This window comes from Spermophilus citellus, assembly GCF_964194105.1.
Source record: "Spermophilus citellus genome assembly, chromosome: 11".
NCBI lineage: Eukaryota > Metazoa > Chordata > Mammalia > Rodentia > Sciuridae > Spermophilus > Spermophilus citellus.
In genome coordinates this window covers 114565487-114687794 of record NC_138192.1, presented here as the reverse complement: position 1 = coordinate 114687794, position 122308 = coordinate 114565487, and the positions used below count along the sequence as shown (strand labels likewise).

Below are 122308 nucleotides of genomic sequence, written 5' to 3'. Positions count from 1 at the left end.
CAAAAAACAGTAAAATTCAGCAAATATAGAGTAAAATTCCTCCACTTCTATTATGAAATTACCTTGTAATGCTTTCATTTATCATTAATACTTTCATAGTTTTGTGTTTTATGAGAGTAACTCAGAGCAAAAATTACCTGCCTGATACTTGAATTAGCTCTCGTGACAGTTAATTTTATGTATCAAATTGACTGAGCTAATGAATGCCCAGAGAGCTGGTAAAAACATTTTGGTTGTGTTTGTGAAGATATTTCAGAAGAGATTAGCACTTAAATCTGTATGTTGAGTGAAGACTATCGCTCTCACTAGTGCCAGTGGTGTTATCCAATCCATTTAGCGCTCCAACAGTACAAAGAGGTGGATTATGGGTGAATTCCATACCACTCCTAATTTTCCTGTCTTCTGACTCAAACCATTGCTCTGCTGCTTCTCAGACCTTCATGATTAAATCAGAATCTCACCACTGGTTTTCCAATAGATCACAGGACATTTTCAACTTTGTAACCAGGTGAGTCAATTCTTCATAGTAAATATCCTTCTGTGTATCTACATATGTCCTATTGGTTCTATTTCTTTGGAAAATCCTGAATGGTACATTTCATGAAAAATAAAAGACTTCAGAAATGCAGCCATTTGTATTTCTTATAGAAATTGCTTATAGAATGAATACTCATAATTTTAACACCATCTTTTCAAGTTATTGTTTTCTGAGTTCTTCACAACAAAATGATATGGATAAATGAATGTGTTGTCATCATCCTTCCAATTTGTGGATGAGGAACTGTGGTTCACAGAGTAGGTAAATTGACCAAATTAGAAGTAACTTTGATTAGAAGTTACTTTGATTCTTGCCAATGAGTTTTAGGTTTCAAGGAACAAAAACCACTCAATTGCTAAATAAGGGGTCTCAGTGGTACGCTGGTAAATGTTTAAAAAGTGAAAAAAAAAAAGGCCAGAATTTTAATATTTCCTAGATTTCCATGGTGTGAAAACTTTTCTCCTATGGCAATTTCAAGCCATCAATGGTAATGAAGAGGTGGGAAAAAACTGTACATAATTGAACAAGAGCAGTAATAACCGGCTCCAGCACATTTTACAGTGAGGAAAATAGGCAATCTTGAGGACACCAAGAGCAAGAAATGAATTATAGCTAGGACTTCTTTGAAAGTATTTGATGGAAAATTTTTGGAGACTTTTTTTTATTTGCGTGGACATATTCACCCATCTTACCCTTGTCTCTGCAAGTTTACTTGGCTAAACTACGACTTTCAGAGTCCAAGACAGAAAAGGAAAGTTGCAAGTAGAGTCACCATGGTAATTTTCCCCCCTTCAGGGATGTGTAGCCGCAGGTTTCTGCTGATGCCAGAAGAGAGGTACAAAACACCAGGGCTGTCCTTGATCCCCCAGCAGTGTGCCATGGGGATGACAATCTAGTGAAATACAATTCAGAAACATGCAGCAAGAAAAACTAAAATTCACAGGAGGTGACTTTTCTCTCATAAGTTCTGAAACTTATATCACAGCCATGGAGACAATGATTCTGTCAGAATCTCCTGAGAACAGATAATTTTCTTATTAGAGAGATGCTACAAAGGGAAAAACAAATAGGATTAGCTACATTGGAAATTTCCATTGGCATAGATTATGAGAATATCTTATGTTTAGCCCAATTTAGGACAAATAGTAGATCATCAATAAATATATTTAAATGATAATTTTTCAAACACTAGCACATGTAAACATTCTACTTAGGATTTTCAAATGATCAGTTGAAATAGTTTAATATCACATGTAAATTGAAACAAATGCGTAACATCTACCTCCTTTATCTTGTGAAAGTAACTGTTTCTTCTAATCAGCAAGGAAGTATACCCTCTGAACCAGGTTAAGGGGTACCTATTATACAGATGAGGACTCATAAAACACTCCCCTTAAGGAGATTACAGCCTAGCTTGAATCTTCAAATTGAAACCAAAAATAAGATTATGAATTTTTTTTCAAAAATGAATTCAAATATACTAAAAAGCCATATTACAATCACCTTAATTTTTTGTCTTTAGGAGCAAATATGTTTGCAATGAACTTTTTATTGACTTTTCCTTCTTTCCTTGGGAGGATAAGAGGAGTAATGCTTATCAAATGTTTAGCACAGATGTCTGGAGTGGCAGGCATATGTTTATCTGTTATTTAATACCATTGTAAGTGCCTATCACTTACTTGAAAGATACCTTTTGGTGACAAGGTACTGTCACTGAAGCCAGATTTAAAGTTAGGTAGTCAGTGTAGTTAGGTAAATCGGATCTAATACCCAGTGAAATCTAAAATGGAGGCCATGCTGAGAATGATTCCAGGAAACTCGACAACTCATGGAATGTTAATGAAGTCCCAGAAAGGCCCTAGCCCAAAGTCCACCCCAAAGGAATGTTAATGGAACCCAGGAAACAGCCCCCAACAGATTTGGAGATAGCCCATCCCAAGAAGTGATAATGAAGTCCTTCCTGCCCAGATTACTTGTTTGGCCCACCTGTGTCCCAAGCCTTCCCCCTTACATTCCATCACCAAAACTATAAAAAGGGAAAACAACCGCAGTTCCACGGGGATTCCATCTCTTGGGTCCCCTTCTTCCTCCCGGAGAAGTCTTTTCTGCTGTCCTTTAATAAACTTCTAATTTCTACTCTGACCTTGCCTTGGCGTGCTCTTTGGTGTTATTCTTCAACATTGGGGAAACAAGGACTCGTCACCGGTCAACAGCGGTAACATCACCAACCAGAACTCCATCTTTCTGTGTCTTTCTGAGTGACTGTTTTGAATAAACCTTAGAATCGTGACACACAGGATTAAGTCCCAAGCATTGTTTAGGAATGGGTTGCTACAAATGGCACTAACTCTCCAGCATTCTTGGGTGACGTAAGCAACCCTCTCCTTTTTGCTGGTGGATTCCTGGGAACCACACACAGATCTCTCCCAGGGCAGATACTTCACAAAATGATGTTTGTCTTTCTGGAGATCTACCTTGACTTCATCTCACTGCTTATGGACAAATGATTAGGCTTAGGTCTCACAATGGTTCAAGTGGGAAATTATTTTCCATACATTTAAAGAAACAGACAATTTTTACTAAAAGTTTCATAACCTATAATGAGTCAGCAAGATCCAGGTGATTATATGAAATAAATTTCAAAAGGGGATTGTGCGGGGGGGGACAAAGTATAAACTTAATAGGAAAAGTGTATTGATATGAGACCATCGTCATCTTTGATTTAGAATATAATACCTTGACCTGGATGTCTGAAGTCAGCCCTAATATACTCTGAATTGCTCCTTGGAGTTTGGAGATAAGGATGGATGGTGGTGGAGGTGCCAACATTGTCTTGACAAAATATTGAGGAAGGCATCTTAATGCTCATTACCTAAGAGAACTCATCAATGGATTCTGTTACCTAGAAGGGCCTGGTAAGGCACTCTGTACTAAAACCATAAAGAATACACCAGTGAGGGGGTATTGGCAAAAAAAACTAATGATGATCTAAGTTACTTCTTGGCCAAGGTTGATAGTAGACAAAACAACTTTGAAAACGAGCTTCCTAGTAGTGACAAAGATAAGATTCTGGAATAACAGAGGTCAGATGTGTTACTTTGCCATTAAAGGTAAGGTTGACATAATTACTATATCAGTTACCAGCTATATTCATAATCCAGGAAACAACCAACTTGAAGGGATATGTGGTACTGGCTAATCAACCAGGGTATTCCTTGGAGTTAGATAAATAAGAAAGCAGTAAAAACTATTGCTTGATTTGTATAAGGAAAAACATCAAAAGCTGAAGAGCAAATGGTTGATTTCATTCATTGCAATAGAAAATCATGATCATTGACCTGGTGTCTACATCTGAGCCAGTTCTTAGATGTAGGCCTCATTGATTGAGAAGGAGGAGACCAGGTTTCCTTCACAAAGTGCTTTGCACTGCCAGAGAAAGTATATAAAATAAATATTTCACCAATTTTTCATCAACAGAACCTCAGGGCCTTTTATCATTTCCACTGAACCCTGGAAAAGGGGTAATACCTAGATCTTTCAAGTGCTGCTGGAAAAGTGTCAAAGATGACATTGATGCTAGGACTTTATAGCCCCTATTCAAGTGGTGATCTATGGGGGTCAGGTGACAAATGGGGATCCCATCCCAAGTCCATCTAATTGTATGTCTAATGAGTCTAAGACCCCCCCAGGAAATCATTTCCCTAATTATAAATGCAAAATTGGATATTCTTAGCAGCTAGCAGAAATCTTACAACAGTTCCTTTAACTGTTCAAAAGACCCATAGTAAGAAAGGTCAAATGGAATTCCCTGAAACCACCCCTGCAACCTGGTCAAAATAGTAAATCAAAAGCAATCTATAGCTCAGTCAGAAAGGCAAAAATTTGTGCTATCCTGTGTCCAAAAGACAGAGGAAAGAAGGGCCCTATAATAGTCTCATTTAGTCCAATGTCATGGCCCCTACAAAAATCAGATGGAACACAACAAATAATGGAAGACAACTGCTGGGCGTGGTGGTATATGCCTCCAATTCCAGTGACTTGGGAGGCTGAGGCAGGAGGATCTTAAGTTCAAGGCCAGACTCAGCAACTTAGTGAGTTCCAAATTAAAAAACAAAAATAAAAAGGGCTGGGGGGTGTCACTCAGTGGTAAAGTGCCCTGGATTCAATCCCCAGGACTACAAGAAGAAAGCAAAAAAAGACGACCATAAAATTGACCAAGTGGTATCCTTTAGTATTGCTGCTATGTCATATGTATGTTATACTAGAACAATTTAATAAAACTGATGTTGAAAATACATTTTAAAAAATTTCCATCAGGAAATAGGATCAAAAGCATTCAACATTCCCCTGGATGAAGAGCAGTTCAAGTCAATAGTCTTGCCTCAGATCTATGTTAATTATCTCCCTCGTTTTGCAATAGACATTTCATAGAACATTATGCTCATCTACTAAGGGAATGACATCATGTCAATCAAACTAGTGAGCATGAAGTAGCAAACACTTGAATGCTCTGGTTAGTCATATGAGAACTAGAAAGAAGATAAATCTAGTTTAAAAAACAAAAAACAGGGTATATTTTTATGGCTCAATGTTTTTTGTTTTGTTTTATGGTACTAGGAATGGAATCGGGTGTGCTCCACCACTGAGCTATATCCCCAATCCCAGTTTTTGTTTATTTATTTATTTTTTTTTTAATTTTGAGGCAGGATCTCACTAAGTTTTCCAGGCTGGCATTGAACTTGGGATCCTCCTGCCTCAACCTCTAGAGTAGCTAGGATTATAGGCATGTGCAACTACACCTCATTGGTCCAAAGTTCTGAGGCAAGACATCACTTCAATGTAAAGGACAAATTATTTACCACAATCTTCCACCATAAAAAAGACATGGTGCTTTAGCCTCCTTGAATTTGGAGATATTCAATCATTTGGGTTCACTATCTTTTTTTTTTCATTTTTTATTGATTTTTTTAATTAAAAGAGTGGAATGAATTACAATTCTTATTACATGTATACAGCATAACTTTTCATATCTCTGGTTGTATATAAAGTATGTTGACACCAATTCCTGTCTTCATACTTTGGATGATGATGTCTATCACATTCCACCATCCTTGCTAATCCCCTCCCCATTCCCTTTCCCTCCCACCCCTCTGCTCCCCCTCCCTACCCCACTATGAGTCAACCTCCTTACATTTCTTGCTCCTTGGGTTGTACAATTTGGAGGTGTATCCTTCTCAGTCTCTGAAAGGATCCTAACTAAAATGGAGCCCTGGGTGTCTATAAGAGCAACCAACTCACTCAGATGGACTTTTCTCCTTACTTTTTTCTCTGCACTATGCTCTACGATGCATTCTGGTGACCTCCTCAATAAGCTATGTCTAAATCCTTGTTCTGCTATTGGAGGAACTTAAACCAAGACAGTTGATATAGGCAGAAACAAGAAAAGTAGTTACACAATCATTAGAGTAATCCAGACAGGAGATAATGATATCTAAAAGTGGTAGCATTTGTAAAAATAATTAATTGAGAGATCAACCGGCTGGGGCAAAACCCAGGGCTTCCCTATTCTGCTTTTAAAGCCCTCCTTCTTGTCCTTTTTGTGGAGCCGTGAACTTACAGTCTGGAGCTGCCCAATTCATGAACCACTGTTTTGCTCAAATAAATTCTTTAAAACTCTAATGTGACGATATTTATCTTTTAATTCAATGGAGGTGATAGGACGTTGTCAGGAATTACTCAATTCTGCATGTATTTTGAAGTTAGATGTATGAGGTTTGATGTATGATAAGAGAAAGGAGTCTGGGGTGTCTCCAATGATTTTGTCTGGATTAGTTGGAATAATCAAGCTTATTTCAAGTGAGTTAGAAAATATTTCAGGGACAGCATATTTTCTGGGGAAGACATGGAGTTCAATTTTAGTCAGCTCCAGTTTGATATACCTACTAAACATTCAAAGGAGGCTTTTAAGTAGGGAACAGGTTACATGAACCTAGGGTTCAGAAAGAAGATCCATACAACAGATACATATATGGGAGTCATTGATATATTAATGATATTTCCAACAATGAAGCTGAAATGACATCATCAAGAGAGTGAAGATGGAGAGAAAGAGAAGACCTGGGCCTGAGCAGGGGAACCCTCCAATGTTAGAATTTGGAAAGAAGAGACACAGATGAAGGTTGAAAGGAGGTTATCAATGGGAGGAGGAAAACCAGGAAGCAGGATTCCAAGAATTGAGGGGTTGGAAGAAAAAAATAATAATAATGAGGAAAAACTGATCTGCTGTCTCAAATGCTGTCAATAAGTCAGGTCAAATAAGGACCTATCACTTAGCAATAGTCTTAGCAATGGCAAGATCAACTCAAGCCTGATGACAACTTTTAGTATCTAAAGATATCTTATGAGGCATTACTTCTAGAGTCCAGAGAGTTTAATATATATCTCGGTATTTGGGAGAACTGAATATGATTCAGCCTTTCTAAAAACAATGGCACATGTATGCAGGAACAGATGGTAAGACTTTGACTTGTTTGTAGTTTTTGCCTGAGGTCAGCCATGTCATTAACAACAAACACTGGGAATAGTATGAATGGCAGATGAACAAATTCCTCTGGGTGCTCTGGAGGAGAAAATACAATAACACTAGACTCTGCTTATAGTAGAACCAGATTAATTTATTGAATGCTTTTATAGTGAATTTTGCTATAAAATAAATTGGATAGTAGATCCTACTGAAAAATACTACCTGAATACCTAACTGCAGAGTGTTTTGGCTTATTATAATCAATGGGAATCTCCCAGATACCCTGGAAATGATGGCTAGATTCAAGATGTGCAGCCACTGGATAATAATGCCAAAAGGCAGTCATCTGGCAGTAAGCACTAATCATTCAATGAGAACCCCAGAGGAATAAAGCCCCCCCACACACACTAAAAAAAAAAAGCCTCTTACACAAAAAAGCAACTGCCCTTCCCAAATAGGAGGCAATATCAATCCATGTAATCATTTCATCCATTCTCTATTTAGTAAGAAGTTGTGTTAGGTCTAGTTTTAACTTTGGTACAAGTTATAACCTTTTTTTTCTTCTTATGATAGCATTTGATATAGGTCAAGGAATTACTTTTATATTTCTCCATCAATGCCTAATGACATTGGAAAATGTTGTCTACTTGGTGCTTGCTTATTTTTTTTCACCTTCTTTTTCTTGACAATCATCATACTCAGAATAAAATTGTAATATAACCTATAGGGTCATTACAAAGATAATGGAACTTAATCCAGCTAAATCACTTGGGACATTACTTGGTAAAGAGCTTGTGCTGTGTGAACAAGTGTTACCTCTTCTTTTTAATCTTTACGGGCTAAACATTTGTAGGGAAGAAAATATTTCTTTTCTTCACCCATTGCTAGATTTATGTCTGAGGCTCCTATAACAAAAGACAGAATTAAAAAAGAGAAAAACATTCAAATTTCATGTAAACTATGTGACATAGGAAATTTCATAATGAAATAAAGACCCAAGGAATTAGGTTCACTTGTGTATTTTTATGCTTAGGTTTGATGAACTGTAACAGGCAAATACAATGAAAGACCAAAGGGTCTGGTCCAATGTAGTAAGCAGGGGGAACTTGGTGAGTCTGGTTGTTCAGATTCCTCTTAGAGTCCCTGTGTCTTCAGAAATAAGGATATTTCTTTCTTCTAGGTATTGGAAGGGCATCTCTCCAATGGGGATCTTATGACTTGCTTCAGTGAAGAAGTAAAAGAAGGTGAGCAATGACCGTCCTGCTCTTGTTGTTTTCTTAAATACCAAGGTTTCATATTTTAGGGAGACACATGCTGACCCCATTGAGTTCTACTTTTGAATAGCCTATGTTTACTTATGTCTCTGCTTCTTGGGACCGTGACAATTTATTAAAATAAAGAGCTTATTAAATCATTGTGAGAATGAATATTTCTAATTCTTGATGCATGAATATGCACAAATGATGATCCTGAAACCTTCCAACATCTCACAAATTTGGAGACAAAAGTCAGTATAAACCCTGGATCAAACCAGATAAGTAAATCTAAGGCCCTGGATCAGACCTGGGAGTCTTAAAATCTCTACATTTAAGTAAAACAATTGATATCTCCTGAGTATTTGTAGCAATTTCACACTTTTAAGGAAACTAAAACTATATATCTCCCTGCCAATCCCACCCCATCTTTCTCAGATTCATCAGGTCTTATTTTTAGCCCACACAGATCACAACTTAAAGTCCAAGCCTGGATTTTCTTCAGAAGGAGGCTTTGCCATTGAAGGAAACCAGACTATGTCATCCCCATATACCTCTCTTACATAGAAATTATTTTGAGCTAGCCAGGATGGTGGAATGTGATGGACATCATTATACAAAGAACATGTATAAAGACTTGAATTGGGTGTCAGCATACTTTTTTTTCAACATACTTTATATACAAACAGAGATATAAAAAATTATGGTATATATGTGTATTAAGAGTTGTAATGCAAAAAAAATATAGCACATGTATAAAGGCATAAATTGGTGTGAACATACTTTATATACAGAGATACGAAAAATTGTGCTCTATATGTGTAATAAGAATTGTAATGCATTCCACTGCTGTCGTGTATTTAAAAAAAATAAATAAAATCAATAAAAGATAAAAAAAAGAAATTATTTTGAGCTAAAGGCAATTAAGAAAGAACAAATGCAAGAAGAATTTTCTCTACCCTCCCTTTCCTGCCCCAAAACAGGAGATAATGACTCCTTTGCTAGATACTACTCTAGACCCATCGGGCCAAACCTGGCACCAGAGGAATCTGCAAATAAATCTTGCTCCATTTGCTTCCTCCTATGTGTTTACCTTCCTCACAATTTGCCACCCTTGGAAGCCTGAAACTACTTTCCTTTTTGTCGTCATTTCTTTGCAAATTTGTTTTTCTTTGTTAAAGGTGCTCTCTATGCCAGAGTTCTAATCTGCAGGGTTCAATTACTCTTCAAATTTTCTCGTATGTGATGTATTGCCTGTATTAATAAACTATTTTTCTCTAGTTAATCTTTTTTGTTAAAGAACACCAAAAGACAAAATTACAACAGTTAGTTTAAAGATATTAATTGGTTTTATTTGCAATTCTAGACTCAGGCAACACTTTGTTCCATAAAATAGATTGAGTGTTCCAAGAACTGAGCAGGGCAGGTTGGTTTTATAGCTAGAAAAGAGCTGAAGAAAGCAGAAACACAAACAAAAAGCAGATTGGTCATTTAAAAATTACTTCCTTTATAAGCTTGTAACAAAGAAACAAAACAATAGAAAAATAACTGATTAGTTAATATCAGATAACTCTGGGTTATTTATTTTTATTTTGGTAAGGAATAAAACAGAGAAATTATTTAGTTCTGATCATGCCAATTAAAACTAGCCTGTTTGGAAATTTTGGCTATTATCTCTCTCCTGATTTCTTGAAGGTCAGATAACAACTTAGTTTTGGTTTGGTGATGTGGAACCTTAGCAGGAGTGTCTCCATTTTTGTTTTTAGTCTGATCTGTTGGGTCCTACTCCAGCAGCTTGTTCTACAACAACAGCCTCCTTTAATTTTATTTAATAAGAGTCCCCAGCTGAAAATCTAAGACAGGTAAAGGTAAAGTTTTGCCTCCCCTGTGCTGTTAACACCTGGGCACTGAGATCTTTGTGGTGTCTGGGAGCTTTGCTAACTGGAGTCGGTCTTTATTCTAGGAGGTGTTGCATGTACCAGGATGCTGTGTACAAGGAATGCAGTCCTGCTACTTCCAGAATCCCTGATCACCAAATTCTTTCTTGGTTTATTGTCTTTTACAAAACAAAACTTTATTAACACTGCAATACAAACCTCAGGTCCTCATTCAATCTAAAGCCCAGCTATGACAGAAAAGGGTGTGAGAGAACAGGGGGAAAAGCTCTTATGCTTCTGATCATATATATAACTGTAATGATAAATCTGAATTGTCGACTTGATGGATTAGGAGATGTTGAAGATTAAGAGGCTTCTAGCTGTGTCCAGTGTGTATTGGAATGATTGGCAGGCGGGATAGTGAACTGAAATAGAAGCCACCCTAAGGGTGGGCAGGACCATCCAATAAGATGGTGGCTTGGATGGAATAACAGTTAGAAGAACAAGGAAGGAAACTGCAGATGCAAGCTCAATTCTTCTTGAATGGGTTCTTGAGTGCTACTGCAATAGCCTAAGGCTATCAGACTCCTCACTCCTTCACTCTTCAAAGCTGACTCTGCCAGTGATTCTCCAGGGAGTTTCCAGAAGCCTTCCCTCTCAGACTGGGATAACACCTTTGATTCCTCTTGTTCTGAGGCTGAAGCCTCTTGGACTGTGCAGCTACTGGTTCCTCCAGGTCTCCAGTCTGCACAAGGCCATTGTGGACTATCCAGCTTCTGGTCATGCAAGCCAATTTAATAAATTCCCTTTTTATAATTGTACTTCCTGTTGATTATGTTCCTCTAGAGAACTCTGACTAATACAGTAACTGTGCAAATAAAACAGAAATTAATATCTCAATAGATGATTCTGGCACACAGTAATGAAATGAACCATACCATCTCTTGTCTCTGACCTTCACATGTGCAGCCTCTTCTGCCAGGAACCTATAGCTTCCCCCTCCTTTTCAGCTAGCTAACTCCTACTCACTCTTTACATCTTAGTTTAAACTTTGCTTAGCAAATTTAAACTATGGCTTGATTCATTATTTCAAAGAATCAACACAGATGAGAAACGTTAAGAACATAAATAAACTTTCTCATAGATGATATTCATTAGTACAGTGAGGATAGAAGGCCTCCATGGACCTATGAATAAGGAAAAGTTTCTATCAAGGGCTCTTGCTTCCCTCCAGCAACCTCCTCCACCATCCACTTTTTTAGGAGCTGTGGGTTCCACCCTATCCTTCACCCTGTCCCAAGGTCTTTCCCCAGAAAAGAATCTCTGATCTTTCATTTTCATTTGAGTGAAAATGTAACTGGATGTGCTAAGTCTCCCAGGGCTGAAGGAGATACTCTGGCGGAGTAAGAGACTTTGTTCCCAAATATAGTGGTGTTAAACTGTAAGGAGAAGGATTTTACTTATTTCAGTTCAGTACTGAGTGACTTTGAGCCTGCCCTCACCTCCATCAGTAAAATAATACTGAATATGATTTTCCCAAGTGTTATTTTTAAAAACCAAATGAGATAATATATTTGAAAATGTCCATAAGTATGAAGTATTACACAAATGTGAGTGCTATTATTAGTAAATTTTATGAATTAATCATTCATTGGCATTCAAGACAAATCAGGAGATTTCTTATTCATAACTCCCAGATCTCAAAGTTGCTTTATTCTGTTCTGCATTCAGTAGAAGTTGTAATTCCATGTAGATTTAACAACAGGTTCAGACTAGCTTCATAAAGCAAGAAAACATTTTTCTTTAAGAATAAAACAATACATGTGTCTTGCAAAGATGTTTTTGTAATCTTTTTGAATTTTCTTTTCTGTCTCAGTGGGAATCTTCTGAGCCTTCCTTTCTTTTGCACCAGAGAGCATTCTATTTTCCTGTATGATTTGAAATATTTCTTTCCTGTCCTACCTATAAACCAAACTTTGATATTTATTAAAGTAAGTAATTTCTTCATTTTAAATAAAAATTGATTACCTCCTTCAGGAAAAAAAAAAAAGTATTTCTTATAGTCAAATTACACAGATCACCAGGGCTTTATATTTTAAAAATACATTTTTCTGTCATATCAAACATATGCAGTTCCAATATTAGCATGCATTTCGTATTTCCTGCATATCACTAAGGCACTATATTTTTTCTTTGATCAAATATTATGAATTTGCATGATTAAAAATAATCATTGCCAACACATATTGAAAGTATATTTAAACATTTCCAAATACTTCAAGTTTCCTTTTAGTGGTCCTTGTGAATCTCTTTTTCCCTGAAGTCAGAAAATATTTTTTAAAGTAAGAAGTAAATTATGCTAAATAAATAAATAAATAAAAGGATATGTTAATTTATTTTCTGTTTTATATTTTCTTTTCCAGTGCTGGGGACCAAACCTAGGACCTCACACATGCTTGACAAATAAACCCTGCCCCTATTTTCTGTTAAAAATGATATATACTAAGGAAGAGTGTGGCAGCTTTATGGCTAGGTGGTAAATAATACTCTCTGATCCAAAATTAAATGAGCCACTGAGTTTTTGTCACAATGATACACTTAAGCACTATCAATCAATTATTCCCTAAACTAAGCCAACCTGTCTCACGGGATCATGTATGTTGTCCACAGCTCTGGGTATCAGAAAAATGAGTCAGCATTTTTAGATCCCAAGAGTGTTGAGCATTATTTTTATTCATTTATTCACCCACTATGCATTCAGCAAATATTTTGGGCCACTTACATTCCAGGTATCCGTTTAGGTGAACAAGTCTGAGCTAGGCCTTCAGGTAAACAAGACACAACATCTCCTGCCTTCATGAAGATCAAGATCAAGTAAGAAGAGTGTAAGGATATAAAATGAGATAATCATGACTCAGGGTAAGGAGGGAGACTGATTGCAATAGGAAGGGAAGGCAATTAATTTATATTAGAAGGCCAGGCAGTGTCTCTCTGTGGGCATGAAATTTGTTTCAAGATCTTAAGAGACAACAAAGAACCAAGGGAAGAATGTTGCTTGCCTAAGGAACTGACAAGCAAGAACAGCCTTCAATTTCTTAGAGTTTCTGCAAGAAGCCAGTGTAACTGCTACTGAGTAAGTAGAGGGGAGAGTAGTGAACATTTGAAGTTCAAGGCAGAAGTAGGGCTACCTCACTAAGCTCATGAAAACCAAATAAAGAGTTTGGGTTTTACTTCAAGTGGGGGAAGCAGCCATAAGAGAGTTTATAGCAAAAGGAGCAAAAATAGGACTGGGTCTGTTTGCCCTTACAGGATCACTCTGGCTGCTCTGTCGAGAATAAAGTATCAGAGTAGAAATTCAGAGAACTAAGAGTGAAGTTGTTGTAGCCAAGGAGAAAAATGGTGGTAATTTGGACCAGGATAAGAGTGAGGTAGAGAGAGACAAGTTAATGGATTTTTGATACATTTGAATACAAAGGCAACAACTATGAAATAAAGGTTAGATATTAAGAGGGGATGAAAGAAAGGGAGAAAAAGGGAGGAATCGGAGCTATCACTTAAAATTTTTAATCAAGGCAGTGTGTTGATGGTGTGCCACTTACTGAATTACAAGGCCAAAGGAAGGATGCATTTCTGATGGAAAATCAAGAGTTCCAAGAAAAGCGGACCACAGGCTGGAGAAAGTAACACACTAAAATAATATAGCAATTGGGTTATAGAATAAAACATATCAACCAGTGCTGGATGAACTGCAATTAAGCAGGCAAGAAATGTGGTTATTCCAGAGTTATCTTTCCTATGCTCAGAAGACCAATAAAGGAGCACAAGTAATTTAATGGGCTATAGCTTAGGGAGTACAGTGATTATGTTTAGGTGGAAAAGTACAGTGGAATCATGGCACATTTTACAGAATATTTTAAAACATACATTCCATTTCATCATATAAAGAGTATTTTGTTGGCAGAAAAATTATATATATATATATATATATATATATATATATATATAATCTTGAAAAGTACATTTCTCATAGTATATACTTAAGAAATATTTGCTGAATGTATACAGTATGTATAAAATAATTATGAGTACATGTGCTCATGAAAAAGGCAAGTAAGCATTATTAACTATTTATAGTTGTGTCTAATCTAATCTAACTTGATTGTTAGACAAATGGTAGCAAATAGCAAAGGTGAATACATAACAGCAGGTTTCCAGAAAATATATAATTTGAGAACCACTGGGATAGTAGAATTCATTTTGAACTGGAGGAAAAACTAGATCCAGGTATCAGTTCTGCATAAATTATTTAATTTAGGACTCTCAGACATAAATGTCTACAGCCAGGCAGGAAGTAGGTGAACAAAAGGGACCAGAGGTATGTCCAGTTATGGATAATTTTTCAGATTTGGGAATACTTGCACATACATAATGAGATATGTTGGGGATGGAACCCCCCAGTCTGAACATGAAATCTGATTGCCTTATATACCTTATCTACCTAGCTTATAGGTAATTTTATACATTTTTAATGTACCTGCATGTTGACTACATGTAAAGGGTCAGCCCTTCCCATGGTAAAATGTGGATTTTCCACTTCTGAGGTCATGTCAATACTTTTTTAGTCCGTTTTGGCATCACTGTGGACCAAATTCCCAACAAGAATAATCTAGAGGAGGCAGAGTTTATTTGGGATTCATAGTTTCAGAGATCTCTGTCCATACGCAAGTGACTCCATTGTTCTGGGCACAAGGCAATGAACAGGGGAAGGATGTGTCAGAAAGAAGCTGCTCCCTTCTTGGCAGCATGAAAACAGAGGGGAGAGGAGAAGCAGCCACAGGGAAGACACACCCTCTAGGACACCCCCAGCCAGTGACTCACCTTCTCAAGACACATACCAGCTGCCTAGAGTTACCACCTAGTCTATCCAAAGTAAAATGTACTGATTCGACTTTGGCTTTCATAATCTAATCACTTTACCTCTGAATAGTTCTGTGCCTCATAGTCAAACCATAATAATACTCAAAAAGATTTTGGATTTTGGAGCACTTTGGATTCTCAGATTAGAGATGCTCAACCTGTATTGGGAGTGGTGACCATGGGATAAACTGAGAGAGGCCACTTTCTTGGATCCAGGGGGCATACATTTCTCTGCTCTGGTAGATAGTTATTGCAATGCTACAACGTCATACTGCCGGATAGTCCCATTTTTCAAAAACTTTTTTAAACACTCCAGTTTTTAGAAAATATATCAACTGTCTAAATCTATTCTTGGACTCTTAATTTTGACCTTGGAATTCATTTGGGGGGCCTTAGATTATGTGATTACATGACATTGATGTACAAGCTAAATACTATTTTCTCCCCCATGGTTCATAACACAAACTCCTTTACAAATTTGATGATATTATGGGCACTTTGCTCAAAAAAAAAAAAGAATCTCCAAACCGATGACATTTTGGATAAAATTTTACAATGTTCATAGATTCACTGAAGGTTGTTAATAAATTATTAAGAATTACACGGACTCATCTTAAGATTCCCTGGTTGAAAGAAATACAAAACCAAAGTATTACAATGATGTCTCTCTGGTTTTTTTTTAAATTGCTGATACAATATACAGGCTCAGTTCTGTAGCTCGATTATAATTTTATAAAATCTTAAAATATCTGATTTTTGGTTTGACTTTGCTCCTTAGTCTTGGCCTTGTAAAAAAAATTCTTTTATTACTTCTATTCTCTGAAATTATAAACTATGTTTCAAATATAGTTGTCTAGTTTATTGACTCAAATTTTGCTGCCCATCTAAAAATTTCCTTACACAAGAAATAAATAAGAAATGATAGTGAATCACATTATGAGTAATGCTAGTTTAGTCATAAAATTTTGTATCAAAAATTTTTAAAAAATAAGAGTAACCATGAACTTAAGACAGTTTGTTTTGGCATCCTCAGACCTTTCTTTTCTGCTCTCATTTTCCCTGTACTGGTATTCCTCTGCCTCTCTGAGTGTGGCCTCAACTGCTCAGAGTTCTCCACAGGGCTGCTGTCCCTTGACAGTAGTCTAGGTCTCCGACTCTGTGGGGTGAACCCCCTTAGCCTCTGCTGATGTCGCTGTCATTCAGTAGAACTTCAGGAGCACTTTATGACCCTATGTCTCAATCTTGACACTTCATTGCATTCTGCTTCACTATGTTATTATATGTTCCACAATGCGATTGTGTCATAGGATGCTTAATGTTTGGTGTCTTGTCCCTCTTACAAGCTCCATAGAACTGAGCAACGGGTTCAGGATATATAACAGCTTAGTAGTCACAGATTAAGTTTTATGGAACTGCTTCTGTTTCAAAGCTTCCTATTTTTCCACTTCTTTTTTCCCAATAGGGCAAATCACTCAATGAAAATGTCATTTTTAAAATAAGCTTTCACCTGCTGATGCAATGAAACCTGGATCCACAAGGGAACCTGAGGATTTGGGCAGATGAAGGATGTTCCTGTCTGGAAACTGTAAGAACTCATGCTGCAATGGCTTTGACTGGATTCTAGGGATGATTAAGTGAACACAGATCACTGGGAGCTGAAGATTAACTAGGAGAATATGTTCTTTGCTATAGAGTAATAAACTGGGAGTTTATGGTTTCTGATAATTTATCAATCCATTTTACATTTTTATTAAACCTGTGTTATTGGAGTACAAGTTATTAGAATTTAGATGTAGCCTGTTATTCATTGCAAAACATAGCCTTCAAGTAAATGCTAATATGGCTTTTAAAGGTTAATGTTGCCAGTGTCAGATTTTTCTAGGCAGCAGTTTAAAAGGCTTGACATTTGCTGAGTAGCCCCTGAGAAAGTGCTTCTTATTAAAAGTGCACCTCCTCCCAGAAAGTGCAGTTCCAGGAGCTAAACTCAGTGCAGCAAAGAGTAAGTGCTATGGTACACAAGGCATCCTAGTGTGGGGAGAAAAGAGTGCCTATATTTAAGACAGTGGAGACAGAGATTAGATTTAAAAAAAAAAAAACAAGAACTGTACTCTGCCCATTCCCCACTGTAAAGAACCCAATGTAGACAGGTAACAAGAGAGTGTAAAGAACAACCCCACACCCGCTATAAGGCCCTGGGAGGACCAAAAGTTCTTCCTGAAGGACGTTACAAAGCACCTAGTGTTTCAGAGACAAGTTAGACTTAATGAGGTTTACTTTATTGATTGATTGATTGATATTGGTGGTGCTGGGGATAAACCCAGACTCTGTGTGCTCTGTCACTGAGCTAAAGCCCAACCCCTGATGTTTACATTTCTGATATCTATCAATACCACATATGTATCGTCCATTGTTTCTTTTTTAAAAAAATATTTCTTTCAGTTATAGATGGACACAATACTTTTATTTTTTATTTGTTTTTATGTGGTGCTGAAGATCGAACCAGTGCCTCACACATGCTAGACAAGTACTCTACCACTAAGCCACGACCCCAGCTCCTCCATTGTTTCTTATATCTAAAATTTGTATTGTGTTGCTGGGCACATAGCACATGCCTGTGCCTGGAGTCACCCTGGAGACGAAGAAGAGCATAAGTTTGAGGCCAGACTTGGCAACATAGCAAGATCCTGTCTCAAAATAAGAATTAAAAAAAAAAAAAAAAGACTAGGGACATAGCTCAGTGGGAAAGTACCCTTGATGTTTTAGTCAGCTTTTTTGTCACTGTGACCAAAAGACCCAACAAGGATAACTTTAGAGGAGGAAAAGTTTATTTGGCGCTCTTGGTTTCAGAGGTCTCAGTCCACAGATGGCCAACTCCATTGCTCTGGACCTAAGGTGAGGCAGGACATCATAGTGGAAAGGTGTGGAGTAGGAATGCCATTCAGAACACAGCCATCAGGAAGCAGAGAGAGCTCTTGCTCACTAGGGACAAAATATAAACCCTAAAGTCACCCCCAGCAACTCTCACCTCTTTCAGCCACACCCTACCTGCCTAAAGTTACCACTGTAGGATTAATATACTGATTAAATTGAGGCTCTCATGATCCAATCATTTCACCTCTGAATCTTGTAGTATTGTCTCATACATGAGCTTTTGTGGGATGTCTAATATCTAAACCTGAATACCTGGATTCAATACCCAGTAAAATATATATATATATATAAATTGTCATTTAAGGGTGGATATCATTATATATTAAAACCAACTTTATATATTAAAACCACTAGAGTTTTAATCAATTCTTACACAATTGAAATATTGTGAACTTCTCAAATTATATGCCCAGAGCAAAGGCTTGTAGAAATACCTTTAAAGATGAGGTGTACCTGTGCACAGGTGCTGTGACATTCCTCAGACTTCAAGGAACATATTCTATTACTAGAAGTTTATTGAGTGCTATAGTTTGAATCTTCATTGTCCCACAAAGGCCCATTTGTTAAAGAATTGGTCACCAACCTGTGGGGTATTAGGAGATGGTGGGCCTCATGGAAGGAAGTTAGGTCATTATATGTGTGCCCTTCAAGGGGACACTGAGACTCTTGCCCCTTCCTGTCTCTCTCTTTGTGTTTTGGCTTCCAACAGTCATCCTTTACCACATGTTTCTGCCGTGATATACTATGCTGCCACAGGCCCAAAGCAGCAGGACTAAGCAACCAAGAGCCCAAAGTAAACTTTCCTCATTTTAAGTTGATTATTTTAGCTATTTTGCCACAAGGAAAGAAAGATAACTAAAATATTGGGCAGGGGGTGTAAAATGGTACATGGGAAAGGATGGAGGAACATTGTTTAAGCCTCACAAAGACTCTGAATGTTTCTCAATCTAAAGATTTTAACATAGCTTTGAAAAGAAAAAAAAAATGTTTCAGACTCTGATGTTGACCTAAATTAGGACAAATATAAAACTAAACCTAAATTCCTTAGGTTCATAACTCTTATAAACTGAAAATAAATACATAAATAAAAAAATAGAATTTCAAATTAAATATAAAATGTACAATGAATGTAATTTCAATTGAAAACATTAGTATATATACTATTTGTTTGCTAATACAAAAATTATGAAACACACTCAGATTTTACATTTATATGTACCTTTTTTTGGCAGGGAGGGGAGTACCAGGGATTGAACCCAGAGGCCTTACCTTCTGTTATGATTTGGATGTAAAGTGTCCCCCAAAAGCTCACACGTGAGACAATGCAAGAAGGTTTAGAGGAGAAATGATTGGGTTGTGAGAGTCTTAATCCAATCAGTGATTAATCCCCGGCTAGAGATTCACTGAGTGGTAACTGAAGTGGTAGGATGTGGCTGGAGGAGATAGGAATTTCGGGGTTGGCTTTGGGGTATATATTTGTATCTGGTGAGGGAAGTCTCTCTGTCTCTACTTCTTGATCATGTTATGAGGTTCTTCCCTCTGCCACACTCTTCCACCTTGATTTTCAGCCTCATCTTGAGCCCCAAGGAATCGAGCCAGTCTTCTCTGGACTAAGACTCTGAAACACGAGCCCTCAAATAAACTCTTCCTTCTCTACAGTTGTTCTGGTCAGATCTTTTAGTCACAGCAGTGAAATAGCTGACTGAAACACCTTCTGAGTCAGATCTCCAGTCCTTTTTATGTTTTATTTTGAGACAGGGTCTTGCTAAGTTGCTTAGGGCCTCATACTTTATTAAAATTTTGTATGAGGTCATTCCTGGTTGTCATTTTATTAAATCTACTTTAAATAAGTACAGAGAGCCAGTTATTGGGGGAAGAAAACATCTATAAGATGTATCTTCTATTCACTAAGTTGCTGAGGCTGGCTTGAACTTACAATCCTCTTGCCTCAGCCTCCCAAGCTGCTGAGATTACAGGCATGTACCACTATACTTGGCACAATTTTTAGCCTCTGTAAAAATAATACAGAGAATGTCAATTCACTTTAGTATTAGTAATTTCTTTTAAGTTATTTATTTTTACAGTATCTGATATTGACTCCAGGGGCTCTCTGAGCTACATCCCATTAATTTTTATTATTTATTTGGGAAAGGGGCTCACTAAGTTGCCCAGGCTGGCTTCAAACTTGCAACCCTCCTGCCTCAGCCTCTCAAGTCACTGGGCTCACAGATGTACACCTCTGTACCCAGCTAGTATTAGTAATTTTAAGAATGTGCTTGCTATTTGAAAATAAAAAGACCTCATACTTTATTAAAATTTTGTATGAGGTCATTCTCGATTGACATTTCATTAAATCTACTTTAAATAAGTATATAGAGCCAGTTATTGGAGAGGAAAACAAAACATCTATAACGTGTATCTCCTATTTACTACATAAAAATGGGACATGCACCTTGCGTCTCTGTTAGTTTCCTACTACTGATGCCCAAATTGTCACAAATGTGGTGGCATAAAACAACACATACTCATTCTCTTTCAATTCTTAAGGTCAAAAGTCCAAAATCAATTTTTTCAAGTTCCATTACTGAGAAACTGGTATTAACTTTAGTTTGCCTTTAACTCAGTTCATAAAATAAAAATACAACATAGAAACAGCATGAAATTGTATGACAGTACTCAACCGTCAGGTGGCCTTCCCAGTGATCCATAACATGCTTGTCTCAGTTGATTTTTCAGACTATAACGCTATTAGCAGTCTCCAAGGCCCAGTCTAGCAGCTATGGAATAAGCATCAACAAGTACAACTGTGAATAAAGGACTTCCGACAGAACTGCTTCTCAGAAGGCGGCTCTGGGCACTGCAGTTTCTCAGGGGTGTGCAGTGAAATTGCAAGTTTAATTGCATATTTTTTTCAGCAAAAGGAAAACACATTCCATGATTATGAGACAATGGAATAATGAGGGTCACTAAGTAGTTACAATTGAAGAATACCCAATACCAAAGAAGAATACCCAAATTCATTAAATCTTATTTATTATCAGTTAAGCTGTGTACAAGGTTAAACATATTGCTGAGCACTTATGACAGAGAGGGAGGTGAGCTGAACTTGAGAAAACTGTCCAGTAGCTTTTATATCTTTATTGATTTTATTGTATGCAGGTTTCTTCTCCTTGGAAGAAAGGAAGGGGAAAAATTGTTAAGGAAGGAATAAATGCAGAATCAGGTAAAAGTGAGAGAAGCCCATAGGAAAGACCAAGTTGCAATGTGTCTAACTTTCGGAAAGAAATTAAGTTGGAAAAAAGCAAAAGAAGAGATGCAATAAAAACTTAAAATTTATGAATGTTGTGACCTCTAGAGTGAGCGGAAATCCCATTTCAAGCCACAGCATTTACACCTACAGTTCAGGATTTTTTCCACGACAATTTTATACCTGTCATCTATATTGTCAAGAATTTGAAAGCTTTACCGAGATGGCATATGATGACCAAAGATGTTTTCAGTTCCATAGAGATTGTTTGGAAGAAAGATACAGTACTTACCATGGTTCAACATTTTCATATTGTTCGCCATGTACTTCTCATGCTAATGTGTAATTTTTAAATCCCGTTAGGAAATTTTAAATAATTTGATAATTTTATATATACTGCTAAGTTTCTAAGAACTTACTAAATTTTGATATGCATGAACTAACCCTACTGTGTAATTGAGTTTACTGAGAAATTTAATTCAAAGACTAACAATCACTGAGATTAAGATAACATTTTTGTTTGTATTACTCCCCAAACTATAATTCATTTTAGATTGTCATAATTTATAATTATTTTTCCTACATATATTAAAACTTAACAAAGTTAAGATCAAACTAATAAGCTGACTAATGATTTTTACCAATTTAAACTATCTTAGCAAAACACAATTAAAATAGAAAATATTTTATTGTTGACGAAATATAACTCATACTTAAAAGTAGATAAGCAATTTTTTTCTACTTTATCTTTTGTAAATATTAAGATGAATAATTGACTTACTAAAAACAAGGTGTATATTCCCAAAATTTTTTATTATGCCTTAAGAATAGCATAACAAGATTTCTAACAGTGAAATGATAACATGATTCTAGGTTACATTTCCTTCCTATGAAAGTCTAGTCATTTATGTAGTATTTTTGGAATGACAGGTCATTCTTGATTACTCAGAGATCAGGATAGTCTTTCTCATGAGTTTTCATTATTGAATTTCTGGAATCGTACAAAATTGTATAGGGAAGTAAAATACAAAATACATACAAAGACATAATACAAAACTAGCCACTAAAAAATTAGTTACCAATCAACACAGAATTCTCTCTGACAACCTGTAGCTTCTAGATTTCCCATAGCTTAAAGCATCAGTAGCTGGACAGCAAAATGTAAAATTCAATTCAAAGTGAAAATGCAAACATTGCAGGAGATGCAATTTCTTGAAGTCATAAAAAGTACTAATGGAGATCTGTGAAAATCACAAGCAAATGAGAGTAAACCACTCAACAACTGGAAAAGAGAAGGACACAGGTATGAGTATCCAAAGAGATTTGTTTGAATATCAAAGGATTAAGACAAACCCTGAGAAAGATGTGGATTGAGAATGCCATTTTATACTATCAAAAACATTTTTAAAGTAAAATAGCTGTATTTTTAAAAATAAAGTATTTTTAGAACAGTTTATGATTTATAGAAAATTTGCAAAGATAATACAATGAGTTCCTATATACCCCATACTCGTTTTTCCTATTTTTTTATATCTTATATTAATATGGTATATCAGTTCCTATTACTTAGCCAATGTTGATACATTATTGTTTAACTAAAGTCCATATAGATTTCCTTCATTTCCTATCTAATGCCCTTTTTTTGTTACAGGATCTTTTCCCAGATACTACCAATATATTAAGTAACACTGTCTCCTTTGGTTCTCTCAATTGTGATAGTTTGGCAGAATTTCCTGTTCAAAATTATTTTTTAAAAATACTGGGTATGGCAAGATGATTGCATATTCTGGGGCTGGGGTAGTGGCTCAGTGGTAGAGCACTTGCCTAGCATGTGTGAGGCACTGGGTTCAACTCTCAGCACTACATATAAATAAATAAAATAAAGGTCCATTGACAACTAAAAATTTTTTTTAAATAAGAAGTTTACATATTCAAGGCTAACATAACAAGATCCTGTCTCAAAATTAAAACTAAAAAGGGCATGGGATGTAGCTCAGGGGTAGAGTCGTCCTAGGTTCTATCCCTAGTACAGCAAACAAACAAAAACATTTCTTTTGCAATGTTAGAGATACAAACCAATAAAATTTTAGCTTTATTTTTCATTCTAAAAATCATTTAGTTGTAGTTATAAACTGAAGGTGAAATTTGATCATTTATTTTCACAATTTTTATTTTCTTTTCCATGCCAAAGAACCATCAAATCTTTTTAATCTTCCTCCTCTTCTTTCTTCTCTTCCTTTTCCTTCTTCTTATTTATTATGAAAATTTGGCCCACATGTTAAGGAGGATCTACCTTAAGTGAACTTTTCTCAGAGCCAAATAGTGTCAGATGATGCAGACCATCTGTACAATCACAGAACAAACAATGAGCCAAAGCCATCTTGAAGTTCAATGTTCTGAAAAAGAGGAAAGGACAGGCACCTTTGGGACAAAGATGATAGCAATTGTTCAGGATCACCATCAAGTTTTTGGAAGAGTGTCCAAATCCTGTGTCCTGTTACCAATTCTCACTTCTCTTATCACTGGAGTAATGTCATTTAAAAAGACAAATGTGACCAGTAATATATCCTTCCCTGCACCACCTTCTTTACTTAGAATTCCAAACACTTCTTCAAGGTATTTCAAGCCTAAATAATACATCCATTAAATCTTATGCATTAATGAAGTTTATTTTTTTCCCCTTTAACCTTCTGATATCTTGCTTCTCTTAACTCCTAACAGTAGATATTTCCAGAAGTGCTTGTCTCCTTTTCTCTGAGAACTATCTTCTTGAATGTCTTAGGAATCAGGAATCATGTTTTGAACTGCTTTATATTTCATCTGGTAGAAAGGTACATTTCAGAAATCTTTCAAAATACTTTCTGAACAAAACAAAGTTCATTTTCTACATGAAAATCAAGTTTTAACAAAGCAAACAGTTGTAACTCGAAAAATCTCAGGAGGCCCTTATTGTATTACTGTTTTGTTGTGTATAGAATAAATCTCTTTTATTCTGAATTTGAACTTTAATCTTTTCCCTATCTGATATATTTTCTTTTAATTCTAAATATCAGAGAATCCCCTTGCCTGAATAAAATTTCAATCTCTTCCTGGGCTGAGTAATTGAGAAAGAAGATCTGACTGAATAGCCTTGCTCACATGTTCTGGCTAAGGCCATCTGTACAAGTGAGGAACAAGAAATATTGGTACATTCCTTCCCAGTACATTCTAATGTACCATAGCTAATTAGTACTTGATATTTTGATCATATTTGATTCTGGTATAGATGTATAACAGAAGTAAGTACTGGGCATAAATTTTAGTTTGAGTTCCAATATTAAGGGGCTATCTATAATTGCAAATTAGATTCTTTAGCTACCTTATAATTTAATCTCAACAGACTATTTTAAAGAAAATTTGACCAGTGATATGGCTCCATATTTAAAATGTGAAATTATAAAGAATTTTGTTATATTTCACTTAAGTAATTAGGTAAAATTAAATAAAGTAATTAGGTAAATGTGACTCTTTGATTATGATTATAAACTTTTATAAAATTTTCATGATACTCTTAATTTCACTGATGTAAAATGAATAGCATGTTGTATGAGGAAGTTCCTATCCCTTCTAAATTCATGTTGGAAAGCAATAAAAATGGTGTATTATTTTTAAAAACAATTCACGATTTAAGGTTATTCTTCCTATACCTCACTTCTGTGAGTTAAAATACTCCTTTTCACAAACTTTATTTTTTACTTTTATTATGTTAAAAATAACAAACTTTGTAAAATAATGCAAAAACATTTTCATTCAAAATTATTTTTATTCAAAATATTTTTATTCAAAATTCAGGCATGTTACCAGATCCAATTCCAACTGTTTACCACTCAAAAGCCAATACTCACAAGACAAAAGTAAAAAGGAAATTAATTTATTTAAGGGGTAGACATTCTGAGAAGATTAGGGGGAACTAATATCCCCAAAACAAAGCCAAACTGAAGGAATTTGCATTCATGAAAGGGCTTTTATGGAAAGCTAAGAGTTTAGCCAGGTCATAGACAGGAGGCCATGTCCTAAGTTGCTCACCCAGGTTCTATAACCAGCTCTGTCACTGAGGGCATGTTTCCCTTGGAATATCCTTGAGATAACAACCAACTTTAAACTCATAGGCCAGTCCCTGTAAATCTTTAGACAAATACATTATTTCCCTGCAAGTGAAATCATCCCATTATTAATTAAAGAACAAGAGTAGAAAGTCCTTGGCCTCACTTGGATATTATCTGAAGAACATCAGTTACTCCAAGCTTGGAAAAATTAAAGATTGTTGATTAGGGGGTCTTGGGACCAGTGCTTATTTAGTTCCTTTTCCTGCAGTAGTTAACTCCACAGTTATTTTATTAGTCATTTTTTAAATTTAATTTTATATTTTGGTATGGGGATTAAACCCAGGGGCAATTTGCCAGTAAGCCACATCCCGAGCCCTTTTTTAATTTTTAATTTTTAAAATATTTATTTTTTAGTTGTAGTTGCACACAATACATTTACTTATATGTGGTGCTAAGATCAAACCCAGGGCCTCGCACATGCTAAGTAAACCTTCTACTACAGAGCCACAACCCCAGCTGCATAATTTCTAATTTAAATACAGGATCTCACTAAGTTGCTTAGGGCCTCACTAGGTTGCTGAGGCTGTCCTCGAAATTGCGATCGTCCTTAGTCAGCCTTCCAAATTGCTGGGATTACAGATGCGTACCACTGTTCCTAGCTGTCTCAGTCATTAAATCAGTTTTCTTTAGAATTACAACATGAGGCAAAGGGGGGAAATGAGGAATAACTTTACAAGGGGCAATTTGCAAATTTAGAACTAATCTAAAGTGGGGTGACATAAGACACAAGGATGTTGCCACTATTGTAGTTTCAGCCATTTTAATAAATAAACCATTTGTACTAAGTAGCATGAAAAACAAACCATTACATTCCAAGTACATTCTACTTGGAAAATGAAGGTATTTCCTTTCTTTTCCAAAAAGTGTAGTGCCATTTTTTCATCTTAAGTTTTTCCTTTAAGAAATGCATTACTTGGAATTCATATTGCTCTGTTACCAAGGCTGGGTTCTTTGCTGCCTTGACAGGATATGAAGGTCTTGATTCATGTGTGCATAGAACTAACCTATCACAGTATATCATAGCACTAATGAACTATTTTACTGGCTTTCTGTCACATTACAAATTGATTTTAAAATATGTTTGCTGTATAAAGGCAAAGACTGCATTACTTGTGCTTCAACACTGCATAAACCATATTTAGTGATCTGTTTTTTTATTCATGTTTGCACAGATCACATTGCTTACACTTCAGAATAGCCAATTGTCTGCCATAATTTACTGCAGAATATTTTTTCCCTATATTTCTAGAATCTGTAGCTCTTTCAACCATATGAATTTAAAAATAATGAGTCAGTTTAATCTTACATACTATAATAATAAATGTATACACTGTTCAATTTATATACATTTGATATTAATTTTGATATATAGCGAATTTGTTCTATGCTTACTTAGTTGTAAATTTAAGTGAAGTGCAACAGAGAAATGTATACTGATACTGATTTAGTAACTGCAGACACATTTCAGTTTGTGGAAAAGATGATGTATTTATCTATTTTATTGTCTTATAATGTCTATATGGGTATCCTTTTTTTTTTCAAAGTTAATAGCAACTGTATTTGGAAAATCAATGGATCAAATACCCATTAAAATGTCATTACCATTTCTGAAAATATGTGAATAAAATCAAATTGTTGGGCTGGGGCTGTAGCTCTGTGGTACAGCACATGCCTTACAGGTGTGAAGCCCTGGGTTCAATCCCCAGCACCACATAAAAATAAATAAACAAATAAAGATTTTGTGCCCATCTACAACTAAAAAATTTTAAAAAACAAACAAACAACAACAACAACAAAAAAACCCAAAGTGCTTTTGCTATTCTCTCACTCACCAATTAAAACAGAAGACTTCTGTGTCCCCCGTTGCCAAAATTTATATGGGAACTTGTCCCTATCAGCAACTAATCAATCAGTTCTATAGTGGACAGCAGTGGCTACCCTCTAATTCAATTCAGTTCTGACACTGTGTATCTGGAAGTACCAGTAGATCCCACAGGCTGAGGTCTCAGTCCCTCAAGACTGCTCCCAACTTTAGGTACCAACTGCAAGCTTCCTCCCTTAGGTTTGACTAATTCATTAGTGTGACTCACACAACTCAAGGGAATACTTACATTTACAGTTTATTACAATGGGCATCACAAAGTTTACAGGTAAAGAGATGTATTGGGCAAGGCATGTAAAAGGGGTGTGCAGCTTCCTGCCATATCCAGGAGCTCAGTCCTCCAAGAACATCCATTATCTAAACCTGTCCCTTTCATGTTATATGAAGTTTCCATTATGTAAGAATTATTGATAAAAATCACTGTTTCCATTAATGACCAACCTAACCTTTAGCACCTTGTCCCTTCCCCAGAGGTCTGTCAGGAGAGCTGTGAATTTTAACCCTGAGTACTTTTCTGGGTCCCTTGGCAGCCAGGGCTCAGGTCCTTTTGGTTATGTAAAGACTTTTTAAAAAATCACCTCCTTATCATAAACTCAGGTGAGGTTGAAAGGGGGTTGTTATAAATAACAAAAAAGCTCTTTTACCTTTGAGGCTATTCAGCAACTGTCTTAGGAGCCAAGGACAAAAGTCTACCATTTTAAGAAAAGATACTTATTTTTCTAGTGATTTAGAAAACTTATAATAGTAGCCAGATGTGATGATGTCATGCCAGCTACTCAGGAGGCTGAGGCAGTCAGATCACAAGTTCCAAGCCAGCCTGGACAACTCAGTGAGACCTTGTCTCAAAATAAAAAATAGAAAGGGCTGAGTGGTAGAGCACTTGCCTACCATGTGCAAAGCCCTGGGTACAATCTCTAGTACTGCATAAAACAAAAACAAAAACAAGACAGACAACTACCAGATTATTCAAGCTATAATAATCCAAGAACTGGGGCAAAACCCAAAAATATCATCATAGCAAAACCCTATGTTACACCTGGTATGCTTGTCGACAATACTTAAAATATAATACTCATTTGAAGTAATATTTAATTTTTGAATTATGATAAAACATTTAGGAGAGCTGAACTTATCAAGATTGCTTTCTCTGTGAGGATTTCAGTCCTGTAATTTTATTTAAAAAAACAGAATATAAATAAGAACAGAAGAGGACATAGGGCTATGGTTCTATTTGATTCAAAATTAAATTTTTTCTCTAAGAAAGAAGAGAAAATTATTGTTTTAATTTAATATTTTTTAAAAATTAGCCTTAGGTATGGATTTTTCACCATCTTGTGCTGATGTTGTATAATAAAAAAATTGCCTAACATCTGAGGATATTGCTATTAAAGTTACAGTTTTTTTTAGGTTTTTCTCTTTTGTTTTTTTGTCTGCAGTTCACCAACCAAGATAGAACAAGTTATATTTTGTGATTCTTACTCAATACTTCAACTGTTTATTCTGGCACCCTATAATTCAAGAAAGGAAATTTAATTCCTTCTTGGAAATGAAACATAGAAGTGAAATTTCAAAGCAAGCCACATTACCTATTGATCATAATAGGAATTGCACAAAACCTTGTGAGGTTTTTAAAGGAAGGTTTTTATTCCCAAAGGCAATTGCGCACTGACAATTGAAGTTAATAATTTTGTTTTAACTTTAACAAATGTGGGGTTGGCTGAGTACTTATTCTAGTTTGAACAAAGGGAAGTATAATAATAATCTCTCACATGTATGGTTTACAAATTGCCTTTACATAATGTATCCTCATTTGATCTTCACAGCAATGCTATGAAAAGGCAATTATTATTTTCCTTACTTTAGAGTTAATTAAAGGGAAGCACAGGTTGTATACTCTATGAGGCTGTGAGGATAGAGTTGGTCACTCATTTACCCCTGTGTTTCTAGAACCTAATAGTGACTGGCAGATGGGCAAGTGATAAGCTCTCCAGACCATTCGATGCATGAGATTATTTGGAAAAAAATTAAGCATGAAATAGCTTAACAAAGGTTAAAAAAAAAAAAAAGCAAATTGGAGTCTCGGCATTGACATATATTTTTCTAGCTTCAAGAACACCTCCCTGTTTTTTCTTTTCCCTCTGTCCCAGCTCCCTTTGATATTCATGCCTTCTTTTATTATACATCTTAAAAAATGTTTTTCCTTTTAGTTTCAAGTACTCTTTACCATTAAAAATAGTTGGAAAACAAAGAGTGTTTTCTTTTTTTCGATCCTTCTTGGTTTTGATAATTACTGCTATCACAGAATCCACAATCACCTAGAGCAAAAAGCCAGAAAGATGTGAAAATCTTTGACTTGAAGTTACTGACTGTGAAAACAGAACTCTATTGAGAGGATAATATGATCAGAAAAAAAAAAAAACTCAGGTAATATGCTTTACCCATCAGGATTGTCATTTCTTACTTCTGGCAGGATGAGCCTGCATTTCACGGGCTGGTTGAAAAGTTTTAGAGTGAGACTGGAAAATGGAAACAGCTAGTGGAGTCTTTGCTTGTCTTAATATAGTAGCAAAACATTTCCTGTTGTGGGCAGGAATTTGGGTTTTTTTTTTTTTTTTACAAATAACATATATCAATATGTGCATACCTTGTTTATAAATCACCATGGTGTGGCCAAAAGGGCAGGGAGGGGTGGAAGGGAGGAGAGAGGGAGGGAAAAAGAGAGAAGAGAGCATGGCTTCAAATATATATTAATATATATAATTTAATATATATCATATATGATATATATTTATATAATATATTTGATATATTAATATATAACAAATACACCTATATTGATATATAAATAAATAAACACCAACCAACCAGTAAAAATACTAGAAGCCTGTGATACAGAACTCTATGAAGATTACAAAGATTGGATTTCAGTTAAGACCCTCCTCCCTTCCTTCCTGTCCCCTCCCTTCTTCTCTCTTTTTTTCTCCCTCTCTCCTCCCTTCCATCCTCCCTGCCCCTTTTGGCCACACCATGGTGATTTATAAACAAGGTGTGCACCTACCTTTGCTTTCACAGAAGGGACCTGTTGGGCATGTAGTTTCTTTACCTTTATACTCAGTTACGTAGCTTTTCCAGGAATCATAAATCTGCAGATTTCAGGTTTGTTTCCATAGCAATCTTGCATGCTGCTAAAACATTCCCTAATTGCCATCTCTTCTAAGTTCTCAGCCACTCAAATCCTGGAACTTTTCACTGGCTGCCTTTTCTTGTTTAAATCTGATCTCATGACATCTTGCCTCCTTTGCCTCTTCTCTCTCTTCTTCCTTTCCTGGCCCTAAACCTAGTTTTTCTTTCCTTGCCTCATGAAAAACAGTGTATACATTGTCATGTTTCTACTTTGGGTTTGGCTAATAATCCTCATAGCCAAGGGTCTTATCAAGAATGGTCCCCAAACCATTCTATAAATTTGGTCTGAAATGTTAAGCAAGTAGATTTATTTATTTTTGGTACTGGGGATTGAACTCAGGGGCACTGAGCCACATCCCCAGCCCTATTTTGTATTTTATTTAGAGACAAGGTCTCACTGAGTTGCTTAGTTCCTTGCTTTTGCTGAGGCTGGCTTTGAACTCATGATCCTCCTGCCTCAGCCTCCCAAGCTGCTGGGATTACAGGTTTGTACCATTGCACCCAGATAAGCAAGTGGATTTTTTTTTAATTTTTTAATTTTTATTATTGGTTGTTCAAGACATTACATAATTCTTGACATATCATATTTCATACATTTGATTCAAGTGGGTTATGAACTCCCATTTTTACCCCGTATACAGATTGCAGAATCACATCGGTTACACATCCACTGTTTTACATATTGCCATACTAGTGTCTGATGTGTTCTGCTGCCTTTCCTATCCTGTACTATCCCACCTCCCCTCCCTTCCCCTCCCATCTTCTCTCTCTACCCCATCTACTGTAATTCATTTCTCCCCCTTGTTTTTTTTTTCCCTTTCCCCTCACTTCCTCTTATATATAATTTTGTAAAACAATGAGGGCCTCCTTCCATTTCCATGCAATTTCCCTTCTCTCTCCCTTTCCCTCCCACCTCTCGTCCCTGTTTAATGTTAATCTTCTTCTCATGCTCTTCTTCCCTGCTCTGTTCTTAGTTACTCTCCTTATATCAAAGAAGACATTTGGCATTTGTTTTTTAGGGATTGGCTAGCTTCACTTAGCATAATCTGCTCTAATGCCATCCATTTCCCTGCAAATTCCATGATTTTGTCATTTTTTAGTGCAGAGTAACTCCATTGTGTATAAATGCCACATTTTTTTTTAATCCAAGCAAGTGGATTTTTAAGAGAAAGTTTTTGTACTGGTCTGTAAGTTGGAGGTAGAGCACATGCTTATTTTTTTCTCTTAAGACAATGTCTTGTTAAGTTGCCCAGGCTGGCCTGGAACTTGCAATCCAAGGAACTGGGGTTACAGGCCACCGTGCCAGCCTCCTGGGTTTGATCTTAGCAGCATATATACACAAAATTTTCAAATAGTCACATATATAGGTTGTATTATAATTGCTCCAATTACAACTTTATGTACGGTTAAGGGATGGCATGAAGAGAGAATGTAGACTGCAGCTATGCCACACCTATCAAGGAGCTAGAAGAACTGAATCATTTTAGAAAACTCCTTGGCCACAAATGATCTAGGAATCTCCAGGGAAAATAAACATATGCTAAGGAAACAGGAAAGAGAGCAAGTTGGGTTCAGAAATAATGCTTTAGCATCAAAGAGCCAAGTTGGTTTTGACCAATTTGTGAATTCCTGTTTTATCCTGGTGCTCTTCTGGATACTGGGGATGTGGTAATGGATAGGCAAAATTCCCTATTCTCTTGGAGCATAGAATTCTATATAGAAAAACAGATAGCAAATTAGATAATTGGGATAAATATTTAATGATATGTGCTAGAAACAAAGGAAAAGTGGGCAAGGAAGTGCTCCTCCACACCAGCCCCTGGTGGCTTTGCAGAAAGCACAACAAAACCAAAAGAGTCAGTTTCATACCCCACTTCTGAGAGATAATGAAGGCAAAAGGCAATACTAAAAGTGTTCTGAGTCAGCCTCAAATTGAGGAAAAAGCATTTCTCCTTATTTTAGTAGAGCAGTGTTGATATGGCATTCTTTGAAAGTCAGCAGCTACAGACAGTTTTGGACTGGAGGGGTTCTGGAATCCAAAGAAACAAGGAGCTTGTGATCTCGGGGCATGTCAAGCTTCTGAGCCTAGGCGACAAAAATCCTCATGGGGCTCAGAGAAAGCCTGAGAGGAGGGGGAAAAAAATCAGGATGCCATGTTGTGAAGATAGCTGTGTGTTTGTTAATAAATGTGAAACAGCCCAAGATTTCCACAGGATGGTAGTCATGGGAGATGGAAAACCTGACAGAATAGTTAGATGCACTGATGTGCTGGTAAATATTGAACAGTGAACTTTCTGTGTGAAGTTCCAACATACCTGTTGGTTGAAACTCGTATTAAAATAATGGGCAAGACCAAAGTGAAATTTGTCCATCAGTGATGTGAGTGATCCGTTTGCTGAGCCAGTTCTAGATACTACAGATGATATCATCTATGTTTTGGGTCTGTTCACAATGTAACAGCTATAGACATTATAGTGTCTTGATTTAACATCTGAGCATCCACCTTAGATGTTAACCACCGTCTTATGAGATGTTTCCCCTTCCTGTACTTCCTCTTACCCAAACCCCCCACCCCCATTAGTGACTTATCCCATGGTACCATCTACCTAAACCAATCCCATACTATTCCCTACCCACCTAGCTCTGATGTAAGCACCCCGGATACTATCCCATAGCATCACAACTACAACTCTAAATTCCTACCCCACAAAAGCTGAACACCTGAACATCTTGGGGCCTCTCACTCCTATAGAGAGATGGCCTTTATTTGCCAGCTCTGACAAATAAACTCTTGTATGCATCTCTGCCTGGTCTCCATCTTTCATTTCTCGCTTACCTGTCTCTCATTCCTCACTTTCACTTCAGACATGACATTGCTTTTTCTGTGCTGGGGATAGAACCCATGGTCTTTGAGATGCCAAGCAAGCACTCTACCACTGAGCTATGCCCCCAGCCTGGCATAACATGCATTTAAGTCTAATCTGTATTATCAACACTTTCTTCACCTAATTCTAGAGTCAACAATGAACAAAACTATATATGAAGTCCAAATTGATAGCATAAATACTCTTAACATGGCTGATTTTGGCTACCAAAGTGGTGTCACTGAACATAGGGTTGGCAAGAGATGTGCAAGAGCAACGCTTCAAATACTATAGTATTTCTGCCACAAAGATTTTAAAGCATGCATATAACATCAAGAACATAGATAGTAAGAAAATGTAGTATAATACTTAGAAAGTTATGTTTTGCATATTTATAACCATTACTTTAAAATTGATTTAATTCTAAGCTCACATAATATGATTTTAAATGACTATTTTGAGTAAACAGATGGTAAAATTTCTAAAAATGTAATGCATGGTTCTAGTGAGTCCATACTTGTCAGCTACCACACACCACCAAATGCCGAAGCTATATAAATGTAGATTATTATTAATAAAGTGACAATGTTCAATCTCAAGCTCAAGTTGCCCTGAAAAGCAACTTGAGTTGCTTTAAAACAGACATTTCAGTTCCTTTTTTTTTTTTATTTCCTTTCATTAGATTAGGGATGTCTCTATCTAAGCACCACATTTTCAAATCTCTCTTCAGGTGAGCAGATAATTATTCAGCCATTAGTTGATTCCTGCTAGCTTCCCTCTCCAATAGTGACTTTTCAAAAATTCCTAGGAGCTCCTTACTGCATTTGGCTATGTAATAACTGTAATCACTGCTACTAAATATGTATTAAATTGAGCCAAATGAAATTTCTATTGTATGACCTTTTTTGACCTACGAAATCAGCAATTTCAAATGCTTAAATCTAATATCTTGGCTCTAGTAGAAACTAGTGCTGTTTCCCTGTCATGTGTATGTTCATATGACTTTTCCTGTCTGAAATAATCTTACCCCTCCCTTCTATTACTCAAAACCTATCTTCCAAAGACTTAATTCCTATTTTCACCTCTCCTACCTAGCTATCCATGATCACTCCAATCTTCATTAAGCAATTTTAAGTATTCTCTCCCTTAACCTTTTTTGATACTTATATGTACACCTATGATTGAATATGTAATTATAGTCTTCTCACGTTATTTGTATTGTTTCTTCCATTCATCTTGTCAGGAAGTTGGCAGTCAATTCTCTGAGAGGAGAGACTACAATTTAAAACTTCTTTTGCTGAAAATTAGTATGCACCCTGGTATTTAAACTGATTTGCCTTAAACAAATTTCTTTGACATTGGACTTAATTAAAACTAGGTTATGTAGATACTGAAAGCTCAGACTTTAAGATCAAGCAAACCTGGATTTATTTTCTTCTCTGCTACCTATAAGCTATGTGTCCTTGGGAAAGTCACTTAACAATTCGAAGCCCCTTTTCTTCTTCTGTCAAGTGGAATGATGATGATGTCTATACTTTTGGGTTATTGTTAGGATTATATAATGAATAAGGATCATACACATTATTTTCTATAAATTAAAATAAATGGAATTTTTTCTCAATGATTTATATAATTTAGAGAAAGGAAAGTTTATCATTATGCATGTCTGGCTTAATGAAGACAAAGGTGCTGTCATGAAAGTTATTTTTTTAAGATACTGTATTTTGGTTTGACTCAACTTCCCAATATCCCTAAAAGTGGTGCATTTAATACTTAAAAATGATGCATGTATGTTTATAGATAGATAGACAAGTGGATTCATATAGAAATAACTACATGCATACCCATGCATGGCTTTTGAGGGGCACAGATATTTTTAAAAGCTGAAATACACAGTGTTCCTGTCCAGTTAAGTATCCAGGAGGATATTGTGGTTACCTAAGAAAATTTTTCTTATCATTTTATTTTATTTTAATTATTTATTTTTTTGAGATAGGATCTCGCTGTGTTGCCCAGGCTACTCTTGAACTCATAAGCTCAGGTGAACCTCTCCCTCAGCTTCCTGAGTATAGTCATGTGCCTCGAGGCCCAATGTCATTTTATTATTACTCTTGAACCTAGAGTTTTTTGTAAAGTAGTACATACTCTCATTTATTAAGAACTTATTATGTTGCAAGTACTTTGCTAAGTGCATCTGCTTATTTTATCCATACAACAGCAATGAAGTAGTTTCTATTTTCTCTACTTCACTGATGAAAAAGACATGTAAGACATCTTCTGAGGTAGGGAGAAAAGTGACTATGTAAATGCATGTGCAGTAATATCAAGGACAGATTTAATAAACTATCTCTCACAGAGAGTGATTTTACAATAGTAACTAAATTTTAATTCAGCTTTCTAAACTCTAAAATGTATTGTTGAAGGGCTATTACGGTTCCTCCAAATACTAATAAAGTGAGTCAAAACAAACAAGGCATAATTTCCAAAATTATATATATGGATGGAAAAAATAAAGCTGAAATGCAATTTGTAATTGGTCACTGCTTTTATGGACAATGGCATATAATGATTCAGCATTTATGCCCATATTTATTGAACACTTATTGTGAATAAGATATACTTAAATGTATCGGTTACTTCTCAGTTGTCCTTTGAAAGAAATTTCAACTATTGCATGAATTTTGATTAAACTGATTACAAAATTTTGAAACACAATGAAGCCCAAACTAGGGCCAATGCTCAATTCGTAAATGAACATTTTATGTGCAAACAAACAGCTGCTGGGATCCAACAGAATTTAAAACAAGCTGTTTGTAAATTTTACTGACAGCTGTTTTTGGTGTTTTTTGTCAACAGAATTTTCCTGCTTTGCATCACAGCATTCTTTTATTACAGTGTCCCCTCGAAGAATAACTTGCTTGCTTTAATCACGTTTACAGAGATTTATGACTTGATGCTTATTCGGTGGTGGAGCTTCTCAACACAAAATGTCACTGAGCCTGTTATAAATTGCTTCTGGCATTCCCACTCTATCTTTTATTTGGCTGGGAGTATTTCCACCTGAAAGTGATAAATTCCTGCTATAACCGCTTTATGTGCTTCAGTAATTACACTGTACAGAAAAAGGGGGTTTCTACTGAGGTGTCTCCTTAAAAATAAGCAAGCAATAAAAGGCAGTGGAATGGGCTGAACTCTGAAGTCTATTGAACAAAAAACAATGACCAGTGAAATATCTGTGTCAGACCAAATTTGATAAATGATCAGGAAGTACAGAAGATACCAAAACCTTTACAACAATTGTTATAGGGACATATTAATGTAACTATGTCCTTAGACTAGTTGCTTTCGATCCTGTGACAGAAATTTGGCAGATGCTTACAAGAATGGAGTAAACATCCTTCCAAAAACCATCTCAAACATCTAGTAGATACTTCTAGAGGCTTGGGTAAATTTTCACTGCATACCAAGGTCTACGTGACATTGTGACTGAATTTGTATGTGGGAAGCAGAGACTGTGGCAGTTCAGAATAGTTCAGGACAGCCCATTGCAGCCAATAACTTGACCAATGCACATAAGCACAACTGAACCAATCAAGAGAAGATCCACATTAATCATGATACCTATGGGTGGTAAGTATACATTGGTTTTGGATCTACGTGGTGTGTTTACATCATAAAAACTGTCTGTAGTACACAGGAGCAAACTAACTGTTTTTGATTACTGAGATTTTTTTTTTCTCTTGAAGAAGGAAGAAAATGATTTTAATAAAAGATCTCCATGTTAATTAAACAAAAATTTTAAAGATTTTCATTATTAGGTCCTAATGTCATGCCAAGGATGGTGTTAGGAATATAGTAGCTGATGTATTTCAGATAATACTAAAAGAGATTATGATCATTAAATAGGATTTAAGCTTCCTTTCAGGGTTATTACATCATTTTACAAAGGAATTGCTACAGCAAGTATCTCTGTTCTAACAGTTACAAAATGAGAGGCTCCTTCTTGCGTAGAATATGTACTCTTTCATGAGAGAATTTTAAAGCAAATATATCTGGCTTAACTCAACAATGATAAAACCAGCCCTAAAAATGGGAAAATATATTGAGTGCTTATTGTACGTTAAGCTTCAATATTATGCATTGAAGTTCAATAAGTTAGTTTATTGTAACCAGCACTTTTGCTTGCTAACTGTATACCCAAACCACTGCTGAGATTGGCACATATTAATCCTAAATTTACAAAATATGAAATAAGTTCTCAGATAGGTTAAACAAAAGATGAAAGACACAATCTTAGTAAATGGTAAGGCCTGGTTTATAACTTGGTTTTTCTTATCTCCACTCTGTACACTTAATCACTATGCCACATTGGATTTCATGAAAAAAAAAATAGCACAGGGCATATCTCTTTAACTTTAGCTAATAGCATTTTCACACAGGGAGGCTATCTTAGATAATGCACAGAGCAACAGAGCAGACTCCATAGTCCTAGACTCTGGGGTGATTTGTTCCATTCTGTCAATTACTATATTTGATTACTCCTCATCAATTACTTTTGAACTGCATTATCTTTTTTCCCCCTAAACTCTAGATTTCCTTTAAGTTCTTGAAAACAAAATTTGTATCTGACAAAGAAGCTGAACTCAAAAGTATCAAAGTGCTTGATCCTATTGCATGATACCCTAATGAAAAGCCAGAAGAATTAGTATAAAGGCGGGAATTTGTAAAATATCTTCACGCTCCTTGGGAGGAGTGTCTGGGTATTACGATTATCCCATTTTTCTTGTTAGATAGGCTTAGCCAAGTGAATACAAGAAAGATTTATTACTTTGTAAAACCCTTCACAATACAACAGAAGAAAAAACATTAGTGATGAGACAGTTTTCAACAAACCATAATATTGAGCCTGAAGATTAGGAAAGAGATTCAGGCTGGAGATGCCTTTGTAGCAGAGCAGCACTACAGAGGATAATTGAAGCACTATGTGGAAGAGGGAGGAAGCATGGAGAGAATCCTCCAGGACCAGAGTGTTACTCTGGGGGAGGGTGAATAACTTTGAATCTAACACACTTGGGGCTACTGCTTAGTTGGAAAAAAATAGACCAGGAGAGAGATGGAGCAATAAACCTAAACTTTTATGTACACAGGAAGTCCTTGCAGAGAAAGTCTGAAAGGAATATAAGAGATATCATTAAGCCTTTTTTAAAGTGAGAAGATATTGTTAATGCTGTAAACTGAGCCTGTGCTAAGACTTTATTGATGAATTGAATTTCTTTGCAGAACTTTCTTCCTCTGGGAGAAGAATTTCAGGATTTTATATATTTATTTATATGTTGATGTCATGAATTGAACCTAAGGCATCCATGCATGTGCTGTATCTCTGAGCTACATCTCTGACTCAAGAATTCCAGGATTGCATACAATGTGGTGTACCTGGAAGGGGTTGCTGTTGTTTTTTTTTTTTTGGAAGGGTTGCTGTTGTGGTTTAGATATTAGGTGTCTCCCACAAGCTCCTGTATGAGACAATGCAAGAAAGCTTAGAATTGAAATAATTGGATTATGACAGCCTCAACCTACTGGGTGCATTAGTCCACTGATAAGAATTAACTGGGTGGTTACTGTAGGCAGGTAGGGTGTGGCTGGAGCTGCTGGGTTGCTGGAGGTGTATCTTTGGGGTATATATTTGGTCCTTGTTGAACAGAGCTCTCTGCTTCTTGGTGCCATATTCTCAACTGCTTTCCTCTGCCACAGTTTCCCGCCCTGATGTTCTTCCTCATCCTAGGCCTTAGGGAATGGAGTTGCCTCTTCATGGACTAAGACCACTGAAACCCTGAGGCCCCAAATAAGCTTTTCCTCCTCTAAAATTGTTCTTGTTGGGTCTTTTGATCGCAGCAACAAAAAACTTGACTAAAACAATTGCTCATTTTTTACATACAAATGTACATGGACAAGTGAGAAGGAATTGGTTCTTGAAATTCAGGATCTAGTGCTGAAGGGATTAAAACACAACCATGGTTTTGTGGTTCAAAAACACAACCCATCTCCCCTGAAAGCAAAGCACTAGCAACTTGAGCTGTAGCAGAATAAGGCTTGAAGGAAGAAAAAGGGATAGAAATTTGCAGTGGGAGAGTAACCTTGCTAGTTGTCTTTATGAGTTTACTATGATTGTCAAGAATGTCATGAGTCTTGGGGAGAGGATAGAGGGCAATGTAGAGGGAGGGAAAACAGGAAACTAACAGGAGAAAGAACTCATTGCACCCGTATAATAACTGATTTATAGTATTGTACAAACAAGCCAATTACAATTGTCTGGCCCCCAAAGTATTTTACCAAAATGTCATTTTTAAATTTACTCTGCACAATTGTATCCTAACTTAAAAAAAAAGGAGTCTGAAAAAAATATAAAAGCATCTGATAGAAATACTCCATGGTATTTTTTTAGTAAGCAAAGCAGTAATGGTACTGATTATACATAGACACACAAAATCATCTTCATATTAGATACCATTTATTAAGTATTTATGATATAGGTGATTTATATTTAATCTCACTTAGTAATTTCAAACATCTATATGGTAAGCATCATTTTCCCCCTTTTGCAGATAAAGAAACTAAATGCTCAGAGAGCTTGAGATTTGACTTAAATAGTTCCTTATGTGAGATCAGAAGTGGGACTGACTCAAGATCCTCAGTTTACTCCATTAACACTCTAGCGTCTGTTCAAGTTTTAACATTTACATTTTCTAGAGCTTGACTTCCCAGTTCCCAGAAGACTAATCAATGGCTTAACAGGGTTAATAATCAAGGAACAACTTCTTAGGTACCTCTGAGTTTTAAAAAGTTATTTGGCTGTTATGGGCCAGGCTATATGGGCAATGACCAAACAGATTCCATTTTACCTTGAAACTCCAGGTCATGTAAGAAATGCTTCTCCCATGAGAAAACTCTGCCTCTGCCATCTTGAGCCTGCTTAGCATACCCTGCTTAGAAATGCAAATGTTTCTGTTCTTCTTATTCAATGTAAAATTGTTCTCTTTTTGGTTATCATTTTTCTTGGGCAATGTACCCTAACCATATAGAATGTTAATGTTTGTCTAGAAGTTAGTAACCATTCTTTGACTTTTTACACAATTAGGTTCCTTTTGACCCACCTCCCCTTTTGCTTATGATTTTAGATCTCATGATTTTTGTTTATGGTTTTGAATCATGACATCAGCCACTTATGATTAATGTACTGATAGGCTTTACTTGTGGTTTTAAACTATAAAAGCTATGCTCTAATTCCTGGAAGGGGTCACTGAATGAAGGCTTGCAGCTTGCCCTCATCCTGCCAGCTCTGGTGAATAAAGATGGTTCCACCTCCTACTTTAAAATTGACTCAAATTTATTGCAATCTCACCATAACATGGCTAGTTTATATACATTCATAGGTTTAGTTAAAACATTTGTAAGACCTAATTTAGGAGCTGGGAATATAGCTCAGTGGTGAAACACTTGTCCATAACATGGGTGGACTTGGGGTTTGATCCCTAGTACTGGAAAAAAAAAAAGACCTAATTTAGTTTTGTTCATTGAACCTACACTAACAACTGGATGATTTTGATCCAGCCACTTAAACTTATTGAACCTTCATAATTTAGTGGAGCTGTTGAAAATCAAAAAAGTCTGGGTTAAAATTCTGCCTCAAATCAATTAATATCTCTGAGCTACATCTGTATCCTCTTATAAAGGATGCTCCCTCCTTCCTTCCTTCCTTCCTTCTTTCCTTCCTTCCTTCCTTCCTTCCTTCCTCCTTCCTTCCTTCCTTCCTTCCTTCCTTCCTTCCTTCCTTCCTTTCTGACATGGGGATTGAATCCAAGGGCACTTTACCATTACACTACATTTCTGGTAATTTTTATTTTTTATTTTGAGATAGGGTCTTGCTAAGTTGCTGAGGGTCTAACTAAATTGCTGATGCTTAAACTTATGATCCTTCTGCCTCAGCCTGGCTGGGATTACAGGCTGTGCCTGGCAAGTATGCTATCTTGGTTGGGGCTATTATAACAAAATACCATAGTTTTGATGGCTTCAACAAAACAAATGTATTTCTTACAATTCTGGAAGCTGGATGTACACATGTAAATTTGAGGTAAATCCAAATATTCAATTCAAAACAGATACAATACTCACTCATAGTGTTCCTTTGAGGCTTAAAGCAGGTATTATGGTGGTGGCAGTGGTGGTGGTGATGGTGGAGCAAAGCAGGCCTGCTGTAAATGTAGTCCAGTGATTCCAATCCTTAAGACCTATTTAGAGTCATGCACTACATGTTACAGGCTGTTGCTAACCCGGGATCAGGTCAGACAACCAGTCTTTCATAGGGTTTGGACTGGAGGGGGAAACACATATACTCATATATATGTCTATGTATGCAGATTATAATGATAGGAAGCACTTGAAAGAATCTAGTTGAGTGACCAGGAAAGCATCTGAAGGGCTGTGTTGGGAGCTGAGATGGGTAGAATGAGTCTTGGTCAACATGGGGAAGAGGACAAGTCCAGATTCCAAATTGAATCTTTGTGCAAAACCCAGAGGCAGCCAGGTCCTTATTTGAAGGAAAGTCCTGTAGGGGTGGGACACTATTAGGTGGGGGATGTTTTGAGAAGCATCATAGGTCATGTGAATCAAAGGGCAGGGAAATGTCCTTAGAGTTTGAATAAAGTGCCAAGATGAATTTTGCATTTGGAAATATTTTAGATATTTCCTAGGATAGGAGGGAACTTAGGTGGACAAGCAGGTGCCAGTTGAAGTGTTATAAGTCAGCACATGTGAGGATGAGACAACTGGGGCTGCAGAAGAGACACAGAAGTGGGTGCATTAAAGAGAAGGTTGGGGGAAAAAAACAAAAAAAACATGGACTTGGTGATGAATTGGGGTGGAGAATGGACAGGTGCTCCATTGGTGTTATTTGTAAAACATGACCCTTATGGAAAAGGTAAACACACTCTTTAATAAGCAAAATGCTTTTTGAAATTTTGTCATATTGTAAAGTAAGCCAGAACTTCTTAAACATGCATTTGAAGAGATTTTTGCAATTAGTTTAATAAAATGAGATAGAATCCTTCCTTGTTTTTAATTGGCTCTTATACTCCACATTGGGGTAGGGAAAGGGAGAAAAGAAAAAGTTAGTTTCTTTGGGGAAAAAGAGAGTGCTATCTGCATTGTCATGGGCAAAGCTTTTCCAAGTTCAACAGTCGGTAAAACTTTTTTTTTTCTTTGTGGTGCTGGGAATCAAGAGTGCTTCAAGTCCACGCTAGGCAAGCGCTCTACCTAGGCTACACCTCCCGTCCTAAGGGGCACTCTTTATAGTTAATGGCAACGAAAAGTTTCTCCATTGGTGATTTTCAGTGAGTTAAATTTGGGCGAGAGAACCGTGGACTGGCAAAGATCCTGGGCTCCACCTCTCCCAGCTGCCGGCCCCACTTCCCGCCAACTCCAGGCGCGCCTCCGTGGCCCCTCCCACCCGGCCCGTAGCGTGTCCTCGCGGCCCCGCCCCTTGGCCCCGCGCGCCGGGACTTTCAGCGCGATTGGGCCGCTCCGCCGCCCCCCCCCCCCCCCCCCGGCGTCCCGCCCGCCCAGACGCGGGAACGGGTCGACCGGGTCGGTTCCCGGGCCAGCAGTGTGCTCTACGCTGCTCGAGTCCGCCTGGCCCCTCGGCCCCCAAGGAGCCTTTCCCGGACAGCTAGGCGATGCCGCGCAGCCGGCAGCCGAGGGTCCGCTCCGGGAACGAGCCTCGCCCCGCGCCCGACATGGAACCGGCGGGTGACGGGGCCTGGGCCCACAGCCGCGCCGCGCTCGACCGCCTGGAGAAGCTGCTGCGCTGCTCGCGCTGGTAAAGACGGAGCCTGGCTCAAGGGGATGGCCGCGGGGGGCAGTGGCTCGGGGCATGGTCGACCCTCGAGGGTCCTCTCCCACTTCCCGTTTCCTCCTGAGGTTCCCGTGCGGCTTTCGGGCCGGCGTGCAGAGTTAGTCCTGCCCCAGCGATCTGGCGTTAGTCGTCCCCGCCCAGGTCCCCATTCCCATCCTCTCCTGCCGGCTTTTCAGCCTCTTGCTCCAAACCGAACTAAAACGGTAGTTCTGGAACTTTAGCGGGCTGCAGAAGTGCCTGGAGGTGTGGCCAAAATTGTGGGTCCCTGGCTCCACCTCCGGGGTTTGAACCTGTAGGGCTGGGGTGGGGCTAAGGCTTTGGCGCGTTTTATGGTGCCAGGCACGGTGGGACGCCCTTGAACCCGGAATGCCCAGGGCTGGGGCCGCTATAGAGGAACTTGAAGTTTGAAGGGTAGTTAGTCTTTGCTGAGCTGGCCTTTTTGACATTTTCCTCATAACAACTTTAGGGGAATAGAGTGGAGTGTTGGAGACGCTTGTCAGGGGCTTATTGACAATGACGATGTGATGGGCACCACTATTCTAATTTTCCTTTCCTTGGTTGGATCAAAGGCCTGGGATATCCTGTATCACCGAGCCACATTTCTAGCTCCCGTCTTAGACTGCGTATTCGTTCCAAAGGCATCATTTAAACGACTGGTGTTTCTTGCTGCTGCTTTTCCTGTAGCCCTTTCTAGTATAGAATCCAAGAAGGTTTGTGAGTTCCAACAAGGGCTTTTTCATATCTTTAAAAGCATTTATGAAGCAACTGTTGTATGCACAGTTGAGTATTTCTGCATCAGGATCATCCTGGCATACTTTCTGCTTTTAACTGTCACAACAGTATTTCCTTTTGGACTTCGTTTTGATTTTTTTTTTCCTTTGATTTCCAACTTGTAGAATTCAGTTATTGCTGTGTTACATGCACAGATATTTTTTCTTTAAAAATAAAAACGACTTAACTGTCACAGAAATTTTGCACTTAATATTTTGTTTTACAAAAACTTTATATCTAACAAAATGACATCATTAGGCTCCTAAGAACAGTGGCATTTTTGCTAGAATGAATATATGAGGATATTCTGAGTTGTGTGTCTTTGTTTTCCCTAAACACATGGGTCATTCGTCTGAGAATAACAAATTTAAAAGTAGCGTTTCTAGTTGCAATAATAGAAGCAGTTGTAGTTCACACCCTAATAGTCAATACTCTAAGTTAAACATTTAGATGACCAGTTTCTGAATGGAAACATAGCATTTCACTTACTTAGACTGTAGACTGCCTGAGTTCATGTTCCAGCTTTGACACTATTGAATGAGCCAAGAAGTTCATTCTCTGTGTGTAAGTAATGTTGAGCTCATTCTCCTGCAAGAATTTATTAATAATAATTATAATAAATTTTATTGACCACCTGCAAGGTGCCAGATACTGCTCTGGGGACTTTGTAATAAAGAAAGCAGACAAACAACTTTTATAGACCTTATATTCTGTGTGGAGAGGGGAGAAAATAGATGAAATTATACATGTAAATTGTTGAGTGGTGATTATCATAGAGTAAATGATAACTAATAAGTGTCATAAAAGTACAAAAAGATGTCTCTGCTTCTGAATGAACTAAACAGGAAGAGCCAAAGGTCTGATGGTAGCCATCAGTACCGAGGCCCAGATTTTTTTTTTTTTTTTTTAAAGAGAGAGTGAGAGAGGAGAGAGAGAGAGAGAGAGAGAGAGAGAGAGAGAGAGAGAGAGAGAGAGAGAGAATTTTTAATATTTATTTTTTAGTTCTCGGCGGACACAACATCTTTGTTGGTATGTGGTGCTGAGGATCGAACCCGGGCCGCACGCATGCTAGGCGAGCGCGCTACCGCTGAGCCACATCCCCAGCCCTTTTTTTTTTTTTTTTAACATAGGTTTATTTAGGAAGGTAGATACACACTCAAGGGAGAATGAATAAATCTCATAAAAAGGAGAAGCCTTTGGGGTAAAGCAAGGAATACGCACTCCAGGGAGAATGTGGGCCATCTTCAGGGGGAGAGATAGCCCCAGATTTTTAAATATCTCTCATCTAGTTGGTGAGAGAATAATACTGAATTCCGTTTTTTTAAAATTTAATATTATAAACCACCAGTGGATGAACTGTAACTTTTTTAGAGTGTATATTCTCATAAGGCTCCTCAGTTTTTTTCTGTAAAGTGTCAGTACATATTTTAGACTTTGAAGCCCTTGTTTCTATTCTTGTTTTTGTTTTTTTACATCCCTTAAAAATGTGAATACCATTCTTTGCTTGGGAATTGTATGAAAACAGGCTGCTGGCTTGATTTGGCCCACAGGCAATATAGTTTGCCATCTCAGTTTTAACAGGAAAAATATCTTTAAATATAAAAATTTTTTTGATCTAAAATTTTATATCACATGACACTTAATATTTAGAAGTGATTTTGCTTTCCCCTCTTGAAAGTTTGGAACTACTTATAGTGAGCAAAGATGGCCTGTTGTACCTTACCTTAGGGGGAAAATATATTCTTCTTATCTCTGTCTTTGCCTTAGTAGCTGCGTGACATTATTGCTGGAAGGTAGTGACTCAGGGTGGCCCGCTTCTTTCTTGCTTTCATTTGCCACCATTCAAAGCAGTGTCATGTTATTTGAAATTGTGTCAGTATGTCCTTTTACAGAGTTTCAAAGTTCTATCCAGTGGGCTAGTGATTACCCCGATTACCCTCACATTCAGCTTGCAGCTGTCATCTATCTGGTGTTCCCAGCTGTCACCTGTCTTGTGTAGCACATTGGATCTGTTTTGCAGCAAGCATTACTTGCTGGTGAGGGTGAATTGGCTACATTACAGGGCATCCTTTCTTGACCTTTAACATGAGTATAGCTTCAAGGTGAAGCTGATGAAAGTGTTCAAGAGGCCAGATGTGACATTTGTGTTAGGGCCAAGTCTCACAACCAGATAGAAGCTATTTAAAGATTTGGAAAAATGAGGCAGGAAGACCTTATCATTTGAGAGGCTGGCAGAGAGCATAGTAATAATGTATTTCTACAGGAAGCAGGAAATAGTAATAGGAGCTGCCCTATAAAAGCCCCAGGCATTATATGGTGGAGTTTTGTGAATTAATCAAGTACCTCTTGTCATAAATTGTGGGTAGGGTGGTTTGGACTTACGACCATTGTGTTTTGGGCCTTTGTTATTATTTTTTGCAGTGCTGGGATTGAACCTAGGGCCTCATGTGCTCTAGGCAAGCACTCTTAACACTGAACTTCATCCCCAACGCTATATTGGGCTTTAAAATTTTTTTTAGTAAAAAGCTAAAATGTGATTTTATAACTTTTAGAGTAGGTGGGCCCCCCCTCCCCCAAATCACCCTTGTCATTTAAAAGGCAATGAAAATTAATTTTGTATTGTTTTATATTTTGAGGCATCCTAGTTCAGTGGTTGTTTGAACATGGATTCTAGAATCAGACTCTCTGATTTAAAATCCTTCAATGATTTTGGCCATGTTATTTGATCTTTGTATGCTTCCTTTTCTTTATCTGCAAAATGAGCTAGTAATTGTTTTTACCTTGCCAGGTTGTTATGGGAATTAAATGAATTAATACTCATAAATAAAGGATAGATTTCCTGACTCCAGCATTCAGCTTTTATCTTTCTTTAGGAGTTTTGAATGTTCAGAGGCATTCTTAACGGGCCAGTGATCCTATAATGGAATGATTGCTCCCCTTGGTTTGCTCTGGTGCTGGTTATTCATTAGAATAGCAAGAAATCACTGAAGCAGTATATTAGTTAGCATTGATGAATTTTATACCCTTACAGGATGTATACTTAATTTTAAGGGGTAAAATGTACACACAGTTCAGGGTATATTGTGATGAAGGCCAAGGGGATGTGGAGAAGCATACTTTGGGTGGGGGTCCAGTGTAGGAAAGCTTCATGGACTTCTGAATTAGTCTTTGAGGTATGGATAGATTTCTATAAATGGAGCCATTTCTAATAATGAGAGGGAGGATTATTAACAAATGACAGTGTGCTAAAAAGAATTGTAGGATAAATGAAGCAAGACAGGATCAGATTGATACAGATTGTTCCATTTGTGCATGTAGTTAATTTCCTACAGAAAACAATTCACATAGCTTTCCTGGACTCTGTTGTCTTTCTCTATAATATGAAGAACAGAGACTAGCTACCTTTAAAACCTGTCTGCACTTTGCAGGCTTCATAATTATTAGTGTTATTGGGTGTAAAATATTGGTAAAACTTTTTATCAAAATTTAATGTAGGGCTGGGATTATAGCTCAGTGGTGGAGCATTTGCCTAGCATGTGGGAGGCACTGGGTTTGTTTCTCAGCACTGCAAATAAATTGAAATAAAGGTCCATTAACAACTAAAAAAATATTAATGTACACAAAAAAGGAGCACACACATTGTTGGTGTTCAGTTTGCATCATATCCTCCAAATTTGAATTTAATGTTTTGTGGGATTTATTTATTTATGTGATATTTTGATTGATGTTTGTCTCCTTCAATTATACTAAATATTTCATAAAGACAGGTTTACATTTTTTGCCACAGTGCCAGACATGTAGTTTTTTAGTGTTTCTTAAATCATGAAAAAATTTAGATCAGGTAGGATCACAGTTACAAAATGGTAATACCAGAATGACCTAGTTAATTCACCTGAATCTGCAGGAATCCTTCTGAGGTTTCTGGGGTTAATTACTCACACTGAGCAGAGATTTAGGCCTCAGGGCATTTGTAGATCTAGGTCTTTCTTTTGGGAGTTAGAGCTAAATCCACCATACCCACAGTTCTGTAATGGGTGAACACCCAGCTAGCATGACTGCTGGAGAAACATACAAGACATGTGGACACCCTTTCTTAAATTTTTCTTTTACTTTTTTGTTTTTAACAAATTATTTTGAGATAGGTCTTGATGTCTTCACTAGGCTGGTCTCAAACTCCTGAACTCCGATGCATGCCACTGCACTCAGCTGATGACCCTTTATACTGTCCCCCATAGCATAGGAAATGACTTTACAAGTGAAGTTATTGTTAAGCAAGTCTGGATTCAGGAGAGATTTTAGGATGGCAGCAGGAAGTTTGATGCATATAAATGCTGATTGAAGGACCACTTCTAAGGGGGAGAAGGGAAGAGAGGAATGCCTAGGTGTGAGCCATGTACACTTAATATTTGAATGTCAGGTGGAATAGATGGGACTTTAAAAGATCAGGAAGAAGAGCAGTTACTTAGACATTGCTTTACTTTGGAGAAAAGAGAATAAAAGACGGAATAGCCAATACTGTTTAAGTCAGGCATACATGGTATTCTCTGAGACTGAAATAGTAGATTCTCCTATAGTAATTAGATTTTATATTAATTTCCTGTTAAAAGACAGACTTCTGTTGCCCATTTGACTTTTGGGATATTTGACTCTATCATTCAACATTTATTGACATAAAACAATTTGATAAGATTTTGAATTTTCCCATGTGATTTACTTGAATTATGTAAAAAATAAGTATATTGAACAAGATGCTTCCATGTCATTATCCATCACCATACTTACTAAAGACTTTGTGTATTTATTCTCCTAAAGATAAATATAACAAATTATTTGATTGGTTTGGAGAGCCTGTACATTTTCATATAAAACACACTGGTCCATGACTTAAAAATACTTTGGGGATTCTCTAAAATGTAAGAGCACTGAGGTAGTTGTCCTGCCTAATTTTAAATAGCATTTGATTTCTTATAGGAACTTAGGGAGCCATTCAGTTAAAAAATAATTCTCAGTCTTGTAATCTAAACTGAGTCTTTTTTTCTTTTCAAGGAAAATTTTATATCAGTAGGTTCTTTTTTTTAAAAAATTATTTGTTCTCACAACTTAGTTCTTCCCTAAATTATAATCCACTGACTGCACTGATCTAGCCACATCAACTTAAAAAGTTATAGAAGTATGACTGAAGATGGGAAGAAAGTAGTTTAGTTGAATTTTGAAGGTACAGAAATCCTGTTTCATGCAAGTAAAGTCTTACTCATCTGGATTTTTTTATTCTAATATTTGTGTATATAAAACAGAAAAATAGATTAAGGATAAAAAGGAATTGCTAATACAAATACATTTTTGTATGTAGTCTTCTATTTGGTTTATTCATTAAGGATTTACTGAAATTTGCTCTCATGTAGCACCATGTTGGGCAGGTAATGTTGGGTTGGGGAGCTCAGATAAATGAAATTCAAGGTTTCTTGTCTGAAAGGCTATAATCTATTTGGAGATAAGGAAAATAGAGAATCAGTTAAAATTAAAACAAACAAACAAACAAAAACCCAACAACTTAGTTGATAATTGATAATAGCATGGAATGGAATGCTATTGCTCATATTTTTGGAACCTTATGATGTTTTATTCCTCTCAAGTCATATATTAATTTGGTTTTTATAACCATCCAGCTAGATTACAATTTCCTTAGGAAAGAGTGACACATAGTCAACTTCATGATCTTTATTTTTCTCTGGTGTCTGATGCGAATTTTGCATAAATGATGGCATGGAAACAAAATCCCAAGAATTCCTGTGCTTATTTGTTTAGCATCATTTTTAGTAAGTGGGTAATGTGTTGGCAAGTCCTGGGGCTGGAATTGAACATAAGATACTTGAGAATTGTTGCAGACACTGGTTTCACCAGAGTAGAACTTTTGTTAAGGAGCAGTGACAGAAAAGGTGGCATGGGTAGAGTGTTAGTGATTATGAAGAAAATTTTAATGTTACATTATTTTTTCCCAGTACTGGAGATTGAACCCAGGAGTGCACTGAATTATACCCTCAGCCCCTCTTGATTTTTTATTTTGTGACAGGGTCCCAGTTGCAGGACCTCCTAAGTAGCTGGGATTACAGGTGTGCACCGCCATGCCTGGCTTACTGTTAAATTTTTAAAAAGTGAAAATAATATACACATAAATTCCTGATGGAATTAGTTGAATTACATTTGGCCTGGGGTTGTAGCTCAGTGTCAGAGTGCTCAAGGCCAGTCCCCACCACTAGCATGCACAAGGCCAGTCCCCACCACTGCAGAAAAATAAAGTTGGTTGCATTTAAAATTTTGGTCAGTAACTCCTAGTTGTAAAAAAAAAAAAAAAAGTTCTTTTATTTCATGGCATCTTCTCAGCTAAAAGCCCTAGCCATTCTCAAAAAGCCCGTCTTTGGTACAGATTGGCACCACCTCTATGCATTGTCTGCCCTCTATCATCTTCTCTTGAACGCCATTGAGAATTGGCACTACCCAGTCTCTGCCTGGTCCCGAGCATACAGATATGCATATGCTTTTCATTCATATTTCCCTCATCTATTAACAACCTCAAAAAAGTCATCTAGCTCACTAATTAGAATAATTAGTTCTACTGATCAGTTATTCATAGATACTAAGTCACTGCTAATTACATGATAGCATCTTATTGCTAGGGTGAAGGGTAAGAACTATAGATAAAGGGTTCAGACTCATCTGAAGAAGTCAATTTAAAGTTTTGGAAGCAGAATCAAGGCACTGAATGAAGAACCAACAGAGAAAGCCAGGAGGCTGAGCCTGCATGGAGGTGGGTGTGCTGACATCCAGAGGTAGGAAAAGTAGCAGCTAAGGAAAAGCTAAAATGGGAAGGAGATGGAGTCTGCTGGTGTAGAGCACTTACTTTAGAGCTTTTATTTGTTCAAGACTGGGAGGAGCTGGGTCAGAAGGTAGAATGGGAGGCAGAGTCCAAAGGAAGTGGTTTTTAGGTAGGGGGAGAGATTACCCTTGCATATTTAGGTATGAGTGACAGAAGAAGTATAACTAATGATAATGAGTTCCTTTAGGACACATGGAAGATTTGGAAGCTAGAGACAAAGTATTCCATCTGAAGAAGGAAGAATGAGTGAAGACCTTGGGGAAAGGGAAGATTACTAGTGAAGTCATAGAAATGTGTCTAGGTTGTCACAAGCTTATACCATTGAGTCCAGTAAGGTTAAGGAGGTTTGGAAGCATGGTGATTGTTTTAAATAGGTATCTATTGGTTTGTTTATTCAAGGATCATCTAATTCATCTAATACATCACTTTGGTGAGATACAAAGTTGAAGAAGATGCCAGTTTTTTAGGGATAAATTTGTGTATCTTTCTTTTTATCATGGTTCTTCATAGCCTGAGCTGGCAAGGAAGAAATAGATTCTAACTTGTCTAGCTTTGGAGATTGGTGTTCATCAGTGTTGAAGAGCTCAGCGGTATTAAAGTACTGGTAAAAATGGTTCTGAGGAGTTAAACCTGCAGCCTGTGCTGGATAGGGAATGCAGGGAACTACTAGGCTGAACAGAATCTTCTCAGGTGGGGAGCAATTGGGATTGGCAAGGGTGATGAAATTAAAGAGAAAGAGGAAGGGTATTGTGATAGGAGAAAGTGTGATAATATCACACTTAGATCTTAAGAGGCAAAGCTTACAGTGAAGTAAAATTCAGCACACTCGATTGAAAAAAAGGGGTTAGTTTTCGTAGGTCAAATAATGAGCAAAAATTTTAGGGCAGTTTGAACATTGTATAAAAAAGATGACCTTAATTGCCAGAATCACAGAAGTCATATTTTTATCTGTATGTTCTATGTAGTGTGGAGGAAAAATCAGTTATTGTGAGTTTTTAAAAAGTAATGAGTTTTATAATGTCAGTGAGCACCCTTTTCAGTAGCCTGAGAAATAATATTGTGGCTGTGTACTCAGTTCTTTGTGTTCTTTCTGAAAGCTCAATTTCACTTTAATGTTTATATCTATTAAAATGTGCAGTGTGTTGCATTTGATCTTTCAAGAAATGGGCAGGACTATTTTTATTGATATGTGGTATGTGTGCAGAGGTAATTGAATAATGATAGTATAAATACCTGGAGATCCTGGGGTTGGCGTTATAAACCTAGTGCACATAATGTTCATCCATTCACAGCCTTACTTCTCTGGGTGCTCCTGCCGCATAATATGTACTGGCTGTAGTGATGTGTGTTTTTGATGTGTGTTTATTAGGTAGTACCGGCAGCTTCTTAGCACTGTCAAAGTTAGCAGGTATTTGATGGACAGCATTGGGAATATTTTGTTTCTGTCTTCTCTAAATGAAGTGAATGTCTTTTAGTCTATGGACTGCCAGCTTGATGATTTCTGTTTGCAGTTGCTGAAAGAACAAAGCAATCAACTTGCTGTGAATTGAGAGTGACTGTTTTTTTTTTTTTTTTTGGACAAGACATCTGTGAGAAATAGATGGCTACTTAATTGTCAGAAATACATGTTTGCGGGGCTGGGGATGTGGGTCAAGCGGTAGTGCGCTCGCCTGGCATGCGCAGGGCGGTGGGTTCGATCCTCAGCACCACATAAAAATAAAGATGTGTCCACCGAAAACTAAAAAATAAATATTAAAAACTTTCTCTCTCTCTCTCTCTAAAAAAAGAAATACATGTTTGCTTAGGGGAATCTGTGGATTCTTGTGGTCAAGGTGACTATATGTCCTAGTTTTCTTGGAACAATCCTAGGTTGCATTTGTTGGTTACAGTTATCAACCACCCAAGAAATTTAATTGTCAAGAAATTTCTCCGTTGGATGATACATTATGTCATTGTGATTATTGGGTCACATTTTGAGATTTGTGGTCTTTACCATATTGTTTTTATTGTTTGGTGAAGATGGACCTTAGTAGGTGAAAGAAGATACCAATGGTTAGTTTTATCACCAAGAAGTTTAGAGGTTTAGTGATGATTAAGCAAGGTCATTCCTTTGACTTACATTATAAAAAATGTTACCACTTGCACTGGGTTTTGATAGTTTTCAATTTGAATTCAGCAGTCATACTATGAGCATATTTAACTAGGGGAGTAAAAGCTTTTTAAATGAATTTATTCTTAGTATTTTCTTTCTATTTGGTGAAAGGAAAAATGTGGTGGTATTGGGCCTTGTTTTTAATGAAATAAATGTTGGGCATGAAATGTTCATAATTATTTCTTAAGTCTTAATTATTTTCCTTTGTTCAAACAGCACTAATATTCTGAGGGAGCCCGTGTGTTTAGGAGGGTGTGAGCACATCTTCTGTAGGTAAGTAATTAGGCCTTGATATATATAATGTAACTATATTTTTAAATAGGTGACTATTGTATAATCATGTTGATAATGGTACTTCATGTCTGTGTAACTTTCATAGCCTGCAAAGCAACTTACTGTGCATAATCTCATATTGATCCTTATAACTGACTTAATTTACAAATAAAGATTAAGCTCCAAGAGTATAACTTGTCCAAAGTCACAAAGCTTAGTCCTTTGCTTTGCTACTTTTTGGGGAAGAATTAATGTCTTTTATATAATTCAAATGCCCTTTTTTTTTAAATCTAGACTTATAAATTATGAAAGTCTAATTCTTAGAATTTTTGTGTCAGTTTCCTGGGGCTGCTGTAACACAGAACCAAGAATGGATTGGTTTAGAACAATAGAAATTTATTGTCTTCAGAGTTCTGGAGGCTGAAAGTACGAGATCAAGGTGTTGACAGAGTTTATTCCTTCTGAAGGTTCTCAGAGTCTATTCTTGACCCCTCCTTGTTTCTTCAAGGTTGCTCACAATCTTTGCAGTTTCTTGGCTTGTAGATGTATCTCTCTCTTCCTTCTTTGCTTTTCTGTTCATGGCATTCTCCCTTGTTGGCATGGCATATTTCTCTCCCTGGTCACATTTACCCTTTTCTAAGAATACCAGTTCTAGGGATTGTGCCTCACCCTAATAATTTCATCTTAATCATCTACAAAGACCTTTTTTCCAAACTATGTCATATTCACAGGTACTAGGGAGTTGACTTCAGCATCTTTTGAGGGAACACAGTTCATATAATTGTATGGAATCATACCCATGTTATAATGTGAAAGGCCCTGGTTTATAGGTTATAAGATTATATTTTTATCTCATTTTGTTTCTTTGTCAGGAGAAATTAGTTGCAGAGTTTAATGTCTTGACCTAAGCATATAATATAGGCTCCTTTGAATGAGTCTTTTAATTATTTCTAGTTATGTGAGTGACTGTCTGGCATGAACAAACTGTATTCTGAAGTTTGAGTATGTATGAAAACAATTTAATATGTGAATTCAGTGATTTGAGGATACGTGGGAGGCAGTATGCTTGGGGTCTCATTTTCTTTCTAGAAATATATCCATATTACTTGAGGGTACATACAGTAGGAGGAGGGGTTAGGAGATGGTATTATTGCCTACCTGATATCTCCATTTGTATAATAAAACCGCATTTCAAACTTGTTATGTTCACAGCACATCTCTTGATAATCTTCCCTTCATCCTGTTCCTGCCTGGGCAGTCTTCATTGAACACTGTCTTTGCTTAAGGCAGAAAACCGCAACTCATACCTGATTACTCATTCACCTTATCCCACATGATTAATTTCTATCAATTGCACCTTAAAATGTGCGCTGAATCATGAATTTTCCTACTTTTTTCTATATTTGCCACTGAAAATCTTTTTTGTTTTCCTTCTCCCCAGACTGTTGTAATAGTTTCACACCTGGATTTTTCTTTTTGGCATCGTTACCTCTTCTCCATTTTCTACTTTATTTATTTATTTTTAGTGCTAGGGATCTAACCCAGGGCTGCTTTACCACCTAGCTACATTGCTAGCCCTGCTTATTTATTTATTTTTTTGAGACAGGACCCTGCCTCCAACTTGGGATCTTTCTGTCTCAGCCTTCCAAGTCACTGGGATTATAGGTGTGCTGTGCCTGGCCATTTCTACTTTCTTGTCAAGTGTTCTTTTAAATGTGTAAATCATATCCATATTATTGCCCTCCTTAAAATCCTTCAGTGGCTTCCTATTACAATTAGAATAAAATCCAAACTCTGTATGCAGGTTCACAAGAGGCTGTACAGGAACTATAATCCTGCCTGTCTTGTGGACCTCATTTCCCTGTGACTCACATTATTCTAGCCACTTTCTCCTTAAACACTCTAAACTCGCCCCGAGGCTTTTGCACTTGTTATTTCTTCCACATGGAATATACCTTGAGTCTGACTTTTCATGAGCTATGTTTCAGCTGAGCTGTCACTGCCTCCTAAAATACCTTCTGTGATCCCCTTAAGAATTCATCCACTCCCTGTCCCCACTCTGTAGCAAGCACATCTTGTTTCAGTTAATGCACCATGGGTTTGCTCACTGTGTACAATAGGTCACCAACAAAACTAGTAGAACATAATGAAATTATATGTAAAATGTGTGTGAGGAGAAAGAATCCATACCTTTATCAGATTCTAAGGGGTCTGTAACTTAAAATGACCAAAAAAAGATTAAGAGAGAAATGAGAATATCTTGAAAGAGAAAATGATTCTGTGTATATAACATGAACAGAGGAAAGAATCCATTCTGTGCAGTTAGGATTTTTTGTGATTAGATTATGCCAAGCATTAGGGCAGGTGTTTAGATTCTTTGTAGATTTTTTAAGTTTCATAAAACTGATGACCAGTGAGTTTTAAAAGATGATTTTGATATAATTCAACTGAAATAGAGGTAGGGCAGGGTGAAGAGGTACAGATTTTAATATTAAGTGTTGTGGTAATTTCAAGGTATGGCTGACTCTCTCCACAGTTCTCTTTCCTACGTTCAATCAAACAGATCAAAATATTTAAAACAAAATTTCATTCCTATTAAACATATACAGGATTTTTTTTCATTTTCCCTGAATAGTACAGTTTAATAATGACTATTTTATAACGTTTACATTGTATTAGGTATTACAAATAATAGAGATGATCTAAAGTATATGGGAAAGCTGAGTGGGTGGCATGCGGAGGAGTGCAAGTTCCAGGCCAGTGTCAGTACTCAGCAACTTAGCATGAAGAAAGAATGAATACAGGAGAATGTGTATACGTTATATGCAAATATTATGCCATTTTATATAAGGAACCGGAGCATTCAGAGATTTTGGTATCCACAGGGTATAGGGGACTGCAGAAGTCCTGTAACCAATCCCCTGTGAATATTGAGGGATGGTTATATGCTTTTGCCAATCCCTGATAAAGTATTTCATGTGCTCTCTTTAAGGTATAATTAATTTAAGGCATGTGACAAGAATACTCAAACTTTTGGTCTCAGATCATTTTATACTTTTCAAAATTGAGAAGCATAAAGAGCTTTTGTTTGTGTGTATGTGTGTTTGTGTATGAATTGATTGTATAAAATGGAGACTTTTTTAAACATAATAATTCATTTAAAATAACAATAAGCCCATTATGTACTAACATAAATAACACTTTAAAAATAACTATTTTATAATCCAATTATTATACATTTTTGCAAATCTCTTTAATGTCTTGCTTAATAGATGACAACTAGATTCTCATGTTTGGTATAGTTTTTATTCTGTTCTGATGTGTGTCATTTTGATTCAAATGTGTAGGGAATATCTCACCTTATGCATAGTTGTTGTTGGAAAAAGTCATGTTTTAATAGCTCTTTTAGGTAAACTATACCAAAACTTGACAAGTAGAATCTGAAGCTATATGTTTTTGGACTGTCTGCATTAAATTCCATTGGTTTCTCCAATACTTTGAATTGATCTTTTGGCTCACTGCATTAAGTAGATCTATTGAGAAATGATGTATTTTTCAGAATTCTGAATTGATGTTTATATAATAATTTGAGAAAGTTATAAAACAGAATACAATTGAACATTCCTAATCCAGAAATCTGATACCCAGAATGCTCTGAAATGTGAAACTTTTTGAGTGCTGACATGATTCTCAAAAAATTTTGGATTTTCATATTAGGCATGTTAAACTGATAAAGTCTGTACAGATATTCCAAAAGTCCTAAAACTCCAAGCTCTGAAACACTTCTGGTTCCAAACAGTTCTGGTTTCAGATGAGGGATGCTTAACCTGTATCTAAAATATAAAATAGCCTGCTCTAAGTAGTATTGCAGTGTTGGAAAGTGACTTAACTAACTGGATCTCATTTGCTTCATCTGAAAACATGGCAGTGGTTCTTAAGGAATGGATTTCAGATTGTATTTTACTGGTATTCCTCAAATGTTGTACACAAAAATCTATTTAAATTGCCTGGGTATGTTGGGATCAAGAGAGTTCTTTTTCTTTATTTTGTAATTTTTTTTTTTTTTTCTGTTCTGATTTGAGATAGTGTTCACTATGTAGCCCAGACTGGTACTGGGCTCAAATGATACTCCTGCCTTAGCCTCCTGAGTATCTAGGACTACAAGTCCACACTGCTGTACCAGGATCAAGTTAAGCAGTGTAAGCAAACAAACTTAAGGAGTTGCTTTGGTAAAGAATTTGGGCATTTATTGAATTAGATTATCTCAAAGGTCTCTTCCAGCTCCAGAATAGTTGTTACAGATTCATTTTTAAAGTTTTTTTTTTTTGTGGAGGGGGAGATGTTTTGTGTCAAAAATAATGCTAAGAATAACCCACTTCAATCTAATGTATGAAATATGATATGTCAAGAGCTTTGTAATGTTGTGAACAACCAATAAAAAAAAATTGAAATACCACAGGTTTTGTCTAAGGATAGTTCATATTGTAGTGATCCTTTGTGCCTATAAATGAATGGGTTACATGGCAGTATAGTGCTTGGGGAAGACCTGACTTTTACAGTTATTATACTCCCATGTTAACTAACACCTATTTGATGAGGCAAAAGAAGGAGTAGATTTATAGGATTCTGGAGTTCAAAAATGTGCCTCAGGGGGCATTGTCAAGCTCCATTACTCTTTTTAAAAGTTTTTACAGGAATCTGTATTTATGTTCATAAAATTTCCAGAGGGTTTGTAATCCCAAAAGTTAGAAAAACACTTTTATCCTAATGTTGAGACTGTAACACTCAGACAATTGAGGTAATTGAATCTACAGATTAACTTATCTGAAAGAACCAAATATCTTTTCTCACAAACTAAAGCCTTAACATACTTGTCCAAAAATGAAACTAAAGATACTTTTCCAGTCTCTTTGCACTAGTTTTAGGCATTTCCATGAAGTAGAGTGTTCAGCTTTAGGATAGGAGAGGTTGAGGTGCATGGCTACATTGACTTAGATACTGGATCTGTTTATTTACATCTTCCCTTTACCTCATCCTTTAGCAGCTATAGATTTATTTGCCTGATCAATGTCAGTCAAAGTCAAGTCTCTCATAGCAAATTACATCAACAGCTTTAGATTTAGATTTTGTGTGTGTGTATGTGTGTTTGAAACTATCTAAAACACTAATTAAACAAATTGGCTGTTACATGTTAGAACAACCTCTGCTGTTTACTTCTGCTCAAAATCCACTGTTTTTTTATTTTGTTTTGTTTTGTTGGAGTTCAGATTCTGATGTTTCTTTATTTTTTTAATTTAAGTGATTGTGTAAGTGATTGTATTGGAACTGGATGTCCAGTGTGTTACACTCCAGCCTGGATACTAGATGTCAAGATCAACAGACAGTTGGATAGCATGATTCAGCTTTGTAGTAAGCTTCGGAATTTGCTACATAACAATACGCTTTCAGGTGAGAAATCTGTCTCTTCCTTGGTTAATCAACTAATGAATTGGTATTAGTCACATAAAGCATCTTACCAGAAATTATGAATGACATTTCAGACTTTATGATCTATAGTGATTGTTGTTGTTTTGTTTTTTTTGAGAATCATTTTGATAATTGATAGGAAACATAAGAGATCATCAATCTAAATCCCTTATTTAGATTTAGATGGGAAACCAAGGTCCAGAAAGGTTAAGTGATCTTGCTTTCAATCACTTATGTAGTTGGTAAGAAAAGCAGGAAAGATAGAGTCCATTCCATTTGATTGTCAGTCCAGCAGCTTTTTTTACTACTTCATATTGGCTGCTTTTTATAATTATAATTTCTGTGGAATATATATAGAATAGTGATTTGGGCCTTAATAATGCCTAATTCACTTAAATATACTTTTGCAAGATAGAATACAGCTTTCTTCCGTGGATCACTTTTCCAGACTGAATTAATAAGATGAACACATTTTGAAAGAGCAAAAATCTAATATTCATTTTCTTTTCTATTTAAATGGGGGTTAATGTTTTTCAAATTGTTCTTAGTCTGTGTGTATTAACCATATATCTTTCCGTTGGGCTTTCTACTGAGAACTAATTAGCTGTGAAAAGAAAGGAAAGTGTTTTGAATCTTCATAATTGGATATTGGAGTTATCTTTTTATTGACCATATCATGTCATTTTAGTGTGTGTTTATAGGAGAACCTTTTCTTGCTTGGCAGGATGCCATTAATGATTGATAATGTTCATATAAAATTATTAAATATCTGTTTTTCAGTCTTTTGATCTTTGAATTCTGTCATGATATGTTATTGTCAGTTAATAAAGGTGAAATTGGAGAAAATAAAGAAATGAGTTAAATAGGTAATGTTCATACTTTTAAGAAGAATTTAAATCATAGTCTACCTTTGACGAGTTTCATCTCATTATCTGGATCATTGTATTAGACTTCATTTTTTTATGATGAAATATGCTATGATGATAAAGTTCTTATTTTCAGATATAGTTGTCCACAATTTTTTTTGAGGTGCTCTTTAAAAAAATAATATTATAGTTATAAACCTCTTTTAAGAATATAGAGGGGAAAAGTTTTGTCATTAGTTTTCTGGGGCTCTTTTTCTCCTTATTCAAAGATGTGCTCGATGTGTTTATTTTCTAGTTGGAAAGATTGGTGTGTGATCTTGCCTCCCCCACCATAGCCCCCCACCTGCAGGCACTATGGATTGATGCAGGGATTCTCAGGCAAGGGTCTGTGCATCTTTAGCAGTGTTTGGAGTTGGTCAGGAAGGATCAGTGAGCCCCTTGATTCAATTGTACAATATGAACAAATTTCATGTTAGTGTGAACGTGGCTTCATAAGATTCTTAAGAGTGTGTAATATGTTAAGATAATTTGCTGTGCATTCACATTTTGGGTCTTATCTTGAACTTTTTTTTTTTTTTAACTCTTTAAACATTTACTTCTTCAGTTTTAATACACATGGATGCTATTATAGGGCATGGGGAGGGGCTGAAGAGGGGCAGGTTATAGCCTCCATTGGGATCAGAATGTCAACAGTATTACTTATAAATTATATTACATCAATTTTATTTACTGATCTAGGCAGCCAGAGGATGGAAGGATGTACAATGTGACGTAAACACATTCATACCAGGGGTGAGGGATGCTAGTTGGAAGAGAGAATTAATGGTAATTCCTTTTCTGAAGGCATTTTGTGTTTATTTTCCTTACTATGATGAGTGAAATGCAAGGCCCTGGGTTCCATTGCCAGCACCAAAAGGAAAAGGTAATAATCCCTTCAGTCCTCGACAGAACTTAATAATGCTGTCTTCAACATTACCTTATTTTAAGATGAATCAGAACTTCACTCTTTCAGATAAAGCATAACCAGTATTTTAGGAGAATAGGGAATCATCTTTAATTTCCTCATCCTGTAGGTGAGTAGACTGAAGACCATTTTTTTTCTTCCAATTAGTGCAATTTTTTGTTAGAACTTTTTGTTGAACTGAGTTGGGTGAAAAATGGCAGTGCTATTACTGATATCATAGAGACTAAACTTAAGTAAAATAATATTAAAACAAATTCTGATATTTTGGTTTACATGATTCCTTTTGTATAATGTAATACCCTTTTTTGCTATTTTGATAGATAGTAAACCTATAGTATAATTAAACTGAAATGTATCTATCCAGGTATGTTAATTCCATGTACAAAGCTTTTTAAAATTTTAATGTAAATTGCATCATTACAAGTTTGTCTACTTAAAGTCCTCCCAGAGTATACTGGCCTTTAGGAGTATGTGGGATGTTTTTTCTGGGAGTATATTCCTTTATTTCCTTGTAGTTTATCTCGGTGGTACATTTACTGCAGTCCTCTGTGTTAGTTTATCTAGTAAGTACTTTTAAAACTGAAATGGTAATAAGGTATACCATATAGCAGCTAAAAGGAGACAGTGATTGCAAACAAATGATGTCAGTCCTCTTTATATGAAAATGATCTCATTATAAGATAAGGGCGTTAGATTAAGTGACTCTTAAGGTCTAGCTCCAAAATTGTATAATTCTGTTAAATCACGTGCTGAAGATGATGAATTAAGTGGAATGGTTAAACATTTCTCACTTTTTCTCTGTCTTTTTAAAAACCATGTAGTTCACAATTTATCATCCAAATGAACCTTGTTACTTGCATTTACTATAAAATATATAATTACTGTAATTAAGGTGGGTAATTAGGAAGAACTTGTCAAATCATGGACATAGTGTATGGTATATTGAAGATAAAGAAGCCTGATTTATAGTAATACTTGCTTAAATGAGCTTCCAACAGATTTTTCTTGGTTCAGTGTACATTAAAGAGAAGAGGTTGTCTTTCATATTTTTCTGATGGCCATTTAGGGATAATTTTACCTTATTCTTTATAACATAATCTTCTTTGTACTAATAGAGTAAAATTTTAAAGTTTTTATTTTCCCTTGAGCCTTATCATATTAAATTAGACCTTGCAGGTGCTGGTTGAGTTTTATGAAACATGTTGGTGTTGGTAATATTAAAAAAAATGCTTTGATCAAGCTTTCATGGATTCACAGTTTTCCAATTTAGAGAGAGATGCCAGTCTTTCTGGAGTGATTATATAATGTTTCATATGTGCAGTAACTTTTTATGATAGATGAAGATGAGGGCCTGAATAGCTGTGTTGCTGTTGTTTTTTAATAAAACTAAATACTTCTTATAAAATAATCATTCTTTGGTGAAGGTGTTAATGTTACACAGATGATAAGAAAAGTACTTTCCTTTGATTTTTTAATAAGGGACTAGTTAGTCAAAGAGATTTCTCAACTTTTGTTGTGAAACTTATAATAGAGAATAATTTGAAAGGCACACAATGTACATCATTATAATCCTTTGATGTGGATTAATGATAGTGAAATCACATTTTTCTAATTGCTTCTCTTTTCTATAGTTTTATTAAATTTTAAGAAAAAACTTGTCCAAGCAGCTCCTTAGTAACATGTGCATCTCTGTTCCTGTATATTTTGTGGTGTGCTCTGAAATATTTAAATTCAGAGAATAGAATTCTTTTAACTGTCATCATTAAGAAATTTGCTGTGTAGAGAAAGGACCAATATTTTTCTTTATGAAATTAAGATGATAATTTATCATGCTTAGAATCCTTCACCCATAAAAACAGTTATAGCTATTAATTGTATGATTTATATTCTGGTGGTAGTATTGTAGTTGCTTTTTACAGCTTTATCTTAGATATGCTGTGTAAAAGTCACCAATCTACGGTCATGTTAGCAGTTGTGGTTCTTGCTTAGTTATACCAAATTAGGTAATTAAAATCTTTTGAGCAAAGTAATTATTACAAGATGATCAATAAAATTATTGTGTTTGTATACATTGCAGAAATAGATACTCTTGTCATACATTTCTTTATAAGTTACGAAGTATGTACATCTGATAAGGAAATTTGTTTCTTTTTTAGATTTAGTATTTTTAGTCAGTTGAGTGTCTTAGTACACTTGTAAACCTTAATTTTCTTTTAAAAACTCAATTCTGCATTTTGTAAGATTATAAACATTGAGGACTTTGGGATTTGACTTATTTTTATTGAAAATGTCATCATCTGTGTTTTAAAGAAACAAATTTTAAAAGACCAAATACAGGTTTTTACAGATTACCTGAAGTTTAACCTTTAAATCTTTGTAATCCTGAGTCTGTCTTTAAAAGTAGTCCTGGTAACATTTCCTTTTGACCTTTCCTCTAGTCTTGAGATTATATCAGAAATGGCTTGGTTTTCAAATCGACTTAGTGGTGCAAAGAAAAGACCTTGTTGAATTTAGATGTAAAATCACATTGTGAACGGATGCCTCATTCTGATTGTTTTAGTTCCAAGATCCTGTCTTAGTAACACTTTGTGGACCATATGATGTTCAACTATGATATTAAAAAAATATTTGATCTGGCACTGTGGTACATACTGTAATCATAGCCACTCAGGAGGATTGCAAGTTCAAGGCCAGCCCTGTGCAACTTAAAACCCTGTCTCCAAAAAAAAAAAAAAAAAAAAAAAAAAAAATATATATATATATATAAAAATCTGGGCATGCAGCTCAGTGGTAAAGTACCACTGGGGTCAATTCCTAGTATTGCAATCAATCAATCAGTAACCTGATAGAAAGGTTAGGAGGGTCTTTCCTTATTCAGATACATACTTCTGCATCTAGGTGAGTTATTGGTTTTCTGTCTTCAGTGAAATGCTTCCTTTTCACCAGAAGGAAGTAGTCACTGTTTGGGAGTATACTTGTTATTTTTTTTTTCCCCCTTCCGGTTAGGTAGGGATCAGGTTTGAAATTTCTACTGAGTTAAAGAGTAATTATCTATTTCTCAAAATCAAATATTTTTTATTTCTTCTTACCTTTTACTTGGTAAGTCTGTCTATAAAGATGGAACTTTTGTACACATGGATTATGAGGTAAAAGACAGAAGACAAAAGAAGTGACTTTGAACTTTATATAAATTGAAACAATCTTCTGATGGTAATAATTTTTTTTTCATGGTATTGCGGATTGAACCCAGAGGCACTTTACCACTGAGCCACATCTACAGCCTTTTTTTTTTTTTTTTGATACAGGTTTTTTTACTAAGTTGCTTAGGGCCTTGCTAAGTTGCTGAGGCTGATCTTGAACTAGTCTTCCTGTTTTCTCAGTCTCCCACTTTGCTGGGATTACAGGCATGTGCCACTGTCCCTAGCTGGTGTATTAATAATTTTAAATTGGTAAACAATAAAACCATGGGGTTCTCTGAATAGAGTGACTGGAAGGAAATAAAAATATATAATGATAATATACTTTGTAGTATCTCTAGACATGAATGCTTATAGTTGTGTTGTGTTTTGTTTGTTTTTTGCAACTGTGACCAAAAGACCTACCAACAGCAATTTTAGAGGAAACGTTTATTTGGTACTCACAGTTTCAGAAGTCTCAGTTCATACAGCAGCTGCACTGCTCTGGGCTTGAGGTGAGGCAGAACACCATGAAAGGGAAGGGTATGGAGGAGGAGAGCAGCTCAGGACATGACAATCAGGAATCAGAGAGAATTCTGCTTACCAGGGACAAATTATAAACCCCATGGCCACACTTTCAGCCACATACAACTTACCTACAGTCATCACCCAGTTAGTCCTATCAGTAGGTTAATGTGCTAATTAGCTTAAGGCTCTCCTAACCAATCATTTTACCTCTGAACTCTCTCTCTCTCACACACACGCACGCGCGCACACACACACACTCACTCTCTCTCTCTCTCTCTCTCTCTCTCTCTCTCTCCCCCCCCCACTCTCCCCCCCTCTCTCTTTTAATTTTAATTTTTTTATTTTTTGGTACTGGGATTGAACCCAGGGGCACTTAACTACTGAGGTGTTTTGTTTTGTTTTGTTTTTGAGACAAAAGTCTCCCTAAATTGCTTAGGGCCTTGCTAAATTGCTGAGTCTGGACTTGAACTTGCAATCCCTTCTGGGATTACAGGCATGAGCCACCTTGCCTGAGCTTTGAGCTTTGGGTGGATACCTCTTACATCTAAACCATAATAATTAGAACATTGAAAAGAGTTATTCTCAAAAAAAATTAAAAAATTAAAATTATTTTGTGTCTTTAAAGTAACAAAAGTTCTTAAGAATAAGCCCATTTGAAAATTTTACTTAGCACATTTCACACAGAGTGGCTGCTATTAGTCCTTAAGAATGAGGTGCACCAAGTGTGGCAGTTGGTATTTTTTCTTAAAGAATCTAATGTTTAGAACTCTGTTCTATTAATTTTTTTTTTCTTTTTGGTTCTGTAATGTAGGAGTTTCTTTTTTGTTTGTTTGTTTACAAAATTCTTGGCTTGAATGAGAAATGACATCTGAGGAGGAAAACATGTCAAGTAGTTTCCTTTTAAAATTCTTAATAGGACACATAAAGCATATCCCAAATGCATGCTAAAAATATATGCTTTACCGCTGAGTTGCAACTGTAGCCTTTAAATTAATTCTAATGTCTCTTATATAGATACTTTTCAATTTTGAAGAGGATATCAAATAATGTATTCATCAATATATACTGGGCATTATCCTTGTATTCACCACTGTGCTGCCTGACCTGGGTTGATTTTATGTATGTGAATATGGATAGGAGGGGCAGGAAGAGCAACTTCAAGGAAAAAAAGAAATTCGCTGGGTTTTGTTTGTTTGTTTTTGTGATACTGGTCATTGAACACAGCACCTTGTGCATGCTAGGCAAACATTCCACCACTGAGCTATCCCCCAGCCCGAAGAGATTTTTTTTTTTTTTTTTTTTTTTAAAGAAAATGAATGGTATCAAAGGCAAAAACAAAGTAAGACAAAAAGGAAGCTGGCTGTCAGAATCAGAAAAGTGGGTGGTTTGTACAATTTGTTGGATAGGAAAAACTTTTACTATACTCTTTTAGGCACAAATTTATTCAGTGAATTTATCACATTTTTTGAGACTTATTCCTAATACTCCAAACTTACAGATTTTAACCCTGTCATTTTACATAGATTTCTATGTCTTTTCATTCTCTATTAGAACCATAAAGTGTATGAAGGAAAAATTTCCTCTCTTCTCTACCATATCCCTAGTGCCTAGAATAATGTCTGGCATATAGTAGATGCTCAAAATATTTAATGAATGAATGAATGGTTTTTTTTCAATCTACGAGGCATTGTGGATCTCATTCCAACCCAATGCAAAGAAAGGATATATTTTATGCTGTAGAAGCAGTTGAAGAAGTTCTATTACTAATTTGCTGAGTCTTTTTTATTAAAAAAATTTTTAAACACTTTATTTTTGTAGAGCAGAGTTAGTTTACGGCAAAACTAAGAAGGTGGTGCAGAATTCTTATATCCCCTTTGCCCCCGTTCATGCAGAGTCTCCCTTATTATCAACATCCACTAGAGTAGTGTAGTTGCTGTAATTGATGAACCTGTTAACTCATTATTCTCAATTAGTTTATAGTTTACATTAAGGTTTACTCCTTTTTTTTTCATTCAAAATTATTTTACTTGTTAAAATTGTACATATTTTGGTGGAACTGTGTGATAACTCAATATATGTATACAATGTATAATTTTCCAATCAGGATAATTTGTATTTACATTTTCTTTAACTTGTATCATTTCTTTGTTTTAGGAATTTTTCAGTCCCATCTAGCTCTTCATGAAATATATCACAAATTTATGTCAACTGTAGTCACCCTACTGTGCTGTAGAATATTAGATCATATTCCTCCTAATAGTATTTTGATATCCTTATCCAATCTTCTATCTCTACACCTCTACCCTTACTAATTCGTAGTGACACTCTTTTACTCTCTACTTCAATAAAATCAACTTTTTTAAACTTATTCATGTGAAAGAGAACATATTTTTTTTAATACCTGGCTTATTTCACTTAACATAATATTCTCTAGTTCCATTCATATTTCTACAAATAACTTTCTCTTTTTAAAAAAAAAAACACAACTGAGTGATATTCCATTGTGTATGTATACTGTACTTTCTTTATCCATTCGTCTGTGGGTAGATACTTCTTGGGTGAATCTATGTCTTAACTATTGTGAATAGTCATTTCTTTGTTGTACTGATTAGATATCCCGTGGTTATATACCCAAAGGTGGAACGACAAGTTCATGTGTTAGTCTAGTTTTAGCTTTTTTTGGTACCAAGTCTTCAAAAGAAAAAGAAAGAATTATGTTGAATTTTATCAAATTTTTCTTTCTGTATCTATGGAGAACGTCACATGATCTTCCTTTAGTTTGTTGATATAGTAAATTATATTGATTTGCAATTTTTGAAACATTAAACACTAATTATTTTCTGCTTATTAAATCCTACATCTGTCCTTTTCTTCTTTGCTTTCGTTTTCTTTTCTTTCCTTTTCCTCCCCCACCTCCCTCTTTCCCTCCCTTTCTTCCTTTCTTTAAGTATTAATTTGAGACAGGGTCTTGGTAAGTTGCTGAGGCTGGCCTTGAACCTGTGATCCTCTTGCCCCTGTCTTCCACATCTCTGGGATTACAGGTGTTCACTTCCACACCCAGTTGTTTCTTTCTCTATTTTATGAGTGTATTTCCCTCCATATCTTTTATCGCCCTCTGTCATACTGTATATTTCGCTTATTTTTCTGTCTCCCTTCAGTTCCATGTTGAGTTCTCGCTTTTCCTCTAGTTTCTACTATGGTGTCTACCACAAAGAAGGATTTAGCAAATGCTTGTTGAATGAGCGTCTGCCTTCTTGCAAAGAGTCCATAGTGAGAAAGAGGTACACAAATACAAATTTATGTACCTTAGAAGAACTGTAAACAAAATTCTTTGTTAGCTCAAGATGGGAAAAGTTAGTCCCTATAACAGATCTTTTTCTTTTTTCTATTAGATTTGAAAGATGATACATCTAGAACAAATATATTCAATGATTCGGAAAACAAGAAGAATTCAATAAAGATGTGGTTTAGTCCTCGAAGCAAGAGGGTCAGATATGTTGTGAGTAAAGTTTCAGTGCAGACCCAGCCTCAAAAAGTAAAAGATGATAGTACTCAGCAAGCCTCAATGTATGAATTTGTTTCCTCAAGTCCTCCTGTAGTTGTTCCTAAGAGGGCTAAAAAGGCTTCTACAACATCTGCAAAGAAGCAAAAAAAGAAAACTTTAGCTGAAATCAACCAAGAATGGAATTTAGAAGTGGAAAAAGAAGCTGGTGAACTTGACTCCAAAGAGGAATTTAAGGAAAGGGTGGTATCCTTCTGTAGCTCACCATCAGTTATCACTAGTCCACAGATAAATGATGAAATAGACTTATTAGCAAGTGGATCTGGAACAGAATCTGAAAGCTTTGGAAGCTTAACTGAGGTCTTTTTACCATTGGCTGACCATATAGAGTCTCCAGACCTTGAGGGGAAGAATGAGGTGACTCCTGAGGAGAAAGAGGTCACTGACAGTGATCTTACAACTAAGGCAGCTTTGGTCTCCGGTCTCCCTGGCAAACGTGGGTGTTGTCGCAGGTTGTCTGGCTCCACGTCTAAGAGATGTAAAAGCAGCATTCCAAGCACCAGTGGAGATTTCGTTAAGCAAACAGTTCTCTCAGAAAACATCCCATTGCTTGACTGTTCCTCCCTACCTCCCAGCAAACTTAATGGGGATGACATGACGAAGAGAAAAAACAGTAATACATCAGATGAGTCCATTAGCCTTTCACCATGTACACCGCCATCTACACTGAATAGTTCAAGTTACAGACGAATGATGTTGAGCCCCTCTGCGAGGAAGCTGTTGCCTGGTAGCTTTATGGTTGGGAAAAGAAACCATAGAGGAGAAACTTTGCTTCATATTGCTTCTATCAAGGTAGGATGGTTACTCTGAAGTGCAATCTTGGAGTGAAATTGTGTAAGGCAGTTTTCTGTTTCTATAACAAATACCTGCTGTAATCAGCTTACAAAGAGAGGTTTGTTTTGGCTTTCAGTTTTGGAGGTTTCAGTTCAGGACCAGCCCCAGTGCTTTGGGCCTGTGGTGTTATAGCATGGTGGGAATGTGTGGTGGAGCAGAGCTTTTCACCTCATGGCTGGGAAGTGAAAGAGGAAGAGGAAGGTACTGTGGTCTCACTGTCCCCTCTGAGGGCATACCCCCAGTCACCTAAAGATTGATTGCTCACTAGGCCCCATTACTCAAAAGTTTTCATCACCTTCCAATACTATCACACTGGGGACCAAGCCTCTAACGCATGGACCTTTGGGGGACATCAAAGACCCAAACTATAGCAGACCACCCTTAAGGCAATTTCTTTGGGGTTTGTGAAAAATATCCTAAGTTTACTAGGATATTACTGCAGATACCATACTTCTTCAGAACTGGGGAAGCGAAGTTGACAGGGACTGTCTCTTCACCTCAATTAGAGCAGTGATCCTTGGGTCTGGGAAGTATGATCTTATATTATAGGAGAAAACTAGTATTCAAATATTGCAGCTTCTGCTTTGCCAAGTACTTTTGCTGTTGTCTGGTTCTGTTTTCATCATCTTGTTTAACCATTCCTCCCAAGCTTAATGAATATAGACAATAGCTAAGTTATTGCTGGCAAGATGTTTTTACCTAGCAAAAGATCTGGAGGCTGTGTGAGAGGGGACAAGCTTCTGTCTCTGATGCTCCTTGTGGGCCCTGCCAAAATCTGGAACATTGAAAGATGTATATTTTTCAAGTGACTCTGGGCATTTGACTATCACAAATGGCTCTATAGGTGGGCATGGTGATGTATACTTAATCCCAGTGACTTGAGAGGCTGAGGCGGGAGGATCCAGGCCAGCCTGGGCAATTTAACAAGACTTTTTCTCAAAAAATAATATGTACTGGGGATGTGGCTCAGTGGTAAAGCACCTTGGGGTTAAAGTCCTAGTATCAGAAAACAGAACAAAAACAAACTTCGGAAGTTTGCCACAAAGGAGCTACCTGTGCCTCACAGTCAGCCATTTCTTTTACTAGCCATTCATCAAATTAATTTTCTAATTATTACCTCAGTACCTGGGATGGCAGTGCTATTCTTTGGAACCTGGACAGCTTTCTGAGAATGAGGTGCACTTGTGTTTACACAGTACTGCCCATAAAAGGGGATAGTAAGCTCAGTAGTCTTATAGACTGCTCTGATTTCCTGCAAGTAAGTGATAGGAAAAATAATGTGTGGAGCTTAGTCCTAAATTAGAGGAACTCTTATGTTCTTTCAGTAACTTCACGTGGAAAATTCATGAAATCTTTAGATGGATAGAGAACTGGGTGGTGTAGAAGGAATCCTTTGGAGGTTCCTAAACATGAAGCTGGTGGGCAACATAAAACATCTGGGAAAAACAAGCTGTGGACATTGAGTATGCCCAGCAGTTCCTGTATTTTTGTGTGGAGAAAGGGAAAAGCACAAAATGAGCATTTCTTAATTGTTTTTCTTCCCCTTTACTTTTATATTAATGTAGACTACTCTGTTACTGTTGCCCTTCAGGGGCTGGGTGAAGGGGACCTGCAAATCACCATGTTAGGGATCTCATATTCTTTAGACAACTCAAGATTTTTTACATTTACTATGTTTAGGTTTTATAAAATCAGGATTTTGGGGAGGGTTATTGTTTTCATATGTATGCATATTATATCTATGCACATGATCAATTATAATCTTAATGTTTCAGTGTTGCCAGTGCTTCATAGACATAAGTAGTTATTGTAATAGTATTTTTTTGTTCATTTTTCTTACCAATAGATAGGGATGTAACCTACTTTAGTTTGTGTTTTGCATTTTGGAAATTTTCAAACCACCAGGCAAACATCCACTTATGTTAGTAGAGAATTTTTCTTCTGATTCTAAGAATAATTTTTCTTATTAATGAGGGTATTCTGAGCCTAGGGTCTAGGCTAGGCTAGGTTTTGGTACCTCACCCCCCTCATTTTTCTTCCTTTGTGTGTGTGTGTGTGTGTGTGTGTGTGTGTGTGCGCACGCGCGCGTATGTGTGATACTGGGGATTCAGCCCAGGGTTGTTCCACAACTGAGCTACATTGTCAGCCATTTTTTATTTTGAGACAGAGTCTCACTAAGTTGCCCAGGTTGGCCTTAAATTTGAAAAGTTTCTGAATAGCTGGGATTACTGGTGTGTTCCACTGCACCCATTTTAATAAACCCTTTCTTAAGGAGGTAGAGTAAATATTTACAGCTTTGCATGCCATGTGGTCTATGTCATGACTGATCAACTCTTCCATTCTAGAGCAAAAGCAGCCATGGACAATAATATATAAACCAATTAAACATAATACTCAAAGTCAGATTGGCCCACAAGCCACAGTTTGTGTTCTTTTGGTCCAGGCGTGGAAAAAAGCTACGATAGAATATTAAGATAGGGAAAAAATAGTGGCATGATCCTGTCTTCGTGAACTTTCTTTGTTGATATGTTCATGATTGATTCGTGTGAGTTTTGTCAGCTTACTTAGAATCTTACTAGAATTAGATGTACCCATTTTGTTCTTTTGAACTTAAATTATTAAATGCTGTTTTTCTTATAAGTTGGAAGGCTCTGATACAGTACATAAAGTTTGTTCATTTCTATTGTTTTAAAATCATGAATTAACAATAGTTTCTTTTTGTTTTTGTTTTTTCATTACTGTAAACAGAATGCATATTCCCCACCTAAGTTTGATCTTCAGTGAGACATATGCTTGGGAAAAACAATGGATTCGTCATTATATTTATTCTTGTAGAAAAATATTTTCATCTTATTCTTATCCTGATTTTCTTATTTGTAGCTGAGAGTGACCAATCTGGGTGTACTAGAAAACCAAATATTGTAATTCTGCTATCTCAGTTATGTTTTTTACCCACCTACTTCAGAAAAGGATTTGAAGGGGCTTTAAAGTTAAAGCTACCATAAAATGGAACAGGGAGCAGGGAAAAAGGAAAGAGTTGCTACTGCATAATGAATTTAGATTTGGTGACTCTTAAGGCAGCCAAAGGAAATGAAGGAAAGTAGCAGGTTTTGTGTTGTCAAAAGATAAGGTTTTTCTTGGTGGTTGTTTTTCCCTAAAGCATATTGGTAGACTTGCAGTTTTCATAGTTATATGTAGTTCTCTTGGGTTCAGGAGGTGTGGTTGCCTGTGCATGCTTGGTATGTATATTGAGAGGGCACAGAATGTAGCAGTAGGTGTACTATTATGTTGGGTTGTTTAGGTTCCTCTGCTGCAATTAGGACTTTGCAGAATGATCTCTGAACTTGGGAATCTTATTAACATTAACATTCTTTAATATCTTGTACCAAACTTATCTCTAGGCATCATGTTTGGCATTACCCTTTGTCTTTTTTCTCTGATCACTTGTGTTAGCTTTCTGTATAATAAGCTTTAGTGACTTAAAACAGTGCAAATTAATTTTCTTACAGTTCTTTGAGTCAGAAATTTGGTATCAGTCTCATCAGATTAAAATGAGTCTGTCAGTTGTGTTACCAGAGGCTTTAGTGAATGATCTGTCCCTTGCTTATTTGGGTAGTTGGCAGGAACTGCAGAGTTCTTGGTTTCTGTCTTTCAGCTGAAGGCTGTTCCCAGGTTCTAGAGTCTGTCAAATTCCTCAGTTGGTGGTATTCTTCCTCTGTCTTCAGATCCAGCAATAACAGGCTGAGTCCTTACATGCTCTTTCTGTCATAGCCAGGAAAGGTTCTGTGCTTTTAAAGACTGATTAGATTGGGGCCACTAGCACAGATGAATCTCCCCTCTCAAGGTCCACATCCTTGGTCACATTGCAGTGTTCCTTTTCTATGTAAGCTAATATATTCACAGGTATTGAGGTTTAGCATGAAGTCATTTTGGGGAACAACACCACAGAGTTAGCTCCCTAATTTCTTGCACTGCTTTCCTATTATATTTGCATAACAACTAGAGTAATTAGAGAGTCAAAACTTGGCTTCTCTGCCCACACCCATAATTCTATAACCCTCTTCTTATATCATTATAACTCATGTTCCTATTTGAATATCTGTCACTTATACCGAAAATGCTGTTGAAAACATAATATTATGAGAGATTGATTAACACTCATATTATTCATTCTTTTGATTTAGTAAAACATAAAATACTAAGAATATAAAGAAAATTTTCCATTTTCTATTATGTGATGACATAGTAGTGCGTGGGAATTTGTAAGTACTGGAGTTAACATCGCTGTCATCCCAGGTTCTCTGGCACAGATTCTTATTTTTTATTTTTTTTATTTTATTTATTTATTTTTTATTGGTTGTTCACAACATTACAAAGCTCTTGACATATCATATTTCATACATTAGAATCAAGTGGGTTATGAACTCCCATTTTTACCCCAAATACAGATTGCAGAATCACATCGGTTACACATCACATTTTTACATACTGCCATATTAGTGACTGATGTATTCTGCTACCTTTCCTATCCTCTACTATCCCCCCCTCCCCTCCCATCTTCTCTCTCTACCCCATCTACTGTAATTCATTTCCCTCCATGTTTGTTATCCCATTCCCCTCATAACCTCTTATATGTAATTTTGTATAACAATGAGGGTCTCCCTCCATTTCCATGTGATTTCCCTTTTTTTCTCCCTTTCCCTCCCACCTCATGTCTCTGTTTAATGTTAATCTTTTCTTCCTGCTCTTCCTCCCTGTTCTGTTCTTAGTTGCTCTCATTATATCAAAGAAGACATTTGGTATTTGTTTTTTAGGGATTGGCTAGCTTCACTAAGCATAATCTGCTCTAGTGCCATCCATTTCCCTGCAAATTCCGTGATTTTGTCATTTTTTAGTGCTGCGTAATACTCCATGGTGTATAAATGCCACATTTTTTTTTATCCATTCATCTATTGAAGGGCATCTGGGTTGATTCCACAGTCTAGCAATTGTGAATTGTGCTGCTATGAACATCGATGTGGCAGTATCCCTGTAGTGTGCTCTTTTAAGGTCTTCAGGAAATAGTCCGAGAAGGGCAATAGCTGGGTCAAATGGTGGTTCCATTCCCAGCTTTCCTAGGAATCTCCATACTGCTTTCCAAATTGGCCGCACCCGTTTGCAGTCCCACCAGCAGTGTACAAGAGTACCCTTTTCCCCACATCCTCGCCAGCACTCATTGTTGTTTGACTTCATCATGGCTGCCAATCTTACTGGGGTGAGGTGAGGTGGTATCTTAGGGTGGTTTTGATTTGCATTTCCTTGACTGCTAGAGATGGTGAGCATTTTTTTCATGTACTTGTTGATTGATTGTCTGTCCTCCTCTGTGAAGTGTTTGTTCATGTCCTTGGCCCATTTGTTGATTGGGTTATTTGTTTTCTTTTTGTCTAATTTTTTGAGTTCTTTGAATACTCTGGATATTGGGGCTCTATCTGAAGTGTGAGGAGTAAAAATTTGTTCCCAGGATGTAGGCTCCCTATTTACCTCTCTTATTGTTTCTCTTGCTGAGAAAAAACTTTTCAGTTTAAGAAAGTCCCATTTGTTGATTCTTGTTATTAACTCTTGTGCTATGGGTGTCCTATTAAGGAATTTTGAGCCCGACCTCACAATCTGTAGATCAGAGCCAACTTTTTCTTCTATCAGACGGAGAGTCTCTGATTTGATATCTAGCTCCTTGATCCACTTTGAGTTGACTTTTGTGCATGGCGAGAGGAGGGGATTCAGTTTCATTTTGTTGCATATGGATTTCCAGTTTTCCCAACACCATTTGTTGAAGATGCTATCCTTTCTCCATTGCATGTTTTTAGCTCCTTTATTAAATATAAGATAGTTGTAGTTTTGTGGATTAGTCTCTGTGTCCTCTATTCTGTACCATTGGTCCACCCGCCTGTTCTGGTACCAGTACCATGCTGTTTTTATTACTATTGCTCTGTAATATAGTTTGAAATCTGGTATCGCTATACCACCTGATTCACACTTCCTGCTTAGAATTGTTTTTGCTATTCTGGGTCTTTTATTTTTCCATATGAATTTCACGATTGCTTTATCTATTTCTACAAGAAATGCCATTGGGATTTTGATTGGCATTGCATTAAACCTATAGAGAACTTTTGGTAATATCGCCATTTTGATGATGTTAGTTCTGCCTATCCATGAACAAGGTATATTTTTCCCTCTTCTGAGATCCTCTATTTCTCTCTTTAGGGTTCTGTAGTTTTCATTGTATAGGTCTTTCACCTCTTTTGTTAGGTTGATTCCCAAGTATTTTATTTATTTTTTTTTTGAGGATATTGTGAATGGAGTGTTTTTCCTCATTTCCGTTTCAGAAGTTTTGTCACTGATATACAGAAATGCCTTTGATTTATGCGTGTTGATTTTATATCCTGCCACTTTGCTGAATTCATTTATTAGTTCTAGTAGTTTTTTTGTAGACCCTTTTGGGTCTTCTAGGTATAGAATCATGTCATCCGCAAATAGTGATAATTTAAGTTCTTCTTTTCCTATTTTTATGCCTTTAATTTCTTTCGTCTGTCTAATTGCTCTGGCCAGTGTTTCGAGAACTATATTGAATAGAAGTGGTGATAGGGGGCATCCCTGTCTTGTTCCAGATTTTAGAGGGAATGCCTTCAATTTTTCTCCATTCAGAATGATGCTAGCCTGAGGCTTAGCATAGATAGCTTTTACAATGTCAAGGTAAGTTCCTGTTATCCCTAGTTTTTCTAATGTTTTGAACATAAAGGGATGCTGTACTTTGTCAAATGCTTTTTCTGCGTCTATCGAGATGATCATATGGTTCTTATCTTTAAGTCTATTGATGTGGTGAATAACATTTATTGATTTCCGTATATTGAACCATCCTTGCATCCCAGGGATGAATCCTACTTGATCATGGTGCACAATTTTTTTGATGTGCCTTTGTATCCGATTCGCCAGAATTTTATTGAGGATTTTTGCATCTAGGTTCATCAGAGATATTGGTCTGTAGTTTTCTTTCTTTGAGGTGTCTTTGTCTGGTTTCGGAATCAGGTGATGTTGGCCTCATAGAATGAATTTGGCAGAGCTCCCTCTTTTTCTATTTCCTGAAATAGCTTGAAAAGTATTGGTATTAATTCTTCTTTAAAGGTTTTGTAAAACTCCGCTGTATACCCATCCAGTCCTGGGCTTTTCTTGGTTGGAAGTCTTTTGATTGCTTCTTCTATTTCATCTATTGATATTGGTCTGTTTAAGTTGTGAGTATCCTCCTGACTCAGTCTGGGCAAATCATATGACTTAAGGAATTTATCGATGTCTTCAGTATCTTCTATTTTATGGGAATATAGGTTTTCAAAATAATTTCTAATTGTCTTCTGTATTTCTGTAGCGTCTGTTGTAATATTGCCTTTTTCATCCCGTATGTTAGTAATTTGAGTTCTTTCTCTTCTTCTCTTCGTTAGTATGGCTAGGGGTCTGTCGATCTTATTTATTTTTTCAAAGAACCAACTTTTTGTTTTGTTAATTTTTTCAATAGTTTCTTTTGTTTCAATTTCATTGATTTCTGCTCTGATTTTAATTAATTCTTGCCTTCTGCTACATTTGCTGTTGTTTTGCTCTTCCTTTTCTAGGGCTTTGAGATGAAGTGTGAGCTCATTTATTTGTTGGTTTTTCCTTTTTTTGAGGAATGACCTCCAGGTGATGAATTTCCCTCTTAAAACTGCTTTCATTGTGTCCCATAGATTCCGATATGTTGTGTCTGTGTTTTCATTTATCTCTAAGAGTTTTTTTATTTCCTCCTTTATGTCTTCTGTAACCCATTGATCATTCAGTAACGTATTGTTCATTGTCCATGTGATGTAGGATTTTTCCTTCCTTCTTTTATCATTGATTTCCAGTTTCATTCCATTATGATCTGATAAAGTGCATGGTATTATCTCCACCCCTTTATATTTACTGAGGGTTGCCCTATGGCATAATATATGGTCTATTTTTGAGAAGGATCCATGTGCTGCTGAGAAAAAAGTATATCCATTTGATGATGGTTGATATATTCTATATATGTCAGTTAAGTCTAGGTTATTGATTGTGATATTGAGGTCAATAGTTTCTTTATTCAACTTTTGTTTGGAGGATCTGTCCAATGGTGTGAGAGGTGTGTTGAAGTCACCCATGATTATTGTGTTGTGGTCTATTTGATTCTTGAACTTGAGGAGGGTTTGTTTTATGAACGTCGCAGCGCCATTATTTGGTGCATAAATATTGATAATTGTTATGTCTTGTTGGTGAATGGTTCCTTTTAACAGTATATAATGTCCTTCCTTATCCCTTTTGATTTACTTAGTCTTGAAGTCGATTTTATTCGATATGAGAATGGCCACTCCTGCTTGCTTACAAGGACCCTGTGCATGGTATATTTTTTCCCAACCTTTTACCTTGAGCCTGTGTATGTCTTTTCCAATCAGATGTGTCTCCTGGAGGCAGCATATTGTTGGATTTGTTTTTTTATCCATGTTACCAGCCTATGTCACTTTATTGGAGAGTTTAAGCCATTAACGTTTAGAGTTACTATTGATATATGGTTTGTACTTCCTGCCATGTTTGATTATTTATCTCTTTGTTTTTTCTAATTTAGTTTGTTTCTCCATGATTAGCTTTCCCCCCCCGTCCTCTATCTTTACCGAGGCACTTCCCGCTGATGGTTTTGGTTATTGTTTTTCATTTCTTCCTCATGTAGAGTTTTGCTCAAGATGCTTTGCAATGCTGGTTTTCTGGCTACAAATTCTTTTAGCTTTTGTTTATCATGAAAGATTTTTATTTCGTTGTGGTATCTGAAGCTTAATTTTGCTGGATACAGAATTCTTTGTTGGCATCCATTGTCTTTCAGTGTTTGAAATCCGTTGTTCCAGGATCTTCTCGCTTTCAGCGTCTGTGATAAAATCCGTTGTTAACCTTATTGGTTTACCCCTAAATGTAATCTGCCTCTTTTCTCTTGTAGCTTTTAATATTTTCTCTTTGTTCTGTATATTGGATATCTTCATAACAATGTGTCTTGGCGTTGGTCTACTGTGATTTTGTGTGCTCGGTGTCCTGTATGCATCTACAATTTGTATATCTGTTTCCTTTTTCATTTCTGGAAAGTTTTCTGTAATTATTTCATTCAGCAAGTTACTCATTCCCTTGGCATGAATCTCTGTGCCTTCCTCTATCCCGATGACTCGTAAGTTTGGTTTTTTTAAGTTATCCCAAATCTCTTGGATGTTTTTCTCGTGATTTTTTACCAGCCTATCTGAGTTGGCTAGACTCTTTTCAAGATGATATATTTTGTCTTCATTATCTGACGTTCTGGCTTCTACTTGCTCCACTCTGTTAGTGATACTCTTGATTGAGTTTTTAATTTGGTTTATCGTTTCCTTCATTTCTAGAATTATTGTTTGATTTTTTTATAATCTCTATCTCCTGATAAAGATGCTTAACTTCTTCTTTTATCTGTTTATGTAATTCATTTTCAATGTGATCTTTAAGGTTCCTTTCCATCTGTCTAAGGTGTTCCTTGAGTTCTTTATATGGCCATTTTTCTGATGACTCCATGTCCTCCTGAGTATTTAGGCTGTCCTTCATTGTTTGTACTCCTTTTCTTCCTTGCTTTTTTATGCTCATGATACTTCTTGTTCTGTTTGACTGCTGAGTTACTGTTTACTCTTATAAATTTATTTGATGCTTGGGAGGAGAGGTATTAGAAGGGAACGGAAGAAGTCACCAAAGAGAGTGAGTGTAGGCAGGTAGAATTCAAGAAAGGGGGAATAAGAAAATTGAAAAGAAATGAAAAGACAAAAGAAAAAAAGTGAAAAGAAAGAAAGAAAAAACGAAAAAATAAAAATTTAAAACCAAAAAAAAAATTATAATGATAATAAACAAATGGAAATTAAAGTTTAAAAAATAATAGTAATAATAATAGAATAAAAAGAATTAAAAAAAATTGAAACCATTAATAAGAAAGTTGAAGAACAACAACATGAACAACAAAATTGAAAATAAAATTTAAAAAAAATACCAATAATAATCATTAAAAAAAAATAATAATAAATGCAGGCATAGAGCTCAATTAACTTCTCTTCCAGTAGGTGGGAACTGGGCCAGGCTTCTCTTCTTGATGTGTGGGAACCAATTACTGTTCCTCAGCTCTTCTTCCCAGACTGTGCGGGTCTCAAATCCTGAGTGCCTAGGGCCTTCTCTTGTGGTTCCTCAAGCCAGGCCCCGCTCACCTGTGACGCTCACCACAATACTGGCTACACGCCGGGTCTGCTGCTCCTGGGAGCCCTGTTTTCATGGATGCCTGAGCACACCCTTTCTGTTTGCCTCCCTCAGACCCTGTGTTTGTAGGGCTTGGGGCTGAGGACCCCCAGCGAATTTGTTTGCCCTCAGGTAGCAACTCCCCTGGTAGCTGGTGCAAGGGACCTCTGTTGTCAGCAGAGGGATACCCTGGGTCTGACTATCATGCTCAGTTGGCTTTTACCTCTGTGAGTTCAGGTGGGCCGACTAGTTATTTCAGCCGGATCATTAGTGCTGAGTCACGAGAAGCAGGCGAACCAGAACTAGAATGCAGCCAATCCGGGCTCGGTGTGTTCTGAGAGGGGCAGACTGTTCGCCCGGGATCCCCTTCAGCTCAACAGTGCCTAGTGGTCCTGAGCAAGCAGTATTTTGACAGTTTACTTCTCCCTATGCTCACGCAGCTAAAGGGGTTAGAGACTTGATCTCTCTGCGTCCGCCGCCATGTTGGATCACTTAGATTTTAAATTGTCACTCATCTTATCAGCTGTTCCATTTAACTCAGCAGCTCACTCGCGTGGTGAAGAGTCTGCTCTATGGTGCTCCGCGGGAAGCGGCAGCGGTGGTGGCCCAGCTGTGGCCTTCGGGACCCCCGGGGAGGGGGTGCGGGCTGGGGGAGGGGAGGCAGCGCCTCGGGGCCTGCGCGGGCCAGGTACTGGACACGCGGGAGAGTGGGCGGGGTGGGGGAAAGAAATTGAGATCTAGATTTAGGGAGTGAGCGTGGGAGGAGAGACGGCGGGGGAGAAGCAAAGCGGAAAGGCGGAGAGGAGAAGGAGAAGGGGCCGAGGGAGCCAGGCAGCTCGGGGGCTGCAGCCTTACTGCTCGCGCAGAAGTCGTGATGGACTCACTCCACCTTGGCTGGAGTCGTGGCAGATTCACTCCACCTAGGCCCCTTTCTTGACACGGTGCTGAGTCTTTGTGGACAGATCTCCTTTAATGATCTTTACTTCATCTTTTAAGACACGGCAACATACTCTGCGGGCACGGAGCACGGAGCGGCTTACTCACTTCCCGCTGCCATCTTCCCACCTTGGTGTAGATCTCAGTGGGACTTCCAAATATGATACTGCCAGTTCCCGTGTGGAGTCCTATTTTCTCCCATATTGAAGTATAACACCAGAGAAGCATGCCAGGTTTTATTTAAAGAATAAAACAGTCTTCTCTTGGACGAAGAAGGGGACCTAAAAGTAGGAATCAGTGGGATGAGGAAGTCCTATCCGTTTTATATCTAAAGTTTTCTTTGACCCTCCACATTCCTCTCTTTTATGTTGTTCTTTCCCTCTTTCTGCAAGCCTAATGGGGTGGCACAGATTCTTAACATGGCCATAGTTACTTGTAAATCATGCCACAGCACTGAACAAGTGAGATAGAATGGCTCAAAGCTGGCATGCCATGATGTATTTGTGATTCAGACATAATAGATTATATTTTGAAGGCAACTTAAAGGCATGGTCTGCTTAAACTATAGCAAAGCTGGTGGAGATCTGCTGAGTAGATAGAGCTGAGCAAATCCCTAGGGAGGTGTCTCCTTCAGGGTTTGACTTTGAAACTCACTATACTAATAAGTCACATCATTTTTATGTGTCCTGCATACTAACTTCATGAGAAAGTAAAGGACATGAAAGTAAACTGGCATTTATGATATGTTCACAATTTTAATTTGTGGAACCACCTTGGAGTCAGCATTCACATCTTCCAGTGAGTCTCCCACCATTCACGTGCAAGTCTGCTTTTATAATTGTAGTGATTTATTGTAATATTGAGTAGGTAGTCAGAATCATTTATGAAATTATTAAGTAAATTCTAAGAAGTTAGAGAAGTGTTTAACATTTTATAGTGCTATCCTAGATGGCTTTTTTATTTTTAAAATAACATCTCATTGCTTAAAGGAGAAGTTTTAGCTATTTGTCCATTTTCTTTTTGTGGAAATGTTTAACTATGCTGGGTAAGTAATTTTTATTGTAATGTTCTCTACTGATTTTATGAAGATCTTTATTAGTGATATTTTAGAAGAGTTACCTTTGTAACATGGAAAATAATTTTGTTTGTATTTTTGGAAAGCTAATTTATATTGCTAAAATATGCACAAATCTGCAATATGTGAGAATATGTGAAGAATTTTTCCTTTCATTGAAAAGTTAGCATATAAAAATTCAGTGGACACATTCTCAGCCTTTAAAGTATTACTTGAAAATACCAAATCTGTTTTAAATTTCTTATAAGCCTTTGTAAATTCTTTGCTTGGATGATTTCCCTCCCACCCCCTTTTTAGCTGTGGTTTACGGAAACCTCAATTATTCTTCTAAGTTATGAGGAATAAGAGTGAGTGCTTCTTTCTCAAAATATTCTTCTAGAGAAGAAAGTAATTTAAAGAAATGTGAAGCAGAAGTTAATTTATTTCCTGGAAACTTCATATCAGTTCAAGCCTATCCAGTTACATTGGACCCTATCTAATTATCATAATTTTATTTATGTGCGTGACTATAAATTTACATAAAGTAGAAAGATGAAAATATGACAAATTTTTAAGTACTAGAGAGGAGAAAGCAGATTGGATATAAGAAGTAAGGAGTTTGCTAATCAGTTATACATTTCAAGTGGTGAAATATTAATAGAAGACACCTTTAATAATATGAAGAGGTGACATGAAAGAAAATAGTGACTTAAAAGAAATTTCTGTATTCTCCAGACTGTCACTCTATTTCTATTCTATTTTAATGTTCCATATGACTTCCATTCTGTACTTGTGTTTATATTTTCTGGACTTCTTTAGATTATACTTTTTGTTATTACCATATAGAATCAAAGCAAGGGAACTTTTGAGGAGGGTTTGTGTGTGCATGTGTATTTTTGTGGATACTTTCATGTTGAAGGTAAGGAATGTGTATGGTTCTGGCTGTTTATCTCTTCGGTGTTCAGGGGATTGCTTAAAATAATTCAAATTTATTTCTCGGTAGATATTCCTGAATTCATTTGGAACTGACTTGGGTGTAGAACAAAAGTTGCTAAATACATGTTATACTGGAAGAACAGAATTTGCAAGCTAAGGGATTTTGGGAAAATGTGGGGGGTTTTTGTAACTAGGATAATCAGTTTGGAACGTATATAATGCTTATTTTTAGGTCGGTTAAACCTTTAACGTTATTTTGTTTTAATTTAAGACAATAAAAACATGATGCGTGTGAATTTATTTTAAAACCTTAAGCTACCTTCTAAAGGTTCTTTACTTGAGAAGTAGCCAAAATATGAAAATAGAAGTAATTTTTTAAAAAGCAAAAAATTCTTAAAAATCAAATGTTAATTATATTTAGGGGATTAGTGACTTGTACACATCCACCAAATAGAGGAAAATTTTCATTTCAAGAGTATTGGCTAAATATAGTTAGATAAGAGTAAGAGGTTCTGGTGTGCTGTTGCATAATGGGATGAGTATAGAAGATGATAATATGTATTATATATTTCAAAAAGGTAGGATAAAGAAATGATAGGAGATAGATATGTCTATTTAAATATAAACATTATATAATGTATACATATACCAAAGCATCATTCCCCATAAATGAGTATAATTTTTATGTTTTATGTCTCAGTTTAAAAAATATAAATTAAGCTGGGCATGGTTGTCTGTTATCCCAGCAACTCACTAGGCTAAGACAGGAAGATAGCAGGTTCCAGGCCTTACGCAGCTTAGTGAGACCCTGTGTCAAAATAGAAAATAATGGAGGATGGAGATGTGTCTCAGTGGTTGAGCACCCCGGGTTCAATCCCACACACACATAAATTTAAAAAGTATTGGGGGTAGGAGATTTCATCTCCATTAAAGAAGTGTTTCACAAAATAATTCACAACATTGTATATGTATTTTCTGTCATATGTAGCTTATTTATTTAGCCTTCTTCAAAATAAATTCAGTGGTTTTTTTTTTTTTTTGGTTTTTTTTTTTTTTTTTTGGTGTGTGTGAATTTAGTTAAACTATACCTCTCCTGTTAATCCTAAAAGAACAGATTTAGTTATATTTACTGTGACCTGAAATGGTATAATTTCAAGAGAATTTTGTCTTCATCTTACTGCATGAATGCCATTCTTCTTCCTAAAGCCTGACATTGTTTTAAAAAGAGGCGATAACTTTTATTTTGTAGTTAGATGTTTCTGGTGGTACTAGGGATTGAACCCAGGATCTTGTACATGCTAGCCAAGTACTCTACACTGAGCTACATTATCAGCCCCCAACTAGAGATTTTTTAAGAAGGCTTTAAGAATTGACCAATACTGAAAGAAAGAAAGAGGGAGGGAGGGAGAGAGGGAGGGAGGAAGGAAGAAAAGAGAGAAATAAAGATGTCAGATATCTTTGCATATTATATTAAGGTCTTAGTTTGGGGAAAAGGAACAGTAGAAATTTGGCCTAGTTTAGCTGAGTGGTGGAATGTGTGCCCAGCATGTGTGAGGGCTTGGGTTCAATTTTTCAGTCCTTCCCCCCACCAAAAAATAAAGAAAGAAAGAAAGAAGAGTGAGATGAGATATTCCCTGAGATTAATTCTTTCAGTCTTAATTTATTTACCAGGGTTCACTTTCATTGGAGGTTGGCAACATAGTTTCCAAGCTATGTCATTTATTTTTTTCGAAAGATGGCTTCTTAGTTCCATTCACTTATATTCGGATTTAGTTAGATCAGGATACATAAGACACAGAAAGTTCAAAATTGGAAAGGGATTTAATTTTAATATCATTTAACAATGAAAAGTACCTTAATAACTTAAAGATAGAATTAGTATTGTCTGCCTTTAATTTGTTTTCCTTGTCTTGTGCCTTAATTTAATTCACCTATTCTTGATTTTATTCATCTTTTTCAAAAACAGGCTTTGATTACAAAAATGTTTTTCTTATTCATATCTTTTTTTCCTTTTTTCTCCACTATATCCATGAGCTGATGTTATAAAATAATTGCATATACTTCCAGAGTGTTGAAATAAGGATTGAAAACCTTTTGTGTAGTAGGAAAGATTTTGTAAGGAATATCATAGATTTGTCAAAATTTATTTTCTGCAATTCAGTTAATTGATAATGGATGATGATTTTAAATCTTGAACTTGGGAATAAACATCGAATGTTTATTTCATGTGTTGTTTTGAATATGTTCTTCTGATCCCTTTTCTGCCATTTTAAATAGCTACTGCTTCTGCCATGAAATACCTCTAAGCAAATAAGGTGAATATAAACTAAATTAATGTGTTAGGATAAATAAAGTAAGTGCCAATAAAGTAACAGATTTTAGCAGTTTAACATTGGCTTCACTCAGTACCTTTCTTGGCCATAAATAGTGTTTGTTTTAAATAATACTCAGATATCATTTTCATGTATGCGCAAAAAGGATTTTTGCACAAATGAAATGACAACTTTAAAAACTTCATCATGATCAGATGATCTTTGGCCAGGATTATTTATATAGTATCTTGAGATGAATTTTGAATATGGGTTGCTAATAAAAATTTTGTATTCCATATTCAAGGATAGACAGTATAATGCAATATATTGGTACTATTCATACATGCATAGCCTAATATTTCTTAGTTCTTGAGCAATAGATAGTAGAGAAAAGATTTAAGCTTAACTTTTTCTTGAAGAAGATGGAATCTTTAAAAAAACAAAAAGCCCAAAACCCTAAGTATCTTCCTTATGTTCTTGATACCTTTTTCCCTCCCAGCAATACTGGGGAATTGAACCCAGGGCCTCCTGAATGCTTGGCAGTCACTGTACCACTGAACTACACCCCCAGTTTTTGATATTTTTTAATGTTTTTCTTTTTCATTGTTCTACTAGGGTGATGTTCCTTCTGTTGAATACCTCTTGCAAAACGGAAGTGATCCGAATGTTAAAGACCATGCTGGATGGACACCATTGGTAGTTTTCTAGTTTGTTTTGTTTGTTTCTGGTGCCGGGTATCTACTTTTTTTTATTCTTCTTCTCTTTATGTTCATAGTTCTTAAAGTTTATAGTTTTATGATGTCCATATATCAGCCTCTGCCATCTCTATACTCATTTTAAACTGAAGAATTTATGTTTTTATTAAGTATAAAAAATAATTATTTTCCATCTTAACTTTTCAGTTTTGACAGACAAGAAATTGGCTGCCTTTTAACTACCTTTAAATTTAGGAATCCAGTTATACTACATTGCTGAATTTAACTAATGTATAGAGTTAATGAACATCAGGATTCGTTCTATAGCATAGCATGTCACTGGAACCTAATTAAGTGTCTTAAGTCTTTACTTGTTATTACTATAAAAGCAATGTGAAGAATACTTTGGAAAAAGAATGGTAAAAAAACTTGGAAACAATTGCTATATGCATTAATTACATTAAGACAAAAGCATGATATTTGAATGAAAGCATAGAGTGTCAGCAAATGAGGGTTTTTCTTTATCCTTTAAACAAGAAGTTAAGCACAGAAATTAGGAGGCTGTCATTAGGCTAGATGCAGAAAAGGTTGAAAGGTATATATAATGACTTTTCCTTAGCAAATTCTTAAACTGGGAGGGTTTAGTCTGGATCACAGTCACTTTATTGTTTAGAATCCAAAGGCTGGCTAAACTTTTCAAAGAAAAGTTATTTATTTATTTATTTTTAATGCCACTAAGGCAAATGGTAGTAAAGGTCAGTGGGTAATTTCAAGGATCTGAAGCCTAGTTTGAGTTCCTTTTTCCTAGTTACAGACTTAGACATGTTGAATGTAGTGTTGCCTATTATGAATTGATATGTGCTAAAGAAAGCACAATATACCAGAGATTATGAGAATACAATATAGTGAAATTTTTGGAAGCTCATTAGACATAAAGAAAGATTTGCATGTAATATATCTTTGAATATTCCATTGTTAGCAGTTCTGTTATTTATTTAGTAAGCTGTTTTGAAAGCCTACTGTGTTAGTTCTGATATCACTGACACCAGCCATCCAACAACCTCTAACTTTAGCAGAGAACTTGTCTTTTAAATAACTCTTAGGCCATTCACTCTACTGGGTGCACGTGTCTGTGTGCTGGTCTGCCATTTAGTATTGACCTGATACAGTGCATTTTCTTCAGCCTTAGAGAATTTCAGATTTTATACATGCTCTGGTTGTTAAATACCAGGTCTTTTTTCCTTAATGCTCTAAAAGTATTGTGGAACAATTGAGGAGCTATAGTTGGTTTAAAGCTGCATTGTCTTTAAAACAACAACAACAAAGAAGAGTGCTTTACCCATGGCTCTTCTTTTCTGTGAATTGCACAGATTTTTGATTACCACATATCTCACCACAAAGATGATTTATTCACAGTGAGTTTTACTCTTCCATCAACCCTATAGTCTGTATGAGTATTTAGGTAAGGATAAGTTTACTGACTGAGGTTTCCATTTATTTCTCTAAGTATGGTGGTATTATATTATCCTTCACTTTTCCTCATCCTTCCCCCTGCCCCCACTTTTTTGTTGTTGTTGTTGTTGTTGTTTTTAACTGAATTAGCACGAAGCCTGCAACCATGGGCACCTGAAGGTAGTGGAATTGCTGCTCCAACATAAGGCATTGGTGAACACCACTGGCTACCAGAATGACTCACCACTTCATGATGCAGCCAGGAATGGGCACGTGGATATAGTCAGGTTGTTACTGTCCTGTGGAGCCTCCCGGAATGCGGTGTAAGTAGTCCTCTTAAAAATTGTTTTTAAATTGACTTGTATTCTCAAATCAAGGTACATGATGAAGCAAAGACTGTTCTACCCAAGTTGATGTTTTCCTCTCTTTTCTAAAAGTAGAGTTAGATGTGACCATTAGGTTCCATATTTCAAATCAGCATGTGTGCTCTTTTTCTTGATGAGACTTTACATACTGGAGATTTGCTATATTTTTTCAGAAACAGTTGCCAATAGTTTCCATTTTGGAAACTTTATTTTATGGGCAAATTCTCTTAGTGTTTATATTCTGTAGATTGATTCATGCTTATTTATAAAAATTTATAGACTTAATTATTTTTTTGTGCTCTCAGATTCATTAGAATTAGTTTAAATATTTCATTTCTTCATGCCTTTTTCTGCATATTTAGTATAACAACAGTTAAAATATATAAGATTTCAGATATTAGGCAAGTGCAGTAGAATTATTTCCTAGATTTTTCACATTATTCAAATGAGGCTCTGAGTAAATTGTTTTGCAGTGTCAGGGCACAGAGGCACATTAGTGAATGCTGGCGGCTGCATTTTAAAATTGCTATTGTCAAGAGTATCACAAGCAAATGCCGTATGTAGATTTTATATCTTTAATCTGTAACTTGGCTCATTTCTCCCTATATATTATTTTACTCTTTTCAGTTAATTAGGTAGTTGAAATGAAAATGTCAGAATTGCCTCTCTGTGCCCCAGTTGCTTCTATAGGTTTTGAAAGAGCACACAAAAGTCAGGCTTACCCAGTTTACAGAGGAAAATAAGAATTGGAAAATATAGAGCTTCTAAGTTGTAATATTTTATAGGTAACAATTTAACATAATTGAAAAACAAAATAATAATGCAAGAATGTACCATACCTTAGTGCTGTTAGTTTCAGTAAGTGTGTCTAATCTCCTTTATTTCTTTTCACAAGTCATAAGATACTTGGGGGTTGGGGCATACTCAAGGGATATGGAGATATATATATATATATATATTTTTTTTTTTTTTACTTTTTTTTCTGTGTGTGTGTGTGTGTGTGTGTGTGTGTGTATACATGAATCTAATAGAGATATCTATGTCTATATAAGGACCTAACAGATTTGACCCTCCTGAGGGTGTAGCAAGCCATTTGATAAAGCAAATGGTTTCTTGGGTCAGGTGAAACTGAATAGTTTCCATCCTGGGGTTCTTAAATCAGCCATGACTACTATAATGAATGGAGCACTGGTCAGGGTGTTAGGGAATCCAGCTTTTATTTGTGACTCCATTATTGACTTTATAGCCTCAGGCAGGTTAATTTCTATGCCTTGGTGTCCTCACCTATAAAACATGGGTGATGCCTGCTGCTTTTCTATTTCTTCAAAGCATAGTGAGGATTAATGAGCCAAAACACAGAGCCTGTCTTTGTGGTTTGTACACCATGATTCTTCATTGTAGTATGAGGACTTATTAATATACAAGGAGTGGGTATGAGACAGTGAATGAGCCTGCCTTCACAGGTGTCTTCTCAGAGAGGACAGGCACTTGTTTTAAATATACTTACCTAAAGAAGTGACAGACTTAGGTTTATGTATAGCCCAGCACTGTCCAGTAGTCCTTTCTCTGGTGATGGAAATGTTTATATCAATGCTGGGCATTCAGTAGCTAGTAGCCATCTGTAGATATAGAACACTTGAAAATTAGCTATCACTACTGAGAAACTGTACTTTAAAGTGTATTTAATTTTTAATTAAATAGTTACATGTGATACAGTTGGGAAGAGGGGTTTATTTAACAAAAGAAGATAGGATTGATACTGGATAAAAAGGTCTCAGTCAAAAGTCAGATGCAGTTGTTAATGTAGTTCTTGGGCATAATAGTATGGTCTCTGTTTCTAAACATTGTTATATATTTTGTAGACTGTTGATTATCATTCTGAAATACTGTCCCTGTGGTTTTTTGCTTTTTGTTTGATAGTAGTTCTTGTTCACCTAATTGGTCTTACCAGTGTCCTGCTGGCCTCCTCCTTTTCAGATTGTTCTTCTTTAATTCATTACCCATTCTGCTGCCTGAGTATTTTCAAAAAATACAAGTTCTGTCAGATTAAGTATTTGCTTAAAACTCTTCGCTTCCTCCCTCATAATGTTTTTAAAATAAACTTTAAACTCCAAAGTATGATTTTTAAGACCCTGTGTGGTCTGGCACTACTTACCTCTTCAACTTTGTCTGTCTTACCACTGAACCTCTTGTCCCCCTTTCCTATAAGAATTTTTTTTCACTAGCCTTTCTGAATTTTTATTTCCTTAAAATGTGCCAGGCTATTGTGGAAAAATGAACAAACAAAAAAAGCCTTTACATATGCTTTTATTTTTTCCTCTGGAGTATTCATTTTGGTAATAAATTTCTCATTCTTTTGAGTTTCATCTCAGATAGCACTTCCTTTTGGTTGCTTTTCCTGATTCCTCATGTTTGTCTATAGTGGTTCTCCCTGGTCACACAGTTTAAGTGCTGGTGTGTTTACTTTATATTATCTTCTTTTTAGATTGCATGTTTTATTGATCAGGGATCATGTTTGCCCTTCCAGGCTCAGCCAAATGCCTAATATAGTCTATACATACAATTTTGTATGGAGAAAATCATCAAGTGTTTGAACAAATGGAGATGTGGTATACTTTTTCCTCTTTTGATAAAAAGTCAGATGAGATAAGAGAGAAATTGCCTCCTTTTGCTACCAGCTTTACTGTAAGTGTGACAAATATGTTGAAAACCAAGTTTCTATAAGTAATACTCTTTTTTTAATAGTAAAGGATCTGGTTCCTGGTTCTTGTTTGAATAAATATCATGTGTTCCCAAGGAGAATTCTTCCTCTCTTGCCCTTCTGGCATTGTGGTATGTTATCTTTTGGGGATTGTGACTGCCCGAGGCAATTCTTGTAGTATTATAACTTTTAAGGCCATTTTATCCCCCTCTCCAATTTGCCAGTATTCTCAAGTTTAAAAAATATTGTACTAGGATTTTGGTTGAAATTGAGTAGGAATATAGATTGCAGTGGATTATTAAGGTTACTTTTTCATTCAAGACCCTCGTATGTTTTAGGTCTTCTGTTTCATATATCTTACAAAGTTTTTAATCTTTTGTATATGTGTGTGTGTGTGTGTGTGTGTGTGTGTACAGATACACATAACTATTTTTTGAGGTTATTTTAGGTATTTAGTTCTTTTGATGACCTAGTTAATTTAATGCTTTATTAATAAATATAACTTACTCCTGATATATAGGAAAACTATTGATTTTAGTCCCTTTTCTATCCAGCCAACACCTTATATTAAGAATATCATTATGATTTATTAATTTTCATTTCTTACTACAATTGTCCAAGCATATAGAAGAATTATTGTTAAATAATGGTGATAGCTTGTTTGTTTTGTCCTTTTTGTAAATTCTGACTGTAGGTTTACAATCAATTTGACATTGATATTATAAATATTGAAGTTTTTTATTGTTCTGTGGAAGCTTCCTTCTAGTTGTTTACCATTATTTTAATAAGTCTGTATTTTATTAAATGACTTTCATATTATATGAAATGATCCTGTACTTTTTGTGTGGTGATGTCACAAATACATGAGACCCCATCTCATATATTTAATGTTGAACCATTCTTGAATTCTCAAGATAAACTTGGTGTGGTATATTGTTGTTATTCTTATCATCATAACTATTCTTTTTATTTTATTTTTTTCTCTTTTTCCTTTTTTGAGACCGGTTCTCATTATGTTGCTGAGACTAGCTTCAGATTCCTAGTTGCCGAGCCTGGCTTCAAACTCTTAGGCCCAACTCTTCTCCTGCCTCAGCCTTCTCAGTAGCTGGGACTGTATGCATGTACTATGGCACACAGCTTCTTCAAACAAATATGTATGTCAGTTCACTAGGAGTTTTGCATAATTATAAGTTAGAATAATTTGAGATTTTTCATGTTTTGCCTTCAGATTTTGATATCAAAATTATACTCTTATTTTTTTAAAAGTAATCAGAATGCTTCCAGTCTTTTTTCTTCTGGATCATGAATAGAGTATCTTGCAGAAATAAGCTTGTACCCTGAGGTGGTACAACATTATCTATTTTGATAACTTACATATTATATGCTTTTTAGAGATCTCTCCAATTTTGTTATTAGTGGTATTACTCTGAAATACCAATTAACTAATAGAGGAATCAGGCATTAAAGAGAAGATGGACTTTTTTTTATCCCACTAAGTTTATGCTTACATAGTTCCTGTGGGACTATAAAAACAAACTGCCTGTTTTGCAGTTTTATCTGAGGCTATGATTTTTCAGGAGGATGCCCAAGAAGATTATTGTGCTGGTGGTTAGCACTGAACATAGCAATGAAACAGGGTCTGTAAGGAAATACCATCCCTGTTTTATTTCCCACATGTATAATGTTGACATCACAAACCCTTAAAACTTGAAATCTTTCTTTATGTATTTTTTAATCAGATGCTGTGGTAGTCTTTTTGTATACTGAATGCTAAAACAATATTGTTTCTGTTTTCACATATTTCAGGGCCCTGTAGCTAAAGTATTTTTTTGATTTTTGTTACACCAAATATATAAGAAAGCAATAATTCTGCTGAAAGCATGTTTGATAAAAGGACCATATCCTCACACCATATGAAGATTTTACTCAGTATTTGGTACATGGTCTTCTTTTACCTAACAATGGGGATACATTCTGAGAAATGGCCTTGTTAAGTGATTTCATTGTTGTGTGAGCATCCTGTCCTACATAAACTAAGATGGCTGTGACATCATTAGGCAGTATAATCTCACAGGACCAGTGTTATATATGTGGTCATTTGTTGACCAAAATGGCATTATGTAGTGCATTTCTGTATTTTCATTAAACTTTACAACTTTTCTGCTGCTGTATGAATTTTAGTTTTAATTATTTCAGTTAGAGGTAAACCAAACTATAGAAAGGAGTAAAATTTTTGTAATATAGTTCTGGGGGAGAGAGAAGGAAAAAAAAAAAAAGACAAAATCCAGCCTCCAGTTATTTTAGATGTCTTTAGGAGAGAGAAAAACTTGTTAGAAGAGGACTGGGGGAGCCAGATTAGAAAATTTTAAGGTTCTGGAATTAGATTGTAATGAGTGATGCTCAGACCACATGACCCTGATAGTGGAGGCAGTGCTTAAGAACTGTCTTTTCAGTAGTGTTTTATAAAATGTAAATATAACTGAGAACCTTTTTGTAGCCCAGAAAGTGGGGAGAGTCAACAGCTCAGTGATATATTTAGGTAACTGTTAATGGAAGACCAGATATTAAATAAAAAAAAAAAAGAAAGAATGGAATATTATCACTGCAAAGCCAATTGAATTAAAAAACTTCTTGAGTATAGGGAGGAAATTTTGAAATCTTATAAGGCATGATATCCAAGAATTAACCATATATAGCACAAATTAAAAATATAGTCGACACTCTTTATTTGCCATCTTCATTATGTAATTTATAGGTTCTCAGTGATGTCTTCCCAACCCAGTTTTTTCCCTTAGAGGCTATGCTCGGATGTTGAATTTTTTTATTGCAAGGTTTTGGGGCCCTGAGTCGTTATGGAGGGAATGACCATGCAGTACAAAGTCATGTCTTTATTTCAGATTTTATCTTTTTTTTTTAATTAATTTGAACATTTTTCCATTTTACTGTGAAGTCACACTTTAATAGCTTTTAATGTATTTTCAGCTTTTGTTATGTAAACTTTTTAAATAATGCTAATTCATTTAACTCTGAATTTACTTGTTTTTTGCTCAAGTAATTTGCCTTTCTGAGCTAAGAATTCATTGCCCAAGAGTTCTATTTTAATCTCAGATATTGAGAAAAATTTTTATATCTTTTATAATATTTATTATCTGGGAATTTTTGTATTGTTAACTGTTCAAAGTCTTGTTGGCCATCCGTCTGCCCCACTTCTTTATGTATATCCCAGTGCAAACCCAGGACTAAAGTTCTCACCCTTGTGGAAAATATCAAATGCTTTTTTTTTTTTTTTTTTTAAATAACAGCTATGTAGGATTTAGAATTTGGTATTTGGTCTGCTATTAACAGACTTTTCCTTGGCAAAACATTGAATTCTTAGCTAGAAAATATTATATGGATCATTGGACCTATTAATTGTCTTCCTGTGCTAGTTAATTCTCTAAAAAGTGAAATCACCTACAACAAGGATAATTTATGTTTTACAGCTTTAAGAAAACATGTTAACTTTTTTCAATGATTGTACTTTTTTCTGTTCATAATAGGCAAAATGACTTGAAAAATTAAATCTTTATATTTGCAATTTTGTACTTGTTCATAAAGGATTTCATTTATGGACCATGTTGGCTTTCTGTCATGGGTGACGGGTTTAGCATTAGTAAAAATGCCTTTTTTGTATTTGCTTTTGCAGATTGGATGATCTGTGTGTTTGAGTACAAGTTTAAATTTGTACTTTTCCCTTTTTACTTGTGGTGTTTTTCACTCAGTGCACAGTCGCAAGCAGTTTCTACTGTGTCATTCCTGTAGGGAAAAGGACGTTGAAGGGTTTTACCTGCATTGTGAACTTTGCCCTTGGGGCAAAGTTGAAACATTCAGCTTAACCCTTCCTTTCCATCAGTCTTGGTGAACAGAAAGAATCCTGTTAGGAAAAGGATTTTCATTTACCTCCTTACACTCTTTAGATTGTACCAAACAGAAAATGAAATTTTATTCTCATTGTAATATTCAGAACACATGCTTCTTTACTTTTCCCTTACTAAACATGCAAATTATCATTATAAATCCTACATGAAGTATATCGTAAAATCGAGGGAAATGATATACTTCAGATATAACTTACTATGTTCCCTTACTTTCCTTTTTAATCTGTCTTCTAAAAATGCACTTTGACAATGTTAAGGCAGTTACTCAGACAATATGTCTGCCAAGCACTGTTTTAAGTGGTTTTGATGTATTAATTCATTTCATCCTTGTAATTTTAGAAAATAGGCTATATTATTATTTCCATTTTACAGATGAAGAAACAGAGGCACAAGAGGCTTAAATGATTTGTCTAAGGTCACATAGCTTTTGATTGGCAGAGCTGGAATTTAAGTTTAGGCAGTCGGGTTCTGCAACCCCTGCACTTAACCAGCGTACTCTGTTAGTGCCTTCTCTCCTGCTTATGGCTGCTTAGGAAACTGTTCTGAGGTGGAAGTTCAGTTCTTGAACACCACCCCTTTGTTTTTACATAATGTGGCTGCAGCTTACAATCCAGAACGCCTCTTTACCCATCACCCCATTCATTCCCTGTGGTGCATGTCTTACTCTCTTTCTTCACTTTCTCTTTTCTTATCTTCTGTTTCTGATTTACTGTGCTACCTTGCTTAAAGGCCTTCACATACACTTTTCTATTCTTATTCTACCTTCTCTTCATTCCCTTTTCAGACCTTGGAACCTTCACCAGACTGCAAAGTCCCTTCTGTTTGCTTTTCTCTATTTTGCCCATTGAGCTTTGTGAAGGTAGAATAACCTTTTATCTCATTGGTTCTTTAGAGCCTGGAAGAGTTCTTGGTACATTAAAAAAAAAAAAAAAATAGCTATTGAAATTGAATGCATGAATATTTTCCAAGCTGATTACAGACCATATGTAAAGAAGTGGAATAGATAAGAGTCCTGAGGTTGTAAGAATTACTTACAATTGAGAGACAGTGGATGGACAGCATTGAATCTTACTGGAAAGAACAAGAGCATGTTATCTTAGTCTAGTCATTGGAAACTGTTCTTCTCTATTTTCCTGTCTATAAAATAAGGGGCTCCTACTGTGATGTAAAGTCTCTTCAGTGTAACACTGTATCTTGTGAATCAGTGCATGCTGAGAAGTCTACATCAAATTGCTCTCTGGACCACAATGGTTTGTTCTGTTATGGCTGTGATTATTATAGATTAGAGTATATATATGTATTAAAATTAATTTTTAAAGTGCCATGTTTTCTGCTTTATTAAATTATTTGTCATGCAGCATAGTTTTCCTTCTAATGGATCTAAATGCCTATGCTGTGTTATCTAATTTTGTATTTGTTTATACAGACTATAGAGCCTATAATAGCTATAGTAAATGATTTATATTTGCATGTGAAAGCATCTCACCCGCAGTGATTAATGATTAGGAAACCATGTTTTAAAATGTGAATATGAATACAGAAAATGAGAGTTGTGGAAAAATTCAAATATAAGTTAAAACATATTCAATTAAAAATACTGTGTAATGATTTGGTGTCATATTGAAATTTCACATCTTTCTTCATTGAATTCAGTAGCTTTTGATACTGTATCCATGTGCCTAATGTGAGTTCTGAGTCATTTATTTTCATTAACATTGTGTATCATTAAGGATGTTAAAACAATTATTCCACCAGTACATCCATTTTGTTAAGAATCAAGTCACACATTTTATTTACTTAGACCCATCTGCATTTATTTTACCAGTAACATATTTGGTCTGCGGCCTGTGGATTATACAGACAATGAAAATATGAAATCATTATTGCTGCTACCAGAGAAGAATGAATCATCCTCAACTAGCCATTGCTCAGTTGTAAGTATAGGTTTAGCTTTGGGATATTTATATCTTTTATTGAAATTGGTTATGAAAGGAACATAATGGAAAAATTTCCAGTTAGCAAATGGCTTTCATTCACCAAACAATTATTGAGCACTTCCTTAGTATTAGCTACGGTGGATTCAGAGACAATCAGAGTAAGACTATCAAGAAATATTTATTGAACATTCTCTGTACTTAAGGCAGCATTCATACAACAATGAATATGACTGATATAACCCTTACTTCAAAGAACTTGCCTGCTAGTGAGAAGCAGAAAAGAGACAGATTGAATAGATAAGTTCAGGGCACTTACCTGCTAGTGTGAGATAGAGAATAAAGATAGACTGTGAATGTGTAAATATTGTAAGTATTATGGGGAAGGGAATCTGTAGTAGTGTACACCAATTTTATATCAAACAGAGTAGGTTGTTGGATATGTGATTTTGGAGCTAAGGAGAGAGGTACAAGTGACAAAGATACAAGAGATAAAGTAGAAAGAACGCCTTTTCCTTAGGAACCCACAACTAAGTAGGGAATACAGATATAAAAATTTTACTACACATTGTAATAAATTTATAATAGAAGCACTAAAAATGTACAATAGAATCATAGAGAACGTAAAAGAAAACTTCAGAAGGGTTCAGGAAGAACTTCACAGAGAAGATGACAGAAGTTGTCTCAGTCTTCAAGGTAAGAGTTTTAGCAGGCTATCTGTTAGAATGCTGTTAGATACAAATATTAGAAAAACTTTACATAAATGATTAAAGTTTTTAATTTATTATCTTAAAGGTGATCCCACCATAGGCTAGCTCTGATTGTTTTACACAGCAGTTAAGGACTGTACCAAGGACCCAAATTCTTTCTATTTGCTTTGCCATCCTGTATTTGTAAGCTGTGTCCCCTTAGTGGTCATAGGATCATCACCACAATTTCAGATGTGACAGTGGCCACCTGTAAAAGAGTCACTAAAACTTTTCCCAGGGATCTTGTTGTTAATTTCCCAGTGTCTGATTTGTCAGAAGCAGTACTAAATTTGTTTTGACATACCTTGGGCTTGGAAATAGGGTCAGATCTTAAAAGGTCCATACCTGGACTTTTGGTAGTATGGAAGCAGTGAGGAATGGGTTTTGTCTGGACAACAACGTTGTTCACTTTTATTAGTCTTAACATCGTGAAGAAAGCAGTTCAATTTTAAAGAGCAACTGCTAGGAGGAAAGGAGACATAAAGAACCTTAGAAATTCAAGGCACTGTACAGTGTAGGGTGAGAGGAACTAAGGTTTGTTAAAGTGAAATTTGGGCTAAAGAACTGGGTTGGGATCAGCCTGTGAAAGGCCTTGAATTTCTTGATAGGGACTTTAGACTTACTGGGGACCTTTAGTGTGTTTAACTGGAATGGGGTGGTCTGGAGGACCCAGTTGTGAGAAGGAAGAGATTGAGGCTGACAGAGAGACTGTTGTGGTAGAGTTCAGGTGTGAAATGGTGAAGCCTGGAATTGAGGGTGGTGGTAATAATGTGGAGATGGAGAAAAGAAGGAGTTTGAGAGAGAAAGAAAGAGTTGGTGGACTTGCTGTATCTTGGTAACTGCTCAGATGAGGGAAGGGGATAAACTGAAGGAAACACCATTCCCAGGAGACTTCCTGTCTAGGAAGGGCAATGGATTAGTGATTGATGCCTTGTTGAAATTACAGAGATGGCCGAGGTAGTTACAATTTGATGTGGTCATAGGTTCCATCACAGGCTAGTTTCTTTTATAGTTGCAAGCTCTTTATCTTCTGCTTTAGACTGCAACCTTATAAATGTGCTCCAAATTATAGTTTTGGAAATGAGCTAGAAGAGAACCTAGAAGTCAGCAGTTTAATTTATTCCTTTTACAAATGAGAAAACTGAGACCTAGAGAGGTGTTGCTTTGCCCGAGGTTATTAACCAGACATTAAAAAAAAATATTTCTTAATGGACCAGTTAGAACTCAAATTTCTTAAGTCTTAGGTCAGTTCTCATTCAGTTCCACCATACTTAATAACTACTTAATGCTACTTATTTTATTCATTTATACTTGAACTCTCCTGGCAGAACACAGCATATCAAAGTTGTCGTTTGTCAGTGTTCCTTTTATGTAAAAGCTGAAGAAGGATCACATTAAGTGTGTCAGAAATAAAGATATCTTTATGGTATTCTTGGAGTCTGAGGATGGCAATGCCTTCAGAAAATAAGGATTTTTATTATTGAATATGAGAAATCTGTACTGTCATGTGGATATGGCCTGTGAGTATCATTATTTACTGTCTTAATGGTTGATAACGAGGCTGAAGAAAAACCATTACCTGATCACAAGTGTAAGTTGAAAGCATAGCTTCTTTATGTAGAACCCTAAGATGTGAACTCTGGGATATGCTGCCCCCAGGCATTTTCTGCTCACCTTTTTAAGCCACATGGGCTGCCTTTGAGTCCACCAAGTATGTTCTCTGTTAGGTCTTTAGCACTAGTTGTTTTCTTTGCCAGGAACAGATGTGGGGAGCCAGATGTTCATGTGACCTATTTCCTCATTTCCTTCCAGTCTGACTGTGCCACTGCCTGTGAAAGAGCACCTCCCAAGGTTGCTCACCCGCTCTCCCTGTATTGTCATACCACAGATTATCTGGTATCAGATGTTTTTACTGAATTGTTTTTTTCCCCCTGCTCCAACTAGAATATAAACTCTGTGAAGGCAGGGACTGACTATCTTATTTACTATATTAACTCTGGCATTGAAAACAGTTTCTGGCACATATTAAGGGCTTAATAAGTATTTATTGACTGTGTGCAGGAGCACTGTAGTGCCCTGTTAGAGGCATGCTTGTCCCTAAAATGAGCACAAGTGCTTGGTGGCTGGGTCTGGAATCCTTTGCAAGAAGCTGCTTCAGGGAATATCAGGTGAAGGGAAGTGTTGAGAAGTATTAGTTAATAACTATTTGAATACATTGCTTTGAATCTGAGAAATACTCTCTGATCTTAAAGACCAACAAAACTGCTGGCCATGTTCATTTGGGGATTTCTCTGCCCATGATCCCTTTTGAGCAGCACATTTATTTTTTTATTCTTTCCAGATTTTTAACTCCATTTTTATAAACTCATCACTAATAATAATTATCTGAGAAAAGTACCACGTTGAATTATTATTTGAGTAAGAGTGAGTTTAATGCCGCTGAACAAAATGTCTAATTTCTATAAAATCAGGGTATTGAGCTCTTGGATTATTTCTTGAACCTCTTTGGAGCCTCATGGTTCTGAGACCCTTTCTTATTCAAATAGAATCCCAGCCCCCATGCTCAGTCCCTCCCTAAGTCAAACATGTGGCTTTGGCAGCTGTTTGCTTTATATTTTATTATAGCATTCCTTCACTATGAGAAATTAGTTTCAGTTTCCGTTTTTTATGGAGATTTTAAAAATATGATGGGAAAATGCTTGACCCACTTTGGTAGTTTTCTTGGTACAGATAGTATAACATGCTATATTTAGATATGATATCTTTCCACTTTTGTGTTTTGTGCAGTGAACTAATTTAGCTGAAATAGAGTTATATAAGTTGAAGAGTAATGTATTCTATTTAGAACTAGTTTTATGGCACTTATTTGCCTAACTCAAGATTTTTTGACATACTGTTTTTTAATATTATCATCATATAGTAATTGAACAATTATAGAGTTTATTGAGTATACTGAACATTTTCATGTTATAGGGTGTTTACAGTGTTTAGTCATGTTTACAACGTTTTATAATTTAGTGACTAGGAAAAATGCTTATAGAAATGTGATTGTAAATTGGTGTGGAATATGTACTATGCCCAGTAAAACTGTTGCTATTGGAATTTGCAATGAATAAGTAAGTATGCTAGTTGAACTTACTGAATACTATTATTTTTAAAACAAAATCTATGCAAATCTTTTAAAAAATGGCTTATATGCTTGCTTAATACATAGTAGAATCTCATTTAATCTTTTTTGAGGGAATGAATAATGAATTATTGAAATTAGCCTATTTATAGATGTAGCCAACGATTTAGGTATAATATGAATTATAACTGTTGTGCTGTGTGAAGTGAATACTGACTTTCTCCCAGCTCTGTGGGCTTGTGCCTTCATCATTCTTCTCATGTACTTCAGAGCTCTGGAAAGCCCAAATGCCCAATATACATACATACACAAAGGGCCCTGTGTCTCATGTTTGAAAAGGACAGTATTGCATTTGGCATTTTATCCTTTAATACAGCAGTACTGATTTAACTTTTCTTCTTCACTGGATTATTACTTCTGTTTCATCAGGTAGCTTTTGGAAATTCATTATAATTCTATTTATTAAATTTCTATTAGCTGTTCTTTAGCCACTTTGTCTTGTTTCTTTGCATCTTCCATTTCTAATCTTTAATGACATACATTGGTGTCTTCTCTTTATTTTTGTATCTTTTTGTCTCCTAAACTCTAAATATAATTGTTAAAATAAAACTGTAAGTCTTTGTTAGAGTACTACTTCCTCTCTCATGAGTGACATGGACTTCTCACTGTTATGGATCCAATCTCCTAACTTGAATTCTTTTTTCTATTTTCATTTTTCCTTAGCTTTAATAAACATTTGTCTTCTTTGAGGCCATAAAGCTTCAGTGTTCTTTGACTTTACAGATAATCTCAATTTCAACTAAATTGAACAAGTTGAGTTTAACTCTGTTGAATAATTGGAGGAGGCAAAGAGAATTGATCATTTTAATTGATACTTTGGGTTTACCAGTGACAGACTAAAATTTTAAACCCTACAGAGATCTGGTTTGACAACAAGGAAGAACGATATCCTGGGTAGAGAGCTAGCCCAATTTATGTTTTTTTGGGAGGAAAATAAAGGAACAGAAAAATAGTTACTCAAATATGTTGAGCATCAGGGACGTGAGTGTAGGTTCATTAGATGTTTTTGGGAATTATTAAATAGAGTAAGTGAAGTAATGAAATTCAGTCTTTTATCAGGTGACATCCTGTTGAATGTCTCTCTCTTTCTAAATTTTACTGCTGTGGCATTTCCTTTTTCACTAACAGGTGAATACTGGGCAGCGTAGAGATGGACCACTTGTGGTTATAGGCAGTGGACTTTCTTCAGAACAACAGAAAATGCTCAGTGAACTCGCAACAATTCTTAAGGCTAAAAAATGTGCTGAGTTTGACAGTACAGGTGAGGATTTTGATTTTATTTTTGGCAGAAAAAAATTTTAAATAGGTAATCACTTTGGAAAATTAACTTGGTTAACTTGGATATGCTTTAACCATTGAGATATATACTTTGTATCTTGTAACAACCTAAAATGTTTTTGTAGTAATAAATTACTTACAGGTTTAATGTTACTACAAAATGTGAAGTTTGAAACCTTATACATGTTTTAGGAAAGTATGTCAGAAGAACAAATTTATGGGTTTGCCAGTGACATTAGAATGCTATGTAATGCAGTAATTCCTCAGTTATAATTTGAAAATAACAGAAAATTTGCATTTGCTAATGTGACTTCAACTTTACTATTGGTAAACTGTTGATCTAATTTTTCATGTTGATGGTCAGATTAGAGAATGATATAAAAAGTCCTTTATTTGTGTATAAAAATTGTGACCTTTGAAGAAAGTTCAGGTATAAGTTAATAAAATGTACCAACTGGTTATTTTTTTAAAGGGTATTAATTACTTTGGTTTTTATCTCTGTTTTTCTTACTACTATATTTGTGTTTTAGTAACTCATGTCATTGTACCTGGTGATGAAGTTCAGAGTACTCTGAAGTGTATGCTTGGAATTCTTAATGGATGCTGGATTCTAAAGTTTGAATGTAAGTATTGGATTTGGGAGAATTGCAACATGCATGAACTGATTTAGTTTACTTTTCAAAGTGCATTATTAATGTGCCTAATTATTTAAGGAACATATGCTGCTTTTCTTACTTCTTATTAGTCTCTGTATTTTGAAAAAGCTTCTGATATTAATGCTATTATGTATATATTTTTAATAAAATGTCCACAAATATATTGTGATTTTCAAGTCTTTTTTTCTATAATACCAACTATTTATGTTAGTAAGGAGTAAATGGAGTACATTGTAGACTTTCCATATTACTGTTAAATGATGTATTTAACTTAACATACTCCTGTTTTAAATATACTGCGTAAGAGGTCTATGAAATGAAAGTAGTTTATTGCTTTCCCTTTAAGATTTCTAAAATATTACCTACCTGACTCTTTTTTGTTCTCTTAGTTTTAATTCATCATTTTTAGGTAGCTGTTGAGAAATTTAGACTGCATTGTACTACCAGGTCTGGGGTAAATACATGAGGTGTTACCTGAACCTCCACTGAAAATATAGCCCTCTTTCCTTGTTATTGTCAGTCAAACATCAGTACTTCTAAGCTGCCTTCCATCTCTCCTGCTGTCACATGTATGCTTTTTTTGTGCATTCATGTAGGACTTTAAAAAAAAAATGAAACCTCATACTTGGTTATTGTCTACTTCTCAGTAGCTAAGTATCTACCTTTGATGTAATAGCTGAAGTAGGACAGTGGATTAACCTACCTTTGTTAATAAATTGTTTAGAAAAGATTAATGGTTGCAAAAGAATACCATGGGAAGTCTTGTGATTATACAGTTTAGGGTCTTGATCATACTGATGTTTATGGTACAAGCCTGCATGTGTGATAAAGTGTCATAGTTACATGCACACACACACTAGTGCATATGTAGTTGCTGTGAGTTGTGTTGATGTAGGGTTGTTGATAGTGCTAGAGTTGTTGGAGGGAAGGTAGCTTGGAACTTCTCTGTGTGACTAATTATTTCAAAATAAAAAGTTAAAGAATAATGGATATAATTAATGAAACTTTCTTTCTAAGAAGTAAATAGTGTAATAAAATTCATTTAAAAAACATTGTTTTATGGCTTTGTTCTTTGAAGACTTCATGGTATAATGCTTAATTTATCAAGATTTTAAAAACTTTAAAAAAATATATTTATTTATTTTTGGTACCCAGGATTGAACCCAGGGGCACTTTACCACAGAGCTAAATCCCCAGTCCTCATTTTTTTTTTTTATTTCAAGACAGAGTTTTGCTGAATTTCTAAGGCTGACCTTGAACTTATGATCCTCGTGCCTCTCAGACTCCTGAGTCCCTGGGATTACAGGCGTGTGCTACCAAAGATCTTAATTGTATTATTTAATCCGAGTTTGAAATTCTTTGGTTTGTACACAGTTTTCTTTGTGTTCATGTCCTTTTCAAATGAGGCTTCTACTTTCTCTTTTTGTTGATGCTGTTTCCCGCTGATGTGGTTGAACCCACCAAAGTGTCTTGTAACTAGCAATTCCATTCCATCTATCCTCATTAGTCTCTGTTATTAATTCCTCCATGTTCTGACCAGTTTGAGAAATAAGTGATTGGACTAATTGATCATTTGCATAGGGGAAAAAAAGGTTTCTTATTATGTCTTTTACATTTGAACTTTCTTTTTTCTTCCAAATCTGTGGTCTTATTGAGCCTGAATGTTTAAAAAACTCACTTAAAATGGCACCATGACTATGTATTCTTTTCTCCTGTGCCAGAAACTTTGCCAGTACTTATAAGAAGAAATAGAGTTTCATAATGATAAAGTCTCAGTAATAAAAAGGCCATGTGAAATTTTGAGTGTTAAGATGTTTTCCACTTTGAGTCTAGTTTTTGAGAATATGCTGAACATTGGTATTTGGTTACATAAACAGGCTACACAATACATTTCTATAAAATCTACCTTCTTTTGGAGATGTGAGTTTTGTCACTTCATTGGCTTGGCCATGTTATTTTCATAAAATTGCTGATGAACTCAAGCTCACCTAATATTGTGCTGTGTAGTGATTCTCACAGTACTGATTAACATCTTCTAATATCAATGATCTTTTTAGGATAGAGGGTAGTTGGAATATCTTACTGAAGTTCATATTCTTATATTTTCTAATATAAAGTCAAAAGTGAAGTAGGCTGAAGGTTTGAGACAATTACTTTAAATAGTCACTGGGTTTATAAAAAGAAGGCAAAAACTCTCAAGTACCTTTTTTTCTTATATATATATATATATATATATATATTTCTCAAAGTTTCTATATTGTTCTTAGTGTCAAGCATCTCAGTTTGGTCTGAAAAAGTGTTTCAGAGCTATTCAAACTATCTGAAAATCATTTAAATCAAAAGAAAAAGAAGTGGACCAAAACTTTCAAAATTAATTGTAAAGATTTATGACTTAAAAAAAACTAAGTCTTGGGGCTGGGGATGTGGCTCAAGCGATAGCGCGCTCGCCTGGGATGCGTGCGGCCCGGGTTCGATCCTCAGCACCACATACCAACAAAGATGTTGTGTCTGCCGAGAACTAAAAAAATAAATATTAAAAAAATTCTCTCTCTCTCTCTCTCTCTCTCTCTCTCTCCCCTCTCACTCTTTCTTAAAAAAAAAAAAAAAAAAAAAAAAAAAAAAAAAAAAACTAAGTCTCGAGTTTGAGTGTAGGCCCTAGCTTTTTTGGTAGAGAAACCTGTATTTTCCCATAAATCAAATAATTCAAGAGGAATTTTATTATCAATTTTTTTCTTGAGATACTTGACTAATTTTACAAATTAACAAAGAATTATTCAAAACTTTTTGATCCAGTAGTTCAGAATTTAACTATTTTCTGTTTTGCCTTATTTTGTTAATAGCTCTTATTTTCCATATGTAAATATTTTATATATTATATCTATTTTCCATATATGTGTTTGTGTATATGTGTGTGTGTGTATATATCTTAGAATGGCATAGTCATTAGACTTAGCAGGAAGATTCTGAGACTAGGCCCTCATTATACTGTTGTACCAGCCATTCTGTCTCATCATATTGTTTAACAGGTTTTTTACGGGATAGTTTTTATCTTATATTTTACAGAAACTATAAATAGGGAAAGATCCTTCATTATGATCATAATTGTGGGGGGGCTGGGGATGCAGTTCGGGATAAAGCACCTACTTAGCATGTACAAGGTGTGGGTTCAGTCCCTAGAACCACCAAAAGAGGGAAAAAGAAGATGTCAGATCTGTGGATAAGATTCTGCCTCTGTTCTAGTATGGATGCTAATTCCTCATAAGCTTCTAATAACCACCCTTGTAGAAGGTGAATTTTGGTAATTAAACAAATGACATGACTAAAAGAATAGAAATTACATAAATAAGATATTTTATAAATCTATTATGAATAATAAGTTGAAACTGCATACCAAAAAGTGCAGGCTACACCTTCAATAAGTGTTTTTTACCCACCGGTTTCTTTAGTACACTATTTTCAACATTTCTCTGGCTTAACCTCTTTTAAAAAAAATTGAATTCTGCGTCTTCGTTTCTCACCTCATTGTGAAAGGCAAGCAGATGGCTGTCATCTTTAATATTCTTCCTCTTTTCATCTAAGTTTAAATAAAATTGCAGCTGTGGAAGTTTTAAAAGTCTTAGCACCTAAAGGAGTTGCTAGGGGAATGTGCCAGACATTTTGCATTGGACTTGTGTCTGACCAAGGAAGGGCCGTTTTTTGTTTTTGTCTTTGTAGCAATGGGACCCTAACAGACAATCATTACATCGCGGGATTATAACTAACCTCATAATCAGCTTAACAAATTCATTCTTTTCTGCTAAAGTGAGCTTCTTAAATGGATATTAAGAGTGTTTTGGAATTCTAAAGATAAATGTAATTTTTATTCAATAATGTTCTCTAATTATTAAAAAAAAGATAACAAAGTGTTTCTATAAATTAAGATTGATGATGCAACTCCATGCTTCCAGAAGACCTCCACTAAAGATTCTCTAAGAATAAAAGAAAATTCTTTAACAGTCCTACTTTAAAAACTTTACCATAAACAAGTAATACAGGTAAAAGAAAAAGAAATGCTAGCATTGTTATTTCTAATAGCAAGAAGTAGGAAAATAACCTCAATATGAGAGAATTAAGATTCTGGAATGCTTAAAGGTATTCTCTGAGGGCTGGGTCTGTGGTTCAGTGGTAGAGTGCTTGCCTAGCACTGGTGAGTCACTGGTTTTGATCCTCAGCACCACAAAAAAAAAAAAAAAAAAAAAAAAAAAAAAAACAAATAAATAAAAAGGTTAAATTTTTTATTTATTTTTTTTTAAAGTTATTCTCTGAGAAAAGTTTGTATTTTTATACAAGTAAAACAAAAGTATTATAAAAACAGGATTTTTTAAATCAAAAAAACATAAAACCAATTATGTCTTTCTTACAGCATAAATTATGAATGCATGTAGGCAAAAGAAGAAAAGTATAGTAGGTTGGAACTTTACTAAAGAGGGTCATTTGTTTTTAAGAGTTTTGAAAACAGTGTGTGCCTATTAGTTTAAATTCAAATTCTGTAAAAATAAATTCAGAATTTCAAGTTCTAATATATTAGATAATATATCTTCTTTTTAGTCTTTCCCAGCAATTAATTGAATAGGTAAGGGCTTTGGTCTTTAAAAAGGAAAATTAGAACCTGCATCTGTGGATATCTACCACTTAATTAATATACCAGATCTTTTATACTTGTTAATGCAGGCCTAGAAATACATTTTCATATGATTTTACTAATCTAAGATTAGAAATTTATACTCAGAATTTTAATATATCACCTCCAAAGAATCATGAACATAAGTTTTAAATTGTTGGAGTTTGGGACATTAGACTGATGAGGTTGTCATTAGACTTTAATGACATCTTTAAACAGACAATTTTGGTATTATTTATTATATAAGGTGTGAGAACTGATACTCAAGTTTTGCTTAAGAAAATTTTATAATAGTAATATATTTTTAGTGATACAATTTACTTCTTAGTATGCATTAAGTAAAATAAACTTAGCATATTATCTTAAAAGAAAATGTATTTTATATACTAAATATATGTACAAGTAGAATAGTAGCTTAAGAAGTAGCCTAAAATAAATAATTGTTCAATAGAATTTATATGGAATCACAAAATCTACTGATCCATGACTATAATTTCTGTGATATTTCAAACTAGATGTTTATGATGGAGTGAATTGAACATTTAGCTTCTATTTTACAGTTTCAGCCTTCATTTTATTGTTTTCTGACACTGTTTTTTTCAGGATTTTATATACTGTGTTTATTTCTCTATTCATTTAGTTGGTACCCAATTTGTCAGAAATTGCAGTGATGGTATAGTTGTTCTTTCTCTGTTTTCGTCTTTGTTGTAGGTTTCTTGTGATTTTCCTTTTTTCTAAACTTTAGTGGTTTCATAGTTTACTTGGCTAAAAACCTAATGTAAAAACATTTGCAAAAAAAGAAATTATTTTATTTTACAACCCAGATATTGATTATGATTAGACTCCGAAGAGAAATTCCTGTTTATTTTACTTATATACTATTATTTTGAATGACATAAGTTCCTACTTTAGATCTAATGACATGTTTTATTAGGACTTTTGGTTTTGCCATGAAGTGATGTTTGATTAAATTTTTTTAAAGGACATTTGTTGTTATCCAAGAGTGATACTTAATTCTGATTACTGATGCTATTTCAGTTACAAATAACTGGCAGCTCCAAAACAACAACAATTTGTTAAAATATTTATATATGTTCTAGCCTTTGAAGAGAATGAGTACATTCTGTGACCTTCTATGTAGGGTTAATCCCTTCCTTTTGGATACTTGAAACAGATCTTTATTTTGAAGCTTTATTCCGTCTTCATTTTATTCTCTGATCATATTGCATAGATGTGGATTCATGAGCTCCTTTTTCCTATTCCCTCTGCGTTGTATGTTCCTTTTTGTTTTCCCCTTCTAAAACTAGAAGTAACCAGGCTTAATATAAATCCAAGAACATCATTTGTGATTCATACTGCTAAAATGGAAAATATGCTTTTATGAGGTAGGAGGCAGGAGTGGTTACTAGTGATAATAGAATAAACAAATACCTCTCTGTACAGTATAAGTTTCTTTTTTAAAAAATTGTACAGCCCTGAGATTTCTAAGCTACATTAATATGCAAATATTCTAGGCTTTGTGAAGGTAGCCAAAGCTGCCTTAATGAGTTTAAGTTAATGACTTTGAGTCAAGTAGTATGTTGGGTTTGTATATATATACACATATAAAGTATTAAGATCCCAGAGTAAGGAAAGTTTACATGAAATGATGGATATGATCAGGAATAAATCTAGGCTAGAAGAATCTCTTCATTTCAGTAGCTAGGTTGTTGCTACTATTATTTGTTTTTCAGTCAAAATCTTTGAACATGTGAAAAGAAAGATGAAATAAAGCATACATTTTATAAAGATAATGGCTTTTTTGACACATTTTAAAGTATGTATCATTCTGGCATGTGAAGAAATCTATGTTTTCATAAATAACATTATTTACTCATGTAGTCATTTCATTTTGGAAATCACTAGCTGAGACAGCTAACAAAAATGTGACCTTGCATTTGCTCCTTTTTTTTCCTTCAGAAGGGAGAATAAGAGTCTGTCTTTCTGCTGAAATATTTTGGTAGCAGATGATGGAATAACTGTGTACTTCATTAAAACATTTATTACAAATATTAAATAGTTCAGTTTAGTTTCATAAGTATTTTAAATTGGTAGAAAATGATTTTGTTAGTTTTAAAATCTTATATAGAGAGATTAAAGATTATGATATTTACTATACCTTAGATGAGTTAATTATTAGGAATTTGTGAAAGTTTTCATATTTTGTTTTAAATGGAAATAGGTTAAGAATTCTTGTTACAGATTGCTTAGCTTTTACTGAGTTAATAAAACCTTAAAATAACCATTATTTAGGCCTGCTAAATATGTAGTGTTTGGTAGATTCTTCCATTTCATTTGATATTAATCTGTCATAATTTAAACTGTTGTCAGTTAATTTTAAAGCATCTCATTTTCTTTTTTTACTTACTTAGTAAATTAGTTCAGTTTGTTTACTTCAAAGGAGGTTCATTGGAAGTTGTATAGATTTGTGACTATGGTAATGTCTACTGAGGAGTATGTCCTCATTCTGAAACCTGTAGGGTGTAAGTTAGAGTGGCAGCTTTGGCATCAGTCAAGTTAAATGAGCTCATTGATCCACAGAGGCAAAGCCAAGTGCATTATCCCTCTCACTGTACCATCCTTTCCCCCTCAAAGTAGTCATCAGTTTTTGCCATTTTTGGCATACTTTTTGGCTAATCTCTGAAAAATAATTTTTATTTCTATTAAGTACTTATGTGATTTATCGTAAGAGAAGTTATAGTTCCTTGGATGCTTTGTTTTTTTATGACTGAGAATAAAGATTTAAGGAAAAAAATGGCTCAGGCGTTGGAGGATATGAGTTTTCATTTCAGTTGTTTCACTGGGAAAGCTGCTTAAATCTTTTATGATTTATGGAATCTATTTGATCCCTGTAGGCATTCGAGTTGCAACCCTTGGACTAGATGTCACTCTCACTTTTCAAAAATTTTTTAAGATTTTCTGTGCTATGACAGCAGCTCTACCAAAATACTTTGTCACCATTCAAACATGTTGCTTTAGACCTAGGAAATAGTTTCTTAGTTTTTAGTGGGGAAAGAAAGAACTATTTTTTTTTTTTCATTCATCTTTAGTTGCTACTAGGCAGCATAAGGAGTTGACAGATTGTTACTTATAGTAAAATAGTATCAGCAGAGATTTTTGGTTTAGTAAATATAACTAGAGTACTGGATTTTTCTGACCCTTACAGAAAATTTTCAACTGCCACAGAGCTGACATTTGTATGAATGCAGGCATACGCACACTATAAAAGTAGCAGTGCTTCCCATTGGAGGTGCCACGTGGCTCTCTTGATGTATGCCATTTTATTTCTCTTGCTGCCATACTTAACCAAATTCTAATGTCTGTTCAGGCTACATTCTTTTGACTGGCTGGTGGCACACGTTGTTAGGATCAGTTGACACCATTTTAATGTGTTAATTGTGATAGTTTAAATAACCAGCCAGATGAACCCATAAAATGGATAAGCAACCAGCATAGGTACAAACCACTTCCTTATTTCTGTAATTAGATATTAGCTACTTCTGATATAGTAGGTATCAGAGCAGCGTTTAGTGTTTGGTCCTTGGCTCTGTGTGCTGGTGTACTCATTCACCTAAAGAAACTGTTGCAGATACTCTGTAAATATCCTTAGGAAGGACATTTAGGAAGGGGACTGCAGTCCAAAATGATTTAAAAAAAAGAGAAGAAGAAGAAATGAAAATTATTATCACATGTAAAATAATGAATTTAAGTTAATGATTTTACTACATTGGTAGTACCTTTTGGATGGTATTTAGTATAGAAACAGTATATGATATAATGTCATTGAGCACACTGGCAGTGTTTCTAGGATGGTATTTTGACCTTGTTAAAATTTTTATTTTGAGTTTCATTTTCAATATGTGTTAGAGTTAAATCTTTTATGTTAGATTCATTAGTTTTTTACTTAGTTGTCATTAAAAAATTTGATACTAAAATTTATTATGTGCAAAAAACAATTTATAGAATATTTATAAATTGCAAATACTAGGATTCGAAAATTCATCTTAGCAAATTCAGGTGATATGATTATTCTATTAAAAACAATGAGGGAAACAGATTTGAGCCCTATGACATAGGCAAAACCAACAAATTAAGACTCACATGATAGGGAATTATGAATGTCCTGGGTATATTGGAATATATATTAACCACTCCAAGTTAAGGAAAAAGGTCTCTTGACAGAGCTCTGTTTTCTGAGACATGGAGTATTAAGTTATTAAATCTTCTGATATTATATATTAAGCAATATTTTGGAATCGGCAGTTAAAGCAGCTTTAAAGCTTTGGACATATTCACAGTCGTGTCTTTTAGAAGGTTTATTTGTGTACCAGAAAGGTATATTTTAATGTAAAATGCCACAAGCATTAGAAAACTGAGTGGACTTGGGTTCCAGTCCCATTCTACCACTTACTAGCTAATGGTTTAAGTCACTTAACTTCTTTTGCTTCAGTTCTCTCCCCTGAAATAGAAATAATATACAGTAAATCCTCATTGTTCAATAATTCTTTCTATTTTTGAATTTGTATACTTCTAAAATTTTGTAATCCCACAATCAGTGCGTTGCTTTTGTAGGCATAGGCAGAGTAGCTTAGACTTTTGAGTTGCCAAATGAGCACGTTCCCAGCTAAGGTCAGAGATGTTCTGCCACCTTTCTTCAGCTCTTACTCTAAACAATGAAGTATCCCTTTCACACTTTTAAACAGTGCATGGTTTTCAGAATTCTGTTCATTTTTGTTCATAATTTCACTTTTTAAAATGGCCCCTAAATACAGTGTTGTTGTGCTGACCAGTGTTCCTATAGTCAAGAATCAACCTTTCAGAGAAAACACTTGTTAGAAAAACTTTGTTACAGCCCAAATTGTAGAGCTCTTGGATAAAAACAATAGATGACTAAGGTTTGTTTTTTTTTTTTTTAAAAAAAAACACAAACACATTGTCCTGAGTAATACCAGCTACTGAGTAGACTAAACCTCTGGAGTATTGCAAGTTTGAGGTCAGCCTCAGCAAATTTGTGAGGCCCTCTCTCAAAAAATACAAGGACCTGGGATATAGCTCCGTGGTAAAGTGTCCCTGGGTTCAATCCCCAATATTAAACAACAACAACAAATCGCAAACACACATAAAACATGATTAAGTTTTGGTCAATAAACAAAAATGTTGGGACCAATTATAGGAGCCTAACCATGTATTTACTCTTAAGAGCAATAGTTCAGTGTCCTCAGCATTTTTATAGAACCATGACTGCTGCAGATAATGAATATCTACTTTAACAATCTTGCTGGATTGGGGGAATGTTCTAAATGCCTACAACTCATATAGTAGCAGTTATCGTAATAATTTTTATCAGGGTCTTTCCTTAGAACAAATAATTGTATCTTTGGTCATTTTAAATGAGAAGTCATTTTAAAAAGAAAGTATAATGGAATAAATTGGGCTTTAATTTTGTTTTTCCTTTTTTCCTTTAATTTAACCGGAAAGTTATGAGTATATGATTTAAGCAGATTTTCTACACTTTTTAAAAAGTATATATTCTTTTTAAATTACTTGGGTGAACTTATGATTGTGATTATTATGTTTTGTGGACAATTAATGTTTGAGTATTAGGCAGTGTTTACACATTCCTAGTACAATAATGCATTCTGCTCCTAGCGTGAGTATTAATGTAACAGATTCAGAGTTTATATAAAGTGCTGCTGCCATGATGGTTCTTCACTAATGAGAATTTATGAGAAGAAAGTTTTGTCTTATATTATAAAGGAGTAGAGATAATACCTTGCATCTTATCTGATCATAATGGAATGAAACTGGAAATCAACGAAAAAGAAGGAAGGAAAAATCATGCATCACTTGGAGAATGAACAATAGGTTACTGAATGATCAATGAGTTATAGAAGACATCAAGGAGGAAATTAAAAAATTCTTAGAGATAAATGAAAACACAGACACAACATATCGGAATCTATGGGACACAATGAAAGCAGTTCTAAGAGGAAAATTCATTGCTTGGAGTTCATTCCTTAAAAAAAGAAAAAAACAACAAATAAATGATCTCACACTTCATCTCAAAATCCTAGAAAAAGAAGAGCAAAACAACAGCAAAAGAAGGAGAAGGCAAGAAATAATTAAAATCAGAGCTGAAATTAATGAAATCGAAACAAAAGAAACAATTGAAAAAATTGACAAAACTAAAAGTTGGTTCTTTGAAAAAATAAATAAGATCGACAGATTCTTAGCCATGCTAACGAAGAGAAGAAGAGAGAGAACCCAAATTACTAGCATACGGGATGAAAAAGGCAATATCACAACAGACACTTCAGAAATACAGAAGATAATCAGAAATTATTTTGAATCCTTATACTCCAATAAAATAGAAGATAGTGAAGGTATCAATAAATTTCTTAAGTCATATGATCTGCCCAGATTGAGTCAGGAGGATATAGACAACCTAAACAGACCAATATCAATTGAGGAAATAGAAGAAGCCATCAAAAGACTACCAATTAAGAAAAGCCCAGGACCGGATGGGTATAAAACAGAGTTTTACAAAACCTTTAAAGAAGAACTAATACCAATACTTTTCAAGCTATTTCAAGAAATAGAAAAAGTGGGAGAACTTCCAAATTCATTCTACGAGGCCAACATCACCCTGATTCCTAAACCAGACAAAGACACTTCAAAGAAAGAAAACTACAGACCAATATCTCTAATGAACCTAGATGCAAAAATCCTCAATAAAATTTTGGTGAATCGGATACAAAGGCACATCAAAAAAATTGTGCATCATGATCAAGTAGGATTCATCCCTGGGATGCAAGGCTGGTTCAATATACGGAAATCAATAAATGTTATTCACCACATCAATAGACTTAAAGATAAGAACCATATGATCATCTCGATAGATGCAGAAAAAGCATTCGGCAAAGTACAGCATCCCTTTATGTTCAAAACTCTAGAAAACATAGGGATAACAGGAACATACCTCAATATTGTAAAAGCTATCTATGCTAAGCCTCAGGCTAGCATCATTCTGAATGGAGAAAAATTGAAGGCATTCCCTCTAAAATCTGGAACAAGACAGGGATGCCCTCTCTCACCACTTCTGTTCAACATAGTTCTCGAAACACTGGCCAGCGCAATTAGACAAAAGAAATTAAAGGCATAAAAATAGGAAAAGAAGAACTTAAATTATCACTATTTGCAGACGACATGATTCTATACCTAGCAGACCCAAAAGGGTCTACAAGAAACTATTAGAGCTAATAAATGAATTCATCAAAGTGGCAGGATATAAAATCAACACGCATAAATCAAAGGCATTCCTGTATATCAGCGACAAATCCTCTGAAATGGAAATGAGGACAATCACTCCATTCACAATATCCTCAAAAAAAATAAAATACTTGGGAATCAACCTAACAAAAGAGGTGAAAGACTTATACAATGAAAACTACAGAACCCTAAAGAGAGAAATAGAAGAAGATCTTAGAAGATGGAAAAATATACCCTGTTCATGGATAGGCAGAACTATCATCAAAATGGCGATATTACCAAAAGTTCTCTATAGGTTTAATGCAATGCCAATCAAAATCCCAATGGCATTTCTTGTAGAAATAGATAAAGCAATCATGAAATTCATATGGAAAAATAAAAGACCCAGAATAGCAAAAACAACTCTAAGCAGGAAGTGTGAATCAGGCAGTATAGCGATAACAGACTTCAACCTATACTACAGAGTAATAGTAACAAAAACAGCATGGTACTGGTACCAAAACAGGCGTGTGGACCAATGGTACAGAATAGAGGACAGGGAAACCAATCCACAAAATTACAACTATCTTATATTTGATAAAGGGGCTAAAAGCATGCAATGGAGGAAGGATAGCATCTTCAACAAATGGTGCTGGGAAAACTGGAAATCCATATGCAACAAAATGAAACTGAATCCCTTTCTCTCGCCATGCACAAAAGTTAACTCAAAATGGATCAAGGAGCTTGATATCAAATCAGAGACACAGCGTCTGATACAAGGAAAAGTTGGCTAGGATCTACATACTGTGGGGTCGGGCTCCAAATTCCTTAATAGGACACCCATAGCACAAGAGTTAATAACTAGAATCAACAAATGGGAGTTACTTAAACTAAAAAGTTTTTTTCTCAGCAAAAGAAACAATAAGAGAGGTAAATAGGGAGCCTACATCATGGGAACAAATCTTTACTCTTCACACTTCAGATAGAGCCCTAATATCCAGAGTATACAAAGAACTCAAAAAATTAAACAATAAGAAAACAAATAACCCAATCAACAAATGGGCCAAGGACCTGAACAGACACTTTTCAGTGAAGGACATACAATCAATCAACAAGTACATGAAAAAATGCTCACCATCTCTAGCAGTCAAAGAAATGCAAATCAAAACCACCCTAAGATACCATCTCACTCCAGTAAGATTGGCAGCCATTATGAAGTCAAACAACAACAAGTGCTGTCCAGGATGTGGGGAAAGGGGTATACTTGTACATTGCTGGTGGGACTGCAAATTGGTGCAGCCATTTTGGAAAGCAGTATGGAGATTTCTTGGAAAGCTGGGAATGGAACCACCATTTGACCCAGCTATTCCCCTTCTCGGTCTATTCCCTAAAGACATAAAAAGAGCGTACTACAGGGACACTGCTACAGCGATGTTCATAGCAGCACAATTCACAATAGCTAGACTGTGGAACCAACCTAGATCCCCTTCAATAGACGAATGGATTAAAAAAAAATGTGGCATTTATACACAATGGAATATTACTCTGCATTAAAAAATGACAAAATCATGATGGAATTTGCAGGGAAATGGATGGCATTAGAGCAGATTATGCTAAGTGAAGCTAGCCAATCCCTAAAATCAAATGCCAAATGTCTTCTTTGATATAAGCAGAGTAACTAAGAACAGAGTAGGGAGGAAGAGCATGAGAAGAAGATTAACATTAAACAGGGAGGAGAGGTGGAAGGGAAAGGGAGATAGAAGGGAAATTGCATGGAAATGGATGGAGACCCTCATGGTTATACAAAATTACATATAAGAGGAAGTGAGGGGAAAGGGGAAAAAAAACAACAAGGGGGAGAAATGAATTATAGTAGATGGGGTAGAGAGAGAAGATGGGAGGGGAGGGCGGATAGTAGTGGATAGGAAAGGCAGCAGAATACAACAAACACTAGTATGGCAATATGTAAATCAGTGGATGTGTAATCCATGTGATTCTGCAATCTGTATACGGGGTAAAAGTGGGAGTTCATAACCCACTTGAATCAAAGTGTGAAATATGATATGTCAAGAACTATGTAATGTTTTGAACAACCAACAATAAAAATTTTTTAAAAAAAGAAAGTTTTGTCTTAGAGGATTTACAAGTGTAAGAAGAATAAACTTAATAAATAAGCAAGTAAATTTTGTTCACATTCTACTGTTTGTGCCTAGAGAAGTAACAATAAAAAAACTTGACTTTCCATATTTTCTTACTGATATTCTGCTTTTTCTTTCAACGTTGAATTTTTTGTTGTTGTTTAATACCATAAATAATAAAGACCTACATCCAAATCACTAATCCTTCTAGAATATTTTATTGGCAGCTTTTAAATATTGAAGATAAATTGATCCTACTTTATTTTAGAAACAATTTTACACTCAGATGTCTTTCTTTCCTTTGCTGTTTTATGTACCTTGACTTGAGCTTGTCTTGATGGCATCCTTAACATCTTTAGCACAATTTTAATGAAAAACTAAATTTGATAATGGATTAATTGCTTACCAATAAATGAAAATAAAGCAATAAAATTTCACTTTAAACACCCAGTTAAAATAAAGCCTTTCAATTTTAATGGAAGTGATCAGTTAGATTATGGAATTAAAGAGTGGCAGGAAACAGTAGGAATATAAAAAAATGAGTAATACTTCCCTTCTTAGGGGCAGAGACTAACTCTTTTGTACATAATAGGCACTTAATAATTAAGGTACAGGAAGAGCACTACAGTGAAAAGCTATTTTGTTAGGAAGTAGTTAGCTTCAATTTGGCCATATTACCAGTGATCTTAACAAATCACTTTATGCTTCTGCACTTGACTTTTCAAATCAATAAAATAAGAAAGTTGGGCAAGACCATTAGGATCTTTTCTAGGTCTTTAATTCCATAATTTTAAATATTTTCAAAATCCAAGTGTTCAAAGAAGACTTTGGAATAAATATTAATAAATAGGGTTCAAATATCCCATTTTTCCTCAAAACGTATTAAGTTTTTTCAATTTTTGTCTCTTATTGCAAGTTCTGCAGATTGATTCATGTAGACATTTATGAAGTTTCATTATTTTGTGAGTTTAGGATAATAGAGAAGAAAGTTTAAAAAGAGTTGTCTCATAAAGTCGAGCTCAGCCTAAAGTGAGATGTTGTTGACTTTTGCAAAGCACTGAGTTTGTCTTATACAGCATCAGGTTTGCTCTTAAGGTAACATAGGGCAAGAGTCCTTTTATCATACTCAAATGCAATCTGGGACAGTTCTGATGCTTTGAGTGATTATCTTTTGTTTCTGGGCCACCCTTCAGTTCAGAAAGGAGCCCTTTTACAAATATATACCATTTATAAGCTAAGAGAGTCTTCTTCTACATTGGAGTTACTCTACTTTTGAATTAAGTAGGGATTACCTGGACAGAATTTTATCACCAACATTTTTCAGGTTTTCTAATATGATGTTAAATCAATTTGTTTCCAGCATATATGCATAATTCACAATTGAAAGTAGATATTTATGTAGCTGTTAGTTTTTTTCTGGTTAAGTTTTAAGCTAGTAGATATCAAGTGATAAAAGATACAACATTTTTACATAAAAAAAAAAACTTAAAAATAGCTAAGAATTTGAACTATAATTCTGAAGTCTTATAGATGCTGTGTTTTTTTTTTTTTTAAATTTTGTTCCTACAAATCCTCATGGAATTTCCTCAATGATAAAATTGAGGTTATTGATCACAATAATGTCAAAGACAAATAACAAATGATTTGAAGGCTTTGTTTTTATCATGAAGGTAATTATTACACAATTTAGTTTCTAGAACACTTCTTGCGTTTTTATCCACAAGAAGCTCTGTGAGTGAAGTAGGTGATATTGTTAGTTTCATTTTTTCTCTTTTCATAGGCAAGGAAACTAAGGTTAAAGAGTTTAAATAATATTCCAAAGAAAATGATTGGGATAACAAAGTCATTTGACTTCAAATCTTAAATTGAGTTTTTTCTGTGCCATCAAACCTAGGAGTATGGTAAATATATATACATGGCATTGATGTATATATATTTACCATTGATGGTGCCTTTCAATACACTAAGATGTGGTCTTTAGATTAAGCTGCTTGGGTACTCCCATCTGATGATCTTTGGCACCCGAAGACTCCTGTTATCTCCAAACTTAGCTAGACAGTTGGTGCTGGCTGTTAGCAGGTGGTCCTGCTTAGGACTTCTCCTCCCAGGAGCCCATTAGAGGAATGACTTTAGGTAGCATCATGCTGCGCACTGGTTGCCCTTGCTTTATAAACTGAATCTGAGCACACGTATGCAAGCCATCAGAAGACTGTTCTTTTTCTTGTGAAGCCCAACCAAATATTCTCTAAACTAGTGACTTCAATGTCAAATCCCAGGCAATAAACGCTGCTTATTTTTTTTTTATTTTAACAGGTACTGTCGAACCTCTATCATATGACTAGCTATGTAGGTGCTGTGGACTTAAGCATTTTTCCTAATGTTGAATTCTTTGCAGTCTAACAGCCAAAATGAGCAGTCAGATGATAAGTGCTTAGTTCAGATTATTGTGTGCTGGACTCAATGATGCCACAGTCCTCTGCATCCCACCCCACCCACCCTTGTGGTACTAAAGATTGAACCCAGGACCTTCCTTATGCATGCTAATAAATAAATGTTCTGCTACTGAGTGAACTCCCAGCCTTTTATTTATTTTGAGGCAGGATCTTGCTAAGCTACCCAGGCTGGCCTCAAACTTGCAGTCCTCTTGCCTCAGCCTTCTGAATAGCTGTGTGATGGACTTTTTTATTCACATTAATTTGGGTAATTGCTATTAGTAAAACTGTTTATATCTTTTCTTGTTTTTGAAATAGTGTATTGGTTTAGATTGTTCACAAAGGAGTTTAAAATTACTGTTCAGTACTAACTCATTGCTTAATCCTGAAGGAAGGATTTCTTATATTTTCTTTATATGGAATATCATTTTTGCTATATTTTGGCCTAAATGAAGTTTCTATTTCAGAATAATACTGAGAACAACCATGAAAAGGAAAAAAAAAAAAAAAAACTTTAGTAAATCGTCTAATTTCAATGAGAGAAAAATAGTGTTCACTTGATATTTATTTTGATTTGTCCTTGTATTTTGTCAGGGGTGAAGGTCTCTCTACAAAACAAAGTATGTGAACAGGAAGAAAAGTATGAAATTCCTGAAGGCCCACAGAGAAGCAGGCTCAACAGAGAACAGCTGGTATTTTTCTTTCCATACTACTTTCATTGTTCTTATTATGACTTCATATTATTATCACCATCAAGAAAAACTTCTTCTGCCCTTTCAGCAAGTACAGGTGACTGATTAAAATTTTAATTGTGCTTATTTCAAGCACTTGATTCTGAAAGATGATCACGATGTGCAGTAAAATCCAGAAGGTAATAATTTCATACTGTTAATGGATTTTTGGCATCTTGAACATTCCCATAAACCTTTCAGAATCTGAGGTAAATCTCAGATACAGGAAGTAGCTTGAAAGAAGACTTACAGCTGCTGCTCGGATTTAGTTACCATATGTTTTTATTGCTACATATTGCAGTTTTAATGGATAATATTCCATTATCATATTGATATATATAAATGTATTAGAAATGACAAAAAAAATTTATTGGAGGGAATTGTGAAACTATTTTTCTGTAAAGCACACAGAAGTATGTCTTGTAACTAATTGGGTTCCTAGCTATCATTTCATAATCTCTGGAACCCTTAGGTCATACTACCACTATGGCTGTCCTAAGGACCTGAAGTTGGAATTATGCAGGGATCTGATATGAGTGGGCAGAATTGGATGGTCTTTATAGTTTAGTCCAGTGTCCCTGAAGCATATCTCAGATATTCTAGGCCTAAGTATGCTGATAAAAGAGGTTTGATGAACATTGTTTAAAAAAATACAAAACACACTTAAGCTTTTAGGAGAGTGAAAAGGAATTGAGATGGTAGTGACTGATTGGTTAGAGAAAAAATTATAAATAGGAAACCGTTATTTGCATAAGTATTTTTCTTGATCCAGTTAGTTCAGTTGAAATACAGCTTGTACCAGCACCTCATTAAGTAGTATCTTAGCTGCTCTTGACTATTATTTTTATCCTTCATTCCTGTGCAGTGTTTTTAAATATTTCAATCAGCTTTTAACAAAATTTTCCTTGTTATTTCAGTTGCCAAAGCTATTTGATGGATGTTACTTCTATTTTGGGGGAACCTTCAAACATCACCCAAAGGACAACCTTATTAAGCTTGTCACTGCAGCAGGGGGCCAGATCCTCAGTAGAAAACCTAAGCCAGATAGTGATGTGACTCAAACCATCAATACAGTTGCGTACCATGCCAAGCCCGATTCTGATCAGCGCTTCTGCACACAGTATATCATCTATGAGGATTTGTCTAATTATCGCCCAGAAAGGGTTCGTCAGGGCAAAGTCTGGATGGCTCCTTCAAGCTGGTTTATAGACTGTGTGATGTCCTTTGAGTTGCTTCCTCTTGACAGCTGAATATCATACCAGATGAATATTTCAAATTGAAGTTGCACAGTTGTGTGAACCTAGCACAATCTTTGATCATTCGCATTTTTACAGATAGGTAGAGTCATTCACATTATTACTACTACTACTACTACTACTACTACTACTACTACTACTTTTTTAGTTTAAAAAAAAAAAAGATGCCAGATTAGGAATTCACACTCTGTGTTTAGCATTTAGATGCTGGGACCACTTTTAAAGAATTTTTCTTTCTGTACCTAGGATTATAGCTCAGTGGCTCAGTAGCTCAGTAGTAGAGCATTTGCCTAGTGTGCATAAGGCCCTGGATTTGATTCCCTAGCATTGAAAAAAACTTTTTTTTTCTTTTTAAGATGCCTGTTTTTGATTCATCATGTGCTTCTTTCTACTCTATCAGCTATCAAAGATTAATGAGAGGCTATGATGACTGTTGGTTAAATCTGTAAATGATATCATCATACTCTCAATTTTTTAATATTCTTTGATGTAAAAAGTCCACACCTGACATCAGCAAAAATTACTTTCCATCCTTTATTAAGCAGAATATTGTCAAATGATTTTTTTCTGCATTTAAAAGAGAGTACCTGGTCTAAATATGCCATCATAGGTGTTAAATCCTTCTATCTGCAATTGTCTTCATTTTATATTGTGTGTATTTAGTTTCTTATAATTTTCTTGAATATCTGTTTCTTAATTTTTATCCCTTTTTAAATCTTGTGTATTCATCAGGAAATCATGCTTTGAACCATGGCGGCATTGTTTTTTTGGTAGTGAAAATCAATGTTAAACCTGTTGTACATATTGTTAACTATCACTTTATAACTGTTTATCTGCTGTTATCTATTGTCTATGTGTATATAGAGTATTTTCTCTGACATATTTTAGTGTCAGCATTCCTTAGAAGGTGCCACCAATCCACAAAATTGTCAATCAGATGTCATTACCTTAGATTAGAAGTAGTTTTTTTTTTTTTTCCCCCCCTGGAAGACCTTGCTAGGTATTGCTAAAATAATTTTTTGTGTTTTGTTGTTGTTTTTATTTTTGTTTTACGGGGCTGAGAATTGAACCCAGGGCCTTGAGCATGCTAGGCAAGTGCTTTAACACTGAGATACACCCCCAGCCCAGTCTAAATAAAAATTTTAGGTTGGCATGTAGGGTAAAAGTTGGAGATTATTTGATTTAGAATGGATTTTTTTCCCCCAAGTAATACGAAAGGGCATAGCATTAAATGTATAGGTAAGCATGAGAAGGGATTGCTCCCGATACCAAAGCAGTCTGTTTTGCATAGTGGTCAGGGTTAGGACCAACCTGGGGAGCTTGCTTTATATAGTCTGAATATTCTCCTTGTACATCAACAGGAATAGAATACATAATTTTAAAACATTTTTTAAGAAGCAGAATTTTTGCCTGTTATGGGGACATACACCTATAATCCCAGCTATTCAGGATGCTGAGGCAGTAGGATCTCAAGTGCCAGCCTAGCCTGGGTAATTTAGTGAGACCCTGTCTCAAAAGAAAAAGGAGAAAAAACAGGATTCTTTATGAAATCTTTCTTAGAAATTGAATGTACTTAAAATATTACAGGCTTGGAGAAGGAGATGCTATGAGACTGCCACTTTGGTCTCTCACAAGCCAAAGAGAACAGTTTTATAACAGTGGAATAGAATATTCCTAATTTTTAAATACTGAGAATCTATGAGGCTAATCAAGATTTGAGACTCACTTATTTGAAACTTGGAGATTCTGCTGATAATTTGAAGATATATTTTACGTCAGTTCCTTTTTTGACATATTACTTTTTTCATGTCAACACATGTGTTAGGTGAACAAAAATAATATTTTTCTGACCCTGACATTACAGGGTGAATTAGCTCTGAAGCTCTCTTTCTCTACGGCCATTAATGTGTTTGTTCCACATTTCATTCTGATGGAGAATGATAACATCATTGCACCAAATGAATCTGACGAATTGGATAATGTCTGGCCTAAATAATTTATAACTGTGGGATTCGGTTGTCATTTTGGATTTATAACTTATTTTAAGTCACTTTCTGTTGCTTATGATCCTAGGTCACATTCCCAGACAGGTTTGTATCTTTTCCTCGCATCTGAATTCCTTTTTTGTGAAAACACTTTGGAGTTTCCTACTCACATTCCTTCATTCATTTTCTAGGTTTATTCTCCCTCTCTGCTTTCTTTCTCCTCCTCTAATAAGTAATATTTTTGGTTTCTTTAAATATTTATCTTGACAGCAGTTGGTTTATGTTAAGCTCTTGAAACCTGGAGTTATTGTATAGATATACTTGTAATTATTTTCATTTTTCAATCATATCTAAGCTTCCTTTTTATTTACCAAAAATCATTAAAGTTATTTGTGTTTCCATGTGTGTATGTCTTCTGTAAAATGATTTATTCTGCACTATTAGAGAAGACTGAGACTCAACGTGACTTGTGAGGAAATCTTTTAGCTTCTTGAACGTTAGCACTTTTTAAGTAATTTTACTTTTTAAGTGAAGTATATTAGATCCTTCATTATGTTAAATAAATTATTCTGAGTAGAGTGTAACTGATGGTTTGGAATCTTCAAGAGCACCAGT

At 35.6% G+C, this 122308-nt stretch overlaps 1 protein-coding gene across 3 annotated transcripts; it reads left to right on the top strand.

The window, feature by feature from the left end:
* The first annotated feature begins 42952 nt into the window (after positions 1–42952).
* Positions 42953–122098, top strand: BARD1 (BRCA1 associated RING domain 1). Of its 3 annotated transcripts, none has more exons than XM_081261597.1 (11): positions 42953–43231; positions 53281–53337; positions 58637–58785; positions 67730–68691; positions 84886–84966; positions 86568–86740; positions 95226–95334; positions 100399–100531; positions 101079–101171; positions 118316–118413; positions 119370–122098. In XM_081261597.1, exons 1-11 carry the CDS (start codon positions 43089–43091, stop codon positions 119700–119702), a joined length of 2331 nt encoding a protein of 776 aa, XP_081117723.1. In that variant the 5' UTR covers positions 42953–43088; the 3' UTR covers positions 119703–122098. The 3 variants fall into 3 exon arrangements, with proteins under 3 accessions (XP_081117723.1, XP_081117724.1, XP_081117725.1); XM_081261598.1 differs by lacking the exon at positions 42953–43231 and adding an exon at positions 50661–50843; XM_081261599.1 differs by lacking the exons at positions 42953–43231; positions 58637–58785 and adding an exon at positions 50661–50843.
* The last annotated feature ends 210 nt before the right edge of the window (positions 122099–122308 follow it).

What these genes read in the sequence shown, in the direction of transcription:
- BARD1 (XM_081261597.1), top strand. Translation starts at nt 43,089, where the DNA reads ATGCCGCGCAGCCGGCAGCCGAGGGTCCGCTCCGGGAACGAGCCTCGC. An exon ending in CAACTAGCCATTGCTCAGTT is followed by an intron (nt 95,335 to 100,398) that starts GTAAGTATAGGT and finishes TTTCACTAACAG; the next exon opens with GTGAATACTGGGCAGCGTAG. An exon ending in GGCTCAACAGAGAACAGCTG is followed by an intron (nt 118,414 to 119,369) that starts GTATTTTTCTTT and finishes TTGTTATTTCAG; the next exon opens with TTGCCAAAGCTATTTGATGG.